The sequence below is a fragment of the Neomonachus schauinslandi genome, chromosome 14 (genome assembly GCF_002201575.2).
Source record: "Neomonachus schauinslandi chromosome 14, ASM220157v2, whole genome shotgun sequence".
Classification (NCBI taxonomy): Eukaryota; Metazoa; Chordata; class Mammalia; order Carnivora; family Phocidae; genus Neomonachus; species Neomonachus schauinslandi.
In genome coordinates, this window is record NC_058416.1 from 61,893,193 (window position 1) to 62,007,624 (window position 114,432).

Sequence of the window (114,432 nt, forward strand, 5' to 3'; positions counted from 1 at the left end):
ATTTGCCAGATAGAGACATAGCGAGAGAGGAAACACAAGCATGGGGAGTGGGAGAGGGAGAAGCAGGCTTCCCGCTGAGCAGGGAGCCCGACGCAGGGCTCGATCCCTGGGATCATGACCTGAGCCGAAGGCAAACACTTAACAACTGAGCCACCCAGGTGCCCCAATTATAACTCTGTCTTAATACATGGGGCTCTAGATTGGTTCTGTGGCCCTGTCCACAGCCTTGACTCACCCTGGGGCCAAGGCCCTCTGAGGTTACCAGGTGGCTAGTGCTGCATGTGTCCTCATCCAGGAGAGGGGGAAATCCCAGGAAGAGATCTAGAACCCCTCTTAGCAGCACTTAGAGCTATACTATATGGTGACCCCACTATCTTTGCCAGTTCAACAGCTTACCACTTCTTTCTGACTGGTATGACTCTTTTTTTTTTTTAAGATTTTATTATTTTTAAGTAATCTCTACACCCAACCTGGAGCTTGAACTCACAACGCCAAGATCAAGAGTTGCATACTCTACCAACCGAGCCAGCCAGGCACCCCTGGTATGACTCTTTATCTTCCTCCTGCATGCTCAGTGCATGCATTTTGGTGGGGTTGATTGCTACCACTTCCCATCACTCAAGGGCACTACCCGGCCAATCCCAGATATGGTTATTGGTGCAGGATATGGCCTGAATTCCCAGGGTGAGTAGGCCCCTTGGAGAAGAGAAGTATGTTCACTGGACGTGAGTCCTGGGGGGTGTAAGGCTGGAGTTGCTAGGCTGTCCCCCAGAGAGGATCTGACCAAGAGCAAGTCCAACATAGCAGAAAACAGGGTCAAGAAATGGGCAGGAACCAAGCCCAGGTGATAGTGTTACTGTGCCCGAAGCAAAACTGCTTCTCTCTACTGTTACTGAGTTAAAAAAAAAAAAAAAATGTTGCTTTTATTCTGTTTAAGCCATTGTGAGGCTCTGTCATTCACAACCAAAGAGTCCTATTTATACTACACTATACTGTATTATACTATGTCATACTACACTACACACACACACACATTCCAAAGTTTAAATACAGGAAACTACAAGCAATGTCATTCTTGAATTTGGAGTCAGTCATTCTTAACAAATCTCCTTGTTGTATGTATTCATTCCCAAGTTAAAGAATCCCTCTGTGTGGATATGGCATGTGGGTCTCTCTTTTCCTGTGGTTCTGGAGCACAAGGTGGGTGGACAAAATTGGGCAAACTGTTCCTCTTACGGAGTTCCATCTTGGGCTTGTTTTAGTCTGGGGATACCACATGTCCCTAGCAGTGGGCCAAACACATTTTTTTAGTGAGTGTAAGGGCAGAATTATTGGGCTTCACTTTTTAAAAGTGTAAGCTGTTACATGGTTGGCTAATCATTTTTGAATATTTGTCTTAATTGGCAATTGATGATCAATTCCATTAGACTCTATTGTTCTCCCAAACACCTACACATGAGTATGGATTCTGATTCTCTGTTCCATCAGACTTCGCTGTGACTGGGAACTCCCCACTGGGAGGAAGCATGTGGAAGAGTTTAGGAAGTGAGAAGCATCTCTTGTGGTTGGAGGTCCAAATCCAGTGCTCCCAGAGCAAAGGGGAAGAAAGACCCAAAGCCTGACCAGGGAAGCAGTCACGCCATTAGCATGAGGACTTACCCTGACCTCCCAAGTTCGAGGCTTCATGTTTTGCCCCAAAGTCCTGTCTCCAAATTCTCCTGCAATGAGCAACAACTCTATGTAAAAGCATGGCTAATATCCTGGATTTTCCTGAGACCTAGAAGGAAAAGAAGATAGGAGGTTCCAGGAAAAAAAGGAGGCTGACAGATCAGACACGGAAACAGAAGCCATCAAGGACAGCTCTGTCTCTTCATGATTTCACTGTGCATGGCCTTGTTTGTAGGGTATCCAAAGGCTCAAAGATTCCATATATCCTTGCAACAGCCCCAAGTTTGCCTGTATTGAGCTGACCACTGTACTTCTCTGTAGTATACTCTTTGTCCCAGGGGCTTCCAAATGATTGTTTTTAACCTTTTTTAAAAAGCTCATCAATTGGTGCTTTAATTATTTTTGGCTTGGGTGTTCAGGTTCAGAGCAGTTTCAAGAGGGTGCTATCAATAAAACCTGTGGCTGTGGCTAGGTTTCCCTCGTGCAAACCCCTAGATCCCCCAGAGCAAGCTGCTGACTTTGCTAAGACACCTGCTGCCCTTTGTGGTCTCTCTTCTCTATCCTTTGCATGCACAGTCACTGAAAAGCAATTCCTGGAAGAAATGTCCTCAAAGATGTTGGTGTTTACTGCCTCTTGAAAAAGAGCTTCTCAAGATCTGAATTGTAACAACATTCAGAGTTTCTTGTTACCGCCCTGGGTATGGTTGTGCAAGGTAAACTGAATTCAGTGAGACTTGTTGGACAGCCATGACAGGGACTTGACTGAACGAGATTCTAATTGCTTAACAACCAAGCAGGCCATACATTAGTTAGAATTTTAGAAGCAAGCAACCAAAAAATCCTTTACAGAATGCTTCCAGAGAGTAATATAGAAAATATAAGTGGCTTGAAAATACTACGGTTTATGTCAAATCAGTTTTATAAACATTTGCACAAGGATTGAAAACTGGTGTTTGGGAGATAGAATGACAAAATCATCACTCATCTTTCCTTGTTTACATCCTCCAAGAGCAGGGAAGGAGTTCTGGTCCATCAACTCAGAAGTTGTATGCAAATGTCTCTATTTAGTAGTTTATCCTTCATTTATTCAACAACAGGAATTTTTCTGAGGACCTATCATGTACATAGAAAGCAGTTGAGTTAAATCCTGAGGGTGATACCTGCCCCGCCAGGAGTTGATAATCTGCACCAGGAGATAATCCCTACACATGGTTCAGTAATCATTAAGTAGCGATTCAAGGAGGCGCTTGATTAAAGGTCTGAATGTCAGGGACAGAGAAGACCAGGAAGTTCAGAGGTCAATGGGCTCAGGGTGTGTGCTGCAGAGGTCCCAAAGACTTTGGGGAGTGGACCACCATTTTTTATAGGCCACACGCACACACATTCCAAGAGAAAATCCGAGCAATGGTTTGGAGCTGGGAGGGTGGTGGGAGACAGTGAGGGCCCAAGCCTTTTTGTACATGCCCAGTATCAAATGAAGTGGGAGGGTAGGCTGGGAGCAGACAGAAAGTCTTGGGTGACACACTGAGGGAAGCATTAGATATTTCTGAGCAAGACAGTGACATAAAAAAATCTGGCAGTGGAAACTGTCTCCCAGACTAATCTACTTTTTTCATAGTACTTATCACCTCTCAACATGTTATGCAGAGCACAATTTTACTATGCTTCTTATTTATTGCCGATCTAGAATGTCAGTTTCCCAAGAGGGCAAGGGTCTGCAGTGTCTAGAACAGTGCCTGGCACATAGTAGGTGCTCCATAAATATTTACTGAGTAATTACTATTTTCAAATGTGTCTCAAGACCAAAAACGTTCAAAATGTCAAATATGGAAAAGTGAGATGTTGAAAAGTGAGAGTGAATTTCTCTCTATGAAACTCATCTGCCTGACTTTTTTTTTTAAAGGCCATGACAGAGAAAACAGTGGTTTGGTTGGGAAAATGCTGGTCACAGCAATGTTGGGAGGAATCATTTTACACTGGAAGGGAAGTGGGAAACCATGCTGTGGGTGGAAAGGAGTAGGAGTTGGAAGAGATCACTGGGTTGGCTTCAATTTAGGAGCCACTAATTAGCTTCCCCCAAATAAATATTCAATGAAGAATTGTCACTCACTCAGCATATCGAATTTAGTTGGGAACACTGGTCACTCAGTACTGTATAAAATAGCCTTAAAACATGCCTAAATGCTAAATTCCTAGAAACATGTAACCTACCAAAACAGAAACAGGGAGAAATAGAAAATTTGAGCAGACTGATTGCCAGCAGTGAAATTGAATCAGTAATCAAAAAACTCCCAACAAACAAAGGTCCAGGACCAGAAGGCTTCACAGGAAAATTCTATCAAACATTTAAAGACCAGTTAATACCTATTCTTCTCAAATTATTCCAAAAAAAAGAAGAGGAAGGAAAACTTCCAAATTCATTCTATGAAGCTAGCCTTACTCTGATAACAAAACCAGATAAAGGTATTTATCCATCAAAAAAGAGAACTACAGGCCAATATCTCCGATGAACAGAGACGCAAAAATCCTCAACAGAATACTAGCAAACTGAATCCAACAATACATTAAAAAATCATTCACCACTATCAAGTGGGATTTATTCCTGGGATGCAAGTGTGGTTCTATATTCACAAATCAATCAACATGATGCATCACATCAACAAGAAAAAGGATAAAAACCATATGATCATTTTAATAGATGCAGAAAAAGCATTTGACAAAGTACAACACCCAGTCATGATAAAAATCCTCAACAAAGTAGGTTTAGAGGGAACATACCTTAACCTAATAAAGGCCTTATATGAAAAACCCACAGCAAACATCACACTCAATGGGGAAAAACTGAGAGCTTTTCCCTTAAGATCAGGAACAGGACAAGGATGTCCACTCTGACCACTTTTATTCAACATAATATTGGAAGTCCTAGCCACAGCAATCAGACAACAAAAAGAAACAAATGGCATCCAAATTGGTAAAGAAGTAAAACTTTCACTATTTGCAGATGACAAGATACTATGTAGAGAAAACCCTAAAGATTCCACCAAAAAAACTGCTAGAACTGATAAACGAATTCAGTAAAGTGGCAGGATACAAAATCAGCATACAGAAATCTGTTGCATGTCTATACACTAATAATGAAGCATCAGAAAGAAATTAAGAAAACAATCTCATTTACAATTACACCAAAAATAATAAAATACCTAAAAATAAACCTAACCAAAGAGGTAAAAGACCTGTATTCTGAAAATGATAAAACATTGATGAAAGAAATTGAAGAACATTCCATGCTCATGGACTGGAAGAACAAATATTATTAAAATGTCTATACTACCCAAAGCAATCTACAGAGTTAATGCAGCCCTATCAAAATACCAACAGCATTTTTCACAGAACTGAAACAAAAATCCTAAAATTTGTATGGAACTGCAAAAGACCCCAAATAGCCAAGGCAATCTTGAAAAAGAAAAACAAAACTGGAAGTATCACAATTTCAGACTTCAAGTTATACTAGAAAGCTGTAGCAATCAGAATAGTATGGTACTGGCTTAAAAATAGACACAGAAATCAATGGGACAGAATAGAAAACCTAGAAATAAACCCACAATTATATGGTCAATTAATCTTTGACAAAGGAGGAAAGAATATACAATGGAAAAAGACAGTCTCTTCAACAAATAGTGTTGGGAAAATTGGTCGGCTATATGCAAAAGAATGAAAGTGGACCACTTTTTTTCACCATACACAAAAACAAATTCAATAAAATAAATTAATGAAAAATAAATTCAGCCAAAGTGTCTATTGGTAGATGAATGGATAAAGAAGATGTGGTATAGATATACTATGGAATTACTCAGTTACTCTGTTACTCAGCCATAACAAAGAATGAAATCTTGTTATTTGCAATGACATGGATGGAGCTAGAAAGTATAATGTTAAGCGAAATAAGTCAGTCAGAGAAAGACAAATACCAGATGATTTCACTCATATGTAGAATTTAGGAAAGAAAACAATTGAGCAAAGGGAAAGAGAGACAAACCAAGAAACATACTCTTACCTATAGAGAACAAACTGATGGTTACTAGAGGGCAGGGGGGTGGGGGGAATGGGTAAAAATCGGTGATGGAAACTAAGGAGCGCACTTGTCATGATGAGCACAGGGTGTTGTATGGAAGTGTTGAATCACTAAATTGTATACCTGAAACTAATATAACACTGTATGTTAACTGGAATTAAAATTTAAAACTTAATTTAAAAATGCCTAAATACTAATAGTTAAGTGTATCATCTTACATTTGTACTCGAAGAAAGCGTGAGCACACACATGATCACGAAAGCACACATCACTTATTTTAAATAAAAAGTCTGCCCACATACAGATGCTGATAAACGAATTCAGTAAAGTGGCAGGATACAAAATCAGCATATTTGCCACCCATGGGACATGTGCTTGTTTTTCTAGCCCTGGCAATGGATGTCATGAATGCCAGCCATGATTCCTTCCTTGGCAGGTCCCTTTGCCACCCCAGTATGAATTTGTAAAAGAGCTGACTCCACTAATTCCCTTGTTATCACTGGGTGCCAAGCCCACTTCTCTCCACCAACTTCTCCCCTTTCCCTGGTGCCACAGTACATTTAAATACCTCAAGTGTGCCCAGTAGTGTTACTATATACCCAGCATGATTTTAAGTGGGAAATGATGTTGTATCCCTCAAATTAATAGCACTATTTAAGTTTTATAAATAACTACTGCAATAAGAGTCTGACCAACAATGATACTGTTGGGGTTCAGAACATGTTGTTTCAAAATACTGGCATATAGCATATGTCATTTTGGCATATTGATTATTTTGAATTAAACATACTTGAGAAACAGCTGGTGTAAAAAGGACACTGATCTTCCCTTGTCTCACTGAGACCAGAAGATAAATCTTTCACGTGAAAGATAATCTTCCTGTAACAAGAGGGTAGAAGGCATCATTATCACCAGAGACAGGGATTTTAGGGCCAAGAAGACTGTACAAACAAAACTTGTGACATCTTCACCATATTAACAACCCTAGCTCAAACCCCTTTGTCTTGTCAATTCTTCACAAATTTATTGTTGGTGGCGCTCTTGTGTGCACAAATGTTCATATGCAATTTAAATTGTTTATTTTTGTCTTGTTAATCTTTTATTATTGGGAGGAGTGTTCCTCAGCCAGGAACCTAGAAGGGTAGAGGGAAAATTGTTTTTCTTCTACAATACTTTGTAAGTTGAAAATCCCACTCAATGGGTCAAGTTACCCTCTTTAAGTATGAAGCGACCAGCCCCACTGTGTCTATTAGTGCCTGCAAGTCCACTGTCCACCATTCTCTGCCCTGTCTCCCTCCCAGGCAGCCACTCTGACTGGAGCTTAGCCTTTGGGAATCCCCAGCAGGAGAATGGAAGACAGACAGGTGAGCTGGGACAGAGACAATTCTTTTGATAAGAGATGATGATGACTTACAACAGGAGATGGTGAAGATGGTGAGCCATCTTCTTGATACGGTGAAAGGGGAGCCTTCAGGGATTGCTGACAGGAGGTGCATTTGTGAAAGGCAAGAGACAGGAAGGGTGCCCAGGTTTTTTGCCTGAGCAACTGGAGGAAGCCAGAGATGTTAGTGGAGGTAGGGAAGAATGGTAAGGAACAGTCTTTTTTTTTTTTTTAAGATTTTATTTATTTATTTGACAGAGAGACAGCGAGAGAGAGGGAACACAAGCAGGGGGAGTGGGAGAGGGAGAAGCAGGCTTCCCGCGGAGCAGAAAGCCCGATGCGGGGCTCGATCCCAGGACTCTAGGATCATGACCTGAGCTGAAGGCAGATACTTAAAAACTGAGCCACCCAGGCACCCCAGTAAGGAATAGTCTTGACCAGGATGGTGGCAATTTGGTTTTAGATGTAGTGGAGCCAAGGTATCTCCTACATGCCATGAATTTGGCATGCTGAGTAGGCAGTTAGATGTTTACATTTAGAGCTCAGGGGAGAAACTGAGCTGGAAATATAAATTTGAGAACAGCAGCATGTATATGGAATTTTAAGCCTCGAGACTGAAGATATTAAATATTGAATTTTTAAAAATCTCTATCATTTCAAATATATATTGATAAATATCAACTGTTCTAAACCCTATTTGCAATGCAAAATGATCTGAAATGATTTAGTCATAAATAGAACACACAAAGCATGTTCTATTTGCTGTACTTCTGGCCTTGTACTCTCTTCTTGGAGACATTTTACCAAAGGTTAAGTAAATTTATGATTACATTACAACCTGCTTCCTGGGCAACCTCATTAACTTCAAATTTTTCCCCTAAATTATTATCCCTCTAATTGAAATTGGCCTGCTTTCTTCCCTTGAAATATCAATTCTGCTAGACTAAATTTGGAAAAATTTGCCTTCTTTTGAATATGAAGAGGATACCATAGCCCGACTCATAAAAGAAATATAGAAAGCACAAGTAACTCCTGCTGTTTAGTGAACAATATTGAAACAATGACAACATCAAGTTGATTTCAGCAACCAGCTACCTTTAGGAACCTGGTTCCTTTGTGAGTAGTGGCTGAGCTTGTGGGCCTGCTGTTGAGGGCACCCCCAATTGGCTCAGGCCCTAAAGTGCTCTGACTCAAAGTAGTCTGAGATAACATTTCTCCCCTTTATTTCAAAAGAACAATATGTTAACCCTAGAAAATTTAAGCTTTGTGGGTAAACAAACAGAAGAAAATAAAAAAATCACCCATAAATAACTGCTGCCAACATTTTGGTAAATAGCAATCCCATCTTTTTGCTATGCTTTCCTCCCCCTAAATTGAGATTATATGATAAAGAGTGTTTTGTAACCCATTTTATTTATTTAACCATATGGTTAAGTGAACATGTGTTCAAGTCATTAAATATTCTTCCCTAACATATCTTTGTGGTTAAAGAAAATTTATATGGGTTCATCAAAATTCAAGATAAATGATAAAACAAACACTCATTTCATAGATGCATCATTTCCAACAGATTCCCATGGGTTTCTCCATGTAGATCAATGTGAAAATGTTGGGGTTTGGAGCGAATGGTCGGGAAAGAATTCTTGAGATGTCTTCGGGGCAAACAGGGTGGTTTTATTAAAGCACAGGGACGGACCTGTGGGCAGAAAGAGCTGCTCTGGGGTTGTGACAGGTGACTGATTATATACTTTTTTTAAAAAAATATTTTATTTATTTATTCATGAGAGACAGAGAGAGAGAGAGAGGCAGAGGGAAAAGTAGGCTCCCAAGAAGCAGGGAGCCCGATGCGGGACTCGATCCCAGGACCCTGGGATCATGACCTGAGCTGAAGGCAGACGCTTAACCATCTGAGCCACCCAGGCGCCGGACTGATTATATACTTTTAAGTTGGAAGTGGGTTAGGGATAGTGAAAGTCTCTAAGGAATTTGGAAGCAAGGTTCCAGGACCTTTATGGGGCTAGCTGTTGTTAGGAAAAGGCCATTTATTACTGTTTTAGTAAAACCTTAGTCATGAGTCTCTTCAGATTTATATCAGTGGGCCACATCCTTGGAGGATGATTGCTAACCTATATCTCAGTGGGGTAGAGATAAGGGAAGTTTCCAAAGGACTTTTTATATGTTAAAGGAGACTTACAGGATCCTGGAAGTTGGACAATATTAAGCTAAAGTATTAACATCGAGGCAGTTGAGTTCCTAGGGGAAGGTCACTCTGTCAGTGGGCTGTAAGTTGTAAGATTTAATTTTTTTTCCCCTAAATTTCTTTTGCCTTTGTCCCTCATATCAGATCACTGTGAACTATTGTCTAAGACCATTTTTAAAGGGTACATGATATTTATCTTATAGATGTCTCCAACTTTACATTTAGCCAATCTCCAGTTTCATTTGTTTTCACGTTTTCATTGTTATAAATAAGTCTTGTACTTTTGTAGGTAAGTTACACATGGATTTCACAGAAAGCTCCAGTCTGAGGCTGACTACTTCAGAAGGATGAATCTGTGTTTTACAGAGGGTAGTGGCTGCCTGAAAGCTCCCAAGTCAAGTTCCTTAGGCTTTCATTCTGCGCTCCACTGGCTGTTAACTCACTGTTATTTACTACAATTTTAAGAATTAGGCTTGCCTATTTTGTTTTTGTACAAGCAGATTAGATGTGCAAGCTGAAGGGGCAGGTAGGGGTGAGAGAATCATGGGAGTTGCGGGGGGGGAAGGGCACACAGGATGAACGGCTGAGACCTGAGACAGGGGTTGTTAGATACATGCCAAATGACGGGAGGAGGACACTCAGATCGTTCTTTTTTTTTCATCGAATATTTATGAAGCATATGAAATGTACTGGCACTATGAAGATATGCCTAGCTGGCTAGGAGAGAAAAACGAATCAAGGTTCACAGAGATGACTAAATAGGGATTAAAAATACATTGTAGTCAACGTAACAAAACTTAGGTTCAAAATCCTTTATTTAGAAAGCTGAGTGAACAATAAAATACTCTTTGGAAACGTTCCCTTCTTATGCTTAAACAGGAAAAGTGTTGGCATTTGAAGGAGAGTCAGTTATTCGGAAAGTTCTCATAATTAGGACACCTCATCGCCTAACCACCATTTCAGGGTATTTTAGCTAATATGCAAATCAACAGCAGCTGTGAAAACAAACCCCCCCCCCCCACAGCAGCAGCACAATAGGTGGAATATGCTTGCAAGTTTTGTCAGGTTCTCTTTGGAACCTCTGTGAAATTACAACTATAAATATCATTTACATAAAGTATTACTGAAATACACAGAATTTATCATCTTGGAAAAAAAACATTGTCAGAGTATCTAAATGTAAATAGTCTCTATTCAATTCTAATCTATTTAGGATCTTAAGTGGAATTACTGCCACATTAAATAAAAGTTTCATCTGCACCTCTTTTTTTATTGTATCTGATTTATCTTCTCAAAGGAAAAAAAAAAAATTTCTGCCAACAGAAAGGATTCCCCCCCCCCATAAATATACCCAGTAGCAGTATCCTTTAAAAATCACATAATTTCAAAGTCAAAGGAAACAAAAACCAACCAACAAGAAAGTTGAAGGGAGAAAATAAGATTTAAGATTTTTATTTAGGTTAGAAACTAGTCGGAAATAATATATTTATAAATTGATGTATCATTCTGCATTGTGTAAATGACATCCAAGATGCTTAGATTTTTGTAAATCAAAAAGAGGTATAACTTACATATTAAAGGAGAAAACAGTCTAACAGTTCCCTCTACTGGATGTTTTAATAGAAAACTAGACATAGTGAATTCCTGAATAATGGGAATGCACAGGAAAGTCTGAGAGGATAGTGGACAAACCTGCATGGTGGTCTCTTTGGGAAGAAGGCATGAGGGGAAGGACGAGCTGAGGAAGCATTTTACGTCTGTATCCTTGAAATTGTTTTTGGTGAAAGTATATTCATCACTTATATAATTAGAGAATTTTTTAAAAAAAATACAAAATTCTATATATAATATAATGTCAATTTTGTTTTTAAAATGTTTATACATTTAAATAAATATATATACACATATTGAATAAATGTTTGGGTAGAATTACACCAGAAGGTCATTGGTTTTTAATTTTGGCTGTAATGATTATGGATGATACCTATTTTCTTCTTTATGCACTTTTGTACTTTCCAAATGTTTTATAATAAGCAGGCATTGATTTTATAATTAGGAAAATATTCCATTTATCAATAAAAAGTTTTAAAAGCCTAGTAGAATATTAGGTACATAAAAATGTTTTCTTTCTATGAATAAGATGTTGTTTCAACTCTTACTGTCAATTTATTCAATCTCTGTTTTTGTCAGTTATTTAGATAAGAGCTTATTCCTTAAGAATAAATACATATTGCAAGATATGGAAGTTTAATGCTCAAAATCTACCAAGTTGTACGACTGAAGTAAGTCATGGAATCATACACAGGCAGTTCCCCACTTGTTTATGGATTGTGTGTTTCTACCATGTGCTTGTTTAGAACTCAAAACACTTCACCATAGGAATAGGGCTCTAAATGTACTTTTCAATTTGGGCCCCAGAAGTCTATTTTACCCAAAGTATTGCTAACCTAGTGTGTGAGTTGTAATAAAAGTAGTAAACAACATTTGCAATGAAGAATAGTAAATAAGATTTCCTTAATGGTGGTATAACCCAAATGAGAGCTGGGACCCTTGGCCTGTAAGCGGATTTAAGTTCCTCAAACCCCAGTACTGAGGTGTGAGGAAACACAAGCCTCTAGATTTCTGTGAATTCATAGGGACTTAATTTCTTATGGTGTAAAGATCAAAACAACGTACTCATATTATTGCAATGTGGGTACGACTCAAGATTCTGCTAAGAGAGGGGCGCCTGAGTGGCTCAGTTGGTTAAGTGGCCGACTCTTGGTTTCAGCTCAGGTCATGATCTCAGGGCCGTGGGATCGAGCCCTGGATCAGGCTCCGGTCTAAGTGGGGAGTTGGCTGGAGGATTCTCTCTTCCTCCCCCCCACTCACAGGCTCTCTCTCTCTCCTCTCTCTAAAATAAATAAAGTTTTTAAAAAAATATTCTGTAGGGGAGAAGAGGGAATTTATATCACTCAATTTAAAGATTCATTTTATTTATTTTAAAGCTTTTATTTATTTAATTGAGAGAGAGAGCACGAGCGGGGGAGAGGCAGAGGGAGAGGGAGAAGCAGGCTCCCCGCTGAGCAGGGAGCCCGATGGGGGACTCAGTCCCAGGACCCTGAGATCATGACCTGAGCCAAAGGTAGACACTTAACCGGCTGAGCCACCTAGCTGCCCCTAAGGTTCCATTTTAAATGAAAAACTTCAGTGCATCAAAGGACTCTATCAAGAAAGTAAGAGACAACCCATAGAATGGGAGAAAATACTTGCAAATCAAATATGTGATAAGGGTCTATTATGCAGAAATTTAAAATTTACTAATAAAAAGATAAATACCCAAATTAAAAATGGGCACAGGATCTGACTAGACATTTTCCCAAAGATATACAAATGGTTAATAAGCATATGCAAAGATGCTCAACATTATCAGTCGTTAGGGAAATGCAAATCAAGACCACAATGAGGTACCAATTTCCACCCACCAGGATGGCTATAGCAAGGATGTGGAGAAACTGAAACCCTCACCCCTCACTGGAGATCACCTAAAATGGTGCAGCCCCTGTGGAAAACAGTTTGGCAGTTCTCAAAGATGCCCAGATATTAGGTTAAACATCATTCTGGGTGTGTCTGTGAAGGTGTATCTGGATGAGATTAACATACAAATTGATAGTCTGAGTAAAACAAATTGCCCTCCCCAATGGGGATGGGCCTCATCCAATCAGTTGAAGGCCTGAATGGAACAGAAAGACTCAATAAGGGAGAATTCACTATCTCTGCCTGACTATCTTTAAACTGGGACATCAGTCTTCTCTTGCCTTCAGACTCGACTTGAACTGAAACTTACCCCCTTGGCTATCCTGAGACTCCAGCTGCAGACTGCAGATCTTGGGCTTCTCAGAGCCTCCATAATTATATGAGCCAATTCCTTATAGTAAATCAATTATATATATATAAACACACACACACACATATATATATAAATTCTGTTTTTCTAGAGAACTCAGACTAATAATATAGTATGTAAAACACATAAAAGCATATGCTCATAAAAGATTTTGTACACAATGTTCATACAGCGTTATTCATAATAGCCAAAAAATAGAACAACTCAAATGTTCATCAACTAATGAATGGATAAAGAAATCATGGTATAATCCATAAACGGAATATTATTTGGCAATAAAAAAGAATGAAGTACTAATACATGGTAAAACATGGAGGAACCTTGAAAACATTACACGAAGTGAAAGAAACCAGCCATGAAAGGCCGTATATTCCATTAGTCCAATTATATGAAGTGTTCAGAATAGGCAAATCCATAGAAGCAGAAAGTAGATTAGTTGTTGCCAGGGGTTGGGGAAGGGGAGAGATGTTTTTTAACTGCTTGTAAAATTCCTTAAGCATGAATAAGGGGTTTCTTTGCGGGATAAAAAAGGTTGTGAATTTGATGGCTACACAACTTTATGACTATACTGAACAACATTGAACTATATATTTTAAATGGTAAATTTTATGACACATAAATTAAAAATTAGACTGGATAGTTTAAAACCCCTAATCATCCCTTTTCTCTTTGTGGGGAGTAGGAGGAAATTAATAGTGTTGGGTACGTATAATAAAAGGCCAAATAGATGATCTATTTGATGAATAAGCTATTTTGGTTAGTGTTTGTATTCCTAAGGCTTATTCCTGAGATTGCTCTGGTTTTTAAGAATTTTCGAAAAGCATTACTGCGTAATTAAATAGAACATACGGAATGTAATGAGATTCTGTTTTTAAGAATGCAGTGCTCTCCCACGAGAGGGCCATCTGTCCAATCTTCGGGTTCTCTTCACTGGGAAACGAAGCGAATGTGGAAGGTCTGGAACCCTGAGCCATTCCTATACAAACTCCAGAGCAGAGCCTGGGCGTTTCGGGTGAGCTAAATCTCTGGTGGCTGTTTGTTTTGTCTTTCTCCTAAAAGTGAAGTGTAGATAATCTTTTCTGGTTATTTGAATCCAAGAGGTTTAGAAAACTGAGGTTTTATGTGAAGTGACCTCTAAGAAACAGCTCGTGTCTACCCGTTGGACAGCCAGGTGTTTTCTCCTCTAATATATACCCGCAGGACAACGGAAATGAATGTATTTTTAACAAGCCTGGACCACGGAGAATGGCTTAGATTTAGTTCTTATTTTACTTCTGTCACGTCTGTTCCGGTGTGTGCACGAGACTTCCCTCGGAGGTGGAGAGGCTCCAAACCGAAGTTTCCTCCGCTGTGTATCCCGCGTGTGCGCCTGCGCGGAGCGAGGGGCTCTGGCGCAGGTGGAGGTCTTCACGGCCAGAAAGCATCACCTGCTGTGCTTTCCAGGCAAGCAGGGCAAATCGCATCAGCAGCTGGGTGCCTGTCCTGTCTGTGGCTGTCGCCACATGACCAGCCGTGACCCCAGAGTAGAAGTGGGGTGGGCAGCCCTGCTGGGGCCCCAGTTCATTTCTATTCGCATCATCTCCACACATTCATTCTTTACTTCCAAACTCCTATGAAAATTTACCCAGGGCCTGGGAAATTTGGTAGCATCAGTACCAAATCTAGACTTTTCAGGAATATTTGTTTGGATTGTTTGAGAGTGAAAGGTCTGCATGTGTCAAGTGCAGCTACAATTTGGAACTGGAAGACAAAAGACTACCGAGGTTGGTTGGCAGAGCCACGCTGACAGCCAGGGAAGAAAGGAATTAATGGAGGTATGTGTCTACAAGGTACAAGCCTGGAAAATATGGTTTAATTTAGATATTTCTGTCCTACCCACTGTCTCAGCCTGTTCTCCCCTGCAGCACCAGCCACAAAGCTTCCCATCTGTCACTCCCAGGTTCCTCCCCTCCTCCTTAGCGACCAGCTTCTTGTTTCTCCTCTAACATACTGAGCAATTTAGCTGCTTTGATTTCTAATCCTATTACCACAGTAGTAAAAGAGCACACACATGTGATGATAATGAGTCCCCAGTACACCCAGTATATTCTGCTCATTGTGAATTTTCACTGGGCTCTCCCAGATAAAAAATCCTGCATATACAAATGTTTAATTCACTCTACAAACATTTGCTGAGCAGATACTAGGTGTCAGGTGCTGGCATGCAAAGATAAAGTGCAAGGTGGAGAGTAGGTGGTGAGAGACTCAGGCCACTAACGCTAAGCCGATGTCTGTTTCCTGGCTCACTGCCTTTGTGCACGCTCTTCTCGCTGCTGGGTGTGCCCCTCCCCTCGCCTCTAGCTGTATGATTAATTTCCACTTGACTCCGACATCACTTCCTCAGACTAGCCCAGCCAGGCTGTTTGGGGGTCATCTCCTCCCTGTTCCTATAATACATGCATATTTTTATCATTACATCTGCCCCAGGGAACTGAAAATAACTCCCGAAAAGGGGGTGGGGCGGGGGGAAGCTCAGAGTAGACCACATTATTTTTGGTATAGCTTTGAGCTTCAAGGATTTGATTTTTCTAATTTACCTTCTAAAAGGGAATACAGAGGAATTTTGGCATAAGCACAGAGCACTGCCCATTAGATGAGACCTGGACAGGCTATGAAGGCCCCACGGGTCACCATCTGTACACTCATCATTGCACAGCTGATGGTCAAAGGCCTGGGGGAGGCTTCCGCTCCTGTGCCAGACTGGACAGAAGGGACCTGGCCAGAGCTGCCTGTGGGTCGCCAGAAGTGGAGAGGAGTGTGAAGCAGAAACAGAGCCCACAGCAAGGCAAGCAGTCAGCTGGAGGAGCAGAAGCAAGCAGGTTGAGCTCCGTTGGGCAGGCTGGATCTTACGTGTGGTGGACCGCGGAGGGTGCTTCAGGCTGTCACTGGGACTTAGGGGACCATGCAGATCTCAGCTTGCAGTCCCCATGAAGCCTGGTAGCGCATCTTCTGAACTTTCCTATGCCTCTCGACTTAAACTTATCACCAGAGATGTCATCTAAATCTCTCTCCGACACAAGTCAGAAGAAAGATAAGAAAATCAATACACTAGAAAGGGAAATCCTTAGGTAAAAAAGCAGTTTTCTTGAGAGAGAGAGAAAGAGAGAGAGAAAGAGAGTGAGCATTGGGGGGAGGGGCAGACGGAGAGGGCGAGAGAGAATCTTAAGCAGGCTCCACGCCCAGTGCAGAGCCTGACTCGGGGCTCAATTTCATGACCCTGAGATCATGATCTGAGCCAAAATCAAGAGTCAGGCACTTAACCAGCTGAGCTACCCAGGCACCCCCTAAAAGAAGCATTTTTTAAAAAAGATTTTATTCATTTGAGAGAGAGAGAGATGGAGAGAGCACAAGCAGGGGGGAGGGGCAGAGGGAGAGGGAGAAGCAGACTCCCCACTGAGCAAGGAGCCTGATGTGGGGCTCGATCCCAGGACCCTGGGATCATGACCTGAGCCAAAGGCAGACGCTTAACCAACCGAACCACCTAGTGCCTAGCACCCCCAAAAGAAGCATTTTATTTTATTATTTTAATTTTTTTAAAAGATTTTTATTTATTTATTTGACAGAGAGAGACACAGCGAGAGAGGGAACACAAGCAGAGGGAGAGGGAGAAGCAGGCCTCCTGCTGAGCAGGGAGCCCGATGCGGGGCTCAATCCCAGGATCCTGGGACCATGACCTGAGCTGAAGGCAGACGCTTAACGACTGAGCCATCCAGGCGCCCCCAAAAAGAAGCATTTTAATCAGAGTTGCAAAACTTCTGTGGTTTCCACCTTTCTTTCTTTTTTTTTTTTTTTGTATTCTTAGTATTTTATTTTAAAAAGTTGGGTGTGTATATATGTGTTATACTCTATACCTTTTTTGTAATTATTATTTTTAATTTTCCCTAAAAACTTTATTGCTCCTATAAACTTTATTTTATCGTGGCAAAAGACACATAATACAAATTTACCTCGCTAATATCTAAGTAGATAGTACAGTCTTGTTAACTATATGCATATTGTACAACAGATTTCTAGAACTTTTTCATCTGTTGGGACTGAAACTCTATCCCTAATGAACGACTCCTTGATTGTTCCTTTCCCCAACCGCTGGCAAATCACCATTCTACTTTGTGCTTGTGTGAGTTTGATTACTTTAGATACCTTCATATAAGTGGAATCGTGCAGTATTTGTCTTTTTGTGACTGGCCCATTTCACTTAGCATAATGTGCTCAAGATTCATCCATGTTGTAGCATATGACAGGAGTCACTCCCTTCTTTTTTAAGTTTGAATAATATTCCAATGTATATATAGTCCACATTTTCTTTATCCATTCCTCTATCCATGGACATTTAGCTTGCTTGCACATCTTGGCTATTGTGAATAATGTTGCAGTGAACCTGGGTGTGAAATATCTCTTTGAGATCCTGTTTTCAATTTGTTTAGATATGTACCCAGAAGTGAAATTGCTGAATCATATGGTGGTTCTATTTTTTATATTTTTAGGAACTTCCATATTGTTTTCCATAGTGGCTTCACCATTTTTGAATTCCACCAACAGTGCAAAAGGATTCTAATTTCTTTACATCCTCACCAAAACTTGTTACTTTCTGATGTGTGTTTAATGTGGCCATCCTAATGGAGGTGAGGTGATATCTCATTGTAGTTTTGATATGTATTTTCCTGATTTTTAGAGACATTGAGTATCTTTTCATATGCTTGTTAGCTATTTGTATATCTTCTTTGGAGACATGTCTGTCTATTCAAGGTCTTTGCTCATTTTTAAATTATTTGTTGTTTTTTATATTGACTTGTAGGAGTTCTTCATACATTCTGGATATTAACCTCTTATCTGATATAGTTTGCAAATACTTTCCTCCTATCCTATAGATTGCCTTTTTACTCTGTTTCTTTGGTTACACAGTAGTTTTAAGCTTGATGTAGACACATTTGTCAATTTTTACTTTTGTTGCCTGTGACTTTTGTGTCATATCCAAGAAATTCTTTCCCATTACAATGTCATGAACATTTTCCCCAACATTTTTTTCTAAGAATTTTATAGTTTCAGGTCTTAGGTTTATTTATTTATTTATTTTTAAGATTTTATTTATTTATTTGACAGAGAGAGACACAGCGAGAGAGGGAACACAAGCAGGGGGAGTAGGAGGAGAAGCAGGCTTCCCGCGGAGCAGGGAGCCCGATGCAGGGCTCCATCCCAGGACCCTGGGAACACGACCTGAGCTGAAGGCAGACGCTTAACGGGCTGAGCCACCTAGGCGCCCCCCAGGTCTTAGGTTTAGTTCTTTAATCCATTTTGAGTTAATTCTTGTATATGGTACTAGGTAAGGATCCATCCTTATTCTTTCGCATGTGGATATCCAGTTTCCCAACACCATTTGTTGAAGAGACTGTTCTTTCCCCACTGGGTAGTCCTTGTGCCCTCACTGAAGATCATTGGGTCACACATGTATGTGCTTATTTCTGGGCTCTCTGTTGTGTTCTACTGGTCTATATATCTGCCTTTATGACAGTACTGTTCTCTTTGGATTATTGTAGCTTTGTAATATGCTTTGAAATCATGAAGTGTGAGATCGCCACTTTGTTCTTTCTCAAGATTGTCTTGGCTATTTGAGGTCCTCTGAGATTCAATATGAATTTTGGGATTTTTGTCCCCCAAAATCCACTGGGATTTTGATAGGGATTGCATTGAATCTGAAGATTGGTTTGGGTAATATGGACATTTTGATAATATTAAATCTTTCAACCCATGAACACAGGATGCCTTTCCATTTATACATGTCTTTTTAAATTTCTGTCAGCAATGTTTTAGAGTTTTCACTTCAGTCTTTTGCCTCTTTGGTTAAGTTTATTAGTATTTTATTCTTTTTGATATTAATGTAAATGGGATTGTTAATTTCCTTTTCAGATTGTTCATTGTTAGTGTATAGAAATGCAGCTGATTTTTGAGTGTTGGCTTTGTAACCTGCAACTTTGCTGAATTCATTTAACAGTTCTAACAGTTTTTGTGTGGAATCTTTTGGGTTTCCTACATGTAAAATCATGTCATCTGCTAACAAATACCTTTACTTCCCTCTTTTCAATTTGGATGTCTTTTCCTCCTCCCTCCCTCTCTTCCTTCCTTCCTCTCCCAATTGCTCTGGCTAAGACTTCCAGGACTATGTTGAATAGAAGTGTCAAGAGTGAGTATCCTTGTCTTGTTCCTGATCTTAGAGGAAAAGCTTTCAGTTTTCCACCATTGAGTATGATGTTAGCTGTGGGCTTTTCACATATGACCTTTATTATGTTTAGGTACTTTCCTTTTACTCTTAGTTTCTTGAGTGTTTTTATCATGAAAGAATGTTAAATTTTGTCAAGTTCTTTTTCTTTATCAAGATGATCATGTGATTTTTGTCCTTTCTGTTAAAGCTACATTTATTGATTTTCTTTTGTCAAATTGTCCTTGAATTCCAGGGATAAATCTTACTTGTTCATGGTGTACAGTCCTTTTAAAGTGTTATTGATTTGGCTTACTAGTATTTTGTTGAAGAGTTTTGCATTGACATTATTTAGGGATATTGATCTGCATTTTGCAGTTTGCTATCAGAGTAATGCTGGACTCATAAATGTATTAGGATGTATTCCCTCCTCTTCAATTTTTGGGAAGAGGTTTATTTATTTATTTTTTAAAAGATTTTATCCATTTATTTGACAGAGAGAGACAGAGTGAGAGCAGGAACACAAGCAGGGGGAGTGGGAGAGGGAGAAGTAGGTTTCCTGCTGAGCAAGGAGCCCACTGTGGGGCTCGATCCTAGGACCCTGGGATCATGACCTGAGCCGAAGGCAGACATTCAACGACTGAGCCACCCAGGTGCCCCTTGAGAGAGAGAGAGAGGAGGATCAGAGAGAGGGACAAGCAGAGTCCACACCAAGTGTGGAGCCCGATGCAGGCCTGATCCCATGACCCTGAGATCACGACTCCAGCCAAAATCAAGAGTCAGCCACCTAACCAACTGAGCCACCAGGTGCCCCAATTTTTGGGAAGACTTTGAGAAGGGTTGATGTTAATTCTTTAAATATTTGGTAAAATACTCCAATGAAGCCATCTGGTTCTGGGCTTTTCTTTGTTGGGAAGTTTTTAATTCAACCTCCTTACTAGTTACAGGTGTTTGGATTTTCTATTTCTTCATTATTGAGTCTTACTAGATAGTGTGTGTTTCTAGGACTTTATCCACTTCTTTTAGGTTATCCAATTTGTTGGCATATAATTTTTCATAATACTCTTATAATCTATTGTATTTCTATGGCATCAGTTGTAATTTCTCTTTCATCTCTGATTTTAGTTGAGTCTTCTCTCTTTTTTGTCTAGCTAAGGGCTTTGGGGGTTAGAATTTCAACATACAAATTTTGGGGGACATAAACATTCAGAACATCCCATAGCACTTACTATTGCCATTTTGTTTTTTCTTTTCTTGTCCCTTTTCCTTTTGTTGACTTTGTGTTTCATTGATGTTTTTGTGTTAACACGCTTTGATTCCCCCCCACCGCCCCATTTTCTTTTGTGTATCTTCTATGGGTGTTTTTCTAACAGCACTCCTGTCAGTCTTAAGGGTTAACTGGCTTCAAGTTAACACACTCCTTACTTGCTGACATTAAGACCCTTGATCTGTAACAGAACTAATTTACTTTCTTTGAGATTCGCAGACCACTGGCCTTGAAGAGTGAAGAACCAGAACTTTCCCAGGCCACAGAGGCCAGTAAGTCTGTTTGAAGCCACCTCAGTTTTCTGATTAGCCCAGCAAAATTTTTTTAGCAAAATATTTTTTTCTTTTAGGTTACATAAATGATTTTACTAACCTCCCTTTGTATATCTGTAGACCTTGCCGAAAGAACAGAGCATTCCTACACAACATGAGAAAGAAAGAACTGCACCCCCTCCTCACACAACCCCGGAGCACTGAGATGTTTGTAGTTGGAAACATCAAGTCTGCACATAATCAAGAAATGTTGCAGGCCGCTGCACAATCTTTACTGATAAACTACCCTAAACCCCTTTAAAATCCCCAGACCAGGCAGAAACCTCGGAGTTGGCTTTTGGACAAGAGTCCGCTTTCTTCCCAGGTTGCTGGCCTCCTGAATAAAGCTCAAATTCCTTTCCTATCAAAACTTGTCTCATGAGTGATGATCTTTCAGGCAACAGGCAGCTGAACTTGAGTTCAGTAACAGTTTCTTTGTGGTTACTGCAAGAGTTACATAAGACATCTTATTTTTATAACAATCTATTTTAATGCTGATAACAACCTAATCTCAATCATATACAAAAATTCTATGTAAGATTTTATTTATTTGAGGGACAGCATGAATGGGGGGAGGGGCCATGGGGGAAGGAGAAGGAAAGGGGCAAGAATCTCAAGCAGACTCTGTGCTAAGCATGAAGCCTGACACAGGCTCGATCTCATGACCATGACATCATGACCTGAGCCAAAACCAAGGGTCGGGCACTTGATTGAGGAACCCAGGTGCCCCACAAAAACTCTATTCTTTTACATCTCTCCACCCGCCCCCCCTTTTTTGATTCACAAGTTATGTCTTTATTATCTATTAACATAGTTTTATAATAATTTTTAATGCTTTTGTCTTCTAATTGTCTATACCAGAACTAAAAGTACTTTACACACCACCATTACAGACAGTGATAAAGGACTCTGCATTTGCCTATTTACTTTTACCACAGAGTTTTAGATTTTTGTATGCTTTCGCGTTGCTGTCTACCATCTTTTTTCAAAGGGTGGGACTCCCTCTAGCGTTTCTTAAAAGGCACATCCAGTAGTGATGAACTCCTCAGTTTTTGTTCATCTGCAAAACTCTCTCTCTTCTTCATTTGTGAAGAATACTTTTGCTGGATAGTATTCTTGATTGGCCAGTCTTTTGTTTCAGCATTTTGAATATAACATCCCACTCCCTTCTGGACTCTAAGGTTTCTGCTGAGATATCCACTCATTCATTATCTTGTGGGTGCTCACTTAAATGTGACGAGTTGCTTTTCTCCTACTACTTTTCAAGATTCTTTGTCTTCTATTTTTGAGGGTTTTTTTTTTTTAACTATAGTCTTGGGTGTGGGGCTGTTTGGGTTCATTCTGTTTGGAGTCCTTTGAGCTCAAAATTTGGATGTCCATTTCCTTCCTTAAGATTAGGGAAATTTTCAGCCATTACTTCTTCAAATAAGTTTTGTCTCTTCCTCGCTCTTTTCTCCTTCCGGGACTCTCATAATGCATATATTGGTCCACTTTATGCTATTTTATAGGTCCCTTAGGCTTGCTCCATTTTCCTTATTTTTTTATTCCTTTCATTTGATAATTTCAATGATCAGAATTGCTGATTCTTCTGCTTGATCAAATCTGCTGCTGAACCCCACCAGTAAATTTTTCAGAATTCTATATGGTTCTGTTTTTAATTTCTTTCTCTTCATTGATATTCTCTCATTTTGTTCATTCACTGTTGTTCTGATTTCATTTGTCTGTACCCTTGTAAATCATTGTGCTTCAGTAGGTTTCCATTTCCTAGGTATTGGTTTCTGGAGATTTTATTTTAGCCCAGTGGATTATCTGAAGCCATTCATCAAGATACTCAACAAGACCAGGGGCGCTTGGGTGGCTCAGTTGGTTAAACGACCAGCTCTTGATTTTGGCTCAGGTCATGATCTCAGGGTCCTGGGATTAAGCCCTGAATCGAGCTCTGTGCTCAGCTGGGAGTCTGCTTGAGGATTCTCTCTTTCCTTCTCCCTCTGTCCCTCCCCTCACTCACACACTCTCTCTAAAATGAGTAAGTAAATCTTAAAAAAAAAAAAAAGATCCTCAACAAGACCTAATGCATCTGGGATATTGTCTCATCTGAAACAAATTTCAGCAGAACCACCATTGTGATTTCTTTAGAATAGCTACTATAAATACAGAGAATAATTAAGTATTCTTCTACTATTTTTGGACTTCTGACTTCCAGAACTGCAGGATAATAAATTGTGTTGTTTTAACCACTAAGTTTGTGGTAATTTATTATTACAGCAGAAATAGGAAACTAATACAGAAGTCTGAGTTAAAAAAAAAAAAAGACACATTTCAGACAAAATTACTTAGGAAATATTTTATTGTACAAAATTTACATTTGTCGAATACAGTGAAAAGCATGGTAAAAGAACTTTTTGTTAATCCATTTTCTTTGAGATTTTTTTGTGAAAAGTAAAGATTTATTTTCTAATACATTCACAGATAATATAACTTTTTATATAGTTGTTTAACAGTTGTGTTGGTAATAAGTGTCTTGGGACATAAGGTATAAAACTGAAAAAAGATCAAAAAAGCGCAGGGGGAAGACCACTACCAAAGAGTAATCTCCACGAACTTGGCATTTTCCACTTCAAGGCAGATGCTGTGGGGTCATCACACTGTAACTGAAGAAAAAAATACTTTAATCCTTCAATTTTATGACCAAATCCCCTTTTAGCATTTAAGTCGCATAAAACTTGCCCTTCTCTAGTTTTTTGTTAGTTTTTGCTCTTTTTGGGTTTGACATTTTTAGCTGAGTTTTATTGTAAGGAAAAACAAAGCAATAAATTTGTCTCTATGTTAATTGAAGATAAGTTTCCTTAAGTTCCAAGTCATAAAGATATGCCAGAAGGCTATGGAGTCCATCAAGTAAAATCATATTTGAAAGGAATAGGGTTTAAATAATAATAATAATAATAGTAATAATAATAATAATAAAAATCAGTGCTGTGTGATTTGTATCAATTTGTTCTTTTATCATATCATTATGGTACTTCTATTATGCCTAAAAGCTAACTGATTTCCCTGGGTGTAATGCTTTTACCTCATAATACAGAAAAGTATTTAATTATAATGCACATTCAAGAGTTATAGTATTGCTCACATAAACAGGTTTTGCTTTCCTTAAAAAAAAAAGTCCTGAATTCTAAAGAAATTTGTTTATTTTTCTACGAATATGTCTGGTATAATTAATGCAACATGAACAATTAATATAATGAAGTACTTACGGTTTTCCTTTCTGGAAAATCAGTCTTAATGAAACAACTGTAGACAACTGGTTAGTTAAATGCCCTCTTTTCTTTTCAAAAGCTCAACTGAACTAAATTTTATATAAAGATGTATCTATACTTAACAAACTTTCACTTATTTGGTCTACTTATATAGAATAAAAAATGCAAGTTTATAAATACATAACCGGAGAAATCAGAGGCTTAAAGTGTAGTAACACTTACACATGGTTTGATTATCTGAAGCCATTCGTTAAGATACTCAACAAGACCTAATGCATCTGGGATATTGTCTCCTTCTGAAACAAATTTCAGCAGAACCACCACTGGGATTTCTTTAGAACAGCTACAACAAATACAGAGAATAATTATTCTTCTATTGATACAAGATGCTGATTCCATCTGTGTCTGTTTTTATAGCTAAGACAATCTGCCGGGTTTTAGGAAAGGAGAAGATGCCCCATAATAAACTCACTTATTTATCCCCCTTTGCTCCAGATATATGCTACTTGTGGGGACAGGACTAGAAGCCATGTAATGCCCACTCTGGGCATATGCAAGTTTGCGTCTCATACGAGGCTGCATGAAAAACCATCCACACTGAAATATGTTCTACTTCCCAAATCTGCTGTAGAAGATAGTGATTTTCAGAAGCACCATAGCAAAGAGACTGAAAGAAAATAACACCCTTGTTACTAATAACCTAAAACAGGAAGGAAAATTGTGGAATTGAATAAAGGGAAAAAATGTACTATTACTTTTTTTTTTAAAAGATATTTATTTGAGAGAGAGACAGCAAGAGAGAGCATAAGCGGGGGTGCAGGGAGAGGGAGAAGGAGGCGCCCCACTGAGCAGGGAGCCCGACACGGGGCTGGATCCCAGGACCCCAGGATCAAGGCCTGAGTCGCAAACAGACACTTAACCGACTGAGCCACCCAGGTGCCCCTTTACTATATTACTTCTTACAGATTCCACCTACTGAGTGATTTATTATGTGCTAAGCACTATCTGCATATTTTATCGTTCAATCCTACAATTCTTGAGGAAGTTATAATTATCTCCATTTTATACTGAATCAATTTGGAATAGAACATGGACAGAATGCCTGAATTCAAATTCTAGCTCTGCCACTTACCAGACATGTTGGGCAAGTTACTTAGAGCTTCAGTGTTTCTCATTTGTAAAAGAGGGAACACAACAGAACTTACCTCACAGGTTGTTGGGAGGTGTAAAAGAGGCAGTAGAGGCAAAGTGGTTAAAACAGTGCCCAACATATAGTCAATACTATGTATGTGCTAGCTATTATGATGAAGTAACTAAAGTTTAAAGGGTTTGAAATGTAGTTAACATACTCAAAGTTCTATATCTATGAAGTGGCAGAGGTGGGACTTGAACCCAGATCTTTTGGACTCCAAAAGTCTCTTAACTGTATGCTATAAATGCCTCAAGCTAGTGATGAGATGGAGATAAATAAATGCAAAAAGCTTCCTGTTTGCCAACAAAAGCAAAAATTATTTCTAATACCCTAAAACCAAGAACTATGAGAAAAATTTCATGCCAAAACTTGAGAGCACATGACTGACAGAGAGCTACAGAAATAAAGGTGAGTTGGGTTTCTAAGCAAGGGATTTCAGATGTGGAGAAGACTCTGAGAGGTAGGTTCAGAAGTCTCAGATGTACCAGGAGAGCCTACCATAGCATCTCAGTCTCTATATATCAGAAATTGGTCCGGGTGCCTGGTGGCTCAGTTGGTTAAGTGTCCAACTCTTGATTTCAGTTCAGGTCATGATCTCAGGGTCGTGAGATCCAGCCTCTCACTGGGCTCCATACTGAGGGTGGAGTCTGCTTGGGATTCTCTTTCTCCCTTTTCCTCTGCCCCGCCCCTCCTGCTTGCATGCTCCCTCCCTCTCTAAAATAAATATTAGAAATCGGAAGTTGTTAGCACTAGTTAGTTCCTAAACATTCATGCTATGGTAGCCTTAGAAATGGCTCCTGCCCAGAGGAGGCTAGCTTCCCCGGCTGTGCCTTTATTTTCAAGCCTCTAGGTTAAAAAATGCAGGGGTATGTCTTGATTTTACAGTGCCTCCACTACTAGTTTGTAACATAAAGAGTAGCATTAAGAGTTGTAATAGCATCCTCTGGTGCTCTCTGTAAAAATGGAAAGTGGAGAGTGGCTAATTTTGTTACTTTCTGTGACATTAAAATCTAGCACATGAGATACATCCATTATTAAATGTACTTTGATTCCAATTAAGTATAAGGGATTTCAGGCCAGCCACACCACTGCCACCACCTATCATTAGAGTAACTAATATTATCTTTTCCAGAGATCAGAATATGTATTTGTTCTCATAATGGGAAGGCAAAATATATATGTTACAAAAAATTTAGCAAAAATGGTTTTTTTCTCAATTTCAAAAATTCTTTATTGCAGTGAATATATAATTGCACTGAACATTAAACATGGGTTTGATTATAAATGAAAAGATTTGCATTAGAAAATTAAAAGAAAACTGATTTTGTGAGAAACATTTTTTAAATAAGATGAACTCTAAAGTTTAAGTTAGAGTTGATGTATCTTGCAGGTACACACATTCAATTCAAATATATTTTAAAGGAGCTGGGAAGAGAACAAATGAAATATTAGTAGTGGTAGTTACCTCTGGGTGATGGGACTGAGTATTATAAATATTGTTTCTTTGGACTATTCTACATTTTCCAAATGTTCTATGATGAGTACGTCTAACTTTTTTTTTTTTTTTTAAAGGTTTTATTTATTTATTTGAGACAGAGAGAATGAGAGAGAGAGAGAGAGCACATGAGAGGGGGGAGGGTCAGAGGGAGAAGCAGGCCCCCCGCCGAGCAGGGAGCCCGATGCGGGACTCGATCCCGGGACTCCAGGACCACGACCCGAGCCGAAGGCAGTCGCTTAACCAACTGAGCCACCCAGGCGCCCGAGTACGTCTAACTTTTATAATATTTTGCTATCATTGCTAACTTTGTGAGCAAGTTTACAGCTACCCAGAAGTTATTCTTTTGGTCTCATGGAGTTTTACCCTACACATGTGTGGCTCAGAATTCTGACAAAGACTCAGGGAGGCCCCCTAAGGCTCTTCTTGAATAGCCCTTCTCTGGTTCTCTGCCTTGTTCATTCCAGGTGTCCTAGCATTCCCCAATCATGATATCTGTCTTCTCAACTCAGCAAGACCGCTCTCCTCAGGTTCCCTCCCCTTCTTTGTGTTGTAGTCCACAAAGTATCTGCAAGCAGAAAGCTGGGGCAATTGTAGGACTTATTTGCCTTCTCTCAGGAATCACAACTGTGTGCTGTTTGCTATCCAATGTCTGAAAAAGTTGTTACATTAATTTTGTCCAATTTCCAGTTGTTGATGGCAAGATGGCAAGTCTGCTATCATTACTCTAACAAAATCCAAAGCAAAAGTAAACTGATTTGTAAAGAACTAAGAAGTCGGTGTGAAGGAGCAGTGAGCTGTAGGAATACAAAGAGAGTAGTAAATTCCTTGTGCAGAAGGGAGAAGCAAGTCAGGACACAAGGAGTGCTGTGAGGTGACTCTTGGAAACTGGGTTCGTTTTTGCAAGGCAGATAAGAGGAGAAAAGTACGTGGGACAAGGGAAGGAAGAATGAGACAGCTTTTAGGAAACTAACTGCTAGTCGTTTAGCTGGAGTCCAGGGCACCAAGGAATGAGCCAGGCAAGGAAATCCTGCAGGGCCTTGTATGGCACCTTAAGGAGTACAAACCAGATTCTGCACACAGCAAGTAAAACCGCTGATGGACTTTACTCAGGGGATGTTGTGATCAGTTTTGAATTTTAATTCTAGCAACACTCAAGCTGGAGAAGAGTGAGTGAGAATGGAGGAGGCAGGGGGAATCAATCAAAAGATCTTGAGAGCAGCTGCTATAGACCAAACCCATGTCCCTCCAAAACTGAAGCCCTAACCCCCAATGTGACTATATCTGGAGATAGGATCTCTGCAGGTAATTAAGATTAAACTAAGTCATAAGACAGAGGCCCTAACCTGACAGGACCGTGGCCTTATAAGGAGAGAAGGAAAGAGAGGTCTCTCTCTGCCATGTGAGGATATGGCCAGAAGCTAGCCATCTGCAAGCCAGGAAGGGGGGCCTCACCAGAACCCAACCATGCTGGCTCCCTGATTTCAGACTTGTAGGCTGCAGAACTGTGAATAAATAAATTTCTTTGTTTAAGCCACCCTGCGGACGGTATTTTGTTACGGCAGTCCAATCAGACTAACAGCAGTCTAGGCTACAAATGATGTGGCCCGAATGAAGCAAGAGAAGGACTGAAAGCTGGTGGTCTGTAGGGCAGGTGCAGAGAATGATTAGGTAGCCAGGGCTTCCACCAAAAAAATAGTTGAAGTGATATTTTATATTATGGGGAATAAACTAGACAAGAAAAGAAGTAAAAACACAAATGACAGACTAAGAAAAAAAAAGAAAAATGGGGAGAAATGATGGTTTTAATAGAACTAGAGTAGGTTTTCAGGGAAAAAGAGAAAGCCGAAATGGTATGCAAGTATGGCCAGAGACAGACAAAACTGCTGTACTGGGAAAACAAGCTAAAATGCCTGTATCCTTTCTAACAGAGAAGTCTTGAATATTTTGGAAAGAAGGAGGGGCAAAAATAATTACAAATAACAAGGAACAAGTTCACCTTTTAGACAAAGAATAAAACTCACTGTGATCCTGAACCATGAATCCTAGCTCTAGAATGAAGTGGTTCAAAGTGCAGGATTTGGGGCCAGATGCCTAGGTTTGAATCCTGGCTCTGCCAGATTACCCACATGGCTTTTAGCAGTTATTTAATCTTGTTGCTCTTCAATTTTCTTATTTATAACATGTAGTTAACAGCAATACATACCTATGAGCTTATTATGAGAATTAAATAATTTAATACATGTAAAGTGCACAGAACAGTACCGGGCACTTAATTTGCTATTACCATGACTACTATTTATATTACTATTATGACTTCTTCAGGTCATGCAGAAGTCACAATGTAGATTTTATTTTATTTTATTTATTTTATTTTTTTTGAAGATTTTATTTATTTATTTGACAGAGAGAGAGACAGCGAGAGAGGGAACACAAGCAAGGGGAGTGGGAGAGGGAGAAGGAGGCTTCCCGTGGAGCGGAGAGCCTGATGCGGGGCTCGATCCCAGACCCCGGGATCATGACCTGAGCCGAAGGCAGACGCTTAACGACTGAGCCACCCAGGCGCCCCAACACAATGTAGATTTTAGAGCAAGCAAACCAGTCATTCTATTTGGCAAGGCTAGGTTTACACTCTTTGAAATGTATTATGTTAAGGAGGCAGATTTATTGGTTGACTTTGAGCAATGATGGCGGGGACATATTTAAATTTTTTCTAGGTTAGCTCTGCCCAATTCTCTTAAGCCACCACTGACGGCACAAGGAGATGCTCCTTATTCATCTCTCCTCATGGGAGAGCAGGGAGTAGACTATATGAGCTTGAGAAGCAGCAGATGCCACCCTCTAAACACTGCCCCTCCCCCTCTTCATAACCATCGGCTCTGTCTTCCATGAACCCACCAGGCACATCAACTCCTGGCAAGAAGGCAGAGTCAGAGCCAGCTGAAGCATACAGCAAGGCGTACTGGTTAGCCCCAGACTTAGCCTCAGGTCGTATGAGACAGGAAGCTAAGGGCAGGCAAAAATGGGGACAGTGTAAATGTCTACAAATCTGATGGCAGGCTGGGCCATCACATAAGTCATATAAATCAATTTACAAAAAGTGGCTAAAAGAAAAAAAAGATCTCTAATTTCCACCTTCACTTTCACTTGCCTTCTGAAAGTTCATGATTCCCAAAGACTAATCAAGAGTGACTGTAGAGTATTTAAAAGAAAAATGCCCCCAAATAACTATAAATCTGTTATTGGGCACACAATATAGAAAGATGTAATTTGTGACAACAATATCATAATGGGTTGGGGGAGGCAGTGTGCATGGGAGTAGTTTTTGTGTGCAACTGAAGTGAAATCAGTATCACCTCAAATTAGACTGTTATAACTTTAGAATGTTATATGCGATCACCATGGAAACCACAAAGCAAGGATCTATAGAATATACACAAAAGAAAATGTGAAGACAATCAAAAGATGTCACTATAAAAAATCAACCAAGCACAAAAGAAGGCAGTAAAGGAGGAAATGAAGAACAAAAAAGCTATAAGATACATAGAAAACTAATGGCAAAATGACAAGTCCTTCATCAATAATTACTTTTAATGCAAATGGATTAAACTCTCTAATCAAAAGACAGATTGGCAGAATGGATTAAAAACATGATCCAATTATGTACTATCTACAAGAGGCTTACTTTGAATGTAAGGACACACACAGTTTGAAAGTGAAAAGATGGAAAAAGATATTCCATATGAACAGTAACCAAGAGAGCAGGATGGCAAGTATCAGACAAAATAGACTTCAAGTCAAAAACTGTTATGAAAGACCAAGAAGGCTATTATATATTGATAAAAGGGCCAATTCATCAAGAAGACATAACAAATATAAAGATATATTCACAAAACAAGAGCCCCAAAAATATATGAAGCAAACACTGACAGAATTAAAGGGAGAACTAGATACGATGCTATAGTAATAGCTGGAGACTTCAACAGCCTACATTCAATAATGGATGGAAAAGACTGAGAAGGAAACAGAATTACCAATTAGACCTAACATATATACAGAACACCCCACTCAACAAAAACAGAATACACATTTTTCTCAAGTGCACACGGACGGTTCTCCAGGACAGACCTTTGGTAGGGCACAAAATAAGACCTGATAAATGAAAAAGATTAAAATCATACAAAGTGTCTTTTTCAATCACAAAAGAATGATACTAGAAATCAGTAATGGAAGGAAAACTGGAAAATTCACAAATATGTGGAAATTAAACAACACAATTTCAAACAACTAATGGGTCAAAGAAGAAATCACAAGGTGAATTAGATAATTTAGGGGTGAATGAAAATGAAAACACAACATGCAAAACTTAAGAGATGCAGCTAAGGCAGTTTAAGAGGGAAAGTTAGAGCTACAAATGCATATTTAAAAAAGAAGAAATTTCACAGATTAATAACCTAAGTTTACACTTAGGAACTACAAAAATAAAGGCAAACTAAATCTGGAGTTAGCAGAAGAAAGGAAATAATGAAGATTAGAGATAAATAAAATAGAGAACAGTAAAACAATAGAGAAAAATCAGTAAAACCAAAAGTTGGTTATTTGAAAAGATCAACAAAACTGAGAATAAAAAAAGACTCAAATTACTAAAATCAGAAATGAAGGTGAGGACATTAGTATGGATTTTGCAGAACTAAATAGGAGTTATTATTGAATAAGTACAGATTCTCTGTTTAGAACAATGACAAAGTTCTGAAAGCAGATAGTTGGTGATGGGTATACAACACTGAATTCATTAACAGCAATTAACTGTACACTTAAAAATGGTTACATTATGGGTGTTATGCACAAACGGTGAATCACGGAACATTACATCTAAAACTAGTGATGTAGTGTATGGTGATTAACATAAAATAAAAAAGAAAAAAAAATGGTTACATTAATGTTTCATATATTTTACCATAATTAAAAAAAAGATTGATTGTAGAGGTTGCATACAGTAAGTATCAGGATCCTTAACATGCCGCACATTATAAAGTGTTAAATATGGTGTTTTAGGAACCAATTTTCCTAAGACTAAATTTCAAGTCTTCACTTATCTTACTTTCCACTATTTTTAAAAAAGTAGGCTCCATGCCCAATGTGGTGCTTAAACTCACATTACCCTGAGATCAAGAGTCGCGTGCCCTTCTGACTGAGCCAGCCAGGCACCCCTCTTACTTTTATTTTTAAATAAGGTGGGAACAAATGAACAAACAGACAAACAAACTCACCCTTCATCATAGAGTGTTTTTGTGATACCTCCTCCAGGAATACGAATACAAAACTCAGAATCATCTATTTCAGGAATGCATGGGCTTTTTTCCATTTCTTCCCAGTTAAGGCTCATTATTTTAGCTTGAACACTTTTTTGCACAAAAGGTGTGAGTAGGTATCTGAAGGGAGTACTAGAAGCAATCATATAATTAACTTTCTAAAAACCCACAATAAATATGAACATTAAGGCAAGTTTTTAAAGCAAATGTTTGTTCTCTCTATATTCTGTTGCTAAAGCAAAGCACAAGTTTCAGCAGTCTACGGAATAACATGTAAAAATATGCTCTGGCTTGCTATTTACATACTTAGGAGAGAGTATAAAGACACAGGCCAACTTAAACTAAGGCAAGGCCATCATGGAGATAACCTATTTCCCACAGCTATGCTCCCTTCTGGCCATGAGGCCTTTTGTGAGATTCCTAGACATGTTATATCTATTTGTGAGATTACTAAAAATTAGCTCCAATTTTGAAAGGTTAGTCCTGGCTAATGTTTCTTCATCATGACTTTTTGGTGCATAAATGATAATGAAATAAATAGTTTATAATTTCTAGCTCTTGGATGTTTTGCCTACTATTTAGGAATTCAGTCTGACATACCTGGGAGTTATACTTAAAGGCAAATGGATTTCTGTGATGGCTAAATAAATAGAAGTAAATAGAAATGTGAATCCAATCTTGCCCAAAAATTATCATCCAATGAATCTTAGGTACCCTCTCTCTTTCTCTTCATCAGCTAGGCTCTGTGATGTCGCCACACACAGTATCAAACAATCGAAGCACAGTTCCAGAAACATCTCTATCTTTACACCAAAGCCTTCCTTGTGCCCCAACCATAGGACTACCTAACCATACTCCCTCCCGTCTCTTGACTTTCTTTTATCTTCTTTCTATAAATTCCAGAGGGGGGAGGCAAAGATATACATGGCTTTTAAAACTTATTTTAGTTTTTTAACAGAGATACCATCATAATACTGTGTAAATCATAACAAAATTTTTCAAAGGCAAAAACATACCTGCGAAGCTGTAGATCATTACGGTGATATGAATGACTGCTTGAAAGAACAATAACTTTGGCACAGTTACTACTTTTCACCCAGGAAAGCAGCTTTTCACAGAATGGCTTTGATTTATACTTTGTATACCATTGAAAGAATAAAAAGAAAGTCTAAAAGTTAGATCTTAGCATATAATAAGAGTATTCTATAAAATATTTTATCGACCTTATATAAAATTATAATTATTTTTGGATCCATTTACTGTACTTAAAGTGAAGATGGGGGATGAAGAGCAAGGAATTTTTTATTGTATCTTTACAATTAAGAAATAAATCGTGAGGAATCTAGATTTCAAAAAAATTCTATTCTGACTGACAAGGGAAAATTTCCCAGTTCTGTAAGTAATCTATCATTACTTAAAAACTATCACATGGATATCTAGGAGATGTTCTTGCTAGAAATTTCTGATCTGAACATGACCAGGAAATAATGAGGTGAACCTAGGATGCTGAACATCTGGCACTGATCCTCAAAGGAGTCAATATTGTGAAGAATAGAAAGAGGAGGAGGCCACTTCTACATCAACAGCTACCAACTAAAAAGATATTATAGTCAAATGTAACATGTGAAACTTGATTGGATTCAGAATTGAAGAATATTTTATGCAGCCACCCTGGAAAACAGTATGGAGGTTCCTCAAAATGTTGAAAATAGAGCTACCCTACGACCCAGCAATTGCACTACTGGGTGTTTACCCCAAAGATGCAAATGTAGTGATCTGAAGGGGTATGTGCACCCCGATGTTTATAGCAGCGATGTCCACAATAGCCAAACTGTGGAAAGAGCCAAGATGTCCATCAGCAAATGAATGGATAAAGAAGATGTGGTATATATATACAATGGAATATTATGCAGCTATCAAAAAAACCCACGAAATCTTGCCATTTGCAATGACGTGGATGGAACTAGAAGGTATTATGCTAAGTGAAATAAGTCAATCAGAGAAAGACAAGTATCATCTGATCTCACTGATATGAGGAATTCTTAATCTCAGGAAACAAACGGGTTGCTGGAGTGGTGGGGGTGGGAGGGATGGGGTGGCTGGGTGATAGACACTGGGGAGGGTATGTGCTATGTTGAGCGCTGTGAATTGTGTAAGACTGATGAATCACAGACCTGTACCCCTGAAACAAATAATACATTATATGTTAAAAAAAAAAAAAGATAGTAGGAAGGGAAAAATGAAGGCGGGGAAATCGGAGAGGGAGACAAACCATGAGAGACTATGGACTCTGAGAAACAAACTGAGGGTTTTAGAGGGGAGGGGGGTGGGGGATGGGTTAGCCCGGTGATGGGTATTAAGGAGGGCAGGTATGGAATGGAGCACTGGGTGTTATATGCAAACAATGAATCATGGAACACTACATCAAAAACTAATGATGTAATATACGGTGATTAACATAACATAAAAAAATAAAATAAAAAAAAGAATATTTTAGGGACAACTGGGGAAATTTGAGTACGTCTGATACTACTGAATAATTCATTAAATGCTGATTTTCTTAGATAATGCTGCTGTGATTGTGAAGGAGAATGTCCTTATTCTTGAAAGATGCATGCTGAAGTATTTACGGGTAAAATATCATGACATCAGTAGCCTACTTTTGGATTCTTTGGCAGAAGGAAACTGTGTGCATGCACACGCAAAGAGAGTAGATCAAGCAGGTGTGGCAAGATGTTAATAGCTGTTTAATCTGGAAAGTGGGTTATGAAATTTTGGGGAGAAAAACTCACTTTATGGAAACTCTTCACAGACTATTTGTTAATAAAATAATTATTCAATAGAATTTAAAATGCAGATAATAGCTAGCTTTTAAAATAGGAAGGTGGTAGAGTATGATTAAGAGAGGCAGGCTCTGGAGTGAAGCTGCCTGGTCTAGAATGCTGGCTCTACCTCCTACAAGGACCGTGTGTCTCAGGGAAATTGCTTAATCTTTCTGTGTTTCAGTTTTCCTCATTTGTAAAATGAGGATAATGTTAGTACTTAATCGGATTGTTGATTATAGGTGTTTGTGTGTGTGTGTGTATGGCATATATATCCGTGTGTGTATATATATATATATTTATTTATATATTTATGTATATATGTGTGTGTGTGTGTGTATATATTTATTACTCATAGCCATATTGGAGCAAAAAATCCATGTTCAATAAATATTTGCGGGGCGCCTGGGTGGCTCAGTCGTTACGCGTCTGCCTTTGGCTCGGGTCATGATCCCAGGGTCCTGGGATCGAGCCCCGCATCGGGCTCCCTGCTCTGCGGGAAGCCTGCTTCTCTCTCTCCCACTCCCCCTGCTTGTGTTCCCTCTCTCGCTGTGTCTCTCTCTGTCAAATAAATAAATAAAATCTTAAAATAAATAAATAAATAAATAAATAAATAATTGCTATTTTGAAATCACTATTTCCACCTACAAAATATTTCATTAGGCATTTTTTTTTTTTTTTGCCTATCTTAATTCTTGAACTCACCCAAGTATTAAGAAGAGAACAGAAAAAGCCACACGCATGGCATAATGTAAAAATATTAGCAACTCTCACTGCAAAATTTTGAGTATATTATTAACTAAAAAAAGTAAAGAGTGATTCTAATGTAAATATTAAAATAATCAATAGCATATCCACAGTCATCTCAAACTGGAAAAAATCTAATGTCCCATTAACAGTACAACGGATAAATTATGGTTTATTTATATAACAGAATTCCACAGAGGTGAGAATGAACGAAATACCTCTCCTTGGAACAACATGGACAGACCTCACAAATAGAATGTTGAGTAAAGGAAGCTAGACATAAAGTACATACCATAAGATTCCATTTACATAATAATATAATAACTAGGATGAGGCATGGGGGAGAGCCTATGGAATGCTGACATATTTCTGACCTCCCCAACAGCTGGTACTTAATCCACTTAACCAATATTTACCAAGTGCTTCTCTACATGCTAGGCACTATTCTAGAATTTGGGGATATAAGAGTGAATGACACATTGTCACTTCTCTCAGAAAACTTACCTTATACTAGTTGTAGATGATAAACAAATATATGATATGCCAAGTAGTGAGGAGCTGTGAAGAAAACCACCCCAGAATAAAAAAATAGAAAGGGTGGTCAGGGAAGGCATTTCTTTTTTTTTTTTTTTTTAAAGATTTTATTTATTTATTTGAGAGAGAGAGAATGAGAGACAGAGAGCATGAGAGGGAAGAGGGCAGAGGGAGAAGCAGACCCCCCGCTGAGCAGGGAGCCCGATGTGGGACTCGATCCCGGGACTCCAGGATCATGACCCGAGCCGAAGGCAGTCGCCTAACCAACTGAGCCACCCAGGTGCCCAGGGAAGGCATTTCTGATGAGGTAACATTTAAGCAAGGACTGAAGGAAATGAGCCATTTACGTATCTAGGGGAAAAGTATTCCAGGCAGGGAAAATAATGTAAAGAGTCCGAGACAGGAGTGAGCTTAATCTGTCTGAACAGAGAGGCCAATGTGGCTGAAGCAGGGTGAGTGAGAGAGGGAAACAGGCAATGAGCACACAGGAATGGCTCAGAGTTAGATTAGGCAGAGCAGCTGCCCAAGAGAATGCTCCGTGATAATGGAAGTGCTCTTTATGGCAGCTGCTTGCCATATGTGACTATGGAGAACTTCAAATGTGGCTAGTGGGAAGGAGGAACTAATTTTTAATTTTATTTACTTTTAGTTTATGAATCCAAATTTAAATAGCTACATGTGGCTAGCAGGTACCATACCAGGACAGAGGGAGAACCAGGATAAGCCAAGGTAAGGCTGTGAGTTCAGTGGGAGTCAAACAGGAAGCCACCAGAGGGTTTGAAGAGATAAGTGATGTGTTTGATTTAGGTTTAAAGGATCATTGGTGGTGCTATTTCCAAACAGACTATTAGGTATTTGTGAGAGTGGGTGGACAAGAACAAAATCAGGAGTGTGAGAGAAGGCAGTGGTTTGAACAATAGTGGTTGGTAGCAGTGGAAGAGGAAAGAAGTTAGATCCAGAATTTATTTTGACACATACATAATTTAAATGTACATGCCACTGGTTGAAATGTGATACAAATGGAGTAAACCAAAAATATTCCTAAGCTTAAATGTTTTCACCAAAGCTACCTGAAGAGAATATAAAAGACCCACCCTGTATGTCCCAATTCCTTTCAATATAATCATGAAATAATGGTAACACCTCTGAAATTTTATAAGATTGGTTCTCTATAGAACCAGACTTTTCTTAACTGTACATACAGTAAAAAGAGCAAAATTGAGTTTTGAATCTTAATTCTCAATAATACTTAGTATTTTCTCATTATATTTTACTTTGACCAACTTAAAAAGACAAATATAATATACTAACCTTAATAAAAATGGATCTTAACTGAAGAGCCACTAGCTTCTTTGAAGGCAATGAATATACTACAAAGAAAAAAATGAAATCATAAGATACTTAATATGATGGAGTTATACAAGTGAAAATACTAACATAAAAACTAAATTGAATTATAAGAACTTTTATACCTAATATTTTCAATAAATATAAAACATATGAACTGTATCATTCAGTTAAAATAAAACATTTTAGAAGTACCTTAAAATGCACCTGTGGGCTTTATTCTATGGAAGAGATTCATTTCTGACAAGTTAATGGTTTGTTTATTTTATTTTAATTGGTTTTAGAGGTCGGGGGCAGAGGGAGAGAAAGAATCTTAAGCGAGCTCCATGCCCAGTGCGGAGTCCAATGTGGGGCTTGATCTCACAACCCTGACATCATGACCTGTGTCAAAATCAAGAGTTAGACATTTAATGGAGCCACACAGGTGCCCCTGACAAGAGAACTGTTAAGAAAATACCAAAAATTATTTTTCTTCTGTGATTGCAAAACCAGAGAAGTATGCCTCTGGAGACTTCTGGCATTATGACCAATAAAATTCTTAAGAATATTTTTAGTTTCTGATATTCTCCCCTCTTCTCGTTAGAGAACAGCGAAACTCATTGGGATTAAGAGAAGAACGAATAGGGGCGCCTGGGTGGCTCAGTCATTAAGCGTCTGCCTTCGGCTCAGGTCACGATCCCAGGGTCCTGGGATCGAGCCCCACATCGGGCTCCCTGTTCAGCAGGAAGCCTGCTTCTCCCTCTCCTACTCCCCCTGCTTGTGTTCCCTCTCTCGCTGTCCCTCTCTGTCAAATAAATAAATGAATAAAATCTTAAAAAAAAAAAAGAATAAAATGCAGGAGAATGTTGGCCTTATGTTAAAATCTGTGAAATAGGCACATCTGCGTTCTTTAGGAGTTTCTGAAAGATAACATGCAAAATAAATATAAAATTTTCTGTGAGTCAATGTGTGTGTTTTTCTTCTGGGAAATGCACTTTAACTCTAGGAGAAGACCCACTGTGTCCATAATCTTCATCACATTCTACAAGGATCCTACTTTGCTGATGTTTAACATGTCCCTGTCCAAGAACCAGAAGCTCTGAGATAAACCAAGGATGAAATCTGGAGTCTCTTGGAGGCATGATTAGGCCCCTGTGCTGAAGGGTAAGCTTTTAGTTACTGTAAATAACCCAGACTTCAGCAAATCCTTTGGTAGTTCATGTCTCTCCAGTTACAGGTCTTTTGGGAGAGTGTCTTGTTGGACCTGTGTGGTGTGATTGGGGGCTATGCTGCATCAGCAAGTCTAGTGACTACCAGGTATGTTCAGGACAAAGGAGGCAAGAGCGGAAAGTTTAGGAATTAGGGAAAAGAGCACAAATTTAGGGGAAAGGGAATAAGATGTGGGCCATTCAGGCCTGTAATCTATCTCTGACGTACATATCTAGTGCAATTCAACAGACCTAGTAGGAAGAGACAGATCTGAAGGGAGTGAGCAAAATGTAAGATACACCAACTCCTGTAATAGCAACACTCATATTCTCTATCAGTGTATCATGCTAATCCTTTTTGTTGTTAAGATCCTCCTTCCCATTACTTTTCTGATGTGATACAATATGAAACCAACATCACCTTTCATGTATTCTGGCACAAAATATTTAGCTTTTACCTAACAAAGCCTTTAGATCTAAATACTGTCACAGAAAATACAGAGACTAAAGGAACAAGCCAAATGACACCACAAGGAAGATATTAAATGTAGCAGGTGAGACATCTGATAAGACAATGGGTCCAGTTTTTTCCTCAGAAGTCAGTTTCATGTAGAAGGAAAAAAAAAAGAGACTGCTCTAGAGTAAAAGAAATTTCAGAGGCACAATAATCAGATGACTACTATGGGTCTTTGTTTAGACTAACTTTAAAGGACATTTTAGGGTAAATTGGAACAATGTGAATACAATAGGGTATAGGAAGACACTAAGAAACTCCTAATTTTGTTAAATGTGATGGTATTTTAGCTATACAAGAAAATGTTCTTAAGAGATACATACTTGCATATTTGAAGATAGAATGTCATGATGTCTACAATTTATTTTAAAATACCTCATTTTAAAAATAAAGTGGATTGGGGTGCCTGGGTGGCTCAGTCGGTTAAGCGTCTGCCTTCGGCTCAGGTCATGATCCCAGGACTCTGGGATCGAGCCCCGCATCGGGCTCCCTGCTCAGCGGGAAGCCTGCTTCTCCCTCTCTCTCTGCCCCTCCCCCTGCTCATTCTCTCTCTCTCTAATAAATAAAAAAAAAAATAATAAAGTGGATTAAAGGACTTCATCCAATTGACTTGCTACAAGTTTTTGTCAAAGAAAAGCCAGTGGGTCTTCTCCTAGAGTTAAAGTGCATTAGCAGGGTGGTGTGGTGCTTAAGAGGCAGGTCTCAGGGCCAGAGCCTTGATTAGAAGCTCAGTTACACCAATTATTAATCATGTGACCTTAACTTCTCTGTGCAATGGTTTCCTCATCAATAAAACTACGCATAGAGTAGTTGTGAAGATTAAATGAATTAACACATTTAAACGCACAGTGTTCAGCTCATAGGAAACACTCAATAAAATGACAGTTGTTATCATTAGTGGAAGTACATAAATTCTAGTTCTACCATTTACAGTCCTTTATCCTTTAAGGCAATAACTGAAATTCACTCTTGTGTTAACACAGTCATCTTTGCTGCAGGAATTTTAATATTAAGGTGTTTTGTTTTGTTTTTTAAGATTTTATTTATTTATTTGTGAGAGAGAGAGAGAGAGAGAGGGCACAAGCAGGGGGAGTGGCAGGCAGAGAGAGAAGCAGGCTCCCTGCTGAACAAGGAGCCTGATGCGCGGCTCGATCTCAGGACCCTGAGGTCATGACCTGAGCTGAAGGCAGCTGCTTAACTGACTGAGCCATCCAGGCACCCCTTAAGGTTATATTTTGAAAGTTTATTTCATTATTGCAAGCTAATGGCACCATTAATAAGATGGACAAAAAAAAAAAGCGCTCTTCATTTGTCTTTTAGCCCATCAACGGTCTTTCGTGCTACTCTACCACCTGTGGCTTTCACCTTAAAATGGAAAACAGAAAACTGAGCAGCTAGCAGAGCAGCTTGCCATCAAAGCAAGTGGATACTCCTGTGCCTCATGATCAATAGCTTTCCCCTACTAGCTCAGGGTAGTACACATTATAAACACAGTGGTCAGTGCAATGTCAACTGTATTCCCCAATTAATCAAGCTTGATGGCCTAATGAGGAACTATGATTTATGGCATGGGAATAGCCTACACCTACTAGTAGTATTAGGCAACTCTATCTCTCTAAGCCTTATTGCTATTACGTTATTATGGATTCTATAATAATATGAAAGGATGAGTAGCGCATGTTAAACATAGAGGACTGAACCCGGTGGAATTCTTTTCCCTTTTCCTTGGTATTAGTGATGCTTATACTTGCCAGAAAGAACAGAAATTAAAACTGAGGATAAAAGAAGGAAAAAAAAACACCTTATGTTAAAAAAAAAAAGGAAACCTCAAATTCTAGTTAAAGAAGTACAGTCATCATAGGAGTTGCCATTTAGAAAAGGCTAAGAACTAAAACCAGATGTAAGAGAACAGGACGTGACTAGGTCATAAATTCTGCACAAAGCTGGCACTAAGTACATGTTTGCCATAAAACAGTATCTGTAGAATCTACTTCTAATTTAAAACAACTCTTCCTTATAACAGAATAAAACAGGCTTAAGTCTTACATACTTTCAGCATTTATACTGAGTTCTGTTGAATTTTCTTCTGCAGTTGCATATGGATTGTTTCCAACCATCGGCACAAGACAATCGGTATAGAAGTAACCAATCTTACACATATTTAGTGTAGAAATAATCAAATCCATTGCAAGCTGGCCAACATTTCCAACAGATACTGCTGGCTGAAACAATAAAAAATATATGTTCATTAAATCATCAAAATTAGCAGCACTTTTAAAAGTTTAGACAGAAGACAATAATCACGGGACTACTTTTGGATGGTTATGCTCAGGTACATCATAGCTGGATAGAGACTCATTAGCTGCAACTGAGGTGTCAGCAGGGGCTTCCTCTACTTTTGAGACGACTGATTTAACACTGATGGAACACCTACTACATGTCGATCATTGCTCTAGCACTAGGAACGCAGCAAGACAAACCGACGCAAGTTCCTGCCCTTGTGGAGCTTCCATTCTAGCGAGGGAGTAATTTAATGTAATAAAATAGTGAAATGCAGGCATGCTTCACTTTATTGAACTTCACAGAGAATGTGTTTTTTACAAATTGAAGGTTTGTGGCAACCCTGCCTCAAGGAAGTCTATCAGCACCATTTTTCCCACAGCATTTGCTCACTTTGCGTCTGTTACATTTTGGTAAATCTCTCAATATTTCAAACTTTTTCATTATTATATTTGTTATCAATTGATCTGCAATCAATGATTATGACTCACTAAAAGCTCAGATGATGGTCAGCATTCTCCAGCAATAAAATCTTAAAATTAAGGTATGCGCACTGCCTTTTTAAACATAATACTATTGCAAACTTAATAGACTACAGTATAAACATAACTTTCACATGCACTGGGAAACCAAAAAATTCATCTGACTTGCTTTATTGCAATATTCACTCTATTGCTGTGGTTTGGAACCAAACCCCCAATATCTTTGAGGTATGCCTGTATACAGTGTTAAGTGCTATGGAGAAAAGTTAAGTGAGAGTGTGTATACGTATGTGGTTGGTTGCAATTTTAAATAGGGTGATCATGAAAACAATGACTATAACTGACCAGTTAATCATAGACCTGAAAGACGTAAGGAAGACAGTCACACAAAGACCAGGGAAAAGAACACTTCAAGCAGTGGGAAAGCAAGTGTAAAGTCCTCTTGGGTCATCCTTCCATTTGCTTTGTTAGTGCCTAAAGGTTGGAGTCAGTTTCTTTTCACATTAAACACACACGCATATTTATCCCCACGACTTCAAAGAGTCCCATTGTCAAATCTCTATCTATAGCCCAAAACATTTATCTGAACTTCAGATCCTAATGGATATGTCCACATGGTTATCTCATAGGCAATGCATATTCAACATGTACAAAACTAAACTTCTGCCTAAACTTGTCCTCACATTTTGCATTTTAGAAAAGAGCAACACTTGCTCATCTGATTACCTAACCCACCCAAGAAACTTCTTCCTTTTCTCTTACAAACCACATCTAATACATGTCTAATTTTCATTGATTCTACTTTCAAAGTATCTCTGTAATGTAGCTCTTCCTTTGCATTCTTCTAGCAACTGCATCCCCCCACCATCTTATTTTTCTGGGTCTCTTAGGGTGGTCCCCCACTTCTCATTGCTCTCATCTACTAACCTTCTGGTTATCTCTTGTAATTCCCTTTCCTCTTCTCAAGGATTTTGCTACTTTAGACCCTCACTCTCCTGTATCATCCACCTTTTCCTCACTATTGGATTCTTCCCATCATCATATATACATGCTGTAATCTTTCCTTCTAAAATACCCCCACCCTCTCACCCCACCCCCGTCCCGCACTCTGCTAAAATACCCTCCCTTGTTCCCACATACTCCCCTAGCTACCACCTCACTTCTTGGTGTCTCTCCATAGACAAAATTCGCTAGTTGTCTACTACAACGTAAGTAGGAACTTTATCTCTGAATTGATAAACAAACACATACATATACATGTCTCCATCCCTTCTTCCATTTATTCAACCACTCCAATATGGCTTCCCTCCCTTCACCACTCACTGGTAACTGTCAAGGTTACCACCAATAATCTTTTGGACATTATTTTCCCTATGAATCTTTCTCTTTTTTTTCTTCTGCCAAGTATCTTACTAGCTGTTTCTGCATAAGGCTGGACTCAAGGTCAACTGATATGGCTGCAGCCTATGAACAAGCAAGGCCCTGAATTCCTTACCTTAACAAGAACGAGCCTACGACCCCATCCAGGTTGTACTAGCTCTCAGAGCATGCCCACAGCCCCTTTTCCTTGTCCTAAGATAACCTCCTGACATCAGGGACTCAATTTTGCCTCATTCTTATGTCAAGTCTCCCCCGCAAAGTAAACACGGGAATATGTGGTACATACATGTTTCAACTCCTGCAAGGATACCTTTCCCTTTTGTGATTAACAAATATTTTTCAGGGAGATGCTTTGAAATTATATAAAATTTCCTTCAGTACATTATCACACACTAATTTTAACATTCATTCATATTTCTTGCATGCATCGTTAAGGTGAGAATTGCCCCAAGGTGATTACCATCATTTAAAAAACTGAGATAACTGACATATAACATTGTATTAGTATTAGGTAGATAACACAATTTGATATGTGTATATATTGTGAAAAGATTATCACAATAAGTTTATTTAACATCAATCAACCACAGTTACAAATTTCTCTTGTAATGAGAACTTTTAAGATCTACTCTCTTAGCAAATTTCAAATACACAATATTGTTTATTATAGTCACCATGCTGTACAATACACCAGGACTTATTTATAACTGGAGATTTGTACCTTTTAACTGCCTTCATCTATTTCATTTCAAGCAGCCCTCATCCTCACCCTCCTCTGGCAACCACCAATCTGTTCTCTGTATCTATGAGGGGTTTTTTTCCCCCCCCGATTCCACACATAAAGCTTTAACAGGTCCTTACGTCCCTCCCTCTCCCAGTAAGCCCTAGGATTCTTCAGTACCCTTTTCAAAGTGCTATCCTAGCATTTATTGCCCTTACTGGTTTATGTGTGTTTCCAACTAGACTGCACACTTCTTGAGGACAAGGACCTAGTCTTATTTTAATATTTTTACAGTACAGAATGTTTATTGAAACAGTGACTGAATATGGGCAATTTTAGGAGCAATAAAACCGTGTGTTAGCTACTGGCTAAGATTACTTTTATGACCTTACCTGCAGTTTTCTAGTTAATGAGAGTCTTGCCAGCTTAAGACTGGCTCTGATACTAGTTGAAGAAAAATTCTCTAGGATATAATAATTAAAAAAAAAAAATGGCCCCTACAACCTATGTACAACGTTACCTGTAATTACCACACACACTACGTTGTACATTCAACGCAGACTACAAACTCTAGTCTCAGAAACGTTCGGTGAGAGCGCCAACAGATTCTATCTGAAGCGCCGCATCTAGCGACAACCTGTCTTCGGTGCAGGCTGAAAACCTGAAGCAGAAGCGAGTACCGTCCTCTGTCCCAGGCCCGTTGAAACACCTCGACTGGCGGTAGCGGCCACCGGGGAGCCTCCCGAGAGGAAGCACCCCAAGCCGTGCACGCGGAGCTCGCGACAGCGGGGACTCACCATTAGGAAAGTGTAGCCCGTGAGGTCGGGGACCGACTCTCCACAGGGAACGAACATGGTCGCACAGAAGTGGGAAAACGGGGCGAGCGCGGGCCTGGGAGAAACGAAGACGTCGCCAAGGCGAGACCGCGAGCGCCGCGCCGCGCCGCGACGGGGTCCCCCGAGCCGCTAGCGACGGGGGCGGGGCGGGGCGGGGCCCGTCGTGCTGCTCGGCGTGGGGTCCTGAAGGGCCCGTCCAGCTATCTGCCGGTCCGCAGGGCGGAAAGGGCCCGCGACCGGGGAAAGATGAGGGCGGGCAGTGCCTGCGGAGACCCTGGCAGGGCAGGCAGATGGGGAGCGCTGAGCTCGCGGGATGGGGACCCCCAGGGAAGGGAGCGGCAGGCGGAGGTGGTCAGGCAGGGAGGGGGGCAGCCCGAGCCCTGGTAGTCCGCGCCGTTTGAAAGCAACAGTTGAGCGCCGCAGCTGCCTCGGCTCCCGCCCAGCCCCGGCCCTGACGCGGCGTCGCGCCCCCCGGGAGCTGCGTGAGGCCAGTCGGTCGCGCCGGCTCTGCTCAGCGGCGACTGGCTTTCCGGGGCTGGCCGGGGCGTACCCGAAGCGGGGAGAAGCGCGGTGAGACGCCGGCCCCAGCATGTCGCTGCCTCCGGAGAAAGCCTCGGAGCTGAAGCAGCTCATCCACCAGCAGCTGAGCAAGGTGAGGGCCGCGGGCGCCGGGCAACACGGGCCCCTCCGGCCTCCTTCGGTGCGGAGCGCCCAGCCTGGCGCCCCGAGGCCCAGTCGACGGCGGCGTCTGTTTGCCGGGACGCGAGCGCAGGCTCTGGGGCGCAGAGCGCGGGCTGGGCGGGCTCTGGGTCTGCAGCCGGGGCCGCTTTCTAGCCTCGGTGAAAGAGAACAATGCTGGCAAGTACTAGTGAGAGTTTGAGGTGGCAGAACGCGGCAGAGTGATAGCACGGCTGTGAAGATAAAGCGTTCATCCTGCGGTTACTGGGTATCAGATCCGGTACAAGTTGTGTTTGGAGCAGGTGTATATTCAGAGTTCAGGAATTAGAATTACGTTAGGGGTGAAACTAGTATCTTTGAAGTTGAACCAAATCAGCAATTTTTAAAGAAGTCATGAAAGGGAAGTTACTAAAGGTCTTGTAATGAAAGTGTTTGTGATACTTCGGAGCGCAAGAACATTGTTAACGTCCTCAGCTGAATGCAGTAAGCTGAAGTAATAAAAGCTACCGTTTATTGTACACTTGTATGCCAGGCTCTGTGGTAAGTGTTTAGCATCTTTTACCGAAGCCTCACAGTAATCTTCATAGGGCACTATTTTTTCCAGATTCATAAAGGGTAAAAAGGTTGACTCAGGGTCGCATCTAATAAGTTGAAGGCTGAAATTCGTACTCTGATCTCCTACTCCAGGTCTGTGTTCTCTTGATTATACTACACTCTCTTCCAAAAGGTCTGTTTTTGTTGAGCGTTATTTGTGGGGAAATGGTAACAAAGGTAGTAGATAACCAGTAGAAATTATTTCTAGAGTTTGTACTAAAAAAAGAAATTCATCCTAAAATTTTTTTCTTTTAAAAAATCTTATCTTTATTCTCATTGAATTCTAGTAACAATTTTACGTTTACTATTAGCTTGAGAAGCCCTCCTGAATTTTGTCTATCCACTCTCCCATTTTTTTCCTTTGGGTGTTTTGGAAAGAAATTAGTTAATTGGCAATGTTTGATGGCTTCATAAATGTAAATTGTAATGCGAGTTTTCTACATAGATGGATGTCCATGGCAGAATAAGAGAAATCCTTGCTGAGACAATACGGGAAGAATTGGCACCGGATCAACAACAGTTATCAACAGAAGATTTGATCAAAGCCCTTAGACGTCGGGGAATCATTGATGATGTGATGAAAGAACTTAATTTTGTTACTGTGAGTAATCTTTTAGGGGAAAAATTTTGAGAGTATGTTCCTATGCTTAATGCTGCTTATAGGGTCCATATTTGGGGCCTCTTTTTCGTAAAATCACTTTAAAACAAGACCATTTTTGTCTAGTAATACCCTTACTTCAAGTATAAGCTAACTCTACTCTTTATTGTAGCAAGTAGGATAATGTATCAAAGAGATTGGAGTTACATACTATATTTTTCTCTCTAAAATGAGAATTTTCTGTTGGCATTCTCTAGTTCTGTGAGTGTACTTATTTCAGTTAAATTAGTTCACCATAACCTAGTTTCTTTCCACTAGTATTCTATAATTTTTTTAGATTAGGCATATTTTTTAAATAAACACATTCTTTTGGAAATCCATTCTCTATGATTAACAAATTACCAATTTCTTTAAGAAAATAATTGTGTAAGAACCTTCAAATCTCTTTATACAAATAGGTCAGTAGTGGGATGAGAGCCTCAGTGCACAAATTAGTAAGTAGGCCTTCTTTTGAAAATGAGGCAATAATGAGAAACTGTGACCTAATAATACCTGGGTAATATAATGTAAAAATTGGATGGACTGCATAATACACCAGGGAGTAAGTATTTTAATACAGCCTCCTTTTTTGTTTTTTGAAGTTTATAAACCCATTTGTTTAAAAATTGACCCAATAACAGCTTCTACTGTGTGAATGTCATTCCCTTATTAAAATCAGTTCATGGTAGAATCATAAGTCAAATGTCATATTAGGTTTAGAAAAAGTTTAACCTTGTTTAAGGTATTAAGGATTTGGTTTTTTTGCATTCTGTGGACATTGAAGACAGTTAAATTCCTTATTAGACTTGAGGCGTGACCAGTTGCATCATCTTTTTTTGCAGGCTTTTCATTATTTTAATTGTACTGAGAAAATAAGAGTTTCCTTGAGGGGGCTTTATCCTATCTACTTTTATTTACTTCTTAGTCCCATTGTTGACATTTCCTTGCTTAACTATAATTTTTGTTTTCTAATTTGTTGTCATTTTTTTTTCCCTGCCTTTTTAGGATAGTGTTGATCAAGAGCTACCTTCCTCTCCAAAACAACCTGTTTGTTTTACTGATAGACATTCAACGTTGTTAAAAAAAAGTATGTGTATTTCTTTTTAACATTGATTTTGTTTTGCACAGTATTACATATTGATATGCTGTAATGTTTGGTATTTGATAGAAAACATTTTTCCTTTCTCGAGTGAAGTACTTATCATTTTTGTGATTAATCATCCAAAAAACTTAGATTCTGTTTTGCATGAAGTATGTATGTCAGACGATTTAATGTATCACAGAGTGGAAGCAAAAACAGGATCACCTGTTTCTCATGTTTTAATAGTATATTTTACAAACTTTATACAGCCTTGCTTTTTTTAATGGTAATTACCTAACAAGTACACTTGCTGCGTTTATATTTGTCTGAGTTGGTTTGTGGAGGTGAAGGAGTGTTGGATAAGCAACCAAAAAGTAAAGGTTTCTTAAACCTTGGTTCTGACTCCTTTCTAGCTGGGAAAAAGTAGCCAGAATATAAACTCAGATAAAGATACCTTATTATGTATGTTTTCTTCCCTGGTTGTAAATGGTACTGGTATAGAGTAAATTTGTTACTCTTTTTCTTTATTTAGTCTTTGGTTTTATTTCTGTTGTTATTATTTTCTATTGTCTTGATCACATTCCTTAAGTTATTTGGCAGTTTCCTCATATATATTGCTACACTTTACAGCTAATATTGATCCAACACGGAGGTATCTTTACCTTCAGGTTTTGGGTGGAAAAGCTTTCTTGGAACATCTACAAGAACCTGAGCCTTTACCAGGACAAGTTTGTTCAACCTTTACTTTATGTTTACATTTTCGAAACCAACGTTTTCGTTCTAAACCTGTTCCATGTGCCTGTGAACCAGATTTTCATGATGGCTTTTTACTTGAAGTACACAGAGAAAGCTTAGGTAAGGAGCAATGATAATTTGTCACTTAACTGAGTAAATCTTTGTTAGGTTTTATTGTAGAACAACCATAACAACTTTTGCTATAAGGAGAGATTTATAATGAATGAATCTTCCTACTTTGCTTTTATTTTCTCCACTGCTTTTTTTTTATATAAATGACTTCCACCTTCTTGCTTTATTTTCTGCTTATTAATTTTCCCTGAAGATTATTTTTTATTGTCTTAATGGTTGCTTCGTTAGTAGTAAACATTTAAATGCATATGGTGGGGGGCTGGGTGGCACAGTTGATTAAGCATCTGACTCTTGATTTTGGCTCAAGTCATGATCTAAGGGTTGTGGGATTGAGCCCTGCATCAGTCTCTGCGTTAAGCACAAAGTCTGCTTGAGATTCTCTCTCCCTCTCCCCCTCCCACTTGTGCGTGCGCTTGCGCACTCTCTCTCAAATCAATCAGTCAAACAGTAAATGCCTGTTAGGTGCATTATGCTATGGTAGGCAAGTGCTGCGGATATAGTGGAGAATGAGACATAATCCTCATTTATGAAAGATAGCTAGATTTATGATGTTAATGTAACTTTCAAAAATAAAAATTAGGATGGACATCTGTAACTCTCATTTTTATAACTTTAAAATTATATTCTTGATTCCCATCATTGTTTTGCATTATTTCTATTATGTATTTTGTATGTTATTTCAATATAGAAATCTTTACATTTGTAAACTTAACAAAGTTATAGAATTATACCTTCAGAATTTTAGATTGCTAAGATGGTTAATATAGTACGAAAAATTTTTTTTGCCCCCAGTGAAAAATGTTGCCCTGGGCGCCTGGGTGGCTCAGTTGGTTGGGCGACTGCCTTCGGCTCAGGTCATGATCCTGGAGTCACGGGATCGAGTCCCGCATCGGGCTCCCTGCTCGGCAGGGAGTCTGCTTCTCCCTCTGACCCTCCCCCCTCTCATGCTCTCTCTCTCTCATTCTCTCTCTCAAATAAGTAAATAAAATCTTTAAAAAAAAAAAATGTTGCCCTAATAGGGCTGTTTAAAAAAAAAAAAAAGAATTAATTAATTTGAGAGAGCATGAGCGAGCCCAAGGGGCGGGGAGGGGGAGGAGCAGACCCTCTGCTGAGCAGGGAGCCTGATGTGGAGCTCGATCCCAGGCCCCTGAGATCATGACCTGAGCCAAAGGCAGACACTTAACCAACAGAGCCACCCAGGGTGCCCCAGGATTGTCCTTTTTTTTATAATGTAATTTGTTGCATGCTTTTTGAGGCATTACCAGATTATTTTATTTGGTTTTATGTAAGTTTATTATTAGTATCCTTTCTAATAAAAGTATTTTTAGGTTGGACTAACAGAATATGTAATGTGGTACATTTGGTTTATGTTGCCAGGTGATGGAACTCGAATGGCTGATTCAACAACAATGTTATCAATAAGTGATCCAGTTCATATGGTGCTAATCAAAACAGACATATTTGGTGAGACTACTTTGGTAGCATCCTATTTTCTCGAATGGCGATCAGTTTTGGGCTCAGAAAATGGAATGACCAGTCTTACTGTGGAACTTATGGGTGTAGGTATGATGATTAATCACTGTTACCTTTTTATAGCGACAGCTTGTTTGTAAATACATTTTATGTTTTCTGAATACCTTTGTAAACCAAGAAGGAAACATGTAAAAAGAATTTTGTTAGGGGGCGCCCGACTCTTGGTTTCCGCCCAGGTATTGATCTCAGGGTTGTGAGATCCAAGTCCCGCATCAGGCTCTGCACTCAGCATGGAGTCTGCTTAAGACTCCTTCTCCCTTTCCCTCTGCCCTTCTCGCCTGCACTTGTGTGTGTTTTCCGCCCCCCTCTCTCTAAAATAAAATCTTTTAAAAAAATACTTAAAAAAAGGATTTCATTAGAATTATAGTTGGACTGTAGTATTATAGTCTTGGGAAATGTCATGAAGCATGTTATAAGTATAGAACTTCACAGTCAATCTGACCTTGTCTTAAGGAAAAAATTTTTTATGGGGCTTGCTTGCTCTTTCTTTCTTTCTTTTTTTAACATTTTATTTATTTGACAGAGAGAGAGAGAGAGCGTGCCCAAGCAGGGGGAGCAGCAGAGGGCAAGGGAGAAGCAGGCTCTCCACTGAGCAGGGAGGCTGATGTGGGGCTTGATTCCAGATGCTTAACCGACTGAGCCACCTAGGCGTCCCTTGCTGTCTTTCTTTTTTCAAATTTATTTGATTGTATATAAGACTGTAAAGAAAATTAAGATTCTTCACACACATGCATATGTAAAAACCCTCTATTCCAGCACACTCCAGTGTACAGTGCATCCCCATTAGTACCAGTGTCTTCCTGCAGCAAGGGTTCTTACAGGTTATGGAGTTGATATTCTTCCATCCTTTTACTTGTGTGAACATGGGACTCAAAGAGGTACTAACTTGCTCATTGACTAACTTGCTCAAATATCTGTGAATAGTACTCTTTGAGGACAGAGATGGTGCCTATCTTATTCACCATTGTCTCCTTGGACTCTTGCATACTATCTGATGTGTAATACATATTTGCTAATAAAATAAGACCTACCAATATTTTATGCATAACATGTAGAGGAATTACTTTGGTATTGAAACTAAGTTGCATAGTCTAACCTGGCCAGTGGACAGTATAGCTTTAGGACTTTAGATTCTGATAAGTCAGACCTGGAATGTGTTTTTCCTTAAATAGAAAGTAGGGGGAAAAAGTTTTATGTGGGATATTTATTTTCAAAAGATACCCATTATTTGTCTTCAGATACAGTCCTAACATGGTTATCATAGTAGTGACCAAGAAACAAGTATATTCTGATTCACCAGAGAAATAGTAAATAGTTCTGGTAACAACAACAAAAAAAGTATATTTGTTTTCTGATTCTTTAAAGCCAGTAATGGATTGAAAATTTGTACTCACATGTGATGTGAAAAATGGGAAGGGATTAAAAAAATATATATAGGAAAGGATACATAGGAATTACTATATATGATAAAGTATAAATATTTTCTGAGAATGAGATGTTAACTGTTGCTTTACTTTGTTTTTGATGTAAATCTGGTTGGCATACAATTAATGAAGATAAAAATTAAGAATACCAAATCCTGTATATCCAAACAGCCCCTTAAAACGTGATAAGCAAACTCAGAAAATAGGTAATCTCTTTATAATTAGATAAAGGTCTTCATTAGAAACTAATTTGATTTGGTTCGTTTTTAATATGAATATTAAAGACGATGTTGAATATTATCTGTATTTCATGTAAGAGGTAAAGCACAAAATTCTTTAATTATTTTGGTTAGACTTTGGTTGACTAAATATACATAGTATGGAAACCTCTGAAGTTCTAAATATTTATTTAAATTTATAGGCACAGAATCAAAAGTTTCTGTGGGAATTTTAAATATAAAACTTGAGATGTACCCACCACTCAATCAAACATTATCTCAAGAAGTAGTGAACACACAGGTAAATAATTCTGAATTTCTCTTCTTTGTGTATTTGTTTTCATAATGGTGTATTTACCTGTTGATCCTAGAAAGTACTTTCTTTTTAGAAAATTATCACTTCCTAGTTTTAAGCAAAAGAATGACAATATGATTTATTTAAAAATGTTTGTCTTGTGAGAAGAGATCACTAACCGTTATATGGAGACGAGATTATGGGGTGGGGTGTAGATACAGGGAAGTCAGTCAGGAGGCTCTTAGAGATAGATGGTAGAGATGATATCTTATGTTAGGATGGTGGTAGAGATGGAGAGAAGAGTGCTGAATTGTTACATATTTTAGAGTATGTAAGGAGAAAAAACAGAAATTGAAGGAAGTATTTTTTTAAATTTCTAGCTTGCTTTGGAACGTCAGAAAACTGCAGAGAAAGAACGATTATTTCTTGTATATGCAAAGCAGTGGTGGAGAGAATATTTGCAAATTCGACCTTCACACAACTCACGGCTGGTTAAGATTTTTGCACAGGTTTGTAAATTGCATTAGAAAAGGTTCACACCTATATTTGAGATTTACTGTTGTATATGTAAATTTCAATTAAGATGAATTTGTAAAATGTATTTATACCAGACAAATGAAACTTTATTTGTAAAAATCGAGTATGATTTTACAATACTCTTTCACTGAGTAGGTGACATAACACAGTCTTTGTTTTATTTTGCTTTTCATTTTCAGTTATTCTTTTTAAACCCTTTTTGAATATATTTGGTTTAAATAGATGAAGACCCACTTTGTTTAATTTGGAGAGTGATATTTAGTACTAAATGATTAAATACTAAGATACTTTGCAGTTGATAATGTAAATAATCCATATAGCTATATAATAATTCCATATAGCCAAAATCTCTGAACCAGTGACCAGTAATATTTAACTGCAGCATTTCAGTTCTGTGTCTCTGCTTCTATTTTCCTGTATCCTAAGCCTATTTTTTCTCAACATATAATCATATAATAAAATATATGATTAGATCATATATTTTGTAACTTCTGAGGAACAATGCACATATTTTATATTCATTCAACCTTATGTAGATGCTTTTTTAAGAGTTATAGTGTGGTATTATTTTGACTAATACGTCTCAGATCCTGTGCATTTGTCTAGTTTTACCCTGCGTAGTAGGATGGGCTAAGAGTAGTTCAGTTTCTAGATGAGGAGCTTAAAAGTGGGAGAGCCTTGTTGACTAGTGGTGGAAATGAGGGAAACAGCTTCTCACTTTCCAGGAGCATTGTCTATGCATTGTTTGACTGGGCAGACAGGTAGCATTGATGTCAGGATGGGGCAAAGAGAAACCAGTCAAAATATAACTGGCTCCCTGCTGTCTATTTAGTCTGAGGTGAGGTTATGCATTGCCATGTGGAATCTGGGACCAGAGAAGAATGGGTGGGTGAGGAAGTGAATCAGAGAAATGGCAAATGAAAGAGGAGGAGAAAGAGGATGATGCAGTTACGCAAATCGGAACAGGGATCATTTTTAGGAAATACTACTTGAACAAGTTCCCATCTCTTAGAATTCATTGTAAGAAGATTTGAACCACATAAGGTCACTTAGTCTCATGGTAACCATATGAGATTGTCAATTGGCCAGGCCTTACCACTTTTTATAAAAAACAGTATAAAAGAGAAGAGTAAAGAATTTTTCCTGATATCAAACAGCAGCTTAGTCATGGAGACTCCGTTAAGTTACAGTTTCAACTAGTGCTTTTTTGGTTTGACTGGACCACCTCTGGATAAATAGAGAGTGTAAAAATGTTTATCTTACTTCAGTTCCCCAAAAGTGTCTTTTGCTGCTGCGTTCTATATTTGACTAGATGAAGTTAAGGAACAATAACATTTATTTAAGGCAGTCAGTCTAATCAAAACTAATTTTAAACCAAAAAGTTATTATACATGGTCTGAAATGAATTTCCAGTGCTTCTAGGCACAAGAGAAAATAGTTTACAGCAGCACTATCTTCCTGCAGTGATGGAAATGTTCTCTGTGCTGTCCAGTATGATAGCCATTGAACTATTAAGCATGCAGAATGTGGCAGTAAAGAACTGAATTTTGAATTCTATTTAATTTTATTTAAAAAGCCACATAGGATTAGTGGCATTCTTAATGGACAGTGCAGGTTTAGAAGCTAAAGTACCAAAATTTTTAAGACATTTCGTTTATGGGGATATATTATAGATAATATGAGAAATATTGCTGTAATGAAACATATAATGTATATCTTGTATTCTCAGATGCTACTATTGATGATTGATTTAGGGCACATGCATCCACTTTTTAGGTACTCATTCCTTTCCTCTCTGTTGGTGGAGTTGTAAGAATAGGACTAAATGGCCCACTCAGGAACTCAGTTAATTACCTTTATCCTAACCAAACATCTGTAGAATCATCGGAGTTGTTATACTTAATAATCTATTGTACTTTTTCTTCCTCACTTGCTTGTTTTGCTATAGTACAATAGTAATTCACTTAATGATAGCCTTTAAATTTTCTAGTGTAAGAAATTTTAAAGTAAGTTATAGAAATTGATCTTTAAGGCCATTAAGTTGTTTTTTTTTTTTTAAGATTTTATTTATTCATTTGAGACACAGAGATAGAGAGCATGAGCAGGGAGAGAGGCAGAGGGAGAGGGAGAAGCAGGCTCCTCGCTGAGCCAGGAGCCCAATGTGGGGCTCAATCCCAGGGTCCTGGGATCAAGCCCCCGCATTGTGCTCCCTGCCCCGCATTGGGCTCCCTGCTCCACAGGAAGCCCTTTCCCACTCCCTTTCCCACTCCCCCTGCTTGTGTTCCATCTCTCGCTGTGTCTCTGTCAAATAAATAAATAAATAAATAAATAACAGAGTTAATGTAAAAGAAATCGAAATAATAGTTTTCTACTTCCCTCCAAAATTAGAATCATGGTTTTCTGTTTTTATGAGTGCCTTGAAACACCCTTCACTTAAATTTCCTCTCTTTCTGTCTCTGTTCCTTAGTTTCCTTAATTGTCTTTGGTTCTTCATTCTATTTGAGCTTTTTCCTAGCTGATCCCTTTGTTCTATCTCTATTTCTGATTCCCAAGATAGCATGGGGGAGATGGAAAGTAAGAGGCCACCATGGATGTGTTTGAGCCAGGGAGGTAACAGTGGGGTGGGAGAGGACGGAAAAAAATCAGTGCCTTTTAGAGTTGAGAACCATAGTTATGAGTCAAATCATAATAATACTTTGCTCTATATAAAAAAATTCATGATCTTTCTCACTATAATTAAATGTAAATAATAGGTTTGTTTATTTTTTCTTGCTAAGGTATGGGATTATAGTGGAGAGGTGATGTTTTGTGGTATAGAAAAACATCAGTGGTTCTGATAATTGAAACAGTTATTTTTCTGTTGGCTGAGTTAGGCCTTGTTTCTCAGGAGCCTTGCCATGATAGAGAGTGTTAAATTGTCTTTGAATTTTGAATAGAAAGTAATCCTTTGACTTTGTCATCTCAGTAACCATGAATGTAAGAGAAATGTGGGCTTTGGTAATATTAACTCAAAAAGCCCAGCGGTGGACAGTCATCAGAGACTTTTGTATGCCCTGTAGTTATTTAGCTCAAATGCTAGGATATATCCTATTTTGAAAATGTAAGATGTTTTCCTTAAATGATTTTTAAAAGTCTGCTTTCAGTTCACTTGGTTAACAAGTCCTTGTTAACCTTCCAAGTGTAATGGAGACAAACTAAAAATGAGCTCTGATAACTTGTTGGATCAGTAAATCAGAAAAGTTATTCTGTTTGGATATACAGTATTAAGTTCTGTACGATAATATTAAAGAATACTTTGGCTTAGATCCCCTCTCCATCCCCCAAATACCTGCCTATTCTGTGTTCAGAGAGTTCTTTTTTTTCCCTAATTTTATTGAGGAGTAATTAACAAATATAATTGTATATATTTAAGGTGTACAACATAATTTGATATACATATACTTTGTGGGATGACTACCAAAATTAAGATGATGAACACATCCATCACCCCACATAGTTACCTCTTTCTCATGTGGTGAGGATGCTTAAGGTCTACTCTCAGCAACTTTCAAGTTTACTGTATTAACTAGTCACCATGCTGTAGATTAGATCCTCAGAACTTACTCTTCTTATAACTGAAAATTTGTACCCCTTGACGTACATCTTCCCTATTCCTCCTTCTCCCCAACCCCTGGCAGCTGCCATTCTATTTCCTATTTCTCTGAAATCAGCCTTTTTTTTTTTAAAAAAAGATTTCACATGTAGTGACACCATACAGGATTTGTTTTTCTCTGTCTGGCTTATTTCACTTGGCATAATACTCTTCAGATTCATCCGTGTTGTGATGAATGGCAGGATCTCCTGTTTTATAGCTGATTAATATTCTATTGTATATGTAATACCACATTTTCTTTACTCATTCATCCATTAAAGGACATTTTACTTATTTCCACATCTTGACTATTGTGAGTAATGCTGCAGTGAGCATGGATGCACAGATACTCTTTGAGATACTGATTTCAGTTGCTTCAGATACATATCCAGGAGTGAGATTGCTGAATCATGGTAGTTCAAGTTCTTATTGTCACAAGTTTTGGAGACAGCTGAGGGTTTGAATCCCAGCTCTGTTGCATAATACCTGTAGCTTCAGTTTCTTCATTTATGAAATGAAAACAGTAAGAGATGTTAAGATTAAAAGATAAATTGTATGCGTAGCACTTAGTTACCCAGTGCTGGATGCAGGGTAAGCACTCAATAAGTGTTATCCAGAATTATCTTGTCCCACATTAATATATTCTAAGAAAAAGTTGTAAAATTGGGAATGATTAATCTATCCTTACAGTTGATGTTTTTTCCCTCTTCCCCCAGGATGAAAATGGGATAAATAGACCAGTTTGTTCCTATATTAAACCACTTCGAGCTGGGAGGCTTCTGGATACTCCAAGGCAGGCAGCAAGATTTGTTAATGTCCTTGGTTATGAAAGAGCCCCTGTTATTGGAGGAGGAGGTAAACAGGAACAGTGGTGCACTCTGCTGGCCTTTCTCTGTAGAAACAAGGTATTCTACACATGTAATAGAATTAAAAAGCAGTACATCATAGTTACTGTGAATTGATTGCATTTGAAAACAGAAAAGTAGGTGAATTATCAATTTGAACTAGTCACAATCTTTTGTTTTTAATACATAAAAAACTTAGCATCTTTATTTTCTTGTGTAGTTTCTTATTAGCATAATATGATTTTTGTGAGGTGGAGACAAGTACTATCGTGTCAGAAATCAAGATATAGAGGTAAATTAAACAGTGAATTAGAGACGTGCTGGGACCAGAATCATGGTCTTTCTATTACTATTCATGTTTTAAAATCTATTTAGATGATACATTTTTTTTAAAAGAAAATGGCAGTACAAGATGAATATGGAAGAAAATCTTGGATTGCATGGTATTTTCTTTAGTTTCAAGTGTAAGTATGTATTTAAGAATTTGTACATTTTTGATATTAACTGATTTCAATAAATGAATTTTATAGATTATGTGATATTTTTAATCTGTGTTCTAAAAATGTTGATAATATGAAAACAAGACTATCTTTAGCATTTCAGTTCTGAAATAGAAAAAAATTAATTTTTTTATTATTTGTTTTGCAATAATTTTTATCTGAGGTTTTATAAGTAGTATGAGTTCATTCACAAGGCAAAGCTTATACAGAAGAGCCTATTTAGCTTAGAGATTGATTTGTTAGGAAGATTTTATCTTAAAAACAATTGGTGGGGGGGGCGCCTGGGTGGCTCAGTCAGTTAAGTGTCCGCCTTGGGCTCAGGTCATGATCCTGGGGTCCTGGGATTGAGCCCTGCGTTGGGCTCCCTGCTCAGCGGGGAGTCTGTTTCTCCCTCTGCCCCTCACGCTGCTCATGCTTTCTCTCTCTTGCATGCTCTCTCTCTCTCTCTCTCAAATAAATAAATAATCTTAAAAAAAAAACAATTGAAGGGGCTCCTGGGTGGCTCAGTCAGTTACACATCTTACTCTTGATTTTGGCCCAGGTCATGATCTCAGGATAGTGGAGTTGAGCCCCAAGTCAGGCTCTGTGCTCAGCATGGAGTTTACTTAAGATTCTCTTCTCTCTTCCTTCCACTCTGCTTCTCCCCACCTCCCGCACTCTCTCTTTCTTTTTTCATTTTTTTTTTTTTAAGATTTTATTTATTTGGCAGAGAGAGACACAGCGAGAGAGGGAACACAAGCAGGGGGAGTAGGAGAGGGAGAAACAGGCTTCCCACAGAGCAGGGAGCCCGATGCGGGGCTCAATCCCAGGATCCTGGGATCGTGACCTGAGCCGAAGGCAGACGCTTAACGACTGAGCCACCCAGGCGCCCCCACACTATTTCTTTCTTAAAAAAAAAAAAGAAAACAGTTAAACATTATCAGTAAATTACTTTGATTTATTCTCAAGTTGTGGTTCCCAAAAGTTGTGTGTTTGGATTTAAGCTTTTTTATTTCAAATATAGCAGGAATGGTACATATTTAAAGTCATTATGTAAATCATTCTTTCCTAAAGCAAATAATCACCCCTTTGATTCATTATTTTGTTTACCTGAGTTTGTTTAAAGAGAAAGCACATCTTAAATTAGAATCTTGAAATTATTAATTTAAAAAAATTTTTAGAAAAATTTATTCAGAGAGAAAGAGAGCGAGCGACAGTACAAGTAGCGGAGAGAGTCAGCGGGAGAGGGAGAGGCATACTCCCCCCTGAGCAGGGAGCCCAACACAGGGCTTGATTACTGGGATCATGACCTGAGCAGAAGGCAGCCACTTAAACTGAGCCACCCAGACGCCCCAGAAGCTTGCAATTACTGAAAAAGTTATTCTTGCACGAACAAGAGCATTACAGCAGTACGGGTGCAATTTCTCCCATGATTCTATTGCCAGTTTTTCATCTCTTTTTTTATATTTTCGTGTTTCTCTGTGTATATATTATTTTTCCATAATTATAATTGAGATATAAATAAAGTTTTGTGTCCTGCTTTATACTTTAACATTACGCTATGGACATTTTCCCATGTAGTAGTTGCTACAATTTTTATGATCGCCATCTTTTCATGTTTGCATAAGTATAAAGTTTTCTTTAGTTGATATACAAAATCTACTTAACTTTTGCCATTGTAGGAACTGTTTCTTTTGGCTACAGTAGCTTCTAATATTTTGATATCTTTGTGAGTGAATATTTTCATTGAATATCTTTGGGAGTATTATTATTTTTCTTTTGAAAATTTTTAGTATAAAATCTCAGTATAGAAATTACTGTGTCTAGAAGGTTGGATATTTTTCAAAAGTCAAATTTGACATTTTAAAATGTTATTGGTTCTAGTATATTTAATCAAAAAACAGCAGTATAGAGCCACTAATACAAAATTTAAGGGGAAAGAAATCACCCCTCAGGCTAACACTGAACTTAAAATTTTATGTATTATGCAGAACCTTTAGTCCTGCACTTAAATACATATCTTCATGTAATTGTAGCCTGTTTTAATATTTTTATTTTTTATAGATTATCAGATATTTTGTTTTTGTAGCTTTCATAATATTTTTAAGTTGTGAAAATAATATTATCAAAGAAACTTTAAAAAATAGAAGGGAAAATGATATATAACCTTCCATAATTATAGCCATTGTTGACATTTTCTTCTTTCAGTCATTTTTCCTGGTATGTATTGCCTTAAAATGATCACATACAGATATTGTAACTCATTGTTTTGAGTATTTTCCCATGTATTTGCATTTCTTGATGTATCATTTGTCATCTTGTCTGTTCATGTCCTTTAGCTCTTCAGCTATTCATCTTTAAAATCTTGCTACTTTTCTTTCTATGTTATATAAATTTTTTATAAACTTTTGAATCCGAATGTCCCCTTTTATTTATTTATTTATTAAAGATTTTATTTATTTATTTATTTAAGATTTTATTTATTTATTTGACAGAGACACAGTGAGAGAGGGAACACAGCAGGGGGAGTGAGAGAGGGAGAAGCAGGCTTCCCACAGAGCAGGGACCCCGATGCGGGGCTTGATCCCAGGACCCTGGGATCATGACCTGAGCTGAAGGCAGACGCTTAATGCCTGAACCACCCAGGCACCCCGGAATGTCCCCTTTTAAAGTATATATGTTATGACTATCAGATTTGTGAGCACTGACTTTGTAAAATAATTTAGGTTCTTCTAAAATTAGTGTATTCTTACCCCTGTCCCCAATTGCTTCAGCTTATTACCACTAGACTAATGATTAAAAGAAAAAATTAGGGGCATCTGGGTGGCTCAGTCACCTTCGGCTCAGGTCATGATCTCAGGGTCCTGGAATCAAGCCCCATGTCGGGCTCCCTGCTGGGTGAGGAGTCTGCTTCCTCTCCCTCTTTCCTCTCTCTTTCTCTCTCTCTCTTGCTCTCTTTTAAGTAAATAAATAAAATCTTTAAAAAAAAAAAATCTAGGGGTGCCTAGCTGGCTCAGTCGGTGAAGCAAGTGACTCCCCATCTCAGGGTTGTGAGTTTGAGTCCCATGTTGGGTTTAGAGATTACTTAAAAATAAAAAAAAAAACTTGAAAAAATGAAAAAATTAATACTGCTTTTTAATTATAATTTTTTATTGGATATTTAATGAGGAAACTGAAGGAATAAATACTTAATTCATTTCATTTTCTAGGGTGACTGTGAAGATCATGCTAACCTTCTATGCAGCCTTCTTCTTGGATATGGATTAGAAGCCTTTGTCTGTGTTGGGACTAAGGCAAAAGGAGTACCTCACGCGTGGGTTATGACCTGTGGAACTGATGGGACTATCACTTTTTGGGAGAGTTTAACAGGGCACAGGTTTGTCAACTATGTTACAAGGATATTAAAATGAAGATGTAAATGTTTGAGATTATAGGTTCTTTGTTTATATTGATGGTATTCAAAGGCACATCCTGATAATTTTCATTATTAGAGCCTTTTTGATAACTATGTAAAACATTACTTCAATTAAAATATTAAATTTGAAGAAAATTGGTACATCTAAAATATTGGTAAAAATATTGGTAAAATAATATTGGTAAAAAATAAATGATTTATTTTTAATTTTGTGTAATTGGCATATGCTTTTTCTGATGTTCTTCCTCAAGCCTAAAAGTAAGTTCAGGTTGTAAATCATGATTTCTTCTGAAAATCTGATGTCACTAACTCCACATTGGTAAATTCACTGTATACTTTTCTTAGTTCTTTTGACTGCCATCAGATTTTGAAAGAGTTGCGTGCTCCTCCCTCTTTCCTGGGACCATCTCTTTCCTTAGCTTCTCCCATAGCTCTGTCTTTCAGTTTTCATTATCCTTTCTGGCTGTTCTCACTTCTCCTTCATCTTATCTGTAAATGTTGGAGTTCCTAAAGATGCGGCCCTGGGCCATCTTCTCAGTTTTCTGAATTTCCCCCTGGTTGATAATCGTTTTAATTAGTTGTACCTATTTAGTTGTAGCTAAGTTATTTTAATTGTGTTACCTGAGATGAATGGTTTTGATCTTAATGATTATACATAGAATATATTTTCATGTTGAATAAAGTTGATTTTTATATCATAATGTGTGCCATACAATTACTGTAGAGTAATCAAATTGTAGAAATATAAGAAGAAAAAACAAGTATTAAACTCTAGTCCTGGGAAATAGTTATAGCCTTAAGTATCTTTTTCAATAGGTGTTGCCTTCTTAATTTTTAAGTTTTTATTATATAAAGTGATGATTTACTTTTTTTAGGTACATCCACAAACCTGCCAATCCTGATGAATCTCCAGTTGCTGAACAGCCCAAACCATTGTACCCATATCGAACAATTGGTTGTGTTTTCAATCATCAGATGTTCCTGGGAAATTGTCAGCCCTCTGACTCAGTAGAAATCTGTGTATTTGATTTGAATGATGAATCCAAATGGAAACCCATGAGTGAAGAAGCAATCAAATCTGTTTGTGCTCCGGGAGCTACAACATCCCTTCCTCCCTTTCCCCCTCTGTGTGCATCCACAATTGATGCTTCAGTAACAAGTAATGAAATAGAAATGCAGCTAAGGCTGCTAGTGTCAGAACACAGGAAGGTAATTAACACTGAGATTTGTAGTTTTGCGCATTTTTTTAATTTGTTTATATATTTAATGATTTGGGGGGGGGGCAGGTGGGATAGTGCCAGTCACTGTTCTAGCCCTGAGGAAAGCAAATTTAATTCCTGCCCTTAAGAAGCTTAAAGTTTTGGGGCACCTGGGTGGCTCAGTCATTAGGTGTCTGCCTTTGGCTCGGGTCATGATCCCAGGGTCCTGGGATCGAGCCCCGCGTCGGGCTCCCTGCTCGGCGGGAAGCCTGCTTCTCCCTCTCTCACTCCCCACTGCTTGTGTTCCCTCTCTTGCTGTGTCTCTCTCTGTCAAATAAATAAAATAAAATCTTTAAAAAAAAAAAAAAAAGCTTGACGTTTTGAAAGTCATGAGAGTTAGCTTCTAAGACTCAAAAATTTCCAAATTCATTAATACTTTAAGAATTTATTACTTTCTTCTGGAAATGAAGAATGTTGACTAGTTCAGACTTTTGCTCAATACCACTAATTTGGATTTCTTTTTTTGTGAAGTACTTATTCATATTATTCCCATTGAAAATATTGGGTTATATTTTTTCATATCCATTTTTTTTCCAGGTTGGTTTTGTTTATTTCTTCCTATCACACTTAATTTAGCTGGATATAAAATTATATCCTCATTTTAGCTTTAATTTGCATTTCTCTGATTACTAATGAGATCAAACCTCTTATTAGCCATTTAGATTCTTTTGTACATTAAGAAGACATAAAAAACAGGGGTGCCTGGGTGGCTCAGCCGTTGAGCATCTACCTTTGGTTCAGGTCATGATCCCAGGGTCCTGGGATCGAGCCCCATGTTGGGCTCCCTGCTCGGCGGGAAGCCTGCTTCTCCTTCTCCCACTCCGCCTGTTTGTGTTCCCTCTCTCTCTGTGTCTGTCTCTGTCAGATAAATAAAATCTTAAAAAAAAAAAAAAAGACAAACATAAAAAGATTAGTATATTTTAAGAATTTTTGTTCATGAAAAGAAACCAGTCAGGAGTGAAAAGAGCACAATTGGAGTGGGAAAGGTTATATGCAACACATAAAACCATCAAAGGACTAGAATCCCAGAAGACTTATTTCTAATTCACCTCTTTGGATTCCCCACCTTTGGTGAATCCAGTTTTCCGTGTTCCTTGAGGCCATCAAAGGCAAACTGATTTATCAAATATGTTTTCTGGGCTCCCAATTACTATTAATTTTGGCTTCTAAAATCTGCTGTACTCACTTGCCAACTCATCAAAGCATTTTAAAGTATATTTTGGAAAATATTTAATCTGGCATTTGTAGTTTGGTCTTATTAGCAATAGGTTGTTTAAGGACCTAGTTCACTACACTGCTGGGAATGAAAGCCCCTCATTACTGCCCCTTTCCTTCCATCACTTATACTGCCTTTTAATTTTCTTAGGTATTGTTTACAAACAAGACCAGTATTTTATTACGTTATAAGAATTTATATAGAGAAGAAAACTGAGCTAGATACTAGTGTTAATCACTAAGTTAATGGTGCCTGTAAACCAGCAAGTAAGATTTACTTTTTGCCAGGGTAAAAAGGTGATCGTAGACCTTTGGGGTTACTTGGAACCACTTAAAACCTTGAATACAAAAAGGGTCGGGGATCAAATAAAACAAAAAAAAAAGGTTTTTTTTTTTGGGGAAAAACGAAAAAAAAAAAAAAAAAAAAAAAAAAACCTTGAATACAAAATCAGGAAATGGTAGAGATCTATTATGATAATCAAAATATTTAAGTTTTTTATGTTTGTAACAATATTTTTAAAATATGTGTCTAGATATCTGTAGTTCATTTGATGTTATAAATGAAATCATAATTGCCTTCAGCATTCCATTAGAAACATGTTTTAAGCTCCCTAAAGGCCTATAGCATGTCTTTTTCACCTTTTTATCTCTTTACAGTTTAAAAGTTAGTGTATTTTATAAATATTTGAGTTTAATTATACATGCAATTCATTTGTTGATTTTTCTCCCCTACTACAGTTGAATTTGTGTTGGAGCAATCAAATTAAGCAGATTCAATCTTACTAAACTCTTTAAAGTTAAATAAAATATGATTTCATATTTCAGTGGCACTGTGTTTTCCATAGTAGGACTCTTCCATGTAGTCTTTTCTAGTGGATATTAAGGAAGTATAAATTTTGGAGATTTCCCAGACATCATTGTATTGAAAGTTTATTGGTTTTTTTCCTCTAAGAAGTAAAACCAGATACCTGTAGTTCCTTTATTTGTATGTGTCCTTATAATTAATAGAAAGTTTAAAAAGTTATGACAGGTTTTAAAAATCTCTTGGCATACATTAAAATAGCCAACATTTATAATTGGTTTTTAAAACATTAGTGTATTTCACCTTTCCTTTTCATCTTTTGATTGCTGTAGGATCTTGGTCTCACTACTGTTTGGGAAGACCAGCTTTCCTATCTCTTATCACCAGCTTTGGCTTCTTATGAATTTGAACGTACAACAAGTATATCTGCAGGCAATGAAGAATTTCAAGATGCCATAAGGAGAGCTGTACCTGATGGTCACACATTTAAAGGGTTCCCAATACATTTTGTATATAGAAATGCAAGGCGTGCATTTGCCACATGTCTTCGGTAAGGTGGAATTTATGAATTCATAAATATTGTTATTGGCTTAGGAATTTAAAGATATTTATTTGAGAGAGAGAGAGCTCAAGGTGGGGGCAGAGTGGGGACAAGCAGACTGTGCTGAGCATGGAGCCCGATGCGGGGCTGGTTCTCACGACTCTGGGATCATGACCTGAGCTGAAATCAAGAGTCAGACGTGCAACCTACTGAGCCACCCAGGCACCCCTGTTAACCTAGGAATTTTAGCAGTCTGGTTAGTCTGGTTATTTAGGAATGACTTTAGAATCACATGGTGAACTTTTATAATGATTTATTATTTTCCTTGCCACAGATTGTGATTCATTAGGTCTGAAATGTAGCTCTAGTAGTTGGGATAATTTTCCCATTGATTTTGGTGCAGTCTCAGTTGAGGATTTCTGATCTTGTCCAGTGTAATTTTTTAAATTAATAGACTGAAGAAGTATTCTATAATTTGAATAAGTTAACCAAAATCACAGGGCTATTGGTAGCAGAGACAGGATTTTTAAAAATTATTTTAAATACTGACTTACTTAGAAATAAAACCTAAGTTCACTTCTTAATTGAATAAATTTTCTTTCTTCTATAGGTCTCCTTTCTGTGAAGAAATAATCTGTTGTCGTGGAGACCAGGTGCGACTGGCAGTTCGTGTCCGAGTGTTTACTTACCCTGAATCTGCATGTGCTGTTTGGATCATGTTTGCTTGTAAATATCGCTCGGTATTATAGGACTAACATTTCTATAAGAATGTACCTGTTTTATTGGAATTTTACATATTGTACATTACTAGCTGTATAGAGGTTATTATTTTAAAAATCACATTCTGGCTTGGATGTCATATTTCACTTTTGTATATACCTGACAATGTTTGAAAAAAATCGTGTGTATTTAAAAATTAAGGATAAAAAACTTGTATAAATCTGAGTGGAATTTAGTATAAATTAAGTGTGTATTTTATTTTAATAAATGCTACTTTGTTTACAGGTATTCAGTAGTTTAAATATAAATACAAAATTTACTCAGTTTCCTTTACATTAACAGGTAATCAGAGATATTTATGTCTAAGGGTTTGAGTCATAGTAAAATCAATATGATCATTATTTTTCATAGATTAATTGGATTATTTTATATAAATTAGGAAAAATTAACCTCACAACAGATTTATTCATTAAATAGGTGAAAATACGTTTTGATGAATTATCACTTTTGAGGTTTACCCATGGCCATAGGGATATTTGTGACTTCCCAGGGATTTATGGGAAGACTTTGATGCAAAAGTAGGAAAAACTAATAGCAGAAAAGCATAAATATTAATAAAACAAACCTCACATAAAAGTACATAAATAATTTATAAATATGGTAGTTAGATGCATTATAAATTGAGTATTTTTATTTTTAAAAATTTTAAATATTTATTTGAGAGAGAGAGCGCGTGCATAAGCAGGGGGAGTGGCAGAGGGAGAGGGAGAAGCAGGCAACCCACTGAGCAGGGAGCCTGATGTGGGACTCGATTCCAGGACCCTGGGATCATGACCCACCTGAGGGTAGACGCTTTTTTTTTTTTTTTTTAAGGTAGACGCTTAACTGAGCTACCCAGGCTCCCCAAAAATGAGTGTTTTAGAAAAAATTCATCATACCCTTCTGTTATGACACTTTGATAAACTATTTCTGTAATTATTATTGGCAGTTTGTTGCTGATTCTCTGTAGTCAGAGGATTCATTACTAGCCTCTTCATGGATTCCATCTTATAAACCACATTTGTTTGTCTTGAAACCACATTTGTTTTTCTTTCTTCCTTTTTCTTTTTTATTGTGATAAAAAACATCAGTGTATATGTGACTACTCTAAATTGGAGAATCATGTGAGGCCACTGAAAAATGAGCATATGTGAGGGACTCCATGCTGATATTTGCTTTAAAATTGAGCAAGTTTTAAAAGTTAGTTTTAAAAGTGAACAACAGTGAGCATTAAAAAAGCTATAGCAATTTGACTTTTTGTAAGAAGCTACATGACATAATTGATAGATTTGACTGTCCATTCAGCATCTCTGTGCATAGGTTGCTTCATCCATTGGTTTTAAAGCAACTATGGGGGCACCTGGGTGGCTCAGTTGGTTAAGTGTCCCACGCTTGATCTCAGCTCAGGTCTTGATCTCAGGGTTGTGAGTTCGAGCCCATGTTGGGCTCCATGCTGGGTGTGGAACCTACTTAAAAAAAAAGAAAGCAGCAGGATACTAGTCGGCTGTGCAAGTTACTCTTTTCATCACTTCATTGCAAATGATTTAATGTTTTTAAAATTAAAACCTAGAGATACCCTAAAATTTACCTTTTGTTTATTTTTGTATATGATATTTATGATTTAACTTGTTTAAAAAATCTGAAAATATCCCTCTTAATTTTCATTGAAAACAGTAATCAGATGTTTTTGTGAGACTGACATGACTTTAGAGAATTAGCAAAATAAGAATTAGACTTTTTTTCCTCTGTTACCAGAATTACTCATAAAGTTATCAATGGGGAAAATTGCTTATAATTTTCAACTTTGGGAACAAACCATTTATGGGGCACATACTAAGAGGCAGACTATTTTAAGATCAAGGCTATGTTATCATTGAGGCTGGGCTTCCTGCCTTATTGTACCAGAGTAACACATGTATTCATAATGCATCTTTGGTATAAATTCTAAAATAAATTTCCTTTTTATGCACGTTAATAGAGTGTGACATGAATAATTTTCTGTAAAGGTGGTTTATTTCAAAAGATTCTTTCAGTACATTTATCACTAGAATTCTCTCATTACCAATAATTTTTCTTTTTAAAAATTAAATTTACCTTGTCTAGCTGTCATAAAAGTTGTTTTCCTATTAAAAATGTAAAATTTTTTATATAATGTCTTTAGTGTGTTCTTTTGTACACTAATACAGTCCTCTATACATATATGTATATGTATAATATATAGGTATATTAGAAGAGTATCAGAAACCTAGAAACTTTATTATTCAAGCACGAGCTTGTTGAATAAAACATACTAAATTTAGTTCCAACTAAGTGAACACTCCAAATGTCTTTAAATTTTTTTCTACTATTGAGATGTGCATTTTTTGATATGATCTGCAAAAACACATCTATAACCTGACAGTTCTGGAAAGTGCACATATTTGAAACTCACTTTTCTACTTCTTAAAAAGACAAGACTTGAACCAAATGAAGAGTAGGCTTTATATTTGGAAAGACTATTGCTGTTAAAGTAGTATTCTGTGCCATATAACTGACCATCAGAAGGCATTAGTTATAAATCATCAATTGCTTAAACTAACCCATTCACACTTGATTTCATGCTGTACTAAACAAGAACATAGTTTAGACTGTGTTAGACTACAGTTGGCAATTTTTATAATTTTTTTTTGACTCTTAGATAACAATTTTGACCTTTATATAACTTGAGATAAGTACAAGAATTAGATGATCTGATTTTTAACATGCTCTTAACTTTTAAACCAATGAGAAAGTAGCATTGCTTTCTAGCTGTTGGTGGTTCAGAAATAATTTGAGATTAGCCAAAGCACATATAAAATATTAAAAACAAAATAGCCAAAATAGAAACCATCTAATTTTGAAGAACCTAAATTGTTTATAGCATATTCTACATTTAAAGCATAAGTTGAGTTATAATCATTAATGCATGTAAATGTGGGTATTAAATGTTTAATATTTTCTTCTGAGATATGGTTGGCATAATCATTGTAATTACATTTGACTTGTATTTGGTTTGTGAATTAACTACATGATACCAGTGTTGAGATAGTCATGGATATTAGAAGGGAAGTAGAGGAGGTTATTAGCTGGTCATTAGTTCACATATAGTCTCTATTTTTTAAATATCTATTTAAATATTTTATTTATTTATTTATTTTTTAAGATTTTATTTATTTGACAGAGAGAGACACAGCGAGAGAGGGAACACAAGCAGGGGGAGTGGGAGAGGGAGAAGCAGGCTCCCCGCGGAGCAGGGAGCCCGATGTGGGGTTCGATCCCAGGACCCTGGGATCATGACCTGAGCCGAAGGCAGACGCTTTAAGACTGAGCCACCCAGGTGCCCCAAAGATTTTATTTATTTATTTGACAGAGAGATAGAGCCAGAAAGCACAAGCGGAGGGAATGGCAGAGGGAGAGGGAGAAGCAGGATCTGCACTGAGCAGGGATCTCAGCGCGGGGCTCAGTCCCAGGACTCTGGGATCATGACCTGAGCCAAAGGCAGATGCTTAACCATCTGAGACACCAAGATGCCCCAAGATTTATTTATTTTAGAGAGAGCGAGCAAGCTGTGGGGAGGGACAGAGGGAAAGAGAGACAGAGAATTCTCAAGCAGACTCCGTTCTGAGTGCAGAGCCTGATGTGGGGCTTGATCTTGGAACTCTGAGTTCATGACCTAAACCGAAATGAATGACTGAGCCACCCAAGCACCCCAGTTCACATATATTCTTATGAAAGATTCCTTCTCTGATTTTACTGAATTTAGACTTGTACTAATACTCCGAGACAGATGTTTCCTAGTGTTTTTGAAGGTAACTAGTTTTTTGGGTGGTTTTGTTTGTTTGGTTTTTTTTGGTTTTGCATCTAAAACTAGAGTTTTAACTATCTTTATGCAATTTAATATTTCATGGCCTGGAATTACAGGATTTTGGACTTGAAAGGAGTCTTAATCCACATAATTTATATAGTAATGAAATGGAGATCTAGAGAAGTGAAGTTCTCTGTCCAAAGATTCATATTTCTAATAGGAGATCTGTTCTAGAATCAAGTTCTGACTGAGTTTACTTCTTTTTGCTGTGTCTCTGCACAATGTGAGTTTTTCTCCCTGTGGGCATGGCATTATTGGGTATGACCAGGTAACCATCCAACATAGTATGGAAAATTTTCATTTTAGTGGTTCTACCCAAGACATAGAAATATGGAAGCACCTGTCTTTTATGGTACTCATCATATAACCTATCAAAAATTACAGTAATATTTGGGATATCAAGTGACTGACATGAGGCCAGAATTACTTTTTAGGAAGGATGGCCTAGGGAAGCTGAGTCCCTTAGAGGGGCAGTGAGCTGCTTGAGATTCCTTATGGTGTAGAATTCAACTATTTGTATACTTAAGAGAGATTCAGTAAACTGAGGTACAGGGATAGTGCCTACTAACATGCATTTAGAAAATATTTCAGTCATATTGTCTGTATTTTGAGAGAATTCGGAAATCCATTTATTCACAAATTGGATGTACCTAGCCAGTTGTTAACTGAATTTTTACAAAATCTTTTCCTTGTACACAATGTACAGTGAGGGAATAGGAGCAGTGGTAGTATGAAACTGGAAGATGATTGTCAGAAGTTAGAAAATCTATTGATTTGAACACAAGCAAACATTTTATTGACATAATTTGCCTACCATACAATTAACCTTTTTTTTTTTCTTCCAAGTTTTTATTTAAATTCAAGTTAGTTAACATAGTGTAGTATTGGTTTCAGGAATAGAATTTAGTGATTCATCATGTATATATAATAACTGTTTTAAAGTGTACAGTGCAGTGGTTTATATTCTCTTTAGAGATACATACAACCATCCTCAATCAATATTACAACATTCCATCACCTCAAACAGAAACCCTGTACCCTTTAGCTATTACTTTCCCATCTCCCCATTCCCTACCCTCCTTTCTCCCTAGCCCTAAGCAACCACTAATCTACTTTCTATGTAGATTTCCCTATTCTGGATTTTCATATGAATGGAATCACATATGGTCTTTTGTGACTGGCTTCTTTAACTTCACATAATGTCTTAGATTTATCCATGTTGTTGCATGTATCATATCATTCCTTTTTATGGGCAAATAATATTCCATTGTATGGATATATCATTGTTTATCCATTTGACAGTCAATAGACATTTTGGTTGTTTTCACTTTTTGGCTATTATAAAAATGCTGCTATAAACATTCACATACAAGGTTTTATGTGGGCATGTGTCTTCATTTCTCTTGGGTGTATATCTAGGAGAGGAATTGCTGGATCATATGATAACCAACATTTTAGTGAAATGCCAAATAGATTTCCAAAGCAGATGCACCACTTTCTAATTCCACTCGTAGTGGATGAGGGTTCTGATTTCTCTACGATCTTGCCAACACCTTGTTATTATCTGACTTTCTTCTGATTCTAGTCATCCTATTGGGTATGAAGTGGTATCTCCTTGTGGTTTTTATTTGCATTTCCCTGATAGCTAATGATGTTGAGCATTCTTTCATGTGCTTATTGGCCATTTGTATATCTTCCTTGAAGAAATGTCTGTTTGGATCTATCACCCATTTTTAAATTGGGTTGTCTTTTTATTATTGAGCTGTAAGAGTCCTTTACATATTTTAAATACAAGACCCCTATCAGATATATTATTTGTAGATATTTTTTTCCATTCTGCTGGTTGTTTTCATTTTCATGATTGTGTCCTTGAAATACTAAAGTTGTTTTTTTTTTTTGAAGTACTAAAGTTTTTAATTTTGACAAAGGCCAATGTATAACAGATACATTGTTGTTGCTGTTGGTTTTGTTGTCATATTTAAGAACCATTGCCAAATCTAAGGTCATGAAGATTTACCCCTATGTTTTCTTCTAAGAGTTATATAATGTTAGCTCTTAGGCCTTTGATCCTTTTTCAGTTAAGTTTTATATATGCTGTCAGGTAAGGGGCTAGCTTCATTCTTTTGATATAAATATTCAGGTGTTTCACCACCATTTGTTGAAAAGACTATTCTATCGCCATTGAATGATCTTGACACCCTTGTCAGTTGACCATAGATGGAGGAATAGAGTCATGACTCTGTATTCCTATCATGCCAATCTGTTTTTTTGTTCCTGTACCACACATTTTAATTATCAATCATTGCTTTTCTGTACGTTTTGAAATTGGGAAGTGTGAGAGTCCTACATCTTTGTTCTTTTTCAAGATTGTTTTGGCTATTCTGGGTCTTTTGCAATTCCATATGAATTTTAGAATCAACTTGTCAGTTTCTATAAAACACCAGGATTCTAAGAAGTATTGCCTTGAATTTGTAGAGTATTTGTGGAGTATTGTCATCTTAATATTGTTAAGATGAAGGCATTTCATCATTTGCTTCACGAATATGGGTTGTCTTGCCATTTATTATTTTTTTTTAAGACTTTTTTTTTTAAAAGATTTTATTTATTTGACAGAGAGAGACACAGTGAGAGAGGGAACACAAGCAGGGGGAGTGGGAGAAGGAGAAGCAGGCTTCCTGCTGAGCAGGGAGTCCGATGCGGGGCTCGATCCCAGGACCCTGGGATCATGACCTGAGCCAAAGGCAGACTCTTAACAACTGAGCCGTTCAGGCACCCCTTGCCATTTATTTTAAATCTTTATTTTTCCTCAACAATATTTTGTAGTTTTCAGAGTATAAGTTCTGTACTTCTGTTAATTTATTCCTATTTTAGCTTTTTGATGCTATTATAAATGGAGTTGTTTTACTTAGTTTCATTTTTAGGTTGCTCATTGCAAGTGTTAGACATATAATTGATTTTTGTATGTTAATCTTGTATCATGCAACTTTGCTGACATCATTTAATAGTTCTAATAGTTTTTTTAGTGGATTCCTTAGGATTTTCTTTAGACACAATCATGACACCTGCAATAGAAGTAGTTTTACTTCTTCGTTTCCAATCTAGATATCTTTTATTCATTCATTCATTCATTTATCTGCCTAATTGCCCTGGCTAGTACCTCTAGCACAATGTTGAAGGAAGTGGTAAGAGTGGATACCCTTGTCTTGTTCATGCTGTTGGGGAGAAATCATTCTTTCACCATTAAGTATGATGTTTTTAATTGGTTTTCTCATAGATGCCCTTTATCAGGTTGAGGAAGTTCCTGTCCAGCTACTAGTTGTTTTTATCATGAAAGGGTGTTGGATTTTTGTCAAATGCTCTTTTTGCATCTATTGAGATGATCATGTGTATTTTGTTTTTTATTTATTGATATAATGTATTACATGAATTGATTTTCAAATGTTAAACCAACCTTGAATTTCTGGGATAAATTATATTTGGTTATAGTGTATAATTCTTTTTATATGCTGCTATATTCAGTTTGCTAGTAATTTATTGAGGATTTTTCTGTCTGTATTCATAAGAGATACTGGCTTGTAATTTTACTTTTCTTGTGATGTCTTTGATTTTGATATCAGGGTAACAATGGTCTCATAAAATGAATTGGGAAGTGTTCCTTGCTGCTGTTTTTTGGAAGAGTTTGTGAAAAGTTGATTCTTTTTTTTTTTCTGAGAGAGATTGGAGAGAGAGTGGGAGAGAGAGTGGGAGAGAGAGTGAGCTCACATGAGCTGGGGGGGGCATTAGGGAGGGGCAAGGGGTGAGGGAGAGAGAATCTTAAGCAGGTTCCACGCCCAGTATGGAGCCCGATGCAGGGCTTGATCTCACAACCCTGAGATCATGACCTGAGCCGAAATCAAGAGTTGGATGCTTAGCCTTTGGAGCCACCAGGTGCCCCAAGTTGATTCATTTTTCACTTTGATAGGTAGAATTCAGAAACCATCTGGGCCTGGGCTTTACTTTGTGGGTAGTTTTTTTATTACTAGTTCAGTTTTTTCACTTGTTATAGGTATATCCAGATTGTCTGTTTCTTCTAGAGGCAGTTTTGATAGTTTGTGTCTTTCTAGGAATTTATCCATTTCATCTAAGTTATCTAATTTTGGCGTACAGTTGTTCATAGTATTTCTTCATAAGGTCAGTGGTAAAAACTCCTCTTTCATTTCTGATTCTAGTAATGGGAGACTTTTCTCCCTCTCTCTCTCTTTTTTCTTTTCCCAATTTTGTTGATCTTTCTGAAGAACTAGGGTTTGATTTCATTGATTTTTCTTTGTTGTTTTTCTGTTCCTTTTTCATTCATTTCTACCCTGATCTTTATTATTTCTGTCCTTCTTGCTTTAGGTTTAGTTGTACTTCCTTTTGCAGTATCTTAAGGTGGAAATTTAGGTTACTATTTGGGATCTTTCTTCTTTCTTAATATAGTCATTTCCAGCTATAAATTTTCCTCTAAGCACGCCTTTGGATGCATCCCACAGATTTCAGTATGTTTTCTTCATTTTCATCCATCTCAAAGTATTTTCTGAAGTCCCTTTTGATTTCTTCTTTGACCCATTGGCTATTTAGGAGTGTGTTAGTGTGTTAATTTCCAAATGTTTGTGAATTACCCAATTTTTTCCCCTGCTATTGACTTATTTATTGATGTTTGTTTTGTGGATTAACATAGTTTATCCTAGAGAATGTTCACATGTGCACTTAATAGAAAAGTATATTCTGTTGTTGGGTGGAGTGTTCTGTAGATGTCTGCTAGGTCTAGTGGTTTATAGTGTTCAGATATTTTATCTATCCATTAATGGTTCTATTCTAATTGTTCAATTGTTAATGAAAGTAGAGTAGTAAAGTCCTCCAACTATTGCCATTGAATTGTTTCTCACTTTATTCCTTTCAGTTTTTGCTTCATGTATTTTGGTGCTCTGTTATATATGTTTGTAATTGTATGTATATGTATATATCCTTTTATCATAAAAAGTCTTCTTTATGTCTAATAATGTTTTTGTTTTAAAGTCTACTCTTTCTGATATTAGTATAGCTTTCTTGTGGTTGCTGTCTGCATGATCATATCTTCTTCCATCCTTTAACTTTTAATGAATTCATATATTTCAGTATAAAGAGTGTCTCCCCTGGACGGTGTATAGTCAAATCTCCCCCACCCCCCAGCCTGACAGTCTCTGCCTTTTGTCTGTGTTGTTAAATCCATTTACATTTAATGTTCTTATTTATATAGCTGGGTTTATGTTTACCATTTAACTTTTTGTTTTCTTTGTATTTCATACCTTTTTTTGTTTCTTTATTTCCCCTTTACGGCTTTCATTTGCATTAAGTAAATATTTTCTAATGTAGCATTTAAATGTCTTTAATAATTTTGTCACTATATTTTTAAGCTTATTTATTTTTTGGTGGTTGCTGTAGGGTTTCTCATATACATCTTAACTTAGAAAAATCAGCTTTAGATTTATAGTAGCTTAATTCCAGTGATATGGAATTTTTAATTTTTTAAGCTAAAGTTATAATGTTTCAAATGAAACTTGATTACTTTTTTTCTGGCAATACATCACTAAAACTAATGTCTTTAGATTAGTTCAAAGATGTTAAATTGGAATCTTCAGTTCTTAACAAAGCTGATTGTAAGAATCAGTTAAATAACTTGTATATTACAAGTAGAGGTTGTTTTAAATATAGTAGAAAAAAATTAATTCAAAAGTTACCTCTTTGTAAAATTCCATGGCAATAATAGGTTCTTTGTTTCAAAGACATTTTCAAAATTAGCTGAAGTGTTTTTGAAATATGTCTTTACATGGTAAGTTTTTCTTCTAAAATACGTGTAATAGAGATTCTAGTCATTTGGCACACAATCACAGAAAAATGCTACTTTTTGTGTTGTGAACTGCATAGGTAAAAGTTAATGGCAGGATACTGTTGTTGTAATTCTATCTGATTTGCTAACTAAGACTGCAGCAAGCTGCTATCTTAGTTATTTCAGGTGCTTTGAAAGAATTTTTAATATTAATGCATTAATTTACTTTACAATAATTAAGACAAATTTAAGGTGTTAACACTATGGTATTGGGCTTTTAACTATGTCATATTCACTCTCTTGCATAATGGCAAGCTTTCTTGAGTGGGAGAGAAATAAGTGGAGGTATATACATAGGTGGGCTGAGAATTTCAAATATCCCTAGATATGCTTGTAGGAATGTTGTATAAATGAATGTCTTCTAGTTTATGTGTTAGATCAGAGTAAAGGTCGTGAACAGTTGGCCTAAATTACTTTGGTGGTTGCTTTAGTGCTCTGCTTTAGCTGAGGAAAGTTGGCCCAATATTTATAATCCTACAAAATCAATAGAATTTAGAAATTGCTTCTGCTACAAAGAAAAAAATGAATACTGTAATTTAGTTAAAACCAAAAATGTCAATGGCATTAGGACAATATTGCAGTTGAGGGATAACAATTACTTACCAAATTTTGCAAGGGAATAATTTTTTTTTTCAAGATTTTATTTATTTAGGGGTGTCTGGGTGGCTCAGTTGGTTGAGCATCTGCCTTCGGCTCAGGTCATGATTTCAGGGTCCTGGGATCAAGCCCCACATTGGGCTCTCTGCTCAGTGGGGAGTCTGCTTCTCCCTCTCCCTCTGCCTGCTGCTCCCCACCCCCTGCTTGTGCTCTCTCTCTATCAAATAAATAAAATCTTTTTTTAAAAAAAATAAAGCATTAAAAAAAATTTTTAAAAATTATTTTTAAAGATTTATTTATTTGAGATTGACAGAGAGAGAGAGGAGAGAGCACAAGCAGGGGGAGCAGCAGAGGGAGAGGGAGAAGCAGCCTCCCTGCTCCTGATGCAGGACTCGATCCCAGAACCCTGGGATCATGACCTGAGCTGAAGGTAGATGCTTAACCAACTGAGCCACCCAGGTGCCCAGCAAATAATTTTAATACCCTTAAAAGAATTGCATTAGGAAGTGTGTTTAAAATATTGTCATAGCTTGGGCGCCTGGGTGGCTCAGTTGGTTAAGCGACTGCCTTCGGCTCAGGTCATGATCCCGGAGTCCCGGGATCGAGTCCCGCATCGGGCTCCCTGCTCGGCAGGGAGTCTGCTTCTCCCTCTGACCCTCCCCCCCTCTCATGTACTCGCTCTCTCTCATTCTCTCTCTCTCAAATAAATAAATAAAATCTTAAAAAAAAAATATTGTCATAGCTTTAGGTGGAGATCTAGGAGTCATATCTTTATGAATTTTAATGTCAACAATTTTTTTCTAACATCTCTTAGGAAGGATTATGATTACTAGGCAGAAAATAGGAGCAAGGGTTACACTTCCTGTTCCCAAGAGAAATGAACATGCATAGGAAATAAGAGAAAGAAAGACATTGTACTCCATTAATGACTATTGAGAAAAGATCAAGAGGACACAGGAAGTCAGGTTAAGAAAATAGTTTGACAGAAAAGCACTACTAAAATATAAGTACAGCCCGACCTATACACTTCCACAAAAATTACCAAAGCAAGGCTTAATTCATTGCTTATTTAATTGAATTAAAGTAAGCCATATTTTGTGTTAGTTACATATTGACCTTGGAAGAGAAATGAGCCTTTCACAGTCACAGAACACTAGAGCCAAGAGCAGCTCCAGACTTCCACTGGCACATTAGGTAAAAATGACAATCTTTTTTTTTTTTTTTTTTAAGATTTTATTTATTTATTTGACAGAGAGAGAGATAGCGAGAGCAGTAACACAAGCAGGGGGAATGGGAGAGGGAGAAGCAGGCTTCTTGCCGAGCAGGGAGCCCGATGTGGGACTCGATCCCAGGACCCTGGGATCATGACCTGAGCCGAAGGCAGACGTTTAACGACTGAGCCACCCAGGCGCCCAAAAATGACAATCTTTTGAACAACAAGAAAGGGCCATCTTTTTTTGTATAAAGTAGAGCAAAAATTAAATATGGAGGTTTGAAAAATATTTTAGCTTTGTCTCATCAACAAAGTATGACTTCAGTCTGAAAATGCATTCTCTTTAACTTATACAACCTAAAATTCTGGTTTCTTAAATGTTTTATTGAGAATTCTACATTTTCAAGCAATTATTGTCAAACATCAAAATTTTGCTATCAAATAAAGATATTTTCGTGCCTTGTGTTGTTTTCTATTTTCCATTAGAATTAAGAAATAAGCTACTGCTTATCCTAACTTGAAATTTGATGAGAAGTAGGTAATATGGCTAAAAAACAGGATCTGGAAAGCTTATGTTAAAGGAAGTATATTTGGGGGCACCTGGGTGGCTCAGTTGTTAAGCGTCTGCCTTTGGCTCGGGTCATGATCCCAGGGTCCTGGGATCGAGCCCCACATCGGGCTCCCTGCTCAGCGGGAGTCCTACTTCTCCCTCTCCCTCTCCCCCTGCTTGTATTCCCTCTCTAGCTGTCTCTCTCTCTCTCAAATGAATAAATAAAATCTTTAAAAATAAATAAATAAATAAAGGAAGTATATTTGAAGTACTTTTGGCAACTGTCAGTAATTTGGGGTAAGTCACTTAACCTTGCAGACTCAAATTTTTATAAGTGTAAAATAGTGGCTTGGCCTCAAATTTAGATCTATGAGGTCTTTTCCAAATCAAATCTTCTTTATTAATTGAAGCTAATAATTCCACTTACATTCAGAATCAGAAGACTGTCTCTCCTGGTTAATTTAAAAATAATTGCTCAAAGGTGAATCACATCAATAAAGTGAAACATGACTATTGTTTGACCTAGTATTTTCCAAAATCCTTCATGAACATACTGATACGCTACTGTTCAGATATTTTGCCTTGTTCCTCTACTCTTTCTCAGTTTTTATCAGTGGGTATGTAACTTGATCTCATCAAGGTAGGATAGGTAAATTTTGAATATGTTAGATGCTACAGAATGAATATGTTGTGGAAAACACTGGTTTAGGGTACCACTTAGTAAAAGGGCATTCATGGGTATTTTCTAAATGTTTCTCAATATCTTCACCTTTGGATAGAAAAGTTAATTCTTTTATTTTTTTATTTTTTTTAAAGATTTTTATTTATTTATTTGAGACAGAGAGAATGAGAGAGAGCACATGAGAGGGGGGAGGGTCAGAGGGAGAAGCAGACTCCCCGCCGTGCAGGGAGCCCGATGCGGGACTCGATCCAGGGACTCCAGGATCATGACCTGAGCCGAAGGCAGTCGCTTAAGCAACTGAGCCACCCGGGCGCCCAGAAAAGTTAATTCTTTTACAAATTTATAGATCAGAGGAATCCAATTTTGTTGTGTTCTTACCTGGTCTTTGTACTTCTGATTCTATGTATGAGGTCACATGCTAATTTTCATGACTAATTTTAAAGATTTGGGGTTAATATTTAGTTTGATTATTGAAATTACAAGAGATGAGTTTCAGACTGCATTTAAGATTGTTGATGGAATTAGCCTTCTTAGGGGAGTGATAATTTGCAATTCTTCATGGGGATGGAGTTATTATAGATCACTTTGAAGATAATTACTATGGGGAGATCACCGCTATGGTGAAACCCAATGCCAGTGAACTCACAAGGACCAATGGAGGGAGATGGGGCGTCGCATCATTCACACAAGGTATTTAAAATATCAAAAGTTTGGTTGATTGTAGTGGTATGTACAAATTTAAAGCATCTGCTTTTTATGTACTACTCTTGCTTGCTGGAGTGAGGAATGAAGTATGAGGACTTTTTTCTTGCTCTGTGCAAATGTAGAGAGATAGAAGTAGCCAAGAGAGCTGAGCTGGTCAGGAGGCCTGGATTCCAGTCCCACCTCTTTCATTTACTAGTCCTATATTTTGTCATTTGTAAGATAGGGATAGTAATATCTGACCTGCAAGTTGTATAACTGAAGAAAGCACTCTGAAAGTATAAAATTATCACTTTATATAAAGTATTATAATTGTGGGCAATGAAAATTTAGGTTATGCCACTGAAAAAAATATGCTGTTCTATTTTTTCCTTTTTGGTGCACTTTTCTAGGTGAATGTGCCTCTTAGGAGCAATTGTCTGGGAGTGACTGGATTAAGCTTGGGCTGCACAGGCAGACTGTGCTCCCTGAAGGCCTTGCTCCCTGAAAGACTCAGAGCAGCTCAGCCAGCACGTCCAGAGTATGAAGCATGAAGTACATTTATTCTGCAAAATGATAAGTAAATATAAAATAAAAAATTTCAAGGATTCCATTTTTAATAAATGCAACAACAAAATCAATGAAAACTAAAATCATATTCAGAGTAACACCTGCCACTATTTTTCACAGATCTTAACAGCACTTTGAAAAAGACATTTACATGTTGATTTGAATTATCAGACACTTTAAATATATAGAGCAATTTTTTTAAAGTGGTGAAGCCAAGAATAAAAAAATAAAATCAATGACAGAAATTGGAACAAAATATACTGTATAAGAAGGTATTCGAAGCTTTGAATTTGAATTGAAAATGAGAAAATGGGAAGGTTATTCCAAGTTATTCCACAGTCCTGCTTGAGTCCTGAGAATATCTGGACCTCTGATAGTCTTGAGTTGTCAGCAGTCACTTTCTCAGAGTCTTATGATGACAGATGTGGGGCTAATCAAAATTTCAAAAGGTTCTGAAAATCATATAAAAATTATACTGTCTGTACAAAAATGCATCAAGTGTTCAGGTTATATAATAAATAGATTTATCTTTTACTTTTTCTGCATATATCAAACAACATTCTGCTTGTCATCTTGCCTCAATTTCATTCCACATAAGCTCTCAAAGGCAAGAAATTTACTTTAAATACAGTGTATCAGTCATGAGTGTAGTATCTGGGGAAAAAAGCCCTATTTTATATAACCTTCCTGTGGCTCAATGCCATAATGTTTTTCTTCCCCAAATATATGTTTAAAAACTATCACTTAGGAAAGGAAAAAATCTTTCTGTTGTGAACTTGTGTTAAAGAATACATCTTTTAAAAACAATAACATTTTGGGGCACCTGGGTGGCTCAGTCGTTACGCGTCTGCCTTCGGCTCAGATCATGATCCCAGGGTCCTGGGATCGAGCCCCGCATCGGGCTCCCTGCTCGGCAAGAAGCCTGCTTCTCCCTCTCCCATTCCCCCTGCTTGTGTTCCCTCTCTCGCTGTGTCTCTCTGTCAAATAAATAAAATCTTTTTAAAAAATTTTTTTTCAGGTAAAATTTGATTTTTCTTTTTCTTCACCTCCACTCCCTTCCTTCTTCCCTTCACTGTTATCTTTACTTGGAGATTTATTTATTGCCCTGTACCAGGAGTAGCAAGGGACTGGCTCATTGATTCATTAGTTGATTAATTAATTTAACTTGTGTTTTGTAGGGGGAGTAAAGGATAAAATGTAATTGATTTTTGTTGTAGCTGTCACAGTGCAGTGCAACAGCAATATCCCATAAGGCCAGGAGATGGTGGTGTTGTCCATAAGAGTAGACATTTAGCTGTTTTTTCTGCATTGTTCAAACTGTTTTAAAGCCCTATGTATTTTCAAAATCCACACAGAATCTAAACTTTTAAGATACCAAATTTTGGGTATCTTTTCCCAGTTTTTCTTTAAGAGGTTTTATGTATCTATATATCTATATCTATCCATTCTATCTATATCATATAAGGAATTAGACCTTTCTTCTCAAGGGTTTGGCACACATAGTGCATTTTTACAATGGGATTATGAACCTATAATTGATGTTACTTAAGGGGTTTTTTGTATCTCTTGTAGTGAAATTATAATAAGGTGACTAGGGAGAAGCTTTTTTCTCCCCTTTCAATTCTTTTTAAAAACATCCTTTTGCTTTTCTCTCTTCTCCCCCACTACTGCTGTATTTACTGTGATATCTTAAGCATTTATAATAGACCCTTGTAATTTTTACTGCAAGATGCAATTGTTGAGTGTGAGATCTAATACTACACACAGAACTGCCTTACAAGTTTAATTGGTAGTTATAAATTTCTTACTTGGTGGATACTTTCAGCTCTGTCAGGTTCTTACACAGGACTAGCCTCAGAGTGGAAAGTTACCAATTAAACTCATTTACCAATGAGTGATTATTTTATCTAAGAATCATACTGTATAACTTAATGAAGTCAGCGAGGCTCTGGGGAGTGCTGTATTTCTTTATTTTATTCTATGGCTTATTGCCCTCAGTTCAGTGTTGCCACTGTGATATTCCACATCATCTGAACTTACTGGGTTAACAGAACTATGATGAGTGTGATCACTGGAGACGTTCTTAGTGAGGAGTTGTACAAACGTTACAAAATGAATCCGGAAGGACGCTGAAACTAATATCTACAAATTATTTACAACATGTGTGTATCCCAGGCCCTGATCTACGCGCTTGGGAGAAATCAGTGAGCAAAACCCATAAAAAAGTCCCTGTCCTCACGGGGCTTACAATGAAGATGGGAGGGCCTATTCAATAAATAATACGTTTAAGTAAATTATATGGTATATTGATGGCGATAGCTACCCCAAAAAGAGCAGAGGAGGGTCCGGGGGATGGTGTAGGGGCGAAGTCGGCGGGTCAGGAGAAACCGTGTGGAGGCTTGAACGAGACGCAGGACCCGTGCCCAGAGGGCTGTCCGACGGTGGGCGGCAGCAGGAGCGGTTTCACAGACGTTTATTAGGAATTTGCTCCAGGCTGGGTTCGAGCTCCTAATTAGACTCCCAGCGAGCCAATTCCAGGGGCATCCAGGGCCAGTGGCCTTCTAGCTTGGCGGGGGATGGCTGCGGTCGGCGCGGTCAGCTTGGCGGCGAAGCGCACGCCCGAGCTCCTGGTCGTGCGGACCCTGGCGGGGCGGCTCCGCAGCCCCGGCACTGAGCGCGCGGCTGGCGCGGACGCGGGGCGGGGCCGGCGGACGCCATCGCGTCGCTACGGGCTGGCGGCAGCGGGCGGCCTGGTCAGGGCTGCCGCGGCGTCCTCGCCGCTCTTCACTCGCCCACGGCCGCCGGGCCCTCGCCCAGTCCCCCGCCTGGTTCGCTACGGCGGCGCGCGCGGCCAGGTTGGGCGGGGCGGTTCCGGGGATGAGGAGGCGGCGGCGCGCCGAGACGATGCTCGGGAGCTGAGAACACGCCGGCACACGGCGCAGCGCTCCGCCGCCGCGCCGACCCGCGGGATGGCTCAGCCGGCGGGCCCGGCAGGCGGCGGGGAGCCCCGAGCGGAGCCAGCGGGCGGCGAGGGGCCTCCGGGCCCCGGGGCGTCTGGCGGCCCGCCGGACGCGCTGAGCCTGGAGGAGATCCTGCGGCTCTACAACCAGCCCATCAACGAGGAGCAGGCGTGGGCCGTGTGCTACCAGTGCTGCGGGTCTCTGCGCGCCGCGGCCGCTGGCCACCGCCAGCCCCGTCGCCGCGTGCGCTCAGCCGCGCAGATCCGCGTCTGGAGGGACGGCGCCGTTACCCTGGCGCCCGACGATGCGGGAGAGCCGCACCCAGCTGCGGGTGAGGCCGCCGACCTGCGCCCCCACGGAGAACCCTCGCCGCGGCCCCCTTTCACTCGCAGCCCCGGGCCGGGCCCTTCCGCCCCGCGACCCCCACCTCCCACAGGAGGACCCCCTGCGGCCCCTTTTTCTCCTCGCATTCCTGGGCCCTGCCCTCCCGCCGCGCGACCCCCACCTCCGACAGGAGGACCCCCCCAACGCGGCCCCCCTTTCCCCTCGCAGTCCCTGGGCCCTGCCCTTCCGCCCCGCGAACGCCCACCTCCCAAGGGAGACCCGGGAGGAGCCGGGCCTGGGGAGGGCGGGGGGCGGGGGGGAGGTGGTGGTGCTGGCGCTGTGGTCTAGCGGGGCCCCACGGAGGTCGGAGCAGGGGGTGGGGGGCCGGCAGCGGCACAAAGGGGGATTGTGAAGGGAGCGTCCGGGCGGGCCTGCGCCCCGCAGTAGGGCCGCGGACCTGCCCAAGGTGCTGGTAATTGTACAGACTGTCATAGGAGAGCTGCCCGCGTCTTGTTTGGGAAATGGAGTGGGTTGGGTCCTTTTCATGATAAGCTATGTATACATACTTAGATGCCAGGGCTATTTACTTGGGATGTGGTAGGTGCTATGAAAGGTTCACGTGAGATCTCGTCAAGGGTAGTTAATTCTGCTGTCAGGAAAATTATACCTTTCAGAATGAGTAGTCAGCTAATAGTATTTTTAAAAATTTGGCAACAAATTCTTTCGGTTTGGAAATATAAAAAGCCCCGAGGAGAATTGGGAGAAACAGGAGGAGACGAAATAATGATTTCTAGCTCCTGAAAGTTATAAAATAACTACTATTTACCTGCGTGTTAAAATTTGTTGTGATGGAAAAACAGGCTTGTCAAGTCAAAAGTTGACAGGATGTCAGATAAACCAGATAAAATGGATTTCAGTTTGGTTATTGTCTAACGTAAATTCTTCGAGATTATCACCTACACGTTATTATGTAGCTAGGGCTTACTCAGAGATTTAGTGATGATGATGAGGGGATTGATAATAGGTTTCTCCTATCAGTTTTTATAATTCAGTCTTTTGAGAGAGGCAAGTATATTAAAAACATAGAGAAATAATCCGCCCTCACTTTTAGAAAGTTGATGGAAGTGTCAAAATGCTTAAGGTGAAAGATGTAATTCATTAGTCAGTAAAATGACATTTAATGCAAATCCTTATCTAAATTGATTAAAGTAAAAAACATTCAAGATTTTAGTTATCAATTGTTTCACTTCCCCCAGAACATTAAAATGTGTGTGTGTTTCGGGGAAACACATTTCAGAACTTTCATTTACTTAAATCTATTCTTCATAATTCTCTCAAAATTATTTTATTTCAAATCGTTTTTAGTTTATTTGATGTGTTTATTGTATTTATTGTATTTATTTATTTATTTATTTATTTATTTATTTTGACAGAGACACAGCGAGAGAGGGAACACAAGCAGGGGGAGTGGGAGAGGGAGAAGCAGGCTTCCTGCCCATGAGGGGCTCGATCCCAGGACCCTGGGATCATGACCTGAGCCCAGGGCAGAAGCTTAACGACTGAGCCACCCAGGCGCCCCAGTGTGTTTATTGTTTTTAAACTTGGACAATGTTAGTGGGAAATACTTGGTATTATAATTTACTTACAACATATTAACATCATATGCCAAGATACATTTATTATAAAATATGGCAAAACCATGCCTTGGAATCTGGCATTTCAAGGGGAAAAATGGTTGTGTGCAACCCTCTATAGAAGCAGCATTGGTAATGTTTGTTGACCTCTGGAAGAAACAAACAGGAGTTTACATTCTTTCTTCTGAACTTTATCCCAGAAGAATGTGGTTTAAGTTATATTTATGGACCTACTAGTAGTTTGTCAAAGACTCATGTATTCTGATGAGAGTCAAAAAAAAAAATCAGAATCTCATTTTGCAATCAATTATTATTGTTATTATTATTTTGTATCATTAGTGTGAGTGATACTATCTTGACCTCAATGTAATACTCTTTTTGGAGATAATAGTAGTTTCCCTGCAGTAGCGGTAATGAATTTATAATCCATCCTCTTCTTCCGTAGTTTGGCTCATGATCTCGGCTACCAGTTGTTGAGAGAGCCCAACCAAAGTTGTTGATAGTCTTGAGCACTTAGGCTTGATCGATTAAAAATCTTTAGGAAGTTCATACTAAAATGTTGCTTACGTTAGTTTATTTCCTCCTAGGATTTAAGAGTAGTTGCATGGCTACAGAAGGCAGTGTCTTCTGAACACTTAATCTTGATTCTTAAAAATGCTGAGTAATTTAGTACTGTGCACATGTATAAATTCTATTTTTAAGGAAAAATGGTAATCATGACGCCTCAATTCTAAGAAGTACTTTTTTTTTTATTCTTATGTTAATCCCCATACATTACATCATTAGTTTTAGATGAAGTGTTCCATGATTCATTGTTTGTGCATAACACCCAGTGCTCCATGCAGAATGTGCCCTCCTCAATACCCACCACCAGCCTAACCCATCCTCCCACCCCCCTCCCCTCTAGAACCCTGTTTGTTTTTCAGAGTCCATCGTCTCTCATGGTTCGTCTACCCCTCCGATTTCCCCCGCTTCATTCTTCCCCTCCCGCTACCTTAAGAAGTACTTTTTCACTGTAGGATGTTTAATAGGATTGTATGTTGACTGGCAACAACATACAATCCTATTTATATTTTCACACAGTTTATCCATTGATTTATTTCCAAATGGAGATTTAGGGAAGTTAAGGGACTTGCTTAAATTCATAGTGGTGACTTTGAATCAAATCCAGGTCTTTTAACCTCTAGGCTTATAAATAGATTTGGTTTGAATTTGGGTCCTTATTCCTCCCCTTCCTAGCTGAGTGACCTTGAATAAGTTCCCTAACCTCCCTTAATTAATGAATTAGAGACACTTAAGCTCTGCATATACAATCACCCTGAGTCCGGCCTTCTCATCTGTAAAATGAGAATAGATCACTTTTTCACGCAAGAGGGTTTAAGGGAGACGATGCATGTAAAGTGACTAAAGCAAGGCTTGTTATGTAGCAGATATTCAGTAATTTTTAGTTTCCTTTCTCCCCTAATTCTGTGTCCTTTTGCACCACCATGGTGCCTGTGGTCCTGCTGTTCTGCATTTTTATTAAAAATTGGAACACAAAGGTTTGGGTCAGGGTTTCTCATTCCCATTTTTGGCTGAATAATTCAGTATGGTGTTGGCCTATGCCTGTGTAGGATGTTCAGCAGCATCCCACTGGATGCCAGTAACTACCCATTCCCTCCCCCAAGTCATGACAATCAAAAAAGTCCCTGGACATGGCCAAGTTTTCTCTGGGCAAAGTCATCCCCTGTTGAGAACCACAGGTCTAGCGGATGATGGGTGGTACACAGGATTGTGTTCAGTGTGGAGAATTGGATCCTGGCTGTAATCCTCGAGTGAGTGAATCTTTGCGCTGGCCACTCTTCCCTCTGCTCTTGCGTTGAATGGACAAGTGGTATCGCTCCCCTTAGTCCCATAGGAAGAAATAACCCCTCACATGCTTTCTTGACTTGTTTTGGGGGTGAATGTAGTAGTAATTGATTTTAATTCTTGTTTACTTTTAACAGTGTTGCTACATCCAGAACGTTCATATTCACTTTGAATTAAATTAGACATACCTATAAGAGAAATAGGAAAATGATGAAAGATGTGGGAGGCATGGAAATGAGACCAAAATGGGAAGAAGACAATGAAGAACAAGCAATTTTATTTAGCATTCTGATATAATCTAGTGCCATATACTAACATCGCCATGAAAGCAGTGTGATATAGGATTGAAGGAGATAAAGAAAAAGGAAAAAATTAGTTTTTTAGAGTATATCTTAAGAGTAAAAATGATTAAATTATGAAATAGGGTCTTAAGCAGCATATTTTATGAAGTATTTCTGTGATGACAGAAGGAAACATTGCTTAGAATCAAGAGGGCTTATGATTCTTCCTAGGTATTTGACAACATTTTTATTTTCCCTAATGTTTATGTACATATAGTAAACCTTACTGTTTGATAAAAGTTTCTTATATGTAGGTTGATGCAGTTTTTGCTTTCACACATTTAATTAACAAGTTAAAGACACTCAGGCTCTGCATATACGGCCTGCTCTTTGTCACCACTATGCCTAACTGGCATTTGGAACTCATTTTATTATACACGTTATTTAGGAAGTAGTCACTGATGGAATTTAGGTTATATTCCAGACCTTCGCAAGATTAGAACTTTTTTTTTCCTGGGATGCCGTAGAGAATTATTAATAACAATAGTATTAGAGCTTAGAACCATTGTATGGTCTCAACAGCCTCTTAGGCCTTAATACCCATCTGACAAAAACAACATTTCAGATTTTGATTTCAAAATCTTTGATGTATCTTTAATGTTAGATGTATAAAGAACATTTTAAAAATTATGACCGCATCTTGATTTAAAATAATCTTAGATTGGTAATAGGTTTTCCTGGGAGGAACAATGAAAGCCTGGGTGCATACTAATAAAGGCATCCCTTCGTATAGGGAACATTGGGCTTTGTTTGGGATTTGAAAAGAGGACATGATCAGTCAAGCTTCTCAGTAAGTTTCATGCTAATTTGGTGGAAAAATGGTCTTGAAATAATATCTATTTGATTTTAAAGAGAGAACAAATACTTGTGGAGAAGGTTGAAATAGCGAAAACATGTTTTAAAACATGAATTCTTGTTCATTCTTGGTATAATTCTTGAGTGTTAACATCCTGATCAGTAAATGAAAGGAATATTTGAGATTTATGTGTATGTGTCCAGGGTAGAGTTTGGGGGTGAATGATGGTATTAGGGGTTGGTGAGATGTCTCATCAGGTATAGTAATAGGTAAGAATTATTCCATTTGTACAGTATCTCCCAATATGTTGGGCTAATTCAATTTTAAAAACATGCAGGGACGCCTGGGTGGCTCAGTCAGTTGAACGTCTGCCTTTGGCTCAGGTCATGATCTTGGGGTCCTGGGATCAAGCCCTGCATTGGGCTCCCTGCTCAGTAGGGAGTCTGCTTCTTCCTCTCCCTCTGCCCCTTCCCTCAGTTTGTGCTCTCTTCCTCTCCCTCTCAAATAAATAAATACAATCTTAAAAAAGAAAATGCATTGAGTTCCTACCATGTGCAAGCAGCGTTCAAGTTTCCATGAGTAATGTAAAGATAAATAGTTCTAGTCATCGAAGAAGAGAAAATAAAACATAACCACATCGATAAGTTTACGATGCAGCTAATGAAGCTTCAACTCTGAGCCCACTCATTTACATAGGTCTCTTATAGGCCCCTGTGCACAATATGTGCAGATGGTCATTTGCAAAATTAAGTTATTTTAGCCATAATCAGTAAGATTGGTGTCCTGTTGACTCCAATTTACCCTCCAGCGTACTTCTAGTTGTGTTGGGTTGTGTGGGAGTAGCCACAGACGTTTTTGGGAAAAATTTTGAAATAATGCTTTGTGGTTTATATCTGTTTTTCTGCCCTATGCAAAGGAAAACAGGGGAGTTTAGTCATATACAGATATGGGTATGTAAGTAAGTTGGGACTTTGTTGGGAAACCCACAGTGTAGCCTCACCAATAATTTTGACTCAGTTTTTGAAGAAAACAATCATTGATCTACCAAGGACTATATGTTGGTACGAGATGATGAGTCACGCTCTGCCTATTTTATTTGTAAGGTCAGAATCACTTTCCTGCATCATAAATTCTGTAAAATGGCAACAGTTCCCATCCCACTTTCATAATACTGTCATCAGAGCCATATTATGTTTTTCATTTGCCTCCTGTTGGCTAAGTAGAAAAAATAAACTATTCTCTTCCAGATATTTGTTTAAAATTATGAGGAAAATATTGCCAAATATAGTAGGTTTTTGGATTAACTTTTTATTTCGAGATAATTTTAGATTTACAGAAAGTTGCGAAGTTAGCACAGAAATTCCTGTGTACTCCACCCAGTTCTCCTAATGTTAACATCTTATACTAGTGTGGTGTCTTTGTCAAAACTAAGAAGCCAGCATTGGCCCATTACTATTAACTCCAGACTTCATTTGGAACTATTAACTCTGGACTTCATTTTTCTATTAATGTCCTTTTCCTGTTTTAGAATCCCATCCAGAATACCATATCGCATTTAGTCCTCATGTCTCCTTAGTCTCTTCTGGTCTGTTGTGATTTCTTACACTTTCCTTGTTTCCCCTGACTTGACAATCTTGAGGGATACTGGTCAGGGGTTTTGTAGACTGTCCTTCCATTTAGGTTTGCCTGACGTTTTCTTGACTTGACTGGGATTATGTGTTTGGGCAAGGAATTACCACTGAGGGGAAGGCTCCTCTCATCACACAGGATTGGGGCACATTATATCCACACAGCACCACTGGTGATGTGCACCTTTGTTTACCAGGTTTCTTTGCCTAAAGAGTTACTGTTTTTACCTTTTTCTATACTCTGTTCTTTGGAAAGGAGTCACTAAGCCCAGCCTGCGTTGGAGAAGGGGGCCTCCTCCAGGGGGATGAATTACTATTATTATTAATATTTAATTTTATATTACTTAATTTTAATATCATTTTATATTACTGCGTAATATTATTTGGAATTCTTCTGTAAGGAAGATTTGTCCCTTCTCCCCCATTTACTTATTTATTTATATCATTCTGGCATCATGTATATATTATACTTTGTTATTCATTACCATGTTATGTTTTTAGTCAGATTGTTCCAACTGTGGCCAGTGGGAGCTCCTTCAGGTTGGCTCCTCTGTCCCTCCTTTCTTTTTTTTTTTCGTTTTTTAAGATTTTATTTATTTGAGAGAGAGAGAATGAGAGAGAATACAAGCTGGGGGGAGAAGCAGGGAGCCTGTTGCAGGTCTCCATCCCAGGGTCCTGGGATGACGTGAGCTGAAGGCAGCCACATAACCGCTTAACCGACTGAGCCAACCAGTCATCTCCTGTGTGCCTTTGACATGCAGCCATCCTTTTATGTTTTTGAGCACATCTTCACTTTCTGGCACTACAAGATGTTTTAAGGCTTACGACGTGTATTTTTCATCCCCGTCCTACAATCAGACATATCCCTAAGGAGCTCAGCACTGATTATGCTTGTTGATACTGGGGTTGTTTTGTTTTTAATATGGAAGAAGAATTGAAATAATAAAAGGTTTACTTATTTTTGATGTTCAAACTTTGTTAGATTTATGAAGTATCTCTTTTTGGTATCTTGCTTATATTGGCATGCCTACCACTGTCTGTATATTTGCTCATCCTTTCAACAGTTATGTAATGAATACCTTAGAGCCAAGTTGAATAGAGAGGTTAAGAGAGAGCAGTCTGTACACACTGTTTATCAGAAGGGAGAGATACCTGGGAACAAAAGCCAGAGCAGCCAATATTGGGGTATCAATTTGGATATACTGGAGATGAGGGGAGGTCAGTGAAATGTGGCCTAGAGTCAAGTATGGATTGACTGAGGTATGTGGATGGTCAAGAACTGGTTTGGACAAATCTTGTGATCATTGGCCTTCCTCTTATAAGTCTTATGGATACTCTGGGCTAGTGGTGTCTGTCCTTAAAGCTGCAGCGGAACCATGCAGAATGTTGGCGATCAACCACATTTGAAATAGTTCCCCATTTTGTAAACATACATCCTCATTACTGCTCTGCAGTACAGCATGTGGATAAAATCCACTCTTGTGATATGCTCATAAAATGTCTTAACCAAGCAAACAAAAGAGATGAAAACTAAATATCACTGGGCAAATGGTTTTTGGTTTTGGCTAAGTATTTCAGACTGTTGCATGGGATCATGAATACTTTAGGGACCAGAAGAATACTGATTTATATAAAGCCATGCAAATTAATTGAGAAAGCCAGTAATATTTTCCCTAATTCTAACTTCTGTGTAGTTACTTTTGAGTGGTAGAACAGGTAAGATTTGTTTATTCATTCGTTGAATTTATTGGGCTTATCTGGTTCAGCCTTTGCCCTTCTCAGGTCAGTATCTCACCGGCATTCTATTGATTTTTAATCAATTTATATTTTTTGTGTTTTCTTATTATTATATGTTACGATTTTTATATATTCTCATACAAGCCATTTGCCAGTTATATATGTTATAGATATCTTCTCCCAACTCTGTAGCTTTCCTTTTCATGTTAATGGTATGTTTTGATGAATAGAAGTTTTGATACATCACATTTTTATTATCATTGGATTCAAATATCTTTCTGATTTTCTTTGTTATTTCTTCTTTGATTCATGCATTATTCTGTCAATTTTTACTTATATATGGAGGCTATATTGTTAGGTGCATACCCATATAAGGTTATAATATCTTCATGGTGGTTTTACCCTTTTATCAATGTGGCTATAGTTGACATGTATATGGTTACACCAGCTTTCCTTTTTTTTTTTTTTTTTTAAAACACCAGATTTGTTTGATTAATCTTTGCATGGTATATTCCTTCCCATAATTTTACTTTCAAGTTTTTAGCATTCTTACATTTAAGGTGCGTCTTTTACAAGCAGGATATAGTTTGGATTTGTTGTTTATGTAATATAATGATCATTAATTTTAAATTGGATTCCTTATTCTGTTTACATTTAATATAATTACTTGGGTTTGAAAATATACCATCTTACTATCTGCTTTCTATTTGTCCCACCAGGTCTGTATTCATTTTCTCTCCCTTACTTTCTTTTTGGTTAAGAATTTTTTTAATTGCTAAAATTTTCTCCTTCATTAGCTGGCTTACTGTACATTCCTTTACTATTCTTTTAGTAGTTACTTTACAACATGCATTGTTGAATTTTTATTAAAGTCTATATAAGGGCGCCTGGGTGGCTCAGTTGGTTAAGTGACTGCCTTCGGCTCAGGTCATGATCCTGGAGTCCCTGGATCGAGTCCTGCATCGGGCTCCCTGCTCGGCGGGGAGCCTGCTTCTCCCTCTGACCCTCCCCCCTCTCATGTGCTCTTTGTCTCTCTCATTCTGTCTCAAATAAATAAATAAAATCTTTAAAAAAAAAAAAGTCTATATAAATTACTTACTGTATTACTCTCCAGACAATGCAAAGATCATAGAATATTCTAACTCCTTGTATCTCCTTCTGTTGTTGTATGATTGTTGATGTGTATTTTAGTTTATCATAGATTTTAAATATAAGACAATATTTTTGTACGATTTAATATTCATTTAGATTTTCCACATATTTGCCCTTTCCATGCTCTGTGTTTCTTTCTGCATTACTTTCTTTTGGGATCCATTTTCCTCCTGCCTGAAGAACTCCTTTAGTATTTACTTTAGTGCAGGTCTGCCACTGTTAAATTCACCCAGAATTCAGTAAAAAAAATGGCTAAATTCATTCAGTCAAAGAAAAAAGGAAAGCTGGTGTAACCCTATACATGTCCACTATAGCCACATTGATAAAAGGATAAAACCACCATGAAGATATTATAACCTTAAATGGGCATGCACCTAATTAATTAATTAATTTGTAGAGGGTGAGAGAGGTGGGGACGAGGGACAGAGGGAGAGGGAGAGAGAATCTTAAGCAGGCTCCACGCTCAGCACAGAGCCCGATGTGGGGCTCCATCTCCTGACCCTGAGATCATGACCTGAGGTGAAATCAAGAGTTAGACACTTAATCAACTGAGCCACCCAGGCGCTCCGATTTTGTTTTCCTTTTAACAGCAAATTTTAATTAAGATGTAACTCATAGAAAAGTGCATAAATGATGAATTTTCACAATGTGAATACACTCATGTAACCAGAATACAGATCAAGGAACAGAATGTTATTAGCATCCCAGCAGGCCTGTTTGTGAACACTTTCAGTCACCAACCACCACTAAGTCACCACCAAGTCACCACTATCATGACTTTTTTTTTTTTAAGATTTTATTTATTTATTTGACAGAGAGACACAGCGAGACAGGGAGCACAAGCAGGGGGAGTAGGAGAAGGAGAAGCAGGCTTCCCGTGGAGCGGGGAGCCCGATGTGGAGCTCGATCCCAGGACCCTGGGATCATGACCTGAGCTGAAGGCAGACGCTTAACGACTGAGCCACCCAGGCACCCCTATCATGACTTCTAACATCATAAGTTTTGCCTATATTTGAACTTAGGTATATAGAATCAAGTAGTATTATACTACCTAATGTCTTAACTTTTTTTCTCTGAACTTTGTGAGATTGATCCATATTGTTGCATATAGTTGTAGTTTGTTCATTCACATTTTAGTATCATATTCCCTTGTATGAATATACCATAATTTATCCATGGATGTTTGATTTTTTGGATCTTACATTTGGGTATTCAGGTATTGGGAATTATGGATAATGCTGTTCTGAACATTAGTAAGCATGTTTTTGGTGAACAAATGTAGCATTTGTGTTGAGTATATACCAGAAAGTGGAATTGCTAGTTCATAGTGTATGGGTATTTTCAGTATTAGTAGGTACTGCCAAAAGTTTTCCATAATGATTGCACCTCACAAACTTTATTTTCTTTTTTAATTTGAATTTTTTAAAAGTTTTTGTTTAATTCTAGTTGACAAACAGTGTTATATTAGTTTCAGGTGTACAAACAGTGATTCAGCATTTCCATATATTACCTGGCGCTCATCAGGACAAGTGCACTCCTCAATCCCCATCACCTATTTAACTTATTCCCCCACCCATCTCCCCTCTGGTAACCATCCATTTGTTCTCTATAATTAAGTTTGTTTTTTGATTTGTGTCTCTCTCTTTTTTCCCCCTTTGCTCATTTGTTTTGTTTCTTAAATTCCACATATGAGTGAAATCATATGATATTTGTCTTTCTCTGAGTTATTTTGCATAGCATTATACTCTCTAGCTCCATCCATGTCATTCCAAATGGCGAGATTTCATTCTTTTTCATGGCTCAGTGATATTCCATAATATATATAATATATATTTTTATATATTGTATATATTTATATATATATATATAAATACACACACACACACCACTTTTTTTTATCCATTCATCAGTTGATGGACACAGAACTGCTTCCATATCTTGGCTATTGTAAATAATGCTGCTGTAAACATAGTGTATCCCTTTGAATTAATTTTTTATCAAAGGGATACATGTGTATCCCTTTGAATTAATTTTTTATCAAAGGGATACATGTGTATCCCTTTGAATTAATTTTTTGTATTTTTGGGGTAAATACCAGTAGTGTGATTTATGGGTGATAGGGTAGTTCCATTTTTAACTTTTTGAGGAACCTCCACACTGTTTTCCACAGTGGCTGTACCAGTTTGCATTCTCACCAACAGTGCACAATTGTTTCTTTTTCTCCACATCCTCGCCAACACCTGTTGTTTCTTGTGTTCTTGATTTTAGCCACTCTGACAGGTGTGAGGTGGGACTACCTCATTGTAGTTTTGATTTGCATTTCCCTTATGCACCTCACAAACTTTAAAACATTAAAACCAATCCGGGACATTGGTATAAATTTAATAAGGATTTGACTAGTGTCGTGTATATGGGAAGTCTATATCCCTAATAATAGTGGGATTTGCGGGTCCATATTTAACTTCTGAAAACTAACTCTCAGATCTTTTTGTGCTACTTATGCTAATGCATTTTTAAAAATTTGGGGTCTGTTGTCTTTTTCCCTCATACTTCCCATTTTCTTCATGGCCTACTCTAACTGAAGGCCAAATTTATATCTAGTATACTCTTTAATACCTTGTATTCTTGAGAGATAAAGATGTATATAGACATAGCTGATGAGTAGTGGTAGAATGCCACACTAACAGTCACCACGGGTTGTCAGTTCTGGGTTTGGCCGTTTCTTCCTGGATTTTAGTGATAATACCGTATTAGAGGAATCTCCCATTACACCATTTCATTTATTCATTCCACCAGCACATGAGTGCCTTCAAAGTGCACTGTACTAGATTTGAAGACACAAAGAAAAAGTGCACCCATACCTTCAAGAAGATCACAGGTGCATAAGCTAACACTTACAGTATAGTTGCAGTAATTCTAAAGTAATAGAGACATGTACAGAAAACTGTGTGAGCCCAAGGGTGAGGGCGACTGACTGCTGGTATGATAGAGGGCAGGTTTCACAAAAGAGACCGATTTTCTGGAGAGGCTTTGAAGGATGAGCAGTGGGATAAAAGGAGGACACTTAGGCAGAAGCAGAAATGTGGAAAACTATTCCAAGAACAGTAGTACGTGGATCGTAGAATGGCATTTGTGCTGACGCCCACTTCCCCATACCAAAAGCAGACACTGTTTGATCAGTCATTGCATTTTTGCTGCTAAATTTATAAGCAGCTTCAGAGTTCTCAGCTGTGCTTCAGGCAGCCACTACCAATGATTTGTGGAGTTGGCACGTTAGGTTGAACCTGTTTGTCTTCTTTGCAGTGGGCGTCCACTGTGCCTGGAGCATAGGATATGTGGGGGCGCGGTGGAGAATGAGACAGGCTAGAAATGTATGTTGACTGGGACCAGGTTATGAAGGACATTTTTGTGCCGTACTGTTGAGTTTGTATTTATAGCCTGTATAGGCAACGGAGAGCCATATAAGGCTTTTAAGCAGGAAAATGCTTACAAGCAGATTTCTCTTTTGGGAAAGATGACTATGGGAGTTTTGGAGAAGGTGGATTGAATTGGGTAAAAACAAGGGCAGAGATACCAGTAGGCATTTCATACTATCGTTAGATCTTAGTAGCCTTTAAGTTGCCTAACCAGTTGGGAGTATTATGGCTCCTCAGATAGGAGATGTTGGAGGTCTGAACGAGGGCAGTAGAAATGGGGAGAAAGAGTCAGATTGAGAATGATCTAGGAAATAGTACAGGACATGGCCCTTTAGGTTTTGGTATGGGGGTGAGAAAGAGGAAGGACTCTTGGAAGGCTCTCAGACTTCCCACCTGGGTGCCTGGCTGCTGGGAAGGCAGGAGAGGCAGCATAGGGTGGGAAGATGATGACTTATACTTGTTAGAAATTAAATTGGCCTGGAAAAAATATTTTTCCAGTGGAGTCATATTTATTCCTACCAAGTTCCTTTGCTCTTCCAGAAGGTTGCAGATCACCTGTTGAATGTCACATGGTAACACAGATATATAAGAGTAGGCAGCAGAAGGTGTGGTTTTAATTCTCAGCTTTGACGCTTGTTATTGTAACATACTGGGGTAAGTGAATATGGGTGGCAGTTACGGTGCTATAACTAAAGGCACTTGTGTTCAGAGATAGAAGTACCTGAGATACCTTGCTGGAAGGGTTCTGTTGGCTAGGATGGTCTCCTTCATGATCAGATGCCAGAGTGGGAGAGGAGATTCTGAGGAGAATAACACAGTGGCGCTTATGAAATACATGAAAACCAGAATTCATTTGCTGGGAAATACAAAACTGTTTAGAATTGGCACTTGCTACTAGACCTCTTTTTAGGATTTGGATTGGGGAAGTTCCCCTCCAAGTTCTCCTTATTCTTGAATAAAGTGGTAGAGTGCTGTGTGACCTCAGTGTATTTTTGAGTTCTCATGAAATTTAAGCAATTAGTGTTTGAATTAATATCACTAGGGAAAAATTTTAATGGAAGTCCACACTGTTTACAGAAAGAACCACAACTTCCATCATCCCGTCCTCTAACACAGGAGTGTCAGGAATGTGGCTTCTGCATTGTCACTCCCTTCTGTTCCCATGGCAAACATTGCTAAATGGCCATGGGTGCCTCCCACCCCATACTTGCCCTCACAGCTCTTTTGAGGATAGCATTCTAGACTGTCACTATCATTTAGTTTGAATTGGCACAAGAGATGAAACCTTTGTGCTATACAAGTTTTGAGTGTTGCCATATTACATAAAATAAGCAAAAGTAATACTTGAGTTTTATTGAAAACAGTTATGCTGAAATTATTTTTTAGTGGAAAATACTTGATATTTAATATTTGTTCTGTGAGATGATATAAAGTTTGGTTAATTGAGGTTGCTGAAAAGGAAGAAAAAATAATACTAATAATTAAGAAAACATATTTTTTATATGTTTTATACGAACTCCATGTGGGGCTCAAACTCACAACCCCAAGATCAAGAGTCACATGCTTCTCTGACGGAGCCAGCTGGGCACCCCAAGAAAACATATTTTTAAAACTTTCATTTCACAACAAGATCAGTTACAAATTGGCCACTCTAGTACCATGGAATAGGTTGGAAGGGTTTGGGGTCTGGGCCAAACTTCTCCAAGATTGGGGGTGGCCATGACGGTGGTGAGGCCTACCATCATGGAGGGCTGGAAATCAGGGGTGTTTGGTACAGCAGCCAGGCCCCAAGAAATCCATTCATCATCTGATGAGCAAGCAGAGCCAGAAAGGGCAGACAGTAGCTGCAGATAAGAGCCAGTAAGTGGTCTCTGCTGGGGAAGTCTGGTAGTTGGTTTTAGCCACTGATAGGAGGTCCAAGGGCTAGACTCTAGTCCCGAGGAAAGTAACTGGCAATAAGAAGCCATGTTTTTTGGGACGCCTGGGTGGCTCAGTTGGTTAAGAGTCCGAGTCTTGATTTTGGCTCAGGTCATGATCTCAAGTTTGTGAGATCGATCCCCTGCATCAGGCTCTGAGCTGCTGGGCTTGGAGCCTGCTTGGGATTCTCTCCCTCTCCCTCTGCACTCCCCCACCCCCCAAAAAATTTAATCCACTTTTCACCAGCTCTTCAAAAAAATGTGATGTCTTTATGCCTCTACAGTTCTTTAAAATAATAAGATTATGGTCCAGATCCTACAAAATGTGATTAAATGTATTGTTCATATTGATTAGTCAGGGATTCTTTGTTCTATTAAGACGGCATTAAGCTCACATAGACAGCATATTTTTTTTCTTTACCCACATTTATTAGTCATGAGCAGCGGACAAGTAAACCAAAGTGGTACTTAGAAAGTTTGTTTTTAGGGACACCTAGGTGGCTCAGCTGGCTAAGCATCTGCCTTCGACTCATGTCACAATCCCAGGGTCCTGGATCGAGTCCCGCCTTGGGCTCTTCTCCCTTTCCCTCTGTCCCCCCGCCCCAGCTCATGCTCCCTCTCTCTCTCTCTCAAATAAACAAATAAAATTTTTAAAAAAGAAAGTTTGTTTTTAAAATTCCCAAACTTTCCCCACTAGTGCTGACCCTGTACTTCACTTTTGGGCATCCATTGCTTCCTAGTCTTTCCCTTACTGAGCCAGGAGAGAATGTAGGACAGTTGGGTGGGTCAGCAGCCTGGGTAACTGGTCACAGTTCTTTGACCTTCAATGAGTCATTTATTCTCTAGAGCTTGAGCCTCCTCAGCTGTAAAAATGAAGGTTTTATACCAGGGTTACAATATGTTTGATCTATATAGAACAAGTATTGATGAACTATCAGTATTAATGAGATATTTCATTAACAATTTTCTTAGAGTTTAAAAGAGCATTGTGGGGTTGGTTTGAATGGGATGTTATTTCTAGAAATGGTCAGGGTAGTTTGGATGGATGCCTTTCGTCCTTAATACATTTCTGGCAGAGGTGTTTGGAATAGTTCCACTGCTCATAGCATTTCCCTTAAAGTTGGTGTCTTGTAAAAATAGAAATGAAGTTTTCAGCAAGAGATGTTCAAGGTAGGGAGATGAAAAATTATAATAACCAGAATCATTCTTTGAGTGCTGTCAGTTTTGGAGGGAGCGCTTGGGAGGTAAGATAAGACCCTCAAGGGCGTGTGCTGGCAGTAAAAGGCGACCACTAAGCTACCCTGAGGAGACAGGCAGGAGGGAGATGGTGAGGGGATGAGGGGAGAACAGGGAAGGGTGAGGACTGGAATGCCTCCCTGTGAGTCTCATAGCTTCAGGAAAGTTTAACAAATGTAGGAAGGGTCAGCTGCGTTCTCTTCAGGTTGACACTGCGTGCAGACACAGGAGACCCCTAGAACTTACAGAGATTGGGTGGCGGGCTTTGCACCTACAGGCCAGGGCATGGGTGAGGGCTTGTTAAATTATATAGGTATCTAAGGGGCCAAGTGATCTGTTGACTTACAGCTTTTTGGGTTTGGGAGATAAGGGTCTTTTGGCTTATTTTCTCCTTGGAGAGAAGGCTCAAAGACTTAAGTGGTAATAGAGCTAATATTAAGTGCTTATACTCAGTGACAGGCAGTGAGTTGAGCAGTTTTCTTGGGTTATTTCTTTTGATCCTCACAACAATTCTATGAGATAGGTACTCTTCTTTTTTAAACATTATATGTGTGTGTATATATATATATATATATATATATTTATTTATTTATTTTTAAAGATTTTATTTATTTGACAGAGAGCGAGAGAGCACAAGCAGGGGGGAGCGGCAGGCAGAGGAAGAAGCAGGCTCCCCATTGAGCAGAGAGCCCCACGCGGGGCTCCATCCCAGGACCCTGGGATCATGACCTGAGCCGAAGGCAGACGCTTCACCGACTGAGCCACCCAGGCACCCCATAAAGATTATTTATTTGAGAGAGAGCATGGTGGGGAGGGGCAGAAGGAGAAGGCAGAGCAGGCTCCCCACTGATCAGGGAGCCCAACAACTTCGGGCTCAATCCCAGGACCCTGGTATCATGACCTGAGCCAAAGGCAGACGCTTAACCAACTGAGCTATCCAGGTGCCCCAAGACAGGTACTCTTCTTAGCCTCTGCCTTACATATGGAAGACTGATGTGTAGAGGCCTTAAATTTAGCCAGTAACCTACCTGGGATTCAAGCCCCAGGAGTCTGGCCTGGAACCCTTGTTCTTAACCACTGTGTTTTATTGCCTTGTGCTGGGGGCGTGGGGGGAGTTCTTACTCTGGGACATTCTGTATGGGATTAGACCGTACACAGGGTAGCCTGGGGGTCGTGTTTGGGATGATGAGAGCATGTCATATTGCTTTGACCTTTTCATGGTCTGTGTATTCATACCCTGTAACAGATCACCATTAATGTCGTTAAAACAACACAAAATTATTACCTTAAAGTTCTGGTGGTTAGAAGTCTGAAAATGGGTCTTGTGGGCTAAAATCAAGCTATTTGCAGGGCTGTATTCCTTCTGGATGCTGCAGGGGAGAATCTGGTCCTTTCCTCTTCCAGCTTCTAGAGACTGTCCACATTCCTTGCCTTGTGTCCCCCTTCTTGCATTCACATGGCTCTAGTCTTTGCATCCATCATAACAGCTCCTTGGACTCTCCTGTCTCTCATAAAGCTCCTTGTGGTTACATTGGTTCCGCCTGGATAATCTAGCATAATCTCCCCATCTCTAGAGCCTTAACTTAATCACAGCTACAAAATCACTTTGCCATGTAAAGTATTCACAGGTTCTGCAGACTTTATAGTCTTTTTGTTTATGAGTTGATTATAGAGATTGCCATTTCAAGCTTTCTTATTTTCAGTTTTGAGTAATAACTGATGAAACTTCACTTCACCACCCCAGCCTGAGCCATTGCTGAGCTCCAGCTGTTTGACCGATGAGTGTCATCATCCTGGGCACCATCAGATAAGGAGTTGGGGGGAAGGTATGTGTGCAGAACGTCTGCAGAGAGGTATAAAGTAAAAGGCAGTGGCTTTTAAAGATCTTAATGAAGTGTAAAAATGAGTGGAATTTTATGATTTTTCATATGATTTAGCTACTTTTTCATTTCAAAATTGGTATCTCTTTTATATGGTTGTAATCCTAGTAAACATATTTTGCTATGCCAGTTTTCCTTAGGACTCTATTTTAGTTTATCTATATCTCTCGTCTTTCCACAGGGTTAATAGTGGTAAGCTTAGCTACCATTTGCTGAGCCCCTCCCTGCAGGAGGCATCATGCAGAGCCCTTCAAAACATTTTGTTTTTCATCTAATTTCCACATAAGCCTCATGAGGTAGATATTATTCCCTTTTCTTGTAGATGAGAAAGTGGGAAACTCTGGGAAGGATTTTACATCACACAGTTAAGTATGGAAGTGAGATTCGAATCCAGGACTGCACAAGTCTAAAGGCTTGCTCTTTCTCTTCTGCTTCACTGCCTTCCCAGGGCAACTATGGGAAAAGCTTACTTAAATTCTTGTTTAAACATCAACTGTTGTGGGGCGCCTGGGTGGCTCAGTTGGTTAAGCAACTGCCTTCGGCTCAGGTCATGATCCTGGAGTCCCGGGATCGAGTCCCGCATCGGGCTCCCTGCTCGGCGGGGAGTCTGCTTCTCCCTCTGACCCTCCTCCCTCTCATGCTCTCTCTATCTCATTCTCTCTCTCAAAATAAATAAATAAAAATCTTTAAAAAAAAAAAACATCAACTGTTGTGAAGAAGAAAATACATTAGCACAGGGCCATTGTGGCAGTGGAACATTAAATTGTATTCCATTCTTCCTGACAGGCAGGCCAGGAAGAGGAACTTGATGAACACACAGTCTTTGTTTGGTTAGCAAGTATACCAATTTTCTTCCATGTCTAAATCCTGAATTTCTGTTAATCTTTGAGCAGCTTTACTAGTGAAATGCTATGGCATAGAGGATAATGATTTGGTCATTTAACAACCAAAGTAGAAGTGTCCCTTATATGGCTGTTTCTTGTGTCAAATGTATAACATTTTCTTTCGTTAAAAATATAACTTGGCAAAAATGATTTTGTTGGGGGAGATGGGTGTAAGCTAAAGACTGTGCAGTTTCAGTGTCCTAACTTTTCACACTGAAACGTCTGGTCGTGGATTCTGAGCCCTCAGTGGCCACAATGTTTAAGAAACCCAGGTGTGATTAGGCTGCACGGATTATTTTATTGCTAAATTTTGGCCTGTTTAAAACTGTACTCTTTTTCTCTAGTATTCATATAAAAGCTGTCCAGAAAGTGTACCTAATATATACTTGTCTCTTAAAGACTATTAGAGCTCTTTTTTTTTTAATTTATCTTTATTTATTTAAGTAATCTCTATCCCGAACATGGGGCTCAAACTCACGACCCTGAGATCAAGAGTCACACGCTCTTCCAACTGAGCCAGCTGGGTGCCCCCAGAGTATTAGAGTTCTTAAACGTATGCTTGATGTTAATCGGTTTTGATTAACTCTTTGAGAATAATGTTCCTGAAAACATGGCACTTGTTCAGGGTATCATTCTTTCCTTCTCACCCTGCTCTACCCCCAGTCCAATCCATTACCTGTTAATTCTGCTTCTGAATTATATCTTAATTTTCTACTTTTCTTCCTGGTCACTGCCACCACCTGGGCTGGCTGTCCTCCATGTTTGCTGCCCCGCCCCCACCCCCCCTGTTGCTATCCAGGACAGTGGGGCTGTCCACCCTCCATGTTTTCACCTTGACCCTCTCCACAGAGAAGGACCAACCTGGAAACCCACCTCGAATCAGCTCATGCCCTTGCTTAATGTTAACGTCCAGTAGCTTCCCATTGTACTTAACATCAAACCTAACTAAACTTACACTGTCCTGAAAGGCCTGTGTGATCTGGCCCTGCCTGTCTTTCCAAATGCATTTTATGCTACCCACCTACCAAACACTTCCAGAGCCTTACCACAGGCTGCCTCCTGGTTCTGGGACAGGTTCTTCCCTCAGCCCTGCAGTTAGCTGCTACCCAACTTCACAGTCTCTATTTAAATGTCATCTTCTCAAGGAGTCATGCCTTACTATTCTAAATTGGATCATTTCTGTTATTTTCTCTCTCCCTTTTCTGTCCTTAATAGCATTTATTACCAGTTGTAATTAATTTTGTTTGATTGCTTCTTTGGGTCTGTGTTCACTAAGATATAAGCCCTAGGGAGCAAGGACTATGTGTAGCTTGTTTGCTGCTGTATCATCAGTATTTTAGTATTTAGTAGGTGTTCAGCAAATATTTATTGAATGAATGAGAGGGGCAGAGGCAAGCTGCCAGGAGGACAGGGTGTATCTACTGAATGCTCAGCTCATGAAAAAATAACATACTTTCACAGGATCAGATGGACCCAATCATTGCCCGCAGTTTGCTCACATGGGAGAAATTTGGAGAATAAATCTGAGAGCTGTTTATTTATTGTAAAGATTATAGGGGTTCTGTGTCTTTCTGGCAGGCATGTTTGCCTTCTGCTTATTTAGCTAATTTGAATCATATTGATAATGTGACTATGTGACAGACAGTTCAGCCGTATGCTGAGGTTTCTACCACCTTAATTTAAAAGTATTATACATCTACATGAGCACCTTAAGTTTTTTCTGAAACTGTGCCTTAATTTCCACCATAGTTGTGTGGTCCGTCAGATTTTGTGATTCCACTGGGCTGAGGCCATTTCAGAGAGTGTGCGGTGTGAGGCCTAACCCTGAACAGCCAAGGTTATGAGTGGGTCTACCAAGACGTGTTCACTGAAATGGTCTCTCTGGTAACAATGAGCAGACTTTTGAATGAAAGTGTCTGATTATCAGCATTTAGGATTTAAAATGTCTTCGTTATCTTAGTTGAGGTGTTCTTTATGATATTTTACATTAGGAATAGTTCATTATTTATTTATTTATTTAAAAGATTTTATTTATTTATTTGACAGAGAGAGAGCGCGCGAGAGAGGGAACACAAGCAGGGGGAGTGGGAGAAGAAGAAGCAGGCTTCCTGCGGAGCAGGGAGCCCGATGCGGGGCTCGATCCCAGGACCCTGGGATCATGACCTGAGCTGAAGGCAGACGCTTATCGACTGAGCCACCCAGGCGCCCAGGAATAGTTCATTTTTTAAAGCCATTTTATTTTATTTTTTCATTTTTTAAGATTTTATTTATTTATTTGTCAGAGAAAGAGAGAGCACAAGCAGAGGGAGTGGCAGGCAGAGGGAGAGGGAGAAGCAGGCTCCCTGCTGAGCAAGGAGCCTGATGCGGACCCAATCCCAGGACCCAGGGATCATGACCTGAGCCGAAGCCAGACACTTAACCGACTGAGGCACCCAGGCATCCCTTAAAGCCATTTTATATCAGTTTATAGGAAGACTGGTTTTTGTATTTCCTAGGACATGAGGGAACTTGTCTAGTAAATCTTAAGAGCAGATCGGATATTTCAGAATGAGTTAAAAAGAAGGGCCTAAAAAACGCAGCCTTGATTCTTCCAGCGTTATTAAAATGCCCATTCTTTTTGGGAAACACCGAGCTGAAGTTTTGGCTTGCTGTGCAAATCATCCTTCTTCCTAGTGTATAAGTATGTTAATAATATTGGATTATTTTGAAACTTAATGTTTAAATATCATTCCAAATATCTCCTTTTATTTTGCATTGTCAGATAGTTAATCTAACCTTTTAATTAACAATAAATCAGTAAAGTTGTTAGTCTTATTTTTTTTTAATTATTTATTTATTTATTTGAGAGAGAGAGAGAGAAACAGCATGAGAGGGGATAGGGTCAGAGGGAGAAGCAGACTCCCCGCTGAGCAGGGAGCCCGATGCGGGACTCGATCCCAGGACTCCGGGATCATGACCTGAGCCGAAGGCAGTCGCTTAACCAACTGAGCCACCCAGGCGCCCAGTTGTTAGTCTTATTGAAAGAACTAATGCACTGCATTTAATAATCTGAAACCTTGGTTAGGCCTACCATTGGCTTAGTTTACTCGACTTGTAGAAAGTGAAGTCCTAGGATTCTAGGTTTTAGAGGGATTCCTTAGGTTTGGCTCCAGAAAGGTGGTAACCTTTAAAGAAGGACTCAAAAGTTGTCAAATGAAAATTTCTTGGTTGCTATATTGGTAGTTTCCAACTGCTAAATCAAGGAGTACATTTCCCCCATTTCTCCAGAAACAGTATTATAATGGGTAGATAGCTGTGATAGCACCTCCACAGTCCCTTTCCCCAACCCCACTGGTCCCTGCACGCGGGAATGGCGGACAGGTGAGCAAAACCACACCAGTGCTCATGACAGGGTCAGGAGCCTTGGAGTCTATTCTTAGCTCTGTCATTTTGTGCAAGTCATTTGATTCGTCAGGCTCAGATTACTCATCTATAAAACAAATGGATTGGGCAGGATCATTTCCAAGGTTCCTTTAAGCTCTGCTGTTTTGTAATTGGGATTTTCTAATTCCTGCATCAGAGTCTGGGCAGGGATTTGGATGGCAGAGTAGTGTAGGTGGTCAGGCACTTCATACTTAACCACATTTCCATAGTTGCATGATTTAGTCACCAGATCAAATTGAATAACCAGAAGCGATGGTGCACTCACACAGAAATTTTTGGTGCTCTTTATAGGAAAGCATTTTCAGTTTTATCATAGAGGTCAGGGAAAAAACCTTATTTCATAGGACTTGTGCCATTTTGACATCACTCTGTTATTCTTCGAGTACTTCATTACTTTCTGGTACAGAAAGATGTTCCAGCTTATCTTGTAATTTCACATCTTGGTAGACCCATTTCATAACCTTGGTTGTTCAGGGCTAGGCCTTACACAGCGCACTGTCTGAAATGGCCTCACCTCCACTTGTCCCGTCCATGGAGTCAGCCAATCCCCTGAGTACTGGTTCCTTTGAGGGGAAATGGTCAAGGTGTGCTCTTGCAAAATGAGGTGCTGTTACTTCTCCCTCTTTTAGAAGAAGAGCTAGGAAGTATTTTTTTTTTTGAAATTAGATAATACCCCTAATTCCAGTTCACTACCACAGGGCTCTTCCTCTCCTTCCCACATGTTAGGTTTGTATGGTCTTTCTCCTTCAGTTCATGATTCCCAGCAACATCAGCATATTTGTTTGCTCAATGCTACAATACGTATAAAACCGTTAAAAAATTTTTTACCAACTTTACTACTAATAACAAACCTACCACTTTCTTTGCAATTCTATTTACCTTAAGAATTATTATCCTGAATGGAGTGCCTGAGTGGCTTAGTAGTTAAGCGTCTGCCTTCAGCTCAGGTCATGATCCCAGCTTCCTGGGGTCGAGCCCCACATCGGGCTCCCTGCTTGGTGGGAAGCCTGCTTCTCCCTCTCCCACTCCCCCTGCTTGTGTTCCCTCTCTTGCTGTGTCTCTCTCTGTCAAATAAATAAATAAAATATTAAACAAAGAATAATTATACTGAAGATGTACATCTGTGTACTCTCAAAGAGATTACTCTCTGTTATTGTTGTCTTAACACTGTATTTTCCCCTCCCTCCCTCCCCAGATTTGTTGAGAGGTAGTCTGTGCCCCTCTTTGAACTGCTCCTGTTTACAGTACTTTCCTAGGTTAAGCTAATCACCTTCTCTATAGGAGTCATAGGATAATTAATCTACCAAAAGCACTAATGTTCTGAGCAGCCATATATATATATATAAATAAAAATGTATGCTATATAACTTTAATGACTTTAATATATATAAAATATATAGTTTCATTTAACAATACATAAATATATAAATAACAGTTATGTATTTATCAAACCCTAGTATGTAAAACCTTTATATATTAAACCCATTTTATTTCTATGTTCATGTAATCTTTATTTATTGCTCATATATAATTTTTAATCCACAGAACCCATGGTCCCTTGTTTTCTGGTCTCAGTTTCAGCCAGTATTTCACATTAGGACCATTAGGTCATCAGAAATTGTGGATTTTAATTTTTTCATTTTAAGAGTCGGGAGGCACATAAAAAAACATTGTGGGCTTTTTTTGTGTGTGTGGTATCATCATAAACTCTAAGGTGTATAAATTCTCATTAAGCATTAAAGAAAACAGACTGCTGGAACAACCACTGTGGGCTAGGGGTAGGTGTGGGAGTCAGAGGCTGGAGAGAGGAAGCAGTTAGGAGGAAGGAGAGTGTTGTTGGAGGGAAGGAGGTAGAGGTTAATCTATGTTTGAACTGAGAACAATGATATTCAAGAAGTGTGGACTGGGGAAATTAAATTGATCAGTACCCAATATAAATATGTAACCTATTCTTTTTGTTAAAACTGCTTAATAAGTGATCTTTAAAATGCTGTTTTTTTTAATTTAAAAAGTATGTTTTATTCATCCAAATTGACAGAAAGATATAATTGTACATGTTCCTTGCTATTATGTTTCAGTGATGAAGAGAAAATTGATGTTGGTACAGCAAAATATTGTTCAATTATAGTTATTCTTTAGGTGATCCTCTATTGGAAAAATTACTAAATTAATTATGTGGTTTTATCTAATCATATATCAAAGAAAAACAACCATCATATATTAAAGAAAATATTAGTTTGAGACATTTATGCTTTCATTGAAATGATCACTGTACCTTTAAACTAGAATATATATTTGGAGAAAAGCCCAAGAATCTTTTAAAGATTTTTTGAAGATATTTTCGAGTATTTTGAAAGATACCTTTTAAATACCTTTAAAATATTTGAAGATATTTTAAAAAGAAAGTAAGACTTCAATAAAAATATTTTTATTTTACTTTCATTAACTTGTATATATGCATATTAAATATGTGTGCGTGTTTTAGGTCTTATTACAATTGAGTATATTCTTCCCATCTTCCTACTTAGTGTTTTCTTATGGGCCTATTTAAACAAATCTCTAGGCAGGACCTTATAGAATATTGGTCATTCTAGCACCTTCTATTTGCATAGATTTTCATAGATAAAATGAAGCCATGCCAGGGTAGCTCAAATATTTTTATCAGTGATAAAAAAGCTAAAATCCTTTGGAAGTAACTTTTTGTATTTTTATTACAGGTAAATTGGGATATTCACATTGTACAGAAATAGAGGTAAGAGAAATACTCAAATATTTATTAGTAAAGTAGCTTTGCAGTTCTTTAGATTAACTTAAATATTGAACTATATCTCATGGGTTTTTGGTCTTCTGACAAGGATGTGTTGAGAGCAGGTATATATCTTTTACATTTAAAAAGAGTAAAATGTGAAGAAAAATTCGTTATCTTGCCCATATAAATATATTTTTTATTTTATTTTATTTATTTTATTTTTTAAAGATTTTATTTATTTGACAAAGAGAGACACAGCGAGAGAGGCAACACAAGCAGGGGGAGTGGGTGAGGGGGAAGCAGGCTTCCCTCTGAGCAGGGAGCCTGCTTCTCCCTCTCTCTCCCTCTGCTTGTGCTCTGTCAAATAAATAAAATCTTTAAAAAAAAAAAAAGATTACCTTAATCATGGCTTTAAAACTTACCCATGTTATGTGTGAAATTGAGATACTAAGATTCAGAGCCCTTAATAAGAAATAGTTTAAGTTGTTTTTTTCATAATCCAATCTAATGTGTCATAATAAATAAATCATAAATATTTTGAGCTCCTCTGGAGCTGCCTTGGTGTAGGAAAAAAAAATAGGAGCTTAGAAACAATATTTCAGTGAGATTAATAATGAATCAAATAGTTTGTTATCTTAGTTCAAAATTCTGATTGTGAACTTTAAGGAATTTCCACGTGATTCCCTGTGTTCCTTGCAGGAATTTCAAGGGTAGCACTGAAATATGAGGGTAGCATCCGTGAAGTGTGTACGTCTGGTGTTCTTTGCAGCAACTGTTGCCTCATCTTTACATTAGGAGTCTTGGGTCTTTGTTAATGGCAGTGCCTAAATAAAGGATTTAAGAAGTTATTTTTCTAATATGGCAATACGTCTACATGTTGATGTAGATTTTAGTAAATTTCAACTGTTATTTTAAATAAAATGCAAGCTTCCTAAGGGATTATATTGTATAATAAAGAAGCAAAAATCATTTGTTCTTTTTTACATTCAGAAATATACAATTCATTTTTGTATTTTCAACTTTGGAAGTAGAGAGAATTTTTTTTCCAAATTAGCTCTAAAAATAGGCAAGAACTTAATTTTTTTAAAAGTAGAACTTAATATTTCTATATTGTGAGAATTTTTGATGTAGTGTTCAATGTAATATAAAGGAGTGGGATTTGATTTGAGTCAGAAAATATAACTTCTGTCTGTGGTTTCTGGTGTGCATTTCTCTAGCTATGTAATTTTGAGCAGTATTTTTTTCTCCTGCTCTCCGAGAACTTTGGCTTTCTTATCTGTAAAATGTTAATCATAATTCCTATTGACCTCACAGGTTGTAAAATTTTAAAGAGCAAATATATGTGAAAATGTTATACAAACTCTGAAGACACTGTTTTATATATATATATATATATGTATATCAGGATGACTAAGTTTCATTATTCTGTCTTATGTTGTATCACCATAAAATCAGCATGGTTGTAGCACTTTGTTTAGTATTCACTTTGTATAGGAACATCACTCATTTTATCTCTGTAATCTCCTAGTTATTAGCTCTTATTCTTTGACCCATACCTTGGGTAACCAAAAGAATTGGAATCTAAACAGAACCTCCTTTCAGGATTTTTTAAAATGACTGTTTGATGAGGGAAAATCACAAGAAAATAAAAAGTTCAATCCAATTATTTAGTTAACAGCGTGGAGTATTTTCTAGGGGTAATGGTGGTTAGAGACTGGAATTGTAGATGGTGATTTATCTATATTATTTGGATTTTTTTTTAAATGAGAACATCTCTGTGTATTACTTTGTTAATTAAAATAATAAAAAGGAGGGGCAGTAGAGGTTGTGGGAACTACTTTTTCAAGAAGTTTGGTGACTTGAAAGAAAAAGGAGACAGCTTAAGTAGAAAGTTTTGTTTTTTAGGGAAGATGGTACATTTGAAGGGGTGGGGGGTGGCGGTGGTAAGGAAGCAAGAGAGAGTGAGTTGGAGTCCAAGTTACAGAGTGGGGATCTGCTGAAATCAGATGCAGAACTACCTCTGGTTTCACTAGAGCAGTGGTTCTCCAAGTGTGGTAAGAGGGCTCTGGGGGGTTCCTGACACCCTTTCAAGGTCAGACTGTTTTTGAAGTAATACTAAGACATTGTTTGCCCTTCTACTTTCATTCTCTTGAGGGTACAGTGGTGTTTTCCTTGGCTACATGACTGTGTAACTATAAATGTCATGCCAGACCTCAGAAGCAGATATAAGATCTAGCCGGCTTTTATTAAGCATGACCTTCAGGAGTTTTACAAAAATGCAAAACAATACCACTCTTCTTCTTTTTTTTTTTTTTTTTTGAAAATAGAGGTTTCTTTCCCATAAAAATGTTACTTATATTAACATGTTTAATATTTTTAAATGATTTAATTAAATTTTTAAATAAAAAATTTCTGTTTTAATTTCTAATACAGGAGATGTTGATAGATTATGGTTCACATACATAAAAGCTCCTTGGACTCCTCAGTAATTTTTAGAGTGTCAGAGGGTCCTAAAACCACAGTCTGAGAGCTGTTGGGCTGGGGTGTGGTTAGCACGGTATTTCTGCCCGAGAAACAGGATTGAGGGCTGAGAGCAGTAAAACCTGCAGTCCTGAGGAAGACAATGGGAAGTTGAGGGAATCTTTGATAATAAGGTTTTAAGCCCGTCTTTTCTGTCAGTAAGACAACAGGGTCATTTCTGAGAGTGAGGTGATCCTGGATCAGAAAGGTGATTGTTAGAGCCTCTTTTGCCCTTCCATTGTTCTTCTGTTCAGAAAGCTCTGGCATTAAATGCAGACCAAGAGAAGGGCTGCTCACAAGTTGTAGATGAGTAGAACTGTGAAGGGCCCTGGAAAAGGTGGAGTAGCATGTTGCTTGCTCCATCCTTCTCCCTCACTTCTCAGCCTCAAGATTCCTCATCTGAAAGGTGGGTTGTTGTGATTGCAGAGAGTTTAGCATAAAGCCTGCCTTAATGAATATAGCCTATTATTCTTAGTTGGGAGGTGTATAGTTTCCTGGGATGGAGAACGTCATCTTCTTAAGCAAGGTCATGGACCACTAGGAGCCTCAGGGTGACTGCTAGTGAAAGCAAAATCCCTTTATCTTTCTGGGCCTTCAAGATCCTCACTGAGACATATAACTTGAAATGTTCAACTGTGTATTTTAATAGTTTTTGTAGTACATAGAAATCATATTATGAATTCTTTTTTTAAATTAACATATAATGTATTATTTATCTCAGGGGTACAGGTCTGTGATTCATCAGTCTTACACAATTCACAGCGCTCACCATAGTACCTACCCTCCTCAATGTCCATCACCCAGCCACCCCATCCCTCCCACCCCCTCCACTCCAGCAACCCTCAGTTTGTTTCCTGAGATTAAGAGTCTCTTATGGTTTGTCTCCCTCTCCGGTTTCATCTTGTTTCATTTTTCCCTCCCTTCCTCTATGATCCTCTGTCTTGTTTCTCAAATTCCTCGTACCAGTGAGATCATATGATACTTGTCTTCCTCTGATTGACTTATTTCGCTTAGCATGATACCCTCTAGTTCCATCCACATCGTTGCAAATGGCAAGATTTCATTTTATTGATGGCTTCATAGTATTCCATTGTATATATATACCACATCTTCTTTATCCATTCATCTGTTGATGGACATCGAGGCTCTTTCCATACTTTGGTTATTGTGGACATTGCTGCTATAAACATTGGGATGCACGTGCCCCTTCAGATCACTACATTTGTATCTTTGGGGTAAATACCCAGTAGTGCAATTTCTGGGTTGTTAGGGTAGCTCTGTTTTCAGCTTTTTGAGGAACCTCCATACTGTTTTCCAGAGTGGCTGCATCAGCTTGCATTCCCACCAACAGTGTAGGAGGGTTCCCCTTTCTCCACATCGTCACCAACATCTGTTGTTTCTTGACTTGTTAATTATTTTCTAGTTTTACTTTCAACTCTCTTTTTAAGACTTTTCCTATATTCAGAAAAACCAAACAAAATTATGAGTTTAGAGAAAGCAAGGAGGCCATACATAGGCATTCAGTCAACTTTTATGTGATCTTATTCCTCAAGATAGTTTAATGTTTCTAAAAGATCAAGTATTATACCTTATTTCTCACTGGAAAGAATTTTTTTTAAAAGATTTATTTATTTGAGAGAGAGAAAGAGCCCGTGCTCTCATGCATGTGCAAGTGGGGGGAGGGGCAGAAGGAAAGACTCCTCAAGCAGACCCCCTGGTGATCACAGAGTCCCATGCAGGGCTCAATCTCAGGACCCACCCATGAGATCATGACCTGAGCCAAAACCAGGAGTCCCACAATCAACCGGCTGAGCTACTCAGGTGCCCCTGTTTGGAAAAATATTTTAATGTACTCAATTATACTAGTATATTCCAGCATTTGAACTCATTAAGGGAAATTTTTCATATAATTTGTTTTAAAAGACATTGTAAAATTTTTTACTTTAATAGGCAATTTAATTTTTTCCTATATCTCTTTTACATTTTTTGCAGGTATAATTTACATACAGTAAAATTTACCTTTTTCAGTTACAGTTCTTCGAGTTTTAACAGATATTCAGTTGTGTTAACCATCTCCGCAATCAAGTTCTGTCATTCCCCAAACTCTGCCAGTGCCCCTTGGTGGTCACTCCACCCCCGGTTTGGGCCCCTGTCTACCGCTGATCTGTATTTTGTCCTTTCATTTTGAGAAGGGCATGTAATTTAAACAGTGTATTACCCCTGCTTCTCTCTCTCTCTGGGAGTGCTCACAGCTCAGCCTGGTCATTTATAAACTCTTAAATTAAGAATGACCTGTACCTGTGGGTACTTGCCTGTTAAAGAGGCAGTTCTGGTCCACAGCTTGGGGGAGCTTTTACCCTCATTTTACCAGTTTTTTCTACTGCCATTATTTAAATAATTTTGTGGGTTAAACTTTTATACTTGAAGAAAATTACCAAACGCTTAAAAATGCTATAACATAAAGGATTTGAATTTTTAAGTATTTTAATTGAGGCATTTTCATTGTTGTAAATTTTTAGCTTTCCAAATTTCACCACGTTCCTGTTTTCTATTAACCACCACTAATTATGAAGCACTGAGGCCCTTTCCCTTCAGCAGGAAAGAAGGTTAAATGAATAACTAGAACAATTCTGTTCCCTTGGTAGATGAGTGGTGTTTTGAGTGGAATAGGTTAAAGCATTATATAAAGTTAAATTAACTTTTGTCAATACTTTAATCTTGATAAAGCTAGTTTATAAAAATTGTAGCATAGCGGATAACTGTAATCTTTACTGAGGGATTCTGTAAAAGATTTGTGCTCACATCTTCTGAATATACTTCATATATACTGTACATAAATACTCTGTTTCATTCCCATGTGCATCTTTAAAAAATACTTTAGAGCTAAGTATATGCTAAATACTGTCATAGACATTAACTTAATTCTCATAACAAACTTAGAAACAAAGTCTAGAAAGAGACTGAAGTAGAGAGGTTATGTAACTTGCCCAAGGTCGTGTAGCCAATGTGTAGCAGAACCACTTCCCTTCACCTTTCATTTGTTTGTCTTTATCCAGCCTTTGTTTATCTGCAGTGTAAGGCATCTGCATAATGCTAAAGATTAGTTTAGTGCCCCATTTGGGGCAGTGAAATGGCTAGGTATCTCCTTATTCTATATATGTCTCTACCTGTGACTACAGTTTCTGGCATTGTATAGCCAGGACTGTGTTCCTGCTCAGTGTAAACTGGGCAAAGGAATGATTGCAGCCCCTGAACCTTCAGCCCTCCCCCCGACCCCTGTTGGGTAGATGAACATAGAGTTCTGTACTGTAGTAATTTGTGAAGTAGTCTGATTTTAACTTACTCAGAATGACTCAAGAGTTGTTCTATATATTTAAACCTCCTGGGAAACCAGACCTAGAATTAGTCTGCTTTGTGGGGGAACCCAAAGATCTTTTTTTTTATTAGTATGTTATGTTAATCACCATACATTACATCATTAGTTGTTTTTTTTTTAAAGATTTTATTTATTTGACAGAGAGAGACACAGCCAGAGCAGGAACACAAGCAGGGGGAGTGGGAGAGGGAGAAGCAGGCTTCCTGCTGAGCAAGGAGCCTGATGTGGGGCTCGATCCCAGGACCGTGGGATCATGACCTGAGCCGAAGTCAGATGCTTAACCACTTAGCCACCCAGGCGCCCCACATCATTAGTTTTTGATGTAGTGTTCCATGATTCATTGTTTGCGTATAACACCCAGTGCTCCATGCAGTACGTGCCCTCTTTAATACCCATCACCAGGCTAACTCATCCCCCCGACCCCTCTCCCCTCTAGAACCCTCAGTTTGTTTCTCAGAGTCCATAGTCTCTCATGGTTTGTCTCCCCCTCCGATTTCCCCCCCTTCATTTCTCCCTTCCTGCTATCTTCTTCTTCTTCTTTTTTTTTTTTTTACATATAATGTATTATTTGTTTCAGAGGTACAGGTCTGTGATTCAACAGTCTTACACAATTCACAGC

At 38.5% G+C, this 114,432-nt stretch overlaps 3 protein-coding genes across 7 annotated transcripts in view; 2 read left to right on the forward strand and 1 right to left on the reverse strand.

Moving 5' to 3' along the window:
* Positions 1-23,334: 23,334 nt before the first annotated feature.
* PSMG2 (proteasome assembly chaperone 2) lies at positions 23,335-45,694 on the reverse strand. 4 transcript variants are annotated; one of them, XM_021683013.2, is made up of 7 exons: positions 45,674-45,694; positions 41,475-41,646; positions 37,688-37,746; positions 33,290-33,408; positions 32,232-32,405; positions 24,497-24,617; positions 23,335-23,668 (listed from the first exon to the last, which is right to left on the reverse strand). In XM_021683013.2, exons 2-7 carry the CDS (start codon positions 41,608-41,610, stop codon positions 23,570-23,572), a joined length of 708 nt encoding a protein of 235 aa, XP_021538688.1. In that variant the 5' UTR covers positions 41,611-41,646; positions 45,674-45,694; the 3' UTR covers positions 23,335-23,569. The 4 variants fall into 4 exon arrangements, with proteins under 4 accessions (XP_021538688.1, XP_044776804.1, XP_044776803.1 ...); XM_044920869.1 differs by lacking the exon at positions 45,674-45,694 and adding an exon at positions 45,085-45,260 and having other exon boundaries at positions 23,335-23,662; positions 41,580-41,646; XM_044920868.1 differs by lacking the exon at positions 45,674-45,694 and adding an exon at positions 45,085-45,260 and having other exon boundaries at positions 23,335-23,662.
* Positions 45,569-66,567, forward strand: CEP76 (centrosomal protein 76). 2 transcript variants are annotated; one of them, XM_021683015.1, is made up of 12 exons: positions 45,569-45,775; positions 46,841-46,996; positions 48,038-48,119; positions 48,744-48,968; positions 50,358-50,543; positions 52,359-52,456; positions 52,831-52,959; positions 57,335-57,523; positions 61,152-61,318; positions 62,233-62,566; positions 64,966-65,183; positions 65,785-66,567. In XM_021683015.1, the coding sequence occupies exons 1-12, from the start codon at positions 45,713-45,715 to the stop codon at positions 65,921-65,923; spliced, it is 1,986 nt and encodes a 661-aa protein (XP_021538690.1). In that variant the 5' UTR covers positions 45,569-45,712; the 3' UTR covers positions 65,924-66,567. The 2 variants fall into 2 exon arrangements, with proteins under 2 accessions (XP_021538690.1, XP_044776802.1); XM_044920867.1 differs by lacking the exon at positions 48,744-48,968.
* Positions 66,568-82,953: 16,386 nt separating this feature from the next.
* SPIRE1 (spire type actin nucleation factor 1) overlaps positions 82,954-114,432 on the forward strand; it is a 203,270-nt gene continuing 171,791 nt past the window's right edge. The window contains 2 exon segments of the mRNA XM_021683011.1: positions 82,954-83,284; positions 107,886-107,920. Coding sequence (XP_021538686.1) covers positions 82,963-83,284; positions 107,886-107,920 — 357 coding nt within the window. The 5' untranslated portion in view covers positions 82,954-82,962.

Coding starts and splice junctions, on each gene's coding strand:
- CEP76 (XM_021683015.1), top strand. CDS start 45,713: ATGTCGCTGCCTCCGGAGAAAGCCTCGGAGCTGAAGCAGCTCATCCAC. Junction 46,997..48,037: donor AAGAACTTAATTTTGTTACT/GTGAGTAATCTT, acceptor CTGCCTTTTTAG/GATAGTGTTGATCAAGAGCT. Junction 65,184..65,784: donor GCATTTGCCACATGTCTTCG/GTAAGGTGGAAT, acceptor TTTCTTCTATAG/GTCTCCTTTCTGTGAAGAAA.
- PSMG2 (XM_021683012.2), bottom strand. CDS start 45,141: ATGTTCGTTCCCTGTGGAGAGTCGGTCCCCGACCTCACGGGCTACACT. Junction 41,647..45,084: donor CGGGCTACACTTTCCTAATG/GTGAGTCCCCGC, acceptor TTATTGTTTCAG/CCAGCAGTATCTGTTGGAAA. Junction 24,618..32,231: donor AAAACACTCTATGATGAAGG/GTGAGTTTGTTT, acceptor TATTTGTTGTAG/CTGTTCTAAAGAAATCCCAG.